A 144,179-nucleotide genomic window follows, 5' to 3' on the forward strand; every position below is an offset into this window, starting at 1 on the left:
AATAAAGCTAAATCCCAGAGGAAGAACGCTAATGCAGCATGTGTCTGCCTTTCACAGGGAACACTGTCTTCATGCCTCCGCAAATAATGACAGACTTTGCTGTCAATAAGGTCTGCAGTGCATCTCTTCTCCCTAAGAAACTCTAGACTGCAAGTTGCTCCGCCTTTCATGCTCTCTTAGTATAGCGCATTTAAGTAGATGTTAGGGTGTTAGGTTCTAGATGACATTTCAAGCATGTTAGACATGTTCATGCTATTCTTGTTGTTTATAACATTCCTTCTTGCTGTTCTTATAATATTCTGTACTGTTGTTTTAAGTGTATTGAGAAACAGGTTGTCACTGTAGTAATAAATACTTTTTACTTAAAAGTATTAATTCTTCTTAGGCAGTGCATTTTTGTTACTGTTAATAGCGAAATAGGGTTGTTACTGTTACCTCGGTCTCCCTGATCCTTTCATAGAGATTGTTAGTAGCCCAATGGTGATATCTCTATTTCAATAACACATTAAGTAGTGTTCTGCGGGGTTAAAATTTCCTGTCTTTCACATTCAGCATTGGCGCACTGAACTAAGTTCACCAGTGTCACCCATGGATGTGAGAGAACACCTTGAAGAACTAAGCCAGAGTTGTAGTTTTGGCAACACTACTGTGCCCCACTCCAAATAATATCTCTCAATCTATCTCACACCTCTCCTTATCTCAGAAGGTCCATCATTTCCACCGATGTGTGACTCTGAGTCCAACCAGAGCCATAAGTGATCCTTTTGATGGTTCCTCTCTACTTCTGCAGCATTGCCCTTTTCCTCTCATTTCACCTTCTTCCCACCAATCCTTAACTAGAAATAGTATAAATCCCAGGAAGCTCCACACAATCATCGTGCTCCATATAAATCTAGATCTCCGAGTATCCTTCACACTGTAAACCCGCCTCCACTCACAATCCCCCTATCATTCCTCACGCATTGATGACACCACACATTTGGCCAACAGCTTCTCCACCTTTGAAATTCTACAACCAGATCACTCCCCCAACCAGGGGCCACATTCCAAGCCACATTACCTCCCTTACATAATCCAAAAAACAAAAACAGGTATGCTCTGTTCAGCAGAGCCTCTCACGACCTCTCTGACAATTCTCTCCTACAACCCAGGGCCCCTCTTCGATGCAACAACCCCACTCGTCGTTACAACAATGCTGTGAATTAGAGTAACTCTACAAATTCTGATCCAATCTCCAAACTGATTCCTCCTACCTCAAGTGTTAACTCCACAACAGCAGATCAGCAAATACAACCTAGAAATTAAGGTTGTGATTAGCTCACAAAATTTGAACCTGATATACCTTATTGAAACTTGGCTTACAGACTCATTGCAACCTGATCTAAATCTTTTTATCCATCCTGATAATGAAGTTGCACATGTAAACGAAGAAGGAAGATTTGACAGGTGAGTTGCAGTCATTCACAAAACGTTAATCCAAGGTAAGCTTTTAAGAACCTTGAAACAATCAACTTTTCAATGCCCTTAGGTTGAAATAAAAATGGTAAAACTAAACCCTTCACTAATTCACACCATCTATCATCTACCAGGAGAAAACTCTCTATATACGGACCAACTTATCGAGTTATTCGCTGAAACCACCTGAACCACTTCAACCAATATCATTCTGGGAGTCTTCTATCTCCACTAGCGAAACATGACTGATTATGCCATCTCTCTTCTTGAATCATTCCTCATCAATAGTGAAGTAGAACAAGCATTCCCAAGCACTACCCACTCAAAAGAAAACATAATTAGCTTGACAATGGTAGGGTCAAAGCAGACAGTGACATCCCTGTCTACTGGTCAGACCACTACTTATTCTTCTTCAAACATCCACATATTAAATCAATGTCCTGGGGAGAACCCAAACACCATGAAAGATGGATCAAAGTTTCAATGACTTAGACCTATCATCCATTGAAAACAAAATCTTCATCAAACTGAGGACAATCCTGATTGACAAAACCCCAAACTCAAAGCTACCCACTTTCAGCTTGGTCTTGCTAGATATAGCAAATGAAATTGCCTCACTGAAAGAAAAAAGTGTAAATAAAAAAATGAACTGGTTTTCTAACGACTGAAGAGCCGTCTAAGAAACTGAACATACATGAACCTGAAGTTCCTTGAAACCAAGGGCCTAATGTATGAATTTCCATTTGCAAAATATTGTTGCAAACTGTGCAAAACATTTTGCAAACGGAAAGGAATTTTGTTAACTGACCAATGAAGTAATAGGTTAGTTCACAAAATTATGAATCATACTCAGTAGCAAATTGCCTACCTCATCAATATTCAAGAGGCAGGTCACATATTGAGAATCACTATGATTGGTTGGCTGCTGGGGTCAGTAGGAGACCATGTCATTGATTGCATTTTAAAAAAGGATTTTTGTCCTTAAAGGAAATGGGTCTGCATTTAAAAAACTGAGTTATTTTTGTTTTTGTTTGTTTGAAGTTGACATTGGTCCCATGGACAACCACCTACTTACCCAAAAACTTTTTGAACATTCAGAAAGATGAAGGCGTCCCAAGAGGATACCATCTCATTTGCAAAAGTGTGACCATCTCCTTTAAATTGTCATTCAATTTTGCAATGAGATTTTGTTTGCAAAACATTGTTACATATCTTAACATATTGATATTTGGAAGGGATGCCTGAAAACATCTCTCTTCCAAATAGTGATGCGCTATGGGTTTCTAAACACATTTTCAGATGCAGTAACCTGTTACTGAATTGCAGTTTTTTTTTACATAACAAGAAGCCATTTTGCTGTAGCAAATCCTGCGATTTTCTGAGTTACAGGCTTTTTATGACCACAACGTATTTGTTCATAAATGCCTCTAAAAATTGACCAAACAAATGATTCAAACTTATCGATAATCTTACCACTCCTGAATCCTCCACTATCAAACTGTACTGCAACTAATCCTCCTAAAATTCTCTGAATTCTACAACACCAAAATAAAAATGATTGAGCTCCCTCTGGACTAAAAATGTCACCAACCCCCAATAGAACTAACCAGTCTCCAGTGAGATGGTCAACATTCAAAGAAGAAACTCACTCCTATGTCTTTTCAACAATCACCAATCTAAACATTGTTCAAATCAATTTTCTGACCCCATCTCTGCCAAAATTCACCGCCTCTTAAACTCCTCTTCTGGCAATAGATGATTCTTTTTCCTAATGGACTGTTCCCGACAGTGTCAGAATAGATCAAATCAAGCCTCTCCAAAATTAATCCTACCTGGGGCACCTGAACAATTTCCACTTGATTTCCAATCTCCCATTGATGGATAAAGTAATGGAAAGCTGTGGGGAGAGGAAACAGAATATCTTCATCCAAGAAATAAATCTGCTTGACTCCCACCTGTTTAGATTCAGTACCAATTGCAGCACATAATTGCCTATGCTACACATAATAAATGAAACACCTTTCTATACAAGGGGAGAACCTATCTGCTAGGTGTTCTAGACCTCTTGGCTGTGTTTGACACTCTCAGCCATGTCTAGCTGCTAAAAATCCTGACTAGGCTGATGATTCTAGAAACCATAGTGCTAGCTAGCATGGTACGAATCATACCTCTCAAACCTGTTCTCAACATGTAAAAGTGGCTAATGACATCTCATCCCTCTCTCCGCTTGAACTAGAATTACTCCAAAGCTCCAACCTTTCATGCAGCCTTTTTAATTTGTAAATATAATCTATAACCACACTCTTGAATAAATTCAATTTCTTGTTCTACTTATAAGTTATATGCAGAAAACACTCAACTATACCTGAAGGTCTCCTCCCCAGATTATAAATCTACAATGGGTAGTGTGTTAAAGGAGTTACAACTATGGCTGATCCAACATCTCCTCAAAGTAAAGCCACAGAAAATGATTTACCTTTGATCTCAACTCCTCAGAGTAACACCAATATCTAAACCTGGTGAGACTTGGTGCATCACAAAGTTGCCCACTCTTTACACTTCACAAAATCCTAAATAAAACTGATACCTGACACATAAAATAAAGGTGCACTTTGCACATGAATCCTGCGTGTCTTTGCGTTACTGTCACACGTTACACTTGATACTGCTGATGCAGAAAGCCTTCACTTATGGCCAGATGTACGACCATTCCATTTTGAGAGTCGCAAATTTAGACGTTTCGTGACTCACAATTTGTTACTACAAAATGAAATGTACAACAGTGTCTCAGACACTGTTTGCGATTCCTAATGGGGCCGCTAAAGACCCACCTCATTACTATTAAAGAGGTAGGTTGCAATTAGCGCACCCTTAGTAAGCTCACATTTTACAGGGATGGTGGCCTGCTGGGGACAGCAGACCACCATGTCTGTGTTTGCTTTTTAAATAAAGTAACGTTTTTTTTCAAATGCAGCCTGTTTTCCTCAAAGGAAAACAAGATGTGTTTATAAGAAAAAAAGAAAAGTTTTCTTATCATTTTTTAAGGGCAAGCAGTGGTGCATTGGACCACTGCCTGCTTTTAAAAAATATTTTCGTATACATTCACAAAGAGAAAGTGGTCCCCTGGGGACCCCTTCCCCTTTGCGACTGGCATGTAACCTACTTGAAGTAGGTAGTAACTGTGATTATTTTGCAACCATATTTGTTGTCGCAAAACAATCGTACATACCAGTTTGACTTGCTATTAGGAAGGGACACTCTTAGCATGCGCCTTCCTAATAGCGACTCGCAAACCTTATTTTGCGAGTTGGTAATAGGTTACCGACTAGCAAAATAGGGTTTGTACATACCACAACCCTTTTTAGCAGTTGCAAACTGCCCGATTTCCAATTTGTGAGCGCTAAAAAGGGTTATACATCTGGTTCTTAGAGTTTCAGATCTCACATAGTTTACAAAATGTCGAGAGAAATTCATCTGATGAATAACATAGAATCTGCCTTTATTAATAAAAAGGATGTCTGTAAATGAAAACAATGTTCTAATAAAGTGACTGCCCTATAAATGCATTTATATATTCGTTACTACTAAAAAAAGGATTTATGAATGACAATGTGTATTATACAGAATAATGAGACATTTGCAATGTGAATTCACTTCAAATCCTCCTTACTGAAGCCTTTCACTTGATTCAGAAGTGTCCGATTTAGTCTATGTGACTGTTAGAAATGTCCTTCTGAGCTTTAAATGATCTTAACAGGTGAACAATATTAGAACAGCTTAATCAATAAAGTTTTATCAATGTATGCATCAATGTTATACGTACATACTCTTGAATGCAGTTCTCAAGTTTATTTATTGTCATGCAGTTTCATTGCTTACTATATGATTTAGTGGACTAAAAGTACTAAGGAAATATATGTATTCACGTATATGTTTAAATGTGAACATGCATATAATTTGTGAATCATAGAAGTTGATGTCTTAAGTTAGATGCATTACTCTAAAGGCCTGATTTGTGGACCCATGAGAGTTCACTATATTTCTGCATTTTACCTATTTGCCTACTTTGCAGAGTTCTCACCAACTATTAGTGTGAGTTGATACATTTCTTGTAACAAGTAATAGATACATGACTGGGAACAGATACCTAGGAAGAGCACATGCAACTCTTTACACGTACAATAGACTGTTGTTTTTAACCACGAGTGTGGGACCGAAGTGACGTTCCCATGTTCAGTGTGTGAATGTCTTGTGGTGTTTCAGTCTAAATATCATGTTCAACTATAGGGACTTTTGCAACAAATACAATAGACTATTATTGATGACATACCAAAAGGGGAGTGACAATGAACTTTGGGATTTATAATTTATTGATTACCCTGGATGATGTGCACAAATCAAGTGAGATGCAGATGAGTGATGATGAGGGCAGATGACTTGGGACTTCTTTCCAAAGCGCATGCTGAATTCCTTTACTGAACTCTTTTTGCAAGTCCTTTGCATAGCCTTCCTTTGGACTCCAACCTGAACTATTTTCCTGGTTTTACCCAACAAACATCCCAAATCCCATGGCCCCTTAAATGGACTCTTAGAGACATTTCCCTATGTCATGTTAATTTCCCAAGTCTGTTTTAGACCAACATTTCTTGACCTTTTGAAGACTCCTGAACAAACTTCTGCAATGCTGTTGCTAATGCTCCTTGTACTCTTTTGCCTAATCCCTATTGTCTTTCGCAGATATGTACTATGTGCAGTTATGTGCCTTAGTGTATACTGAAGAGGATTAAATTGCTAATGCCTAAGAAAGACAAAGCTAGATTATATTCAGAGCATCAGATATTAATGTTGTTATTTTGCATATCAACTTGTTTGTCTGAGTCTTGTTCACTTAAATTTCTTCAGGGGGTTAGGCCTCCCTGATGCTATATTATATCGATGCGGTTTGATTTTAAGAGTGAAATACTTAAACCTGATCTCTAATTTGTAATAAGCACTCTTAAATGTGGCTACCGATTCCTTGTTCTCATTGTGTATCCAAACTGGTTGCACTGTTAATTTAATTTTATCAGATGTCTGATGATAACTCTCTCTTCACTCAGTGAGGCATAAAAAAGTCCATTGGAGAACAAAGCAGTTGCAAATGATCCAGCAAGAGAAGTACATTCTTGAGCGTAAATTGGAAGGTTTGGACCCAGTAGAGTGAGATTAAATCCTGCTTGATCATACTCATCAAACATTCTGACGGTAAGCCCACAATTATTTGACAGTAAAATCTCTGAATTTATACAGGACAAGAATCTAAATTGTCACACCCACATCAATTTCATAGCAAAAAGTACACAGCAGCAAACCAGACACCTTAGAATCATCATAGTCTTCATTTCAACTAACAACTTGAAAACTATAACGCAACTCCTAGTCCACTCTCAACTTGACCATGGAATATACGTCTAATTAGCATTCCCAAAACACGCGTAGCTTCTCTAAGAGCAGCATTCAGCTTCACAGCACACTTGATATAAGGCACCAGCATAGGAGATCACATTACAGCGATACTGATCATCCTCAGTTGAATGCTGATTGAAGTCAGAAGTCAATTCAAAGTAGACTGTATTATTCACAAGACGTACACAATGGAATGCCAAACTACCTAGACCATAAACGCTTGGCTTCAGGAGGATCCCAAATGCTCAGAAGTGTGAACACCCTTCATCTTGGAACACCTCCGCTCAAAAAATCCTGCACACTATAACAAGCCTTCTCAGGCAGTATACCTAAGACCTGAAACTTCAGTCTAGAAGTTTTAAGAACAAACACTTTTCATACCACATGTAATAAAGAACTCAAGCACTTTCTCCTTGGTTCATACTTCTGTCTGATTTGTTGTCAGATGAGCCATTTTCCGCCATGCTCTACACTTTTTCCTCTTTCATGTATTTGTGCACCTTGTTCAATTGTTGTGAAACACTCTGCTACCTAGCAGGGTTGGGTTTGCGCTGTATATAACTGCAAATAATTAAATAAATACATATTTTAATAAAATACATAGAAATGGGGGGTCTCTAGTTGGCAATGGTTTGCACCTTTGTCCAAATAGGGACCCATGCTTCAAGTCAGGGTAAGGGAGTTACGATCTTATACAACCCCTGCTCCCCCCTTTGTAGCTTACCACGAGCAGACAAGCTTATCTCAGATGCAGTGTGTAAAGCATTTGTGCACACATACAGTAATACAGTCAAAGCACTACAAATGGACACCACACCAGTTTAGAAAAATAGGACATCTTTATCTAAACAAAACAAGATCAAATGACAAAAATCCACCCTACATATATCAAGATTTCACCCAAAATAGGTTTACAGAAATAAAGCTTGTATCAACAAATAGCTCCAACTGGGGCTATTACAACGTTGTGACAGATAAAAATCCCCAAGTACAGTACCGACCACAAGGTGCGCAGCGTTGGGCCTGGCATCACACAGACACCAAAGAACAGTATCTTGGCAAATGATGAAAACAAAGAAAATGCACTGTTTCGGGAGGTGATGCTTCACTGGCATTGGGCGGCGTCGGTTCCTTATGACCACATGGGAGGTGAAAAATGTATGTGTGTGGGTGCTGCACTCTGCTTTACTGAATTTAAGGGCGTTTATTCAAACTCGTGTGCTACCTTCGATTGGTGCCTGCTACACCACGTAACTACTGTATTAAGCCTGACACATGGGAGGTGAGGCATCAGTTCCTTACGATGATGCTGGGTCCATGGATTTGGGAGATCACCCACGTCAGGTGTCGCTCCTTGATGATGAATTACCGTCGTTGGTGAGGTCAGGGCTGTGTTGTGAGTCAAGGCGATATGTCGTGAGCATCACGAGCAGTGGCCTCAGCTCCGCTACAGGGTGGCGCCTCAGAGACAGCATCAGATTCAGTAAGATGCTGCGTGGGCAGGCATCTGGGCTGCGATGCAAGTTGGAGCTGTGCATCGTGCACTTCACGAGCGGGGCCTACGGCTTCGGTGCAGGTCTCAGTATTGTTCACCGGCGTCAGTGTTGCAATTGTACTCTGTGGCAGCTGAAACAGCAGTTACAGGTGCAGGAGGGCAGAGGAAATTAAATCTTTGTGTCCATGAGATTTCAGAACAGGATGCAAGCTCTACACCAAGCCCTTGGAGATCTTCTTCAAGCAGGATACACAGCACAGTCTTTTTCCTCTCCTTGGCAGAAACAGCCATCGCAAGCCAACCCCATACAGCACACAGCATAGGGGCAGTACTCCTCCTTCAGCTTTCACGTCTTTTCTCCTTGGCAGAGGTTCCTCATGAGTCCAGAAGTAATGTAAAGTTCTGGGGTCTGGGCCCCAATATTTATACCACATTTTCCTTTTTTTCTTGTGGGAGAGAGTCTCTTAGGTTAGCTCAAACCAGTTCTGTCATCTCTGGTCAAGCTTCCCGGCAGGAGTTGGAGACAGCATTGTGTAAGGTAGACATGGCCTATTCAGGTGAAAGGAAATTGCCTCCCACTACTCTAAATGCTGCCCAGTTCTATTCAGCCCAGCCCTGACTTATCCAGAAAATGCAGGACACACTTCAAACCCCCAGTGGCTGTCTACAGTGAATGCACATCCCCAGCCCCTGTCATTCCAAAGCCAGACATTCAATCCACAACCCAGCAGAGGCACACAGGATGATTAAGCTTGAAAACGCCTACTTTCTAAAAGTAAACAGAAGGAGATGATGGACAGGTCGCTGAAACTTTTCAGACACTCAACCCCAGTCACAGATCTGGTTTGAATCCATCATCGTTCTTTAGCTCACTTCGCCACCCCGGGTCAGAGCCAGCTGTATGCAAATTAGTCTTGACACTGTGCCTCATCGAAACAGTCCAGCCCGAACTGCTAAGCCAAGTCTTTCCTACACCGGAAACAAGCATCCTGGTTACGGTTTTGGGGTAACACTCCTCATCATCCAGGCTAACCTGAATCCAGTGGCAAAGTGAGCAAGGTACCCACATCTGGGCATACCCTGCCAACTTAGGGCAAACAAAGCAAACACAAGGAGAAGATGGACGGAGCGCTGAAACTTTTCAGACACTCACCCCCAGTCACAGATCTTGGTTGAATCCATTATCGTTCTTTAGCTCACTTTGCCGCCCCTGTACAGAGCCAGCTGTATGCAAATTAGTCTTGACACTGTGCCTCATCGGAACAGTCCAGCCCGAACTGCTAAGCCAAGTCTTTCCTAGACCGGAAACAATCATCCTGGGACAGGTTTTGGGGTAACACCCCTCATCAGCCAGGCTAGCTTGAATCCAGTGGCAAAGCAAGGTCTCGACTGATTTGCATTTGGCTGGGTTCAAAGTGGAATGGCATGGGGACCAAAAGAACAATGGATGTAGGCCCAGATTTCAGTACTGGGGTGAATGTATGACATTGTTCTGCATTCTGTCCATTTATGGTTCTTTTTGCATTTGTCACCCGAGTGGGACGGGTATGCCCAAATGTGGGTTCCGTGCCCTCCATGCCACTGGAGTTAAGCTATCCTGGCTGATAATGGGTGAAACACCAAAACCGGTCCTAGGATGCTTGTTTCCAGTCCGGGGAGGACCTAGCCTGGCAGTTAGGGCTGGACTGGTGCCATTGGGTGAAGGGTCAAGACTCATTTGCATATGGCTGAGTTCAAACTGAAATGGCATGGGTAGCGAAAAACTATGGATTTATCCCCAGATCTCTGTACTGGGGTGAATGTATTACATTGTTCTGCATTCTGCCCATCAACTGTTCTTTTTGTATTTGTCAGCCCGAGTGGGACGGGTATGTCCTGACGTGGGTCCTGTGCTCCCCATGCCACTGGAGCCAAGCTATCCTGGCTGATGAGGGGTGAAACTCCAAAATTAGTCCTAGGATGCTTGTTTTCAGTCCAGGGAGGTCCTGACCTGGCAGTTTGGGCTGGACTGTTCACATTGGGTGCAGGGTCAAGACTGATTTGCATATGGCTGGGGTCAAACTGGAATGGCGTGGGGAGCACAAAGTGATGGGTTTAGGCACAGATCTCTGTATTGGTATGAATGTATGATATTGTTCTGCATTCTGTCCATCAATTGTTCATTTTGCATTTGTCACCCCAAGTGGGACGGGTTTGCCCAGACGTGGGTCCCGTGTTCTCCATGCCACTGGAGTCTAGCTATCCTGGATGATGAAGGGTGAAAACCTGAAACCGGTCCCATGATGCTTGTTTCCAGTCCAGGGAGGACCTGGCCAAGTAGTTTGTGCTGGGCTGTTCCCACTGGGCGCAGAATCAAGACTGATTTGGATATGGCAGGGTTCAAACTGGAATGGCATGGGGAGAAAAACAGTGATGGATTTAGGCCCAGATCTCTGTACTGGGGTGAATGTTTGACATTGTTCTGCATTCTGTCCATCAAGTGTTCTTTTTTCTTTCTAAAAGTGGCATTTTCAAACATATAATTTTAAAACCACCTTTACTAAAAGATGTGTGAATACATTCTGAGCTTAGAGAGCCCAAACTCCTTTTCTTCATCTTGTCCCAATGGTAAGTTATACTTGTAAGATGTTACAAAATATCTCCCATTCTATCCTATGGGACAGATAGCCTTTCAATAGTGAAAAATGAAATACACTGTATTTCAGGAGCAGGACATGTCATACACCTCAGTACATGTCTCACCTTTTACATACATGGCACCCTGGCTAATGGGGTACCTTAGGCCTACCTGAGGGGTGTCTTACATGTAAGAAAAGGGAAGGTTAGGGCATGGCAAGTTGATGCACCTGCCAGGTCGATATCGCATTTTAAAACTGCGCACAGAAATTGCAGTGGCAGGTCTGAGAGCTCTTTGAAAGGCTGCTTGTGTTGCTGGCACAATCAGTGCTGCAGGCCGACTAGCGGTACAAAAGGGGGTAGCCGACTAGCAGCATTTGATTTACAGTCCCTGGGCACATACAGTACACTGTCCGAGGAACTTATCAGTGAATCAAATAAGCCAAATTAATGGAAACACCAATCCATGAACACAATTTACATAGGGAGCACTTGCACTTGGGCACTGATCAGCAGTGGCAAAGAACCCAAAACATGTAGACCTGCAAAAACGAAATCCAGCACACAGCAAGAACACAGAATGCAGAGGCAAAAAGAAAGGGGAAACCATGCCATGGATGCCAGGTCTAACACTTCTGCTAGATGAATACACAATATTTGCAATCAGGGCTCTTAAACGTGTGTCGTGGTAATGATTTAAGTGTAATGCCTAGAAGTGGTAGTTACATTTCTGGGACGCATTATAGGTGTGCTTAGAGATTTTGAAAAAGAGACGGGCATACCTATTGACCACCAGCTATTTGCAGTGGGTTATCAATGCTTGAATTAACATGAGTACTTGAGGTGTGTATTGTCACTGATAAATGCTTCAGGCTGTTTAAAGTTTGTAATAACAAAATAAAAGGTGGGTGAAATTTTTCTTGCCTTCCAAACCCCTGTGCATTTCGTGCATTTCTAATAGAATACCACACCGTACAATCATAGCTATCACGACAAAATATAAAAATAAACATGCAGTACATAAGCAGAATTCTATCAAGTTAAGAAAAGCAAGGAGAATGCAAATTAGAAGAATGTAAGCATATTATCTAAAAGAGTATTGCTAACGGTAAATTAACAAATTTGTTCATGTGACCCCTTTTGCTCTTTTTAACCATTAACTATCCTTAATGGGTCAACTTACTCGTGCTATTCAAAATGTCAAACAGAAACACAGGCTGAAAGCAGTCCTGATGTAATGCTAATAATTCGACAATATCCTCACTAAAACACTCTGAAATAAAATGACAGAGTAATCCTGGAAGCTTTTGATTTTGAGTGCTTTAAATGATCACAAATGATATTGACATTCTTGAGTGCTCTGAAAAACATTAGGCCATAATTTTAATATCATATTGTAGCAAAGACATCTGCTCCCCGCCACGTGGTCACTGTTAATAATGGAATCTGTTTTAACTTGTCAATACGTGGTAAATGAAAGAACTAATATTACGCGAAGGTGCACGTGGACTGACGGGTCAGTCACAAAAAAACAGAGCGATCGATATCGTGTGATATATTCCTGCTGTTTCTCAAACTTGAAAGCCATTTCTTCAAAGAAGCGGCCCTTTCTCTTCCTGTGGTTATTTAAGGCTGTCATTTCGTGCTCACTCCCTTCACGCCTTCCTACGTTGCATCAGCAATGCACGATTACTTGAAACGTATGCCCCTATATATGTGTCAGTCAACGCCGCTCCCGCCTTTCATTGGTGACTTATAGACAAAGAACCTTGTGCTGTTTATCTCACTGTAGGCCGAATTGCAGGCGCTATGGCTGGGTGGCTATTTACAGACCTCATGGATGTTCAAGTGGTCTCAAAATTATTCTTTTCATAACAATGCTTGCTATAATGTATTGTCTGAAGGCCATATCTGAATGCAGTGTATGGATTTGTGGGGCATGACCCCCTCACAGTTAATCAGCGACTTTGTTTCGACGAGATCTCCTTATTTGGACACATTAGACTTTGAAACTAACATCAAGGATGATTGATTGGAACACATCCCATTCAAACGTTTTCAAACTTTCCCTGATGTCTGACTTGCCTTGCTTCCTAAGCATGATGTCCATGCTGTACAGAATACATTATCCTGTCTAGTCTGCTATTGTAACAAAAAAACTCTGAAAATATGGCATGGCTTGCATTTACCCTTGTATGCCTACTCCAGGGGGTTCCCAAAAGTAAAAGTTTGTCTTAAGCCCTTTCACAATCCCCAGTTCTCCTCACGTGTCACCATCTCCCACACAAGTCTTTCTGGTTACCGGTCTAGTTCAAAAAGAGTGAGGACCAGCCAGGCCGAGTCCCTGGTACTGACCGAGGATCCACCATCAGGCCTAATCACTGGCTTACCTTCTAGTTCCTTTATGTCCCACCGACTTATGGGAGGCCAAAAATGGGAAAGTGTTCCAAGCAATGAGCTAACTTGAAGCGGAGAATTACAGGTTGCACTGAAGATGTTTATTCTGAAGATCCGAGGGTTACAAGGAGTATTCCCACCCTTGAACCACAGAATTTTCTAATGCCTTGAAAAAGCCATATAAACAACGAAACACGTGTCGCCTGTCTGCATCTCTGACATACACCTCTTGTCAACAAAGTGAAGACTTTAAAGTATTTATTTGCCTTTTTGAAAAAAAAATGTTTTATTCTGTATTGTATACATTGCATTAATTTGGGTCTGCTAAAACCTAGCTGACTATAAGGTCAGTTATTATACCTTACAGTGGCTGTGCACTGTAATCTTTATGTAATTGTTCAATATATGAGGTAGTTTTTCTTCATATAAGATAACACTCATAAATGGCACAGTGTTTTACATTGAGCACGCCAAGATACTTTTAGATTCCTAAAATACTGTGGGAAGACTTTATGGAGGTGCTGACCAGGGTTCTCTTTGCCACTGCATTTGTCCTATAATTTTTCTTTTCTTTTCACTGAAGGTTCCACCTGTTATCACAGACAAGACCCAAGCTAGAGTTGTCTACGATGATATTTGGACCTCTAAGGTAGAAAGGCCCATTTAATGGACTGTTACTTAGACACAATTATGTGTTGTGTATGTCCTCTCCAGATCCACAGTGAAAGATACAAATTATTAAATGTGTATTCAAATGAAATAGTGCATCATTTACACAATGCCCTCTGAACATCACAGTCACAGTACAACAAACTTCAAACAGCTCCAAATAAAGGAAGTGGTGGCAACATCCAGACAGAACAAGCATTTGCAATGCAATCGGTTTCGCATTTATGAAAGTTAGAGGTATTGGCATTGTAAATGACGTTTTTTTGCTTTTTTTTGTTTAAAAGCATTTAAAACTGCTGTTCCGTAACCTGATCAATGAAAGTAACTTTATAGAAGACGCACATATGTGTGCTCTGATGACTTTCTTGCACAGATAAGCACTTTCCCTGATCACTGACCCAAATATAGAACAAAGGAGAAAAGAAAGCAGAGGACATAGAAAAATGAAAGCAAAGTATAGAGCTTAACAGAACAGACAGACAGCCAGGGGCAGACTGGCACTGCGGGCACTCGGGCATGGGCCGAAGGGCTGGTGTCTCAGTGCACTCTCTGGGCCCGTTTTCCCCCCCCTTTACCAGTCCACAGAGAGCACTGACAGGGAGAGGAAAGCAGCTTCGCTGGGTGGCCCTTCGGCGATTATCTGCTGTGGCCTCTCCTTGACACCCTGCCCTGCCAAGCAATCATGCTGATGGTGGGCTGGGGAGGGGTGATTGTGTGCCAGAATCAGCCTCCCCGGGGGCCAGGTGTTGCTCTGGCCTATGAGCCATTTTCACCTCGGCCCCCTGAGGCCCACACAGCCCAGAAACAGTGCTTGCATTAGTCCTTGCCCACAGCCCTTCTCATTCAGGGCATAGTGTGCGAGGAAGAATGGGTCTCACTATGGGCGCCAGGTGATGTGGGGAACTCGCACCATCTTCACCTTAGCCTCCTCCCACCCCCATGGATGGACCAGAAGGGCTGGGGAAGGCTCAGTAATTTACAAATAGCTGGGGCATCGTTGTTTTTCAGGTGCTCCTGCTCTGGAGGGCTGGGGAATACTATTTTAATAGAAAGGGGCCTCGCTGTTTTCAGGTGCTCCTGCGCTGGAGGACTGGGAAATAATTTTTTAATACAAAGGGAGCCTCGCTGTTTTCAGGTGCTCCTGCCCTGGAGGGCAGGGAAATTTTTTAAGAGAAAAGGGCCTATTAAGAGAAAGGGACCTCACTGTTTTTCAGGTGCTCCTGCGCTGGAGGGATGGGAATAATTTTTTAATAGAAAGGGGCCTTGCTGTTTTCAGATTCTCCTGCACTGGAGGGATGGGGAAACATTTTTTAATAGAAAGGGGCCTCGCTGTTTTCAGGTGCTCCGGCGCCGGAGGGCTTGGAAATAATTTTTTAAGAGAAAGGGGCCTCGCTGTTTTCAGATGCTCCTGCGCTGGAAGGCTGGGGAATCATTTTTTAAGAGAAAGGGTCCTCGCTGTTTTCAGGTGCTCCTGCGCTGGAGGATACTTTTTTAAGAGAAAGGTGCCTCGCTGTTTTCAGATGCTCCTGCGCTGGAGGGGTGGGAATTTTTCAGTTGCTCAGCTTGTAGAACATTGTCACCTTGGCTCTGTGTCCTTCCCAAGAACAATATCCTCCCACTTACATTCCTTGTGTGTTTCATGAAAGGGTACGCCGGCGAATGTGGGCCACGTTCGTGAATGCGGGCCATGCCCCGCAAATGTGGGCCACTTTTTCCGTCAGTGCCCAGGCCAAATTGTGATTCCAATCCGACCCTGCAGACAGCACAGGATAACAATTAAACCATACAGGAAAGGAAAGCAGATACTAGAAGAAAACAAGTGATAAGTGCTGGATCTGTTATTTTTCCACACCTGTTGTGATACGAATGGTGGTTGATTCCAAGCTGAGATTTTGGCTCAGAGAGCTCCACAGAACTCGATCCAGACTCCGGGAGTGCTGCCTCCGTGCTTGTCCTGTTTTAAGACCTGTGTTAATAATTAAGGGCACTAAATGCACGTTTCTAGCTATGAAAGTACTAGTAATGGTGCTCGTTTTTTTTAAGCGTAAACAGACTATAGGTATTTCAAAGTACACCAACTCTTAGCAGGTAAGGGAACATTTATAAAAAGCAATTTGACCAAGATCACACAATGTGGTTAAATAGGCGAGGGGGTGAATCCTGAAATTAGGATTACTTGGTTTTGCTGCATCAACACTGAAGAACAATTCCCCTCCCTCAGCCTCAAAATCTTTAGGCGTCTCCCTTCAAACATGTGCATATTAGCTTTAAAAAAAAGTAGGAAACCTTGTCTCCTGAAATCCAAGGAAAATCATTTACACTGTGGGGACAGGAGGCAGCTGAAAGTTGGCAATAATCCAAGCCTGGCATCTTTTAAGTCACAATTAAGCCTTGGACAGCTTTTGACTGTTTGTCTGCCCATAAAAGTGTGCTGGCACCTTTTTCGGCCAGAACACACTAAGGGAGTGTAACGAAAGCCCTGGGCCTGTGCCGCTTAAAAAAAACGAATTAAGACAGCTGTGCTTAGCACCCCATTCGGAATTGACTCGATATAAACGGCTTGAGATTCCGAACTTCAATCCGGGGGGCAATAGGTGAAAAATGCTTAAATGTCCTGGGGCTGCAGGCACTTGAAATATAGCCTCCAGGACTGAGCTTTACAGTGCTGAGTTTACTTCTAACGACTTCAGGGCACTGTGTGTAAAACAGGAGACACGTATTGATGTGACTCGTACTCTTCGTCATCTGCTGTAGAAATAATTAAATTAATGTCAACAAACACATTAAGACCGTTGTGCTAACAGTTAATAACCCCCTGTCAACGCCCCATCCAGAAGTGACTCAGTAACAATGGCTTGATATTCTGCACCTCAATCAGGGAGGCACTAAGTCCTAAGTGCGTACATTTCCAGGGGCTAAACGCTTTAAATGTTGCCTCCACTACTGACCTTTTCAGCGCTGGGTTTACTTCTTACCTCCTCAAAGACATCACATGTTGGGAGCGTAGTCTTCTCTTTCGTTTAAGAGCAGGATCGATAAAGTATTTATTGTGTTTCCCCATGGGCTACCAACCTAACATCGAGAACTTGGTTTGCCCATGCCAGAACTCAGGAAAACAAACACTGATGCATTTTTTGTTCTTCTGCTCCTATTACCAAAAATATAGTAAGCCCCTCCTGATACCATTTTTTAGAGCAAAAGGCATAAAGGACTTTAAAGTGGCATATAACATTGCTCTTCAGCTCAAAGATGATGGCATTATATATCGCGTGTGCACCTTTTTAAAAATGGCTATTCGATCTCGCTCTACTATGAATTAATAAGTACTTGTTTAGATCAACGTAACTTATATACATTAGGAAGTGGTCTTTTCGTACTTTGCACACTCGCACTTTAATTCACGCTGTTGTCTGTAAATACTCGAGTTAAAATAATCTGTGAATTAAAGTCCATCAGGCTATTATGTAGTATCTGTATTTAGAGGCACTGCATATTAGCACTTTGCACAGTCGCATTTTACTTTGCATTTTTATCTGTAAATACTAAGTCATAGTAATCTGCCTATTTTTATGATCCTTGGGTGACCTTGCATTCTGCACTTTATTTAGATGGCCTATTGATTAGGAATTACGCATTATGCACTACGCACTTTATAAAACCAGCCCTTAGTAATGTTGCTAAATGCTCTAGCAAGACCTTATTCTAACTGATGCTTGAAACATGTGTCCTGTGTATATATTGTTGCCATTCTAAGGGTGATTCTTGCATATGTATATTTTATTTGATAATGTAACAGAAAAAGACTTGAACTTGATGATCTGGACAATAATGACACCCTGCACTTTGCTATTTCAGTGTTGATGCTATTGTTAACATCAAGGAACATTTAACAATGTTTTTACCTTATTTTAATGTGATTTTTACTCTGGCCATGTATGTAATTATGTGTGTACTTTTATGGATAATGAAATATCCGAATAAAGGTTATTGACTTGACTAACTACTTCAGGGCACTGTGTGTTAAACAGGGGACATCCATTGGTGTGACTCACATTCTTCAGCATCATCTGAAGAAATAATTAAATTAATGTCAACTCGTGAATACAAACAGCAAAACAGACACAGAACAATTTTTATTTTTTTTTATTTTTATTTTTTTATTTTGCAGAGTTTTATATAGCGCGAACTAGACCCGAACCGAATCAGGTATCAGAGCGCTTTACATAGCACCAGTTACGTTACATGAGGACACACTTTCATTTTAGGCACGGAGAGATTAAGTGATTTGCCCAGAATCACAGGAGGTTTTTTTTTTGGGCGTCGTTACCGAGACTCAAACCCAGTCCCCAGGTCCGAGGTCGAGCGCCTTAGCCGTTAGGCCAACCCCTATCCCCTAATTAAAACAGAAAATAGTTTGGGCGTGGGTTAAATATAAATACTTAGCTGAGCTAAACGGGCTTCAAAACATTGTTTTAAGCAGTGATATTTTGCACAATTTCAAGCAGCCGGGGCCGGTAGTGGGAGTACCGGCCGGGTGGTGACGTGGGGAGGGGGAGGGGGAGGGGCAGGGTGGGGGGTAGTAATGTATGGATTGCGGAGTTTAACAGGTAAGTAAACATATAAATAATTAAAACAAATTTCGTTGCATGCACTACATCACCAAATGCGATGCAGTGCGTGCAACGAAATTTGTTTTATTTATTTATATGTTTACTTACCTGTTAAACTCCGTAATCCATACATTACTACCCCCTACTATGCCCCTTCCCCTCCCCACGTCACCGCCCGGCCGGTACTCCCACTACCGGTCACGGCTGATTTCAAGCCTAAGGTATAGGAGCACTTAAAATCAGCCCGAGTTAAAGTCGAATTCCTACGGTTCGAATGTATACTTGTGTAACATAATTGGTGCTCATGGTGGAGTTTGCGCTAGGTAAAACAAGGATAAAACCAAGCAACAGCTTTAGTCAGTATGACAGTTTCTTTGCTTTCCGTTTAAAAACAACAATAGGGAGCAAGTGAAAATAATTTTTTTTATATTTAGTGCTTAGTCTGCGCTTATCCACAGCACGCATAAAAATGCCAAAAAGCACTCTGTTCAGCTCTCACATGCGTGGAACAATGCTTTTGTTTCTGTTGCAGCTGCCAGCTATAAACAACACTAAACTGCAATGGCCAAATGTGAGGAGGGAGAAGAGGCCATCAAACGCTGTACAGCGTGATGGCCAAACAAAAGGTTCTCATAATGGAATCGTTGGGGAGGGAGCACAGCACACAAAGGAGGGACATTTACAGAAATGCACCAATAACAAGCCAGCATTTGTAAATGACCCAGATAACAGCCAATGGCAATTGGTGGGTGTGCCAAACCCCACAGAAGAGATATAACAGGTTTAGCGTAGCTCAATCTAATAAGTATCAAGGCTTGGCAAGAGCTGGGCCAAACCGACAAGATGAGCAACTTCGTGGAGCAGTCTTTATGTTGTCTAATTTGCCCTTAGTGGGGCAATGCATACATCTAAACCAGCCAAAGAGGTCACATTGAAATGTGTGTGTGTATTTTCTCTATTGTGTTCCACATTAAGGGCGGTATACAAACATTAGGAAATATCCATTCCCTAATGTATGAAACTCTTTGAGTTTCATTTAGAATTTCTGGTGGGTCGCAAATCAACCTACATCATGAATATTAATGAGGTAAATAGTAGTTTGTGACCCATTAGGAATCTCAGCCATCACAGGGATATTGGCCTGCTGACATCAGCAGACCACCAAGTCTGTAATTGCTTTTGAGTAAGCAATCTTTTTTTTTTTTTTTAATGGAGCCTGTTTTCTTTAAAGGAAAATGGGATGTGTTTAAAAAGGAAAAAATGAATCCTTGAGATTTCATTTTTTAAGAGAAGGTCTGTGGGACAACTACCTGCTCTTGAAAAATATTTTTATTAACATTCTCAAATGGGAAGGGATCCATTGGGTACCCCTTTCTCTTTGTAAATGGGTTGCTGCCAGTTTTAAACTGGTGGTAAAGCATTACTGTTTTGTGACTGGAATTCGACAGCAAAACCACTTGGATGCTAAGGGGTTTACTAGGCCTCCATTGACTTTCCATTGAAATCAATGGAAACTCCATGACGAGTTACTCTTGTCATTAGCGCTGAAGGGGTTAATAAATATCTTACCGCTTTGGTATTTGGAAGGGATGCCTGAAACATGCCCCTTCCAAATACCGAATCACAAATGCAAAATGCAATTCGGCAAAAAAAGTTACAAAATCAGAATTTGTACATTTGAGAAATCATGTTTCCAGCCACAAACAGCCCGATTGTGTGAATTGTGCTTTTTGTGATCAGAAAACTGATCTGCAAATCTGGCCCTAAGTTTTTTGAAGATTACATGGAATCTGGCCTTTAGGTATAGGAGAGAGAGATGACATCCTTAATATAAGGCAAACCTAGCATACCACATTAGGAAATTGTGTGATATGCTCTATTTAACAAACCATGCAAACACATATATATTCCCGCTAAGCTTAGAGAAAAAGGAAGAAGGACTGCTGTGATGCTAAAAGAACTTACACTCTGCTGGACTGCTGCCCTGCTGTGCTTCAACTGTTGCCTTCTTTCCTATTGCCTGGGTGAGAAGGACTGGAACTGCCTCTGTTGAACACAGAAACCCAAAGTGACTCCAAGGGCTAGTTAGTTGGTCTCCAGACTAGAGCCTCTGGGACAGAATCCTCCAACAAGCTTAAACCCATCAATTGGACTGTGCTGGCTGTGAATCGTACCCTGTCAGGTGGTGCCACCCCAGTCCTTGATATTTGGAGGTGGGCCTGCATGTGCTTTACCAGCCCATCTATGGACCCAGCAGAACCACAAGTCTCCTCTGTTGGGTGATGCAAACCCAAGCAAAATTGATGCATCGCTTCTGCTGCAAGGATTCTCTCAAAGCAAAGAACTCTGCATTGGCCCCGCAGCCGCATCAGAACTGCTGCATGTGTGAAGCTTTCCCGACGCAGGCCCTCTCCTTGCAAAATCTGTCATCAACTGCAGGCTCGACGACGACACAGGTTCTCGCATTACAGCCTTGGAACTGACACATCGCCTCAACTGCGCAGTGCATCAATGACGGCAGACTTGTCATCACGAGCCTTCATTGATAGAATCTTCAATGACAATGCCGGACCACAGTTCTCAGCACTACAGTTCCGCAGAACCAACGCATCTTTCTGGTTGTGCGACGCATCCTCTGCGCAAGACCTCACAATGGTCTGCCACTAGGATTTATGGCACTTTGTTCAGTGTGCTAACTTGGTCATTGTAGCTGGCCTGCACTCCATTGTAGTGGGCTTTCACTTGTGACTTTGAACTCGTCTGATGCAAGCAGATACCCACAGATGGCGCTTTGTTCTTTTTGGTGTTATTTCCATTAAAATCTTTAAACCTGCCTATCTCCGGTCTTACTAATTGGATTTTTGTCATTTTAGTCATGTTTTGTTAATTAAAATTACTCTATTTTCTAAACTGGTGAGAGTTTTTTTGTGGAGTGCTTTCACTGTGTTAATGTTTGTAGTGTCGTACAAATACTTTTCACATTTTATCTCTGGGCCTACTAATTGGATTTTTGTAGTTTTAGTCAGGTTTTATTTATTAAAATTACTCTATTTTCTAAACTGGTAAGAGATCTTTTTGTGTGGGTTTTCACTGTGTTAATGTTTGAAGTGTTGCACAAATACTTGTGACATTGCCTCTGAGTTAAGCCTGGCGGCTCTGTGCCCAGCTACCAGAGGTTTGTTAATTTAGCGGTTGCTTGTGATTTCACCCTGACAAGGACTGTGGTTTCTGATTTAGAAGTGTGTCACCCCCTCAGGCAGTAACCCAATATCCTACAGTTCCCATTTGGAAGTTACAGCTTATTAAATGTAATACAGTAACTCCAATGTTATCCAATGAGAGAAGCAGGCCGTGCAGTAGTGAAAAAAGAATTTAAGAGTTTTTCACACCCAGGAAAAGTAAAGCTTGAAGGCACATGTCCAGCTTTTAAATTACACAGCACTTTGCCCTATGTGCTGTACAGGGCCTACCTTATGGATTACTTATATGTATTAAAAATGAAGGTTTGGGCCTGGCCAAAGGTGTATTTGCCAGATCAAAATGGCAGTTTGAAACTGCACACACATGCTGCAGTGGCAGGCCTAGCCATGTTTAAAGGGATAATTAAGTGGGGGCACAATCAGTGCTGCACGACCATTAATAGCATTTAATGTACAAGTCCTGGGTACATATAACACCACTTTACAAGGGGTTTATAAGTACATTAATTATGACAATTGGGGATAAGCCAATGTTACCATGTTTTAAGGAGTGAGTAAATGCACTTTAGCACTGGTAAAGTGTACAGAGTCCTAACGCCACCAAAAAAACAAGATGACAAAAAATGGAGTAGGAAAGCAAATAGTAATTTTTGCAGATCTCTGTTTTCACACAATTCGGATCAGGATTAAGCTATTTCACAGTGAGATTTGCTATCTTCATGCTCAGAAAAATATGAGTCACAAACATACAGATGGACAAGTGTGTGTGCTTCATCCAAGAAGGACTAAAAGGAAGACAGGCTTATGTTATGGGAATCTTTGGTCAGAAGCAGGCATTGTCTGAAAACTTTAAATTGGAAATGGTGCAGAACAAATACAATGCACAAGTGGATATCACCTGCCTGAATATGATGAATTCAGTTTGTCAGAGCTTCAATCGTCATACTTTGTAATTAAACAAACTCACCTTGGGATTGCAGGAACAACATTTCTTGGCGAATTTGAAAAGCTCCAAGAAAGCCAAGACACTTCTATATGCTGTTCTTTAATGGACACTTGATAGATTAAAGTGTGAGCCAATTTAAGGTTTGACAATAGAGTTCACTAGTATGGAAATTCAGAATTAGCAACTATATCTAAGCCCAGATTTTTGGAAAAACATCCGGACTATGCTCCACAGAACCTGCCCTCTTGATTAAAGCTATTTGAGTGGACTGTTCCACTGAAACCCTGCCAAAAGTGTCCTGTGGCGGCACAAAACTTGAGGGGCACCCCTGCATGGTACATGGGGGGCCCCCTCCAGACTCAATCTGGTCCTCTTCCTCTGCAGTGCGGTGCTGAGGGGGGCCCCACGAGGTTGGGGTCCCCCCGCACCGCAAGGGCTATGGGGGCCTGTGTAAAGCCCCTGAAAGTGTCCTCTGGGAACATCAGATTATTATTATTATTATTAAGATTTGTTAAGTGCAACTGCAACCCAACAGGTATTATGGCGAAGGCGGAACATAGGTCTGAATGTACAGAGGGAAGACTATTGCCTGTAGATCTAACTTTACAGGAGTTCCCTGAATGATAAATGGTCCAGAGTTAGTCGAATGTGTGTTGGTATACTATTCCACAGTTTTGGGTCCCTGAACCAGGGTGTGGTATTAAAAATAATTCTCAATGACCAAATTAGTTATATTTTGCAGGGCCATTTTAAAATTCATACAATGCACATCTCATGAAATAAGTATCACAGTAAGATTCAATTACAAAGAAAACCTATTCTCCTGAGAAATTTGGTGTCATTTCAATTCAGATTCCAGGAACTTCAAGGTAATTGGGAATCCTCAACACGGTGGTGCATACTGTCTGTTCACTGGACCTTACCAAAGCTGACAGCTTCCATGAGGTATCTCTAGCACAGGCAAGCTAGACTGTTGAGATTCAGGCACTCTTTGACATACAGCCATATCAGGTTATTATCTTTTCTAATTTTGTAACAATTACTTGGAGCAGGAGTACATGCCAGAGGTAAGAACTGTTTTCAGGGAACCTCAGCAGCTAACACAAATGTGTCACTGTTAGAAATGGGGGTCTCTAATTGGCAGAGGCATGCACCTTTGTCAAGTAGGGAGCCCTGCTTCTAGTCAGGGTAAGGGAGATACACACTTTAGATAACCCCTGCTCACTCCCTTGGTAGCTTGCCACGAGCAGGCAGGCTTATCCCAAAGGCAATGTGTTAAATATTTGTACTCAATGCTAAATCCAAAGTACGGCGCTGATCGCGAGGTGAGTGGTGTCAGACATGGAGTCGCATGGACCGCCAAACAAACAGTACCTTCGGATAACGAAGTCTATGATAATGCATGGCGTCCTGGAGGTGAGGCGTCGGAGCCGAGGTTGAGGCCGGCTCCCTGGATGCCATGGGGAGGTGAGGTGTCTTGTCCATGAGGAGGCTTGAAACCAGGACAGGGGAAGTCAGTTGTGTCGGTAGTGAGGCATTGGTTCCAGTGACACGATGCGAAGTCAACGAGTACTTGGAGTCACCTGCGGTAACTGGATGCAGGCGCCGGCAGTGACAGAGTTGGTGCGAGCACTGGCATCGGGACAGCGGAAAACTGCAGGTGTTGGCAGGAGTCGAAGGGCGTCAGACCTGTGGTGCAGGCTGGGCAGTGCGTTGTGCACTTCACAAGCGGTGCCCCTGGCCTCAGTGCAGGTTGCAGCATCACTGCAGCGGTGCTGGTGGCATCAGAGATGGGTTGTCTTGCTTCTCCTATGTTTCTTCCAGCTCCCAACGGCATGAAGCACCTCCAGAGGACCAAAACTAGAACAGGCCCTTCCTGGCAGGTTCGACTCTCAGCAGTAGAGTTCAAGGGAGCTGTGGGTGAAGGGTTTGTGTTCCATAGACTTCAGAACAGGATGCCAGCACACACAAGCCCTTGGAGGTTATTCTTCAAGCAGGTTTCTCAGCAAAGACCCAGTCTTTGTCCTTTCCTTGGCAGAAGCAGCAACTGCAGACCAACCCAACACAGCACACAGCAAAGGGGCAGTACTCCTCCTCACAGCTCTTCGGCTCTTCTCCTTGGTAAAGGTACCTCTTGAGACCAGAGTGAACTAAAGTTCTGAGGTTTACGGTCCACTACTCATACCCCATTTTGTCTTTGTTCTTCTTTGTGAAAGAGTCTCTGAGCCCAGTCCCAACCAGTTCTGTCCTAACTGGTGCAGTATGACCACAGGGGGACCCATAATGTGGAACTTTGGAATTTTACTTTTGCCCGCCTACCTGCACCCATATTGCCGCTGGTCTTTCCTGCCATCCCTGGGGCCTTGTTTGTTGTTCGAAGGGGTTTCTGTCTGCCTGAGTCGCCTCGTGAGTTCCGTGGACCGCGCGCTGCCCTGAACCACACCATCCAGAGGGCAGTGCAGTCTCGCGAGAGGTGCGCAGCAGTTGCCCCGCCCCTGGGGACCTTAAAACCGATCGCTGGCTCCCGCGGCACGGGACCCACATTGTGGAACTTTGGAACTTTACTTTTTCCCGCCTACCTGCACCTGTATTGCCGCTGGTCTTTCCTGCTATCCCTGGGGCCTTGTTTGTTGTTCAAGGGGGTTTCTGCCTGCCTGAGTCGCCTTGTGAGTTCCGTGGACCACGCGCTGCCATGAACCACACCATCCAGAGGGCAATGCGGTCTCGCGAGAGGCACGCAGCAGTTGCCCCGCCACCCAGGACCTTAAAACCGAACGCGGGCTCCCGCGGGCGAAGCCCGGGCCAAGGGCGGGCCCTTCCTTGCCCATCTCTGACCGGCTGTGTCCCTTTTGGTTCTTGGTTTTTTTTTTATCCCCATGTTGTATAATTATTGTGTTTTTTCCTTTCTTCCTTAGCAAAAAGCCCCTTTAGATTCTAGTAACATCTGTAGTTGTAGAATCCAGGGCAATTAGTGACCAACATTATGGGGAAAAGGAAATTATTTAGTCCCAAATCTCCTAGGGGCAAAAAGTCAATTTCTGATTCACAGCAAACCCTATTGACCTATTTGACTAGAGCTGTAGGTGTCTTGGTTAAACAGATACTATCAGTTGAGGAATTAATATAAGGGACCTCTTCTAGGCTAAGCCTTGAGTCCACGTCCCTAAAAGAAAAGGATGTTTTAGCTCCGGGGAACTCGGTGGAAGAATCTCATAATGGCTGTATCCAACTAACTCACGATAAGATAGTCGTAAGTGATTCTCCAACTCAACCACCACAAGAGAAGTCAAAAAATCCCTACCAACGCAAAACTCAACCCCCCTTAGAAAATATAGATTTAGCTCAAGCTCAAATACACCCTCAGCCTAATAGGAAAAAATCACTGAAAAGCAATAAGCAGGGGGAAAAACGATCAGGGCAGCATAATTATCAACCCACTCGAAAGGGCGTGTCTAACACTAGCCCAACAATCCAAACACATGTAAGGAACCTGGTATCCCTAGTAGGACGACTAGACCTCTACGTTAGGGTAAGGTTAGACCAGCTCTCATCGAGAATGGCGAATATAGAAGACCTTCTTGGCACCAAATCAATCCAACAGGTAGCAGCAGCATCCCAAAACTCGCAAAACCTAAAAGGCCATGATAAAACAACCACTCAGATTAGTATTCCTGCAGGAAATTCGTACCCTTTACCAACTCCGGTAATTATAACTCAGGATTTAACAACCATCACAGATAATAGTACTAATAACGGAAATATATTTAATGTAAACAAAGACAAATGGGCTTATACCCTTCCAACAATCACAAATCTGGATCAGAATAGAAGGCCAACAACTATACAGGATAACACACTTCAGTTGAACCCAACTGCTACCCCTTACATATACCAGCAACCCCCTCTAAATACACCACTTCTGAGAAATTCATTTTCTACCGATTGTCACCTAGATCTCCCACCGGAAGCTACGCCCTACATATTTGAACTAGGCAATGTACCAAAAAATCATAATACTGCAGAGGAATCATGGTTATCGTTAAAAAAAACTAATCTTTACATTGGCTGAGCACAAGGGTGGGCCTGAATAGATATTTATTTCAAGAATTTAAGATGGTTAGGCGAGTTCAGTGGGTGGGTTCAAGGGAAAAAACGCTAACAGGAGATTGCATCGTTATGACCTTTGCCTCACCACTATTAGTAAATAAAATCCTGAAGAAAGGCTTAAACCATTTCATTGATCCTGTTGGGATCAATATCATGCCGCTAGGATATTTCTATCCTCCTCGAAAATACTATCCAAGCACCCTCACATGGAGAAATCCACCCACCCACGAAACTCAATTCCAGCCTATCCCTATCTATAACAGGTTTAATGTCCTCTCTGGCCTGGACGATAATGAATGACTGGAAGCCGCGCCCCAACCAAACGAGGGCATCCCACCCAATGATACCAATCGGTGTTTGAGCCAATTGTTATCCAACGCTTTAGACCACCCTTGTGGTGTCCCAAATGTAGCTAACTCAATGGAGCAAACTCAGCCATTTCTTGCCCTGCCTATAGCATCGCTTAAAGTGGGGCCTCAATTAAATGTCGTGCATAGTGAATTAAAATCGACAATATCTAAAGCTAATTCACAGCAACCTCCTCATCCACTGGGTGCCCAATCTATACCACAACCCCACAACTTGACATTGTCTTTTGGAACGTTGCAGGGCTCCGATCCAAATTGACAATTCACTCTTGGCTAGAACTGGTGAGGAATCACAATATTATATGCCTTCAAGAGACTTGGTCCTGTACCCCAATACATCTCGAGGGATACAAGACCTACTTCTTGAAAGCCCTGCCTTCTGTCTCGGGAAGGCCAAAGGGGGGTTTAACAGCGAATGTGGTCAAACGAGCATTGCCCTTAATTGAAATATGCCTTAATCCTGATTCCTCTCACTTAAATATATTGTCAAGCAATATAAGTTTAACTAAGATCGTACAAGAGGAATTATTCCATAAACTAAATGATAAAGGTAACTCCAAAAAAGGGTGGTTTAATACGGAGTGCACAAAAGCTTATACTAAATTAAAATTTGCACTTCATAAACCTCAACGCCAGAAAGAGGAAATCATTAGGCTAAGAAAGGATTATAATGCTGCTTTAAAAAGGCGCAAGATGGAACTAAAAAACGAACTATGTGACCAACTGCATATGAGTTGTACTACAAATGACAGTACCACCTTCTGGAGAGTGGTTAAATCTCCTTTCCTTACAAATGTAAATGACGCCCCTAAGATAGAAGTAGCAATTGATGCTAAACCTTGGGTGAATCAATTCTCTGAAATATTTGGACCCCATTAAAAGTCAATCCTGAGCAACCTGTTAGCAACGGGGGGAATCCTTTCCTGAAGACCAAGCTTATCCCATCAACTTAATCTTTACACATTTGGAGGTCATTAACGCCCTGAAGGCCTCCAAGGGAGGGAAAGCACCGGGCCCCGATGGGGTCCCGGTGGATCTTTTTAAAGATAATTTCGAACTATGGTCTCCTATCCTTACCATAATTCCTGAAGCTGCTAACTCTGTAGGTTTAGTCAAATCATGGTCCACATCAATTCTGATACCCATTTTTGAAAAGGGCGATCGAAATGGCCTAACATGCTACAGACCTATATCCCTCCTAAACTCCCTTGGTAAGGTTGCAGGCCGCACTATACTAGAACGCCTCCAAGAATGGGCAGCGGATAACAATATAATTTCGGACCTCCAGTATGGATTCCGGAAGGGTTTAGGAACCGTGGACCAAGCACTTAACCTTTCCCTTTTAATGGGGAAATATGTGCGAGCTAAAGGGGGGTGTCTACATATGGCCTATGTTGACTGCGGCCTTTGACTACGTTAATCACAAGAAATTGTGGTCGATTCTCTCGACTATGGGCGTGGATCCCCACCTGTTAACTTTTCTTAGAGAGCTTTACTCGAACGCTTCAGCTAGAGTAAGGTTTGGACTTAGGGGCGAACTTACAGAACCCTTTGGAGTTGTAAAGGGGGTGAGACAAGGCTGTGTCTTGGCTCCCTTCCTATTAATTTATATACCAATGGCCTGGAAGCAGCCATGCTTGAAGGGAGCCAAGACCGGCCTTTCACCGGTCGCCGCCCAGTACCGGCGCTATTATATGCCGATGATGCTGTGATTATGGCAAGAACACCTTTGCAGCTCCAGCCCCTCCTAGATAAACACCGTAGTTTTTTGGCAAGTCTGGACCTCATTGTGAACATTAGGAAAACCTTTGTGATGCACGTGGGTAATAGACTAAAAAAACATAACCGATTTCTATTGAAAATATCAAGTTGGAGTCCACAAATTTCTATCCTTATTTAGGAATTTTATTTGATAACAAGGCATCCTGGAGGCAGGCTATCCTTGCCAGAAAATGATAATTTCTGAGGGTAACTACAGCTTTGGTATCCTTTGTGCAGAAGCTTGGGGAGAGATCCCCCCCAGAAATGATAAAAATCTATCAAGCAAAGTGCATTAGTGTAGCCATTTATGGCGCTGGGGTGTGGGGCCATGCGAATGTAGAGGAGCTACAAAAGATAGAGAACAGCTTCTTGCGATACCTACTGGCAGTACCCCAAAGTTCTTCGACTTTTAGCTGCCATCTAGAATTAGGATTAGAGTTCATAACTGACATCATTAAAATTCAACCCATTCTTTTTTGGCACCGTGTTTGGACATCGGAACACTGTGATTTGCCATGACAACTCATAAATGATTGTCTTAATCTAGCCTCAATGCATAAAATCAGTTGGCTAGCTTATGTTAAGAACTTTCTGGAAGACCTGGACCTAGCAAGATTTTTAAATCACTCAACGACCATTTCTGAAATTGTGAGGAAAGACCTAAGAAAGCTATGCCTATCCCACCTAGGGCAGTTACGACTTTCGGGAGAGGTCAGCAAAAGTTCAGTCCAACATATCATAGCTATTCAGACTACGTTTCTAGTTCAACCATATTTAACGTACAATCTGAATACGTATGAGAAATTTTTGCTGACCCGCTTTAGATTTAATATCTATCATCGTCTAATTACTTTCCCTAATCAGAATGATTGGTCCAAGAATCTTTCTTTGTGTCCCTGTAATGAGTCCTCCCCACAATCCTTAATTCACACAGTCCTATTTTGCAGATTTTATGATCATCCCCGCAGGAGATCGATTGTACCTATACTAAGAGAAATGGGATTACAATGTTGTCGTCCTGCATTTCTATCGCTCCAATTATGGGAAAATTAATTGTATGCTAAGTTCATTGCTTGTTTTTTGAAAGCCTGTGTTAGATATCATTTAAAGTTGGTTTAACTTTTGCTGCATCAGTTCTCCAACTTGAATTATTTTGTTTTGCTTTCCTATTTGTAGCCATCTGTTTGAATTTTTATTTTGATGCACCAGCATTTTAACTCCGAAATATTCTGTATATATCGCCCCGTTTTTTAACCAATGAATCCACAACTCACAGAATGTATTGATTGTTTTTATTGTTCATATGTTTTTATCTGTACTTTTATGGTTCCCTAAAAATATGGAAACCGAATAAAGGAATTTTGATTGATTGACCACAGGGGTTGGAGACATCATTGTGCAAGGGAGACAGGCCCTATTCAGGTGCAAGGAAAACTCTTCCCCGTACTCTAAATCCAGCCACACCCCATTCAGCTCAGCTCTGAGTCATCCAGGAAGGGCCAGGCACACCTCAACCCCCCCAGTGGCTGTCTACAGTGATTGCACATTCCTAGACCCTGTCACTCCAAAACCAGACAGTCAATACACAAACAGGCAGAGGCACACAGAATGTTTAAACAAGAAAAGGCCTACTTTCTAAAAGTGGCATTTTCAAACAAAGAATTTAAAAACCATCTTTACTAAAAGATGTGTTATTAAAGTCAGAGTTCTGAGAGCCTAAACTATATTTCTCTATCTTGTCCCAATGGAAAGTTATACTTGTAAAATGTTACAAAGTATCTCCCATGTTATACTATGGGGCAGATAGCCTTTCAATGGTGAAAAACAAAATATACTGTATTTCACTATCAGGACATCTCACACACACCAGTACAGTCCTACCGTTCACATACTCTGCACCCTGCCCATGGGGGTACCTTGGGCCTACCATATGGGTGCTTTACATGTAAGAAAAGGTAAGGCTAGGGTCTGGCAAGTAGGTGCACTTGCCAGGTTGACATAGCACTTTAAAATTGTGCACAGACACTGCAGTGGCAGGTCTGAGATATCTTTCTGGAGCTACTCCTGTGGGTGGCACAATCAGTGTTGCAGGCCCACTAGTAGCATTTGATTTACAGGCCCTGGCAAACTTAGTACACTTTACTAGGGACTTACCAGTAAATCAAATATGCCAATCATGGATAACCATTCATACCCCAATTTTTGTACAGAGACCATATGCACTTTAGCACTGATCAGCAGTGCTAACGTGCCCAGAGTCCTAAAGCTAACAACAGATCAGGAAAAAATTAGGAGGAAGAAGCGAAATGTTTGGGGTACCCCTGCAAAATAGGTCAAGTCCAAAAGTCACCATCATAGCAACAGATGTATTTTTTGCCCCTTCCAATCCTTTATCTTTTTTTGTTTTTATTTTAAATTTCTTTATACAGTTTTTCCAACAATTATCATCCTCCCTACCCCACCCCCCACCCTCCCGGGTCAGACAAGTATACATCCAACTTCATTATTATCTTTGTATTGTAGCCTACAGTAACATTTTGTTCCATGATACAATTGATTATATAGAAGGAAGGAAAAAAATAATAATCTCCATTGCACAAAGGATTATCAGGGCTCCTTCAAGGTATACAGCTACATACGACCTTGGGATTGAGACCATTCTACTAGAGGGGTCCAAATCCTCAACCCCCTTTTACGCTGTTTCCTGCCCTTCCGTTTATAACTGGCAGCCTCCATATTAGAAATTGCTAATAGCCTAACTACCCACTGTTGGAAGGACAGTACTAATGGGACCAGTCATGCTGAGGCTATGCACATTCTTAAAACCGCCATAGCAATAAAAATGAGTTCATGGCCTTCTCTAGGATTACTAGGATCAGCCGCCCCTAATAAAATAACATCGCTAGACAGAGCTATATCGCTTAGAAGTACTGCAGACAAGAATTTCAATATCTCTTGCTTTAAGGATGTTAATCCTTCACATGTGGAGAAGATGTGTACACAATCAGCATTATATAACATACATCTTGGGCAGCATGTCCCCTTGCCGCTCCCCCACTTAGCAATTATATCTGGCGTATAATATGAGAAAAAACAAGTTTTAAAAAACTGTGCTTGTAATTTTATGGACAGGAGAATTGTTTGTGACATTAGGTAAGCATAGTTAAATTCATCAATGGACATTCCGACTTTTCCCTGCAATTTTTTGATGTTTTCTCCATATCATCCGGAAGCAGCGCATTAATAAGGGAGTATATCCCCCCAATAGTGCTTTTTTTTATGTGAATTATTGTTTCCACTATAGTAACTTTTTCAAGCAACACCCTTCCCCCCACCTTTCGTGACAAAAAGTCTCTAATTGGAATGTATTTAAATAAGTCCCGCCAGTCCAATTGGAATTTTTTTCAAGTTCTTCAAAGGATTGTATCCATGTAGGGGAAAGAAGGCATGCTATCTGGACTATTCCCGCCTCATTCCATTTGTGTATACAGCTATCTCTAAAGATTTCCGGAAGAATTGGGTTATCCCTGAGGGGAGTGTAGAACGAGATTTGCCCTATGCCAAGCATTCTTCTCACAGCCTTCCATACCTTAAACCCACTATAAAGCGTTTTAAATGTAACTTTTTTATGGTAGCTATCGTGCAAGTGTTGCCAGAAGTATCATCTACTGTTCCTGCCGAGAATTAGTTGAAAGATGGATGGTGTGCTGTCCCCGACCCACTCCTCTGCCCCGATATTCTGTAATAGCTCACAACTATATAATGGCACAGATGCCCAGTAATATGCTTTTAAATTTTGGAGAGCTAACCCGCCTCTTTCCTTGGGAAGGGTAAGGAATTTATAAGCCCTCCGGGGTTGCGAGTACGCCCAGATAAAACTTGAAAACGTACGTTTTATTGATTTGAACCAATGAGTTGAACATTCTAGGCATATTGCTCTGAATAAGCATAGAATTTTAGGGAAAAAGACCATTTTCACAGCGTTAACTCTACCAATAATAGAAAGGTGTCGATTGTCTAGGCATTGGAGATCTTTCTGCATTGAATCCATCATTGGTTTTCAATTTAAATTCACTAAATTCTCAAGTTTAGATGATATGCAAACTCCTAGGTAAATAACCTTTTCTGCCACTCGGGAGTCGCTCATCTTACGTTTATTGTTCAAAACAATCTGCGTTTTCCCTTGGTTGAGTGCATATCCGGATTCTAGTCCTAAGTTGTTAGCCTCACTTTCAATAGCAGTCAAGGCAGTATTAGGTTCGGCTGTTATAATAGATATATCGTCAGTGTATGCCAAGGATTTGGTCGAATAATCCTGTGACAAAATAGGAGCTATTTCTCTATTTCCCTCTAATCTACAAATGAAGGGGTTGATGTAGATCACAAATAGCAATGTTGAGCAAGGGCAGCCCTGTCGTGTTCCTCAGGATATTATTATCTCTGTAGTTAGGCTGCCATTCACCATTACCACAACCCTGGGGTTGACATACAGTTTTTGCACTGCCCGAATATAGCCTTCTTTTATTCCAACCCTGGACATAGAAGCCCACAGAAATTGCCAAGAGACCCTATCAAAGGCCTTCTCGGTGTCAAGAAGAACCAATGCCGACTTGGAGTTGCGGATCGCCGCCATGGTTGCTCCGCCATTTTGTGACGCGGTGTCGTCTCCCCGAGTTGGTACTGTTGAGACTCCTCCAGCTGCTGTGCTGGGATCTCCGGCTGGGTGTTCGATTCTTTGGGATCAAGTGGGCCCGGTGCCGATGCTGCAGTGTTTCCTACATCCTGATTTCTTTGCTTCGTGCTGGACAGCCTAGATTTTGTGCTTGGCCACGTGGATATTTGGTGTACTTTTGCATTCTGACTGCTGCCGAGTTTTCCTGGTTGCTTCTTGTTGGCCGGGACGATGTTCCGCGAGGATCCCACTTGCTTTCCCTGACTGGTATGGGCCCACTGTATCATGCTGTTCCTTGGCTGTGCCGGGGTCTGGCAACTCTGCTCTTCATAGGAGTGGACAGGGGTGATCGTGCCTGGGTGCCTGCGGGACTTTCGTTTTGTTAATGGCATCTCCGGGCCTCATTATTTGGACAGTTCCTGTCTCCATCCTCTGTGTAGGCTTTTCTCAGTATCCTCTTTGACCTCGATTATTGATCCGTTGTTGCGGGTGGGGAGGTGTTCTGTATTTCGATCGCCGGCTCCTCTCCTCTCTCTCTCTTCTTTTTCCTCTCCTTCTCTTTCTTTCTCCTTTTTCTTTCTCCGTTATTACTCCCTTTCTCTTTCTTCTATATTTCGGGTGACTCTGGGCGACAGGCAAGCTGTTTAGTGGGGTAGGCCATAGCCATTACAGTGCTGTAGGGTGGGGGGGTGTTTGTTATTTTAGTTTGTTTTATTCTATGGTCCCTTTTTGCTTCCTTTCTAGGGGGTGGGCTATGTCCCTTTGTTTTTTCTCCTTCGTTTCGCAAGTGTCTGCACTTTCTCCTTTTTCGGGGCGGGTGGGCTGTCTATGTGGCGTCCCATTCAACTGTTTGCTATGATTTGTCCTTTATTTTCGAACCCTTTGATGGGCATAGGATGTCTTTGGGCTCGCCTTACTGTGGTTATCTGACTGCGTGGGGGGCTGTGTCCCTCCCGTCCCCCCCCTCTTTTTCTGTATATGTTGCATGACGCCCTGGTAGATATGGCTGCTGCCTCCTCTATAAATCATAAAATGAAACCTTTCTTATCCTGGCGCTTACTGTGTAGCGACTTTATTCCACGTCTATACTGTATTCATTTTACCGTACACATTGATGTTGCTCCTTTTTGGCTCTCCTGCTTTTGCGGCCGGCCCCTGTGGTTGTAGGCCTGCGCTTGTACTGATACGTGTCTCTCAATAAAGGTTTTAAAAAAAAAAAAAAAGAAGAACCAATGCCATACGGTCTCCTGCAACTTCCATACTATCAAATAGGGTGATCACTCTCTGGATGTGGTTAATAGTGGATCTCCTTGGCACAAAACAGTGTTGACACTTGGGGCTAGATGTAGGTAATAGCAAATTACCGAATGATAAATACCGAATTTTACGGATTCGGTATTTACTAATCGGTAATTGCTATGTAGGAAAAAAAAATCGGTAAAAATACCGAATCGGTAAGATTCGGTAATTACCGATTCGGTAATTACCGAAGCAGTATTTGCCATTGATTCCTATGGGCCTTGAAGCCCATAGGAATCAATAGCAAATACAGATTCGGGGGTCCAAAAGACATTTGGGGGCATACCTTGACCAGCTCACAGGGTCCAGCGCAGCTCCACCGCTCCCCACCGCCGCCGCAAATCCAGACCAGTGACCGCAGTGCGAGGGGGGGCGTTTTGGCCCAAAAACTACATTACCCAGACGCCCTAGCGGCAGAAAACGCCGCCACACGTAATTCCTGCGCCAGGAGGCGCTTCAAAAGGACTCCAGCACCGGTGGAGCGGGGGTCCAAAAGACATTTGGGGGCATACCTTGACCAGCTCACAGGGACCAGCGCAGCTCCACCGCTCCCCTCCGCCGCCGCAAATCCAGACCAGCGACCGCAGTGCGTGTTTTGGCCCAAAAACCACATTACCCAGACGCCCTAGCGGCGGAACACGCCGCCACACGTAATTCCTGCGCCAGGAGGCGCTTCAAAAGGACTCCAGCACCGGTGGAGCGGGGGGGTCCAGACATTTGGGGGCATACCTTGACCAGCTCACAGGGACCAGCGCAGCTCCACCGCTCCCCTCCACCGCCGCAAATCCAGACCAGCGAACGCAGTGCGAGGGGGGCGTTTTGGCACAAAAACTACATTACCCAGATGCCCTAGCGGCGGAACAAGCCACCACACGTAATTCCTGCACCAGGAGGCGCCTCAAAAGAACTCCAGCACCGGTGGAGCGGGGGGTTCAAAAGACATTTGGGGGTATACCTTGACCAGCTCACAGGGACCAGCGCAGCTCCACCGCTCCCCTCCGCTGCCGCAAATCCAGACCAGCGACCGCAGTGCGAGGGGGGCGTTTTGGCCCAAAAACTACATTACCCAGATGCCCTAGCGGCAGAACACGCCGCCACACGTAATTCCTGCGCCAGGAGGCGCTTCAAAAGGACTCCAGCACCGGTGGAGCGGGGGGTCCAAAAGACATTTGGGGGCATACCTTGACCAGCTCACAGGGACCAGCGCAGCTCCACCGCCGCAAATCCAGACCAGCGAACGCAGTGTGAGGGGGGCGTTTTGGCACAAAAACTACATTACCCAGATGCCCTAGCGGCGGAACACGCCGCCACACGTAATTCCTGTGCCAGGAGGCGCTTCAAAAAGACTCCAGCACCGGTGGAGCGGGGGGTCCAAAAGACATTTGGGGGCATACCTTGACCAGCTCACAGGGACCCGCGCAGCTCCACCGCTCCCCTCCGCCGCCGCAAATCCAGACCAGCGACCGCAGTGCGAGGGGGCGTTTTGACCCAAAAACTACATTACCCAGACGCCCTAGCGGCGGAACATGCCGGCCACACGTAATTCCTGCGCCAGGAGGCGCTTCAAAAGGACTCCAGCACCCGCGTCGCGGGATAGCGCGCGGGTCGGCGCCGGGAAAAGCCCGGGCAAAGGGCAGGCCATCTGCGGCCATCAGAGGTCAGAGGAGGTCGGGTCGGGCAACCTCTCTTGGTTTTGCGGGACAAAGGATACGACCCAAGGTATACGTACCTAGAGACTACCTACAAACTCTTTTTGGTTTCTTTAAAGGGACAAAATACTGGTAATTAAGATACTCACCTGACTATTTCACTGTGTATTGCTCAATAGCCAGTTGTATCATGTCTTCTAAAGGGGCCGCCAAACAAATTTTGTCTCAGAACGGCTCAATCAAGGGGACTTTGGACCACTATTTAACCCGGGTATCATCGGCAATAGAGAGAGTAGACCACAGTCGGGCCACAGAAATTTTACCCAGTATACGATCCCCCACGATGTCAACAGATTTAGCTAACTCCTCCCTAATGAGGGAACTAAATGAAATCTGTAACACCATGTACATCTTAATAGAACAGGAAAAGGAGCAATTTGGTGCTCCGGCAAGCCCCATGGAGAATAGAAGCCCCCAGCTTAGTGCATCACCTCAATTAAATAAAAGTCCTCTGGAACCCCACCCCCCAATAACAGATAAAGTTAACAATCAACCGATAGTACTCCCTCAGGTCCCTCTTGCCAACAGAAAGCGTAAAAGTGCGGAAGACATAGGGAGGCTAGCAAAACAACAGAAAATAAACTGAAGACCCCCACTGGTCATTGCCACCACTCCAGAAATATCTAAGGCATGCCCAACATTAGAGACTCCTGTATCTATTTTACCATCAGAACTATTGGTCCAGCTTGAAGAACTGGTTAAAACCTTAATATCCCCGCTGATAGTAAGGATGGATAGAATAGGGGAAAAGGTCACGATGATAGAAGAATCCATCAAGGCAAACATGCTTACAAATAGAATGTCTGGGCACAAGCAAAATCAGAACTTAGCCGCCTCCAACATGCCTAGCAAAATGGCCCAATACCAACCAGTCGCTACTAGATAATTAGCTTCAAAAGCCAAGAAAATACCCAAAGAATCACCAAAAGTACTGAGTTCTGCCCCCAGAGCAGGACTGATTAACGTAGCCACGTTTTCTGAGGGGTCTTTTGCTAATCAGGGTAATATGCAAAAAAAAATTAATTGTATAAACCTACCTCCAGAGGTAGCACCTTTTGTGTGTGTCCTTTCGGGAGTGCCCGAGCTTACAATCGGGAAAGTTGAAGGTTATCAGGACCTTAAAAACAAGGTATCATTTTGTTTAACCAAAAATAGACCCCTTCCACCAAATATTGATGGTAATATCCTAAATGTTAGAAGGGTGGGGTGGGTAGGATCCCGTCCCAAGGACTTAACTGGAGACCTGGTAATTGTAAATTTCAGGGGTAACCAGGTTGTCCCATTTCTTCGTAGGTGGCAGCCACAAACAGGAGACGGGCCAATAGCAACAAGGGAACTGTGCGATTTTTATCCCAGAATCGCTTATCCGCCACCCTCAAGATGGAGTGTAGAGGAAAACTACTTGAAGGATGGGAGAGGTCCCGTACAGAGCAGTTACAGGATACCTACCTTCAACCGTTATGACTTACTCTATGGCTTACACACGCTGAACTGATAGGATAAGGATATCGTCCCAATTACCGTCCATAAAGCACAGACACTTTTTCCTGTATGAAGTACTTTATGGCGATGCCAAATCCATTGAATTCGAATTCTAACTGATGTTGCCAAGTGTTCTTTTCTTTATAGATTAAACATAGCTTTACATGCCTTTTATACTTTTTATTGATTTAAATTGTTAAATCTCTTTTGTTGGATTGATTTCTTATTACTTGTTCACAAGGAAACCTGATTTGGATAGGGAGTTATGTGTAAAACTATGTTGTATATGAAATTTTATGCAAAAACCACAGTTGATGGACAGTGGTGAAGAGTGCAAGGGACTCACGTCTGAGCATACCCATCCCACTCGGGGTGACAAATGTGAAAACCACAGTTGATGGACAGAATGCAGAACAATGTCATACATTCACCCCAGTACAGCGATCTGGGCCTAAATCCATCGTTTTTTGGCACTCCACACCACCCCAGTTCAGACATGGCCATATGCAAATCAATCTGACCCTGTGCTTCATGGGAACAGTCCAGCCCGAACTGCCAAGCCATGCCTTCCCTGGAACGGAAAAAAGCTTCCGGGGACCGGTTTCTGGCATTCCAGCCGTCTTCAGCCCAGCTTGCTTGAATCCAGTGGTGTGGAGTGCATGGGACTCACGTCTGAGCATACCCATCCCACTCGGGGTGACAAATGCAAAAACCACAGTTGATGGACAGAATGCAGAACAATGTCATACATTCACCCCAGTACAGAGATCTGGGCCTAAATCCATCGTTTTTTTGCACTCCACACCACCCCAGTTCAGACATGGCCATATGCAAATCAGTCTGACCCTGTGCCTCATGGGAACAGTCCAGCCCGAACTGCCAAGCCATGCTTCCCTGGACCGGAAACAAGCTTCCGAGGACCGGTTTCTGGCATTCCAGCCGTCTTCAGCCCGGCTTGCTTGAATCCAGTGGTGTGGAGTGCATGGGACTCACATCTGAGCATACCCATCCCACTCGGGGTGACAAATGCAAAAACCACAGTTGATGGACAGAATGCAGAACAATGTCATACATTCACCCCAGTACAGAGATCTGGGCCTAAATCCATCGTTTTTTGCACTCCACACCACCCCAGTTCAGACATGGCCATATGAAAATCAGTCTGACCCTGTGCCTCATGGGAACAGTCCAGCCCGAACTGCCAAGCCATGCCTTCCCTGGACCGGAAACAAGCTTCCGAGGACCGGTTTCTGGCATTCCAGCCGTCTTCAGCCCGGCTTGCTTGAATCCAGTGGTGTGGAGTGCATGGGACTCACGTCTGAGCATACCCATCCCACTCGGGGTGACAAATGCAAAAACCACAGTTGATGGACAGAATGCAGAACAATGTCATACATTCACCCCAGTACAGAGATCTGGGCCTAAATCCATCGTTTTTTTGCACTCCACACCACCCCAGTTCAGACATGGCCATATGCAAATCAGTCTGAGCCTGTGCCTCATGGGAACAGTCCAGCCCGAACTGCCAAGCCATGCCTTCCCTGGACCGGAAACAAGCTTCCGGGGACCGGTTTCTGGCATTCCAGCCGTCTTCAGCCCGGCTTGCTTGAATCCAGTGCTGTGGAGTGCATGGGACTCATGTCTGAGCATACCCATCCCACTCGGGGTGACAAATGCAAAAACCACAGTTGATGGACAGAATGCAGAACAATGTCATACATTCCCCCCAGTACAGAGATCTGGGCCTAAATCCATCGATTTGTTGCACTCCACACTACCCCAGTTCAGACATGGCCATATGCAAATCAGTCTGACCCTGTGCCTCATGGGAACAGTCCAGCCCGAACTGCCAAGCCATGCCTTCCCTGGACCGGAAACAAGCTTACATTTGAAATATAAAATGTTATGCTGTATGCTTTTATGGTTATTAATTTTAACCGAATAAAGTACTTTGATGATGATGATGATTCGGTAATTACTGAATCGGTAAAAATACTGAATTTCCAAGGGGGGCAGGGTGTCACTTTGACACCCTGTTGCACCCCTGTTTCTGCCATGTGGCACACATACATGCCCTAAGGGCATGCCCTAAGGGCATGTATGTGTGTCACATGGCACAGGTGTACATGCACAGATGTGCATGTACACAGAAATTCGTAATTTACCACCCAATAGTTTTGGGGATTGGTGTCACTATAACGCTGATTTTTACAACGCATTCCGTTACATCGGAATTTTTACAACGCAGGATCCATTACATCGGATGCCATTACAACGCATGGCATTACATCGCAGATGCTATTACAACGCATGGCATTACATCGTAAGTATAGGTAAGTATACTTTAAAAAAAAATGTAATTAAGTTAATTTAATTAATTTAATTTATTTAATTTAATTAAAATACATTTTAAAATAGTAATTAATTTAATTTAATAAATTTAAATCTATGTATTTAATTTAATTTTAATAAAAATTGTAATTAATTTTAATTAATTAATATAATGAAATTATTTTAATTTAAATATGTTTAAAATTGTAATGAAATTAAATTAATTAAAATAATGTATTTAATTTAATTAATTTAATTAAAAATGTAATTAATATAATTTAATTAATTTAATTTAATAAATATATTTTAATTAATTTATAAATGGTAAATATAATTTAAAACACCCCTGTACCCCAAAACCCAAACCCTACCCTAAAACCTAAAAACACCCCTGTACCCCAAAACCCAAACCCTACCCTGAAACCTAAAAACACCCCTGTACCCCAAAACCCAAACCCTACCCTGAAACCTAAAAACACCCCTGTACCCCAAAACCCAAACCCTACCCTGAAACCTAAAAACACCCCTGTACCCCAAAACCCAAACCCTACCCTAAAACCTAAAAACACCCCTGTACCCCAAAACCCAAACCCTACCCTGAAACCTAAAAACACCCCTGTACCCCAAAACCCAAACCCTACCCTGATACCCTGAAACCTAAAAACACCCCTGTACCCCAAAACCCAAACCCTACCCTGAAACCTAAAAACACCCCTGTACCCCAAAACCCAAACCCTACCCTGAAACCTAAAAACACCCCTGTACCCCAAAACCCAAACCTTACCCTGAAACCTAAAAACACCCCTGTACCCCAAAACCCAAACCTAGCCCTGAAACCTAAAAACACCCCTGTACCCCAAAACCCAAACCCTGCCCTAAAACATAAAAATACCCAAACACCCCAAAACATATACCTCAGTACACCAAAACATATACTCCTATACTCATACTTATTAAAAAAATTACTTAAATTATTAAATTTAATTTATAATATTTTAAAACATAAATAAATATTTTTATTTATTTTTATTTATAATTAATAATAATTAAATCAATTATATAATATTAAATAAAATAAAAAAAAATTATATACTTACCAATACTTACGATGTAATGGTATGCGTTGTAATAGCATCTGCGATGTAATGCCATGCGTTGTAATGGCATCCGATGTAATGGATCCTGCGTTGTAATAGCTGCGTTGTAACAGCATTACGACGTAAAAGTTGCGTTGTAAGTGATACACACCTAGTTTTGGGTGGTAAATAACGAATTCTAAAGGCCCTGTAGCACTGTTTAAAGTGCTACCTACATAAGAAATGACAAATTTGGTAATTTTACCGATCGGTAATTTTACAGAATCTGTAAAATTACCGATTTGGTAAATTTACCGAATCTGTATGTTTTTGCTACCCCTACATACCAATGTCCAAATACCGGTCGGAAACGGCCGAAAAACGCTATTTTCGGCCGTTTCCGACCGGTATTTGGACACCTACATCTGGCCCTTGGCAATTACTTTATAGATAATAGGAGCAATTCTGTTAGCCAGGAATTTCAAATATGTATTTGAATCCGCAATAATAAGGGTAATAGGGCGGTATGAGCCTAGCTGTTCTGGAGGTTTATTCTTCTTAGGAAAAATGACTATCTTCGCCCTGGACCAGGAGTTTGGAGGCTGACCACCTTTAAAAATGTGTCGTATTAGGTAGTAGTAGTAATTTATTGATTAATTATTTAAAATCTTTGCAAAGAGTAAATACACAATTATGGACATTTCAATTAGGATACCTCATTAAAAATGCTTTTTAAATAACGGTAGACCTTTAAAATTATACACACGCATTAAAAAACTGTTTTAAATAAAACAAGTTTGTGTGTTTAAAAGATTGGTGGAGAATACAGTCAGTATGATGATTAATGTTATATCATTCTAATTTTTTCCATGCAATTATTAAAAATGTTGTGAAAGCAGAATTAATAGATACGCCATCTGGGCAAAGACACTGAAGCAATGCTTGTCTACAAGTCCTTATCGCTCTTTCATTGAATAGCCTTTTTAATAAAGTTAGTCTTTCATTCTTTAGTTCTGGACAGAGGCACAGAAGATGTATAATGTTTTCCTCTCCGACTTTGCACAACCGACACGATATGTTATTTTCCAGTTTTTTCCAAGGTAGTGCATGGGATTCTCCTTGCAAAATTTTGAATCGTGCTTTCATGAATATATTTTTACTTCTCCACGAACATGCTGTGTCCAGATACTGCTGAGGCCTCTTTTTTTTGTAGCCATTTATTATGGCCCAAGATTGTTTCCTTTTAACAAAAGTCTCTTTATCGCTTATCAATGATAGATTATCTGTTGTTTTATTCACAACTTTTTTGAAAGATTCCTGGGTTGTGGTAGTAGTCCAAATACCCCTGATCCCAAATTCGTCCAGAGCCTTGTCCAGATATTTCCAGGCAGATGATTTATTATTGCCCTCAATTTCTTTCCATAAAAGCTGCAAAATTATGTTCTCCTTATCATTTTTCACTTTGTTCCATACTTTGATTATACGACCCTTTCGTGCATACAGTTGGTTATTCAAACCGAATTCCAGTCTGACTTGGGCTTGTGAGGCATTTTTAGGTAAAAGGAAGAGAGATCGAAAAGTTTTTGAGACAGCTTTGTTTATGATTATTGCATATTTTCCGTTTAACGCCTCACTTCCATAGGTGAATGAAGGTAACAATTTCACCGATATCACCTTAAGTAGCGGTCGGTAAGTTAAATTGCTAGTAGATTTTTTACTTATCCAGAATGCACCTGTTAGTTAACCCTGGGCCTCCGAATCGGCTACGCCCACGGAGTAGGCGTAGTGTTGCCTCCTACGCATTTTGCGTAGGCAGCGTAGCCGGCAACACTACGCCCACTCCGTGTGCGTAGCCGAGTCGCCCACCACCCGCCTCCCTCCCGCCCTCCCCTAAATACATTATCTAAGCAAAATACCCTTATTAAAGCAATTTTAAAGCACTTACCGTGTCCGGGGCTCGTCCGGGACTCCCTCTTGGAATAGCGTCCCTTCACAGATACCAATGCGCATGCGCGGCCGCCCGCGCATGCGCATTGGTATCCATGATGACGCGATTCCAAGAGGGAGCCCCGGACGAGCCCCGGACACGGTAAGTGCTTTAAAATTGCTTTATTAAGGGTATTTTTCTTAAATAATGTATGTAGAGGACAGCGGGAGGGAGGTGCGTAGTGGGGCTACGTGGAGTGCGGGAGTGGGCGTAGCTTCTCGCCCACTCCGCGTAGCTCCGCAGAGCCCCACTATGCCCACTACGCCCAGGGTTACTGTTAGTGCATTTACTTTCCTGGTGATATCCAGTTTCTGAGGGTTAAAGTTACCATTATCGTTAAATATAACTACTAGGTATCTATAGGTTTTGACTTGCTCCAAATTTTCCTTTCCCAAGAACCATTTTGAATTGTACTTCCTTCTTAAGTTTTTTGTGACAACCATAACTTTGGATTTGGATTCATTTATTACCATTTTGTTTTCTATCGGATATTCCTGTATGCGTGTTATTAACCATTGCAGGCCCTCCTTTGTGTTACTTAGAAGGATGACGTCATCTGCATATAGTAGATTCGATATATGTTTGTCGTCAAGCTTAGGTGGGTGTGCATTTATGTTGTTCAAGGCCTCAGTCAGGTCAGCTAAAAACAAGTTAAATAATAAAGGAGCCATTACACACCCTTGCTTCACTCCACCTAGCGTTGGTATTTCTTTAGTTAATGAATGACCATTACCGATACGTACTCTAGGCCAAGTTTTTGTATGCAGAAGACGGATCAGGTGTATTAACAAAGAAGGAATCCCTTGTGCATGTAGCTTTCCCCATAGGCGTTCTCTGTCTACACAGTCAAAAGCTGATTTAAAATCAACAAAGCATAAGTGTAAAGATTGGCCATTTGTAATTGTTTTGTCGATTAAAACAGATAGGGCTAGGATGTTGGTAGTTGTTCCTAGACCTTTAATGAAGCCGGCTTGGTTAGGCGGGAGAATGCTGTTAGTCTTTACCCAGTCAGATAAAGTTGTTCATAGCTGTCCTGCAAATATTTTTGCATCGGTGTCCTGTAAGGTTATTAAACGATAATTTTCCGGCAGCGCCCAATCTCCTTTTTTGTATATGGGGGATATTAAAGAACCTCTCCAGCTTTCCGGTATCTACCCTTTCCTAACGACTTCTTTGAAGACCCTTACAAGATGTTCTGCCCATGCATCCGGATCTTCTTTGTATAGGGCAAAGGGTATACCGTTTGGCCCTGGAGCTCCATCTTTCTGTTTTTTTATTAGCTTAGTAACTTGTTCTTGCGTTAATTCGAGATCAAATTCTTGCCTTGTAAATGGGATTTCCTTCCTTGAGCAATGGTCTTTGGTTCCAGGTTTTGTAGATTGTGGATCTAGATGTTGCCCCAAAAAATTCACCCATTTCATCTCAGTTAGTACTGACAAGACTACGGTTTTATCCGGCTATTTATAATTTTCCAGAACTCCCTTGAGTTTCCTTGGTTACTAGCATAAAAAATTTGAGTCCAAAGAACATTATTAGCTGCCATTTTTTTACTCAAGATTAATTTCCTAAAATTTTGATTTAACTCCTTTAGGGCGGTTGTAATTTCTTCTTAATTTGGGAAGTTAGTCAACTCTTTACTTAGTTGATTTCTAGTTTGTTTCATTTTCTGTATTGCATATGGAAGGTTAATATGGGTTACCCTTTTAAATGGTCGAGTCACACAGCTATCTCTACGATTATTATGATTCCCATTATACGCAGGTAGTTTAGAAATGAAACTAGCCCATTGATCAATTATAGATATAGCTGCTGTTTCATCGAGACATTCCCTAGCCCGTTTTAAGGCCAGATCACTAGTCAATCATTTGTCTTGTGACTGTGTTTCCCAGTTTAGTTTCCGATAGTTGGTGGTTTTGATTTGGCCTTGGGTTGTTAAATAAGTTTGATGTTTCTATATGTATAAATGATGTGGTGATAATTTGCTGACTGTGATCGCTCTCCAGGACCTTCTTTAAATAGTATGAGGTACAGTTGTTAAAAAATATTAAATGATACCATAGTATAGTCAATACTAGATTTACTGCTATGGGTATAGAAGGACCATGATGGAGGCAAATCTGTTGGAAATCTGCCATTTAGTAAACGTAGCCCCAGAGCTTCCATATCCTTCAGGAAATTTATACCTATTTGATTTTGTCCCGGTTTAGTTGAGGTCTACAATACTTGAGCCGGAATTAACCATTGGTGGTCTTGTGACTGTGTCACCTCATCTCTTGTGAAAGGTACTAAGAGATTCAGATTGAAATCTCCTGTAATAATAAAATCAATAAAGGGGTCCTCTATCCTTTGCTCTACTAAATAAGAAGAAAGAGTAGCACACATGGTCTTCCTAGAATTAGATGTAGGTGGAATGTAAATATTAACCAACTTTAATGATCTTTTTTGCTCATGAATCCTGTATTTTAGCAATACTGACTGAACATTACAGTTGTTTGTGACTAGTTCCACATGTTCCGCATTTAAATCAATTGAGATGAAAATTGCTAGGCTGTCTGAGGGGCGTCCATAATTGCTTTGCTTAATAGCAGGTTTATAAGATCCTTTATAGCCATGGATTATAAACGGAGCTGTAGCCCAGGTCTACTGTAAAAGAATTATCTGATAATTCTCGAGCGATTCAGTTATATTTTCCATTTTATTGCGTATACCATTTATGTTCCAAGAACAAATTGTTATGGCCGTATTGCTATTACTTGAGTTTTCATCTGATGTTACCTGATTTACTTGTCATTGTTTATTGTTTCCATGTAGGGCACTTTTAATCCATGAATCATTTATCCCATTTTCATTGTCTTCCCTATTGTCTTCCAATTGATTTACAACTCCTCTATCTATTTGTTGAATTGGGTTTTTTAGCACAGAGAAGGATGGCTGCCCCTTTTTTTTTTTCTTTCGCAGAACGTGGCAAATGTTCTGCTTTTAAAAGTGGTGTGGGGTATTCTTTTGGCTTAATTTTACTGATCATTATTCCCCAACTACGAAAAGTATCTTCTTCCTTCATAATTTGTTCTGCTACAGCAGGGGATGTGACTGTTAGCACTGTTAGTGGAAGTAAGCCATCCGGATTTTGTAGGAAGCCAACACTGTCTATTACTTTAGTTGTCAGGTTTGCCAGGGATGGAACTGATTTAAATAGGCACAAGAGGTTGCCTCTATTTAGCGTATCTTGATGTCCTCTGGACTCGTATACTGGCTTAAAGATTAGTTGTTCTTTCCTCTGATTTTCCATATAACTTTCGTTATTTATATTCAATTCTTTTTTAACTATATTTATAAGTCGTTTGTTATGACCACTTCTAACTATTACTATTTGGTCTCCCTTTGTTAGGTCGGCCGCATCCTCTGTTAGGTTAATTACTTCCGATGGTTTCGCCAGTTCGATGGATTGAAGTTGTTTAATCTCTGTTTATTTATTTAAAGTTTGTTTCAATATTTGTTTTACAGGTTTAGTAGATGAAAGTTGTTTGATACTTGCTTCTTCATTTAGAGTTTGTGTAAATATTTGTTGTTCCATGACATCAGCATTCAGTGGGACTGAATTTTTTTTTCTAACCCTGTCTTGCCTATTTCCTGTTTTATTGAACTGAATATGTGGCAACATTTAAATTGAGTGCCAACCAGGGCATCCTTTTTGAGTGTTTTTTCCTCAGAGTCAATTCTATTCTTATGATCAGGAGATTTATTTAAAGTGAAGTTTTTTCCAGATTTTAGAGACTTTATCAGGAACAAGATCACTTGTATCACTTACAGGATAAGCTGTGCCACTTTTATATTTCTTATCTGTGGTGGTCTTATTTTCCAGGTCATTAGTCGTGTTCATGTATTTTCTATGCTGTGCAAATATATCATAATACTTAGTATTTGATGCAATCGGTTTTGTTAGCGGGTCATTACCTATATGCAGTGTTGTATCCAGTAAAGGTTGTTTTCCCTTGGTTCCCTGATTGGGTTTATTTTGCAACGATCCCTCAAACGACCCTTGATCTACTTGATCCTGTAACTTTGCTTTATTTCGTGCTTTATGTAACTTTTTCTTGTGCCTTTTTGACATTTTAAACGGATTCGGGTCCTGATCAGTTTTGTCCTCAACATCATTATCCCCTTTATCATTTTCCACTACTTGACTACTAGGTTTCCCACTTACGTTTTTTTGATGCTCTCTTGAGTATTAAGTATTGTTGTGACGGATGATTGATATTTAACTTCCAGCTCATTTTGGACTGGTAGATAATCATTTTTGGTGTTTTTAATTTCAGTTAAGCAACTTATACATTTATTATCATCATCTATTTTCCAGCTTTGATCCCTTTTGAGAGTTGCCTTAACGTCCTCTAGTATGGTACTAATAACTTCCAGTATGGTTATTAGTTTGTTGATTATTGGCCCACAATTACATTCTAAGTAAGAGGTGGATTGATCTGCTTGAGCTCTGGTTATCAAAGAGTTAAGGATAGCTAGTTTGAGATCTATTCCCACAACCACTTTTGCCATTGTCCCTAATATGTCAATTTGAATATCCATTTTGTTGGACTGAAGTGACAATGCTTCAAGAGTAAGTGTTGAAGTTTGATAAAAAAAATCCCAAATAGAACCCAAATCCTGATTATCAGTGGTTTTAATGCTTTTACTCAGCCGTGGTTTTTGATCGTTAATAGGGATATTTTTTTAAATGGTTCCTATTATAGCCATCACAGTGTACTGATTGCACTGGTTCAGAATTACGTCTTGTTCTGACTCCCACAGGTTGTGTTGTTTCTATGCCCAAATTTGCTTTATCCGATTGTTTCAGTACCCTAATAGATTTAAAATTCAGTGGTTCTTTTATTTGAGTACCCTGTTCATTATATAGTGTTTTGAGACCTATGCGTTCATCCTTGTATGGCAGCATGGGTATTTCCAGTGTAGGTGAAGTAATTTGTTTTTTCCTAAAAAGACATTTCTGTGGAGAATCATCCGATATGTTATGGGTATTAGTTATCGGTACCACACTTTGGGCAGTGTTTTTCCTTATTTCGACGTTAACCTCGATCGGCATCCTAGATGACATGGTTACTATACCTGGATCCGTAGAGTGATCAACATATGAGATCTCAGTTTTTATTTTCTCCATAGTGTTCACTATAGTGTCCCCTTCCTGTAGATCCCTTATATGTAGTGGGTCCTGGTTAGTAGCTTTTGTAGGTGTTTGGTTTACTAATTTAACCAGTTTATTGGATTCAATGACAGCAATATTTATTTCCTCAAAGCCTTGTTTTAGTCCAAATTGCTGGGTCATGATTTTCTGATTGTTGATAGGTGTAATAGGTGACTGTAAGTTTCCTATTGCTGGATCGCTTTGTATTGACATCAAAACTCCTGTTGGATCCTTTAGAAAATCAAATGTATTAGGAATTTTTGTACTTTTTTCAAACATTCTTGCAATTGGTGATATAAGTGTTTGACTCAGCTCCTTAGGTTGTACTTTGACTTTTTTTAATATGCTTGTAGCTTTGGATTTACGTGATCTAAGTGCTGGGGGAGCAGACGGCATCTCCTTCCCAGAACGCATTATTTTTTGAAGGCGTTTATATGTTAAAGTATGAGGTAACAATCAAACTCCCAGGAAGAGAGACTGAAAACAGACCAACCATTCAACAATACCTTATGCAACCATATGCAATTGTACAACAGATATTAGACCTGGGTAAATACTCAACAAGAAAATGTTCCTGTCACAGCTATTGCAGCTGGAAAACAATTTTAAATAGCAATTTGGCAAACACGATGCTAGATGATGCTAGGAAAATAGCTTGTAGGCTGGTTGGAGGCATTTGTTTTTTTAAAAAGACTTCTACAAGAACAAATGCAGGTTAAAAGGCTTTCCAGAGAGGGTTCTGGCTCGTGAGCCACTTAAGATTGCAAGTCCTATGATGTACATGTATTTTCCTGTGTTGTATTTACTTATATTTGGATTATATTGATTTTGTTTATTGTTTATTGTATAGTGGTATAGCAGCAGCAAATCTGACGGTAAACTGAAAATTCCTCACCACTTCGAGCAGAGACTGTGGCTCCTTCCCCCCTGATTGTACGGTGGGTACTTCAACCTGCCTATGCCGCCGCTGCCTGGCTGAGTATGGAACCGGTGAATCGCACACAAGCTCAGCGTCCCTCCGTGTCTCGCAGTCCCATAAACCCACTGCAACCCGTTCTACCACCTCAGCCTGTCTGCTCACTGCCCGCACGCCCAGCCCTCAAACCGCCAAAAACCGCCAAGCCGCAAGGCCACTAACAACCTCAGAACACAGCGCGACACGGCTTGGCAGTGGGACGCAATGGCAGTAGGCAGGCACTGACAGGCACCAGGAACAGCAGCCGTCAGGGATTGGTAATGGTACTAGCTGCAGGTAGCCGGCAACCCGGTAATGCAGAAATGCGGGAGCTCCGTGTTCCGGCGGCTTAAACTGGTCTCGCCGCAGCGCGGTAACTCAGTAGCAAAGGTACGTCCTCTTGTGGGGGTAAGTTATTTAATTATTTGGTTTGTGTTATTTATTTAGCTGTTTAATTAGTTGCATTGCATAATGAGTTTTTTCTAAAATCCTGTGTTGTGGCTTCTCTGACTCGAGGGTTCAGGGGGACCTCGCAACTCTGAGGCAGAGATTCAGCCGATACAGGGGATAGGCTCCTGCAATACCACCCTGCAGCACACCGAGTCTCTCACGGCACTCGCAGGAGCCGCATACAGTTTTCTACCGACAGTGCTCAGAACTGTCGAGATCACTGCAGGATCGATGCTTACCCCTCAGTGCTCAGATTGGTACTCAGAGCCGCCGGAATCAATCAAATTAAGTCTTCTCACCGGGATCACTGCTTACTCCCTCGGTGCTCGGAGCTCGGAGCGATGCACAGAACCGGAATCAAAACCTCTTACTGGGATCAATGCAGGGTCGCCGCTTCCCCCCTCAGAGCTCGGAGCTCGGAGCCCGGAGCTTGGGGTGGTGCAGAGAGAACCACTGGCTCTACGGCTCTATGGCTCTCAGACCCGCCGCAGAGCCGCCGGAGCTTCTCGCTTCTCGCTTCCCTCGCTTCCTCCTCGTAGCTCACGGCTCGTAGCTCGTGGCTCCCGTTTGCTGCTCACTATTAGGTAAATTAAAATACTTTTGATTTGATTTACAAAGGCTACATAGAATTCTGAGGGAATACTATCCAGTCCGGTTGCTTTTCCTTTTAGCAGGTTTTTTATTGTAGTTAAGATTTCTTCTATATTAGGGGTCTCCTCTAAAACAGCCTGATCCTCATCATCAAATTTATTGTTAACTACCCTATCTAAGTACCTTTCAGTATACAAGTCCTGATAAAATCGCCAGAAGGCTTCTCTCATATGTTCTGGGTCGGATATTCGGCCTTCCAGAGGATCATATATTTTGCGTATCAAATTTGATGAGGCGTGTTGCCTCATGCGTAATGCAAGCTGGTGGTCGATTTGCTTGTTTACCGCATAAAGCATTTCTTTTTGTGATATTGCTTTTTTGCAGCTTTATCTGTAAAAATATTTGTGATTGCAGCCTTAGCGATTGCCACCTGGCTTTGTGTTTTTGTTAATTCTTCTGCCTCTTTGTTCCCTCTTGTCACCCTTATCAATTCGTCTTCGGCCAGCCTTAACTTTTCCTGAAGTGCCTTCATAGATTTCCTAGCCAGTTTGATGGCTTTTAGCGAGTATTGCATTGTCTCTCCGTGCACCCCTGCCTTTAAGGCATCCCACACTACTTCAATTGAAGAGCTCCCTATATTATCTATTAGAAAGTTAGGGATCAACTCTCTCATGTGAGCACAATATTTGTCATCCTAAAGCAGGGACTTCTGAAAAGTCCAGGCTCTGGGTGTTGTGTTTCCTAGTCCTATTTCCATGGTGCAAACTAGAGGGTTGTGTTCCGATAGGATTCGAGGCAGCTTTTCCATTTGGCTCTTAGATTTGAGTGAATTAAACATCAGTATATAATCTATTCTTACATGGGTAAGATGCGGGTTAGAAAAAAAGGTATACCCGGATCATTAGGTTTTAAAGTCTGCCAGCCATCCACTAACCCATGCGTATAACACATATGTTTCAGCGCCTTAAACACTTTAGGTTTGCGGCCTACATATTGCCAGCCATCCTTCATAGACCAATCATTGGGAAGGTTGATATTAAAGACCCCGCAAATCACTAAAGGTAGTGGCCAGTGCGTGAATTCATTTGAGATCTCGTAAAAAAATGACAGATCATCACTGTTACTTCCATATATGGCGCAAAGTCTTTTGCCCATTTCCATATTGGTATTCTGTGACTGCCCAGCGGCCAAATTATCTGCTTTAGAATAGCTAAAAACATACCCGCTACCCTTGGCTAGAAAAGAAACCCCCCGCACCTGAGCACCCTGTGCACAAATCAGCCTATAACCTAGTGTTTTTAAAATGTGCGTTTGTGAACCCTCTATGTGTGTTTCTTGTAAACAGACAATATTCGTGCTCAAAGCTTGTAATCCTACCACTACTGTTTGCCTGTTTTTAATGTTGTTTAAACCACAGATATTCAAGATAAAACTCTTAGCACTCCCATCTCGTTAAAATGTATGATCCAGCTGTTTGCTCAAAGTTTTGCATGGCCCATTTGTTACTCTGTGTCCTGATATTAACATCATACCAGTTTAACATATTGAATTTTCTCTTACTCTTTTAACAACCTGTCTGACCCTCCACACCCCCTCCCTCTCCCACCACACCACCCTCTGCCACTTTTGGAGGTTACCTGGCCACAGCCGGGCCAGGGGTTTGACACCTGCCAAGCAGAACCCCGCGCTCCCGCTGAGGCTCCCCCCCTGAAATGTGACCTACTGTAGAAAGTATACAAAAAATCCTTTATCTAAGGAAATGTGGCTGAATGGAAGTACTAGAAGAGGCTACCCAGCATTTTCCCTGATATTTTGGAAAGGTGCTAGGAATGGGATACGTTACTGAAAGAAATGGTCTGTCAAAGGAAAACATCCATAATTGTGTCCAGAAGCCTTTTCGAGCAAAGCCTTCTTTTTATCCTTTGTGTACATTTATAATTTAAGTTTTTCACTTTTCACTGAATCCAATGCAAGCAGCTGCTCGAATGCACCCCAAGCACATTACACCCCAGGTAGAAGTGCTTTGCTCTCCCAGCAAGGTGGTGTTTCATTATAGTGTCCCGGCAAAACACAGGCTTATTGCTGACAGCGTTTATGATGTGTGTAGTCTTTTGAAAGGCGCATGGTGGAGTGGAAAGGCAACACACTACGTGCTCATTTAAATATATCTGATGATATGTAGATGCTAAGGGAATTACACAATTAAAATTATAAAAAACAAACAATCAAAATGCTTGCTTGTGGTAGGCGACAAATGTCATGTATACATCGGATAGATGCTGCTTTAAATCTTTCTGAGTTTGACAATGTATTTCCTCATCTTAAGTATTGATTCCTGCTGTGATAAATTCAGTCTTTCTGAGAATTTCAGAATTACATGTTGGAAATATTCTCCTGGGATATAGTTACCATCTTTATTCTTACTATTTTGGAATCATGTTTAATAGATACATTATTATTATATTTTTCACACCCCTTTATTTAGATCTGGCATTGGTCAAGACCTTTTGATTTTATTTAAACTATGTATAAAATACATACTTTTTGGGGCTGTATCCCAGCCCTCTTCATTGATTGGTCAATTTTTGTATCATTTCTTCTTCCCACCATTGGGTAAATCCACTTTACACATTGGGTAACTTCACTGTAAGTGACAGCATTCTAGCTTTTTACAAGAAGAACATCAACCCACAAAGTAAATCTCTTTATTTCCAGAGGCGACTAAGGCAGTGGATGCTTTTTGAGAACAAAAATCTTCTGCTTTAGTCATTGTTGTTTTTTTTGTTTGAGCAGGGCCCAGGAGGACCCATGGCAACACAATTGAAGCATTAACGATATATAAAAAATTAGGCAGTCAATGCCAAACCTATTGGCTTTGCTAATGCTTGTTTTAATGATTTTGAAATTGCCCAACTGGCCTGGAGTGGAGGGAAATACCTCATGTAACACCTGTGAGTGCTAAATGACTTTGCCATTGAAGTATAATTGTAAAAGTTGCTTTCCTTACTCGGTGCACTACATATTTTGGTTCTTTCTGTGAAGTAAAAAAAAGCAGTAATGTATGGCCTTGGCAATGCAAAATCATCAGTGTTAGACTTGTCAGCCTTAGGGTGGACCTCCATTCAAGTCTGTCTCAGGCTTACCAATGCAGACTGTGTACAATTTTAAACTGCCAACTCAACTGGGTAAAATAACTCCTTTGCCAGTCCTAAACCTTCCTTTTTAATACATACATCACCACTACGGTAGACCCTTGACAGCCCATAGGACAGGGTGCAGTGCATTAAAAAGCTGAACGTTTCCTGGTAGTGAAAAATGGTTAAGAGGTACATTTTAACATATATTATCACCTAATCACTCTCTCTCTATATATGTATTTATTTATATATAAATATATATATATGTATTTATTATTTATATATATATATATATGCGCTAAAAAAAATGGTTACAGGGACGTTATAGTGTTTCCGATATTTTAACCACAGAAATTCAGCCGTTATAGTTAGCTGAGCTATCTATAACTCACGTCCCCCCAGTGCACTGCTTCCGACCTTACATATTATATCACTCATGGCATGGTCAGTGAAATCACTGATGACATTGCAAAGGACATCACTGATTACATCAGTAATTACATCATCCAGTGTCTGTAAATGTCTTTAAAAGGTTTGTGAGTGTTAAATATATATACCAACGTGTATTGGTGGATCCGTGGTTGAATGAGTGACTGTATCGATGACTCAGTGGGTGCGTGCCGGACTGTATAAGTAAATGATTAGGTGTCTCAGTGAAAGTATGGAGGATTGACCGTTTGTGCATATGTGTGAATCTGTCTGTCAGGTGATGTCTAAGTGGGTGTATGAGTGTGTTAATGGGTATGTGAATGGCTATATGTGTGATTGAATGCTTGTCTGACTACCTCTTTGGTTGTCTGGGTGTCTGTCTTTGTGGGTGAGGCGGTGTGTGACTGCCTGTATGGATGAGTGAGTGGGCGAGTCAGTGGCTGTATGGGGTACTGTTGCTTCATGAGAAGTTGTATCGGTGAGGGAGGGTCTGTATGGCTATGTCAGTGATTGAGTACATGTGTCAGTATGGGTGAGTAACTGAGTATGTGAAAAGCAGTATACATGAGTAATGGGGCATAAGAGTGACTGTATGCGTGAGTGAGTGAATGTGAGAGTTATGAGAGTGGCTATATGGATGAGTGCATGTTTCTGTCAGTGACTGTATAGCTGAGTGACTTGTGTTACTATTTGTATGAGTAAGCAACTGGGTGGGTTGTCACTGTTTTGGTGAGTAAGTGGCTGTGTGATTGACTGTGTGGGTGAGTGTCTAGGTGTGTGAGTAGTTCTATGGGTTACTCGCTCAGTATGTGAGTGCCTTTATGGGTGTATGAGTGGATATGCCAATGCCTATCTTAGTGAGTAAGTAAGTCTATGAGTGGCAGTGTGGGTGAGCGAGTGGATGCGTGTGTAGATCAATGATGCAGTGAGTGGGTGTATACGTACTGGTATGGCTCTTTGAATGAGTTTGTGAATGGTTGTGTGGGAGTGGCAGTGTGTGTATAAAAGGTTCTATAGGTGTGTGAGTGGGTGCGTCAGAGATGCTGTGAATAATGTCATAACTGATGTCATTTGAGAAGTCATCAGTCATGTCATCAGTGGTGTCACTGAGCATGTAATGAGTGATGTAATATGTGAGGTCATAAGCAGTGCATTGTGAGGGGTAACTTATATTTCTGAATTCCTGTGGTTTTGTATGAGTAAAATCTGACCCTAACTATAAAGTATCCTTTGTTTTTTGTAGCAAATTTTTATGTTTTTTTAAAATTATAATAGCTAACTATAACGTCCCTATAACCTTTGCTTTTTTCTGTGAATTACAAAGTTTTTTAAATGCTAATTCCTAACTATAATGTAACTGAAACCTGTGTTTTTTCAGTGAATTTCCAAGGATTTTTAAATGCTAATTACTTACTATAACATCCCTGAAACCTGTGGGTTTTTTCAGTGAATTTCGAAGTATTTTAAAATGATAATTTCGAACTATATCATCCCTGAAATCTGGGGGTTTTCTGTGAATTTCAATGTTTTTTTTAACTAGCTGTCATTTTTGCAGACTGGTGGAGAAAGCGGGCTGGGTCTCCAAGCACCGCATTTAGCTGCATAGGACTTACAGGAGATACCAGGAGGGCTTCTTGGCCCCAAGGTCCCTCGGGAGTAAAGTGGACTACATCCCCCAACCAGAAGTGTTCCTGGAGTGCGTTTGCAGACTGGTGGAGAAAGGAAACGTGACCTCCGAAAACCTCTCAGCAATACCACAGCGTGGAACTTACTGGAGGTAACAGAAAGGGTAGTTGGACCCCAAGGACGTCCTTGGGGGCCAACTACCCATCCTATTACCTCCAGTAAGTACCACACAGCAGGATTGCTGAGTTCTGATACCAGGCCAGCCCCCTTTGCCCACTATTCTGCAAACGTGCTTCCTAGCATGCTCTTGGTTGGGGGATAAAGTCCTCTTTACTACCGGGGGTCCTAAGCAGCCAACTAGCCTACCTCTTACCTCAGTAAGCCCCGCACAGTGGGATTGCTGAGAGGTGGTTGCAGGCCATGCCCCCTTTCTCCACTACTCTGCAAATGGGCCTCCTGGCACACTCTTGGTTGGGGAAAGAAGTCCACTTGCCTCTTGAAGGTCCCTGGGGGCCAACTAACCCTCCTGTTACTTTTAGTAAGCCCCACATAGCTAGATTGCTGAGAGGTGGTCAGAGGCCATGCCCCCTTTTTACCACAGTCTGAAAACATGCCTCCTGGTGCACTTCTGCTTGGGGGATGAAGTCGACTTTAGTCCTGAGGTCCTCAGGACACAAGGGGACATCATCGGCTCATCAGCAGTGCGCCTAGAGGCGTGTTTGCAGAATGGTGTAAAAGGGGGCATGGCCTCCGACCACCTCTCAGTAAACTTTATGTTTTGTATGTCCTGGTAGTGACAAACAGCCTATTTCATTTTCCACTACTGGATGGCCTACCCTTTTCGTAGGCCAGAATTGGAAATTCCTTAATATACTTTAAAGTATAATTACTGATCAGAGAAGAATAGCTTTTTCATGTTTGATATATTTGTGATGTTAATGATAAATCCTCCTTACTGGTGAAGTTGGATTTCATTACAAGACCAGAGGCTACCATTATGCATATTTCTTTTAATTCAGTCCAAGCAGCTGCATACACCATAAAGCAAAACGGTTCAAGAATAGAACATTAAGAAAATATAAAAGGCATGAGCCCATAACAATATGCCTCTTTTAAATGTGGCTCCAAGCAGATAAGTTCATTTACCTTTACTATTTACTTCCTTATAATATTAACTAAGTGATTCCTTCTTACTACTTTTTATAAGTTTAGTATCGTTTTGGGGCTACACTCCCTCCCCTCATTATTCCCACCTTATCAAACTGATCTCCAATTTACGGAGATCAGCTCCTGACCCACTTTCCTCTACGTGCTCCTTCATTTCCTTCATCTCCCAATACCCGTATATTATGTTACCTTCCACCTTCATGTCTTATCACTGTTCCTTTTCGCTATATTTAGTTTTATCGGTACTCACCTAATTCTAGGCAGAGGACGTTTCTGGTTCGACGGGGCAGAGATCCGCAACCTATCGGCACCTCTTCCCCATGCTATTCCCACTTAACTTGGGTCTCAACACATGCTCGCATGAGCTGGCTCGCCTCAAGCTCTTCTTCTCTGTTTTTTGGAGCACACAGGACCCGGGCTAGAGGAAGATACCTTGGCGGCACGCACAACACGTTGTCGCGTTGCCAGGGTGCTTTCTTCCATTCCTCCACGGATCGAGGCTGGTCCCCAAAACAACGAACTTCAGCTGATCGGGCCCACGAGTATACTGACAGTTGCTCTAGCTTATAGATCGCTGATAGTGAATTAGATGCTCGTTTCAGGCTCATTTCTACTTTTAAACAATTTTGATCACTTTTCAAGCAATTTTGTGCCTATCCTTACATGATCTAGATTGGCTTGAACGCTCTCCTCTGGCTCCCTACTGCCGCGCTGCCTCCTCTCACGATCAGACAAACTGCATGCTAGTCGCCCCCTTGTGGCCTAACTGTTTATAACCTAAAAAAAAGGGTGCTGTTAGAAATGGGATTTCTGGTTGGCTAAGGCTTGCACCAAAGCCAGGCAGAAACCACCACTCTAGTCAGGGCAAGGAAGTTACAAGCCAAAGATAACCCCTGCTCACCCCCTTGGTAGCTTGGCACGAGCAGTCAGGCTTATCCCGGAGGCAATGTGTAAAGCATTTGCGCACGCACACAGAAACAACATCACAGGCACACTACAAAAAGAACTCCACACAAGGTTATATAACACATTAGAATAGTAAACACATAACATACACTGTGCCCACTGGCACGGGCAATATTCACAAGGGATTATTTACACATGACAGGGCCACGTGGGCCACTGTCGGGATCAACACTTAGCAGAAATTGGTACAAGTAAAATAGATCATAAACATACAACCAGTATCCACTGGTAATCACTGTACCCCACCTCAACCTAAAACATAAACTACATTATGCACAGTCACATCAGGCGCAAATTATATTCTGCACCATCCTCACCAGTATAAACAAATATGCAATCTCCTCACTAGTCTAAACACATTAGACCCTACCTCCTAAGTATAATTCACATTAGGGGCGTACCTCCCACAGTGAAACTTAATCTCACTAGCATAACCACATGAACTGCAAAGCAACCTCATAATCATAAACCATATGTAGAGGTAGCAAACAGGGTGCGTACAAGATAATACATACATTACATTTCCTAGCATCAAATCGCATGAGCATATCAATCACATTAGGGCCTTGCGCCCTATCCCTCTACTAGTCCCCCTGGCCAACTGGCCATCTCCAAAGAGGCTCAAATGCCATGTGTCCAGAATGTCAGGGCGCGCTGCCACAGCAGCGGAATCCAATTGCGCCACTGCGCAAACCTAAACGGTGCAGCTGCCCACTACTTGCTGGGCAGCTGTAAATCCACTCGGGCCTGGCACCACTGTGCCGCTTCTGTCCCTCTCAGGGACTCCTAAATCCAAACTGTGCCTGTCGTTGGAGCCACCTAGGCTCTGCAATAATGGAGCGTGAACTGGGGTAACACGGACCCCTGAGGACCCCACTGGGCCCTTTAAATAAACTTGCCCCCTCGATGGAGCCACATAGGCTCTAGAAATGAACAATCCCACAAGCGTTGGAAATAACACGGGCCCTCGACTGGGGCAACCACGGGCCCCTCTGGACCAGGAAACAACCATGCTCATTGTTGGAGCGGCCCACTGCCAGGTGGGGCCGCTCATGACTGGTCCACCAACACTGTGCCCCGACCTCGTCTCCCCTCTGCCACCTCTACTCGCCGGCGGTGGGGACTCTGCAGGACGCGGCATACGCTGGGGAGGCCCCGCTCCTCAGGGACTCCCTCTCCCTCTATCCATTGCGGTGGGCAGCCCCTCCTTCACCCGGGCCCCCTCTTGGGACCCGGGGCTTCTCCAGATACGTGGGGCTCCCTCTGCTCACGGGAGCCCCGCTGACCAGCTGCAATATCTCTTGACTCTCTTCTCCCGGGCCAGTCCATCGCGGGGTGGGCTCCCGGCTGGTGTCTCCCTCACTTCTCTTGGGCCGGCAGCGGGCGTGGGACTTCCCTCGAGAAACCGGAAGTCCCGCCCTCCGTCAGGCAAAACGTTGCCTGAATTCCTCCCGGCCGCGGCGGTGAGTTTTCTCTCAGGCATAGATGCGGGGTGGGAACCCGCTCTAGATTAAAAATCAGCGAGGCAGGCAACATGCGGGGTGGGCAACCGTCATAATAAGGAAAGCACAGGCACATCCATCACGTGGGGTGGGCACCCTTATATAATAAAGATAAGCGGGTGACACCCGCGATTTCACGAGCATCACGGGGGAATCCCTAGCCGGGGATTCCCTCTCCTCGTCAGGCTGCGCCATGCTGCCCAAAATCCACGCAGTCCTCCTTCCTTGGGGGAATTTAAAATACAGAGCTCCCATGTCGCTTAAGCTATAACAAGCCTTGGCAAAGGTAAAAAAAGGTCCCAGAAGTCTGCAACCAAGGAAACACAGGCAAAGGGTTACAGGGAATAGCTGGGCCCAGGGAGGTAGCCCTCCTGGCAAGTCTTCCTGGGCCCCATTAGCAGCACGCCTTGCCGCAATCTGGATTCCAAAGCAGAACACCCAACATGGGGTCACAGCCGCTTCTTTTATACAGCGTTTCCCTTTGTTAAAAAGGTACAGGCAATAGGAGAATCAGTTACAACTGATTCAGGGGAACTCCTGAGCACTTTGTTTTGCTCAGCCCCTCTCTCCCTTTCACTGGACATGCTACGGCCATCAGACGCACCACAGGGGGTGGAGCCAGCATTGTGGAGAGAAGCCACAGCTCTATTCTGGTCCCAGTTGCAACTCTTCCCTCCCATCTACATACAGATCTCCCTAATCACCACCGGGCAGACCCATCCTGGCTCCTGGAGCCAAGCACACCAGCCAGCCCCTGTCACTCACAAGCCAGACAGACAATTCACATCACATTGCACACAAAAATGCCAACTTCTATAAGTGGCACTTCTCCACTAGCCATAATCAATCTGCACACACCATTGCGCAACATTTATCCTCACGAGTTCGCACATGCCAAACTCGCCCCCGCACTTCGCTCACATCAGGAACTACCAGGGACACACATATCCCCCATGCATTCCTATGGGAGGGCAGGCCAGTCTCACCACACATACTCAGAGAGCGCACGCACTTTACACTGGACCACCGTGAAAAAGTGCGCAGAGGCCTCAAATCACCAACACCAGGTTATAGAAACAGGCTAGGAGAACGCAAAAAGTTTCATGGTGAACCTGCCAAAAGCGCCAAGTCCAACAGGTGCCATTTATCATACTGTTAAATTATTTACTCACTTATTTATCTATACCTTGTTTTTTCTGACCTTTTGGATAAATACTATGTCTGATATAGACTCCGATGTGACTAGTGCCCCTATCCCCAGCATGTATAATGAGACATTCAAAAGAATTATTAAAAAAGAGATGAGATCTTGTATGTTGGAAACCCTATCTAAAGTCAGGGCCTCAAAGAGGTCCCTCCCCACTGACGAGGATGGTACTACAGAAAACCAACATACTCTAGCCACTGACAATCTCACCAAACTAATGGGGAAGAGACTAAAAAAGATTAAAAATATTGAACAACCAACCCCAACCGCTCTAAGTGTACTGGGGATGCTCAGACGTGAGTCCCAGGCACTCCACACCACTGGAATCAAGCTAGCCGGGCTGATGAGAGGTGTTACCTCGAAACCGGGCCGGTCCTCGGATGCTTGTTTCCGTTCTGGGAAGGACATGGCTTTTGTAGTTCGGACTGGACTGTTCCCATGGGGCACAGTGTCAGCGCTGATTTGCATATCGCCATTGTCTAACCCAGGGTGGTGTGGAGTGGAAAAACAATGGATTTGGGCCCAGATCTTTGGACTGGGGTGAATGTGTGACATTGATCCAATTCAATTCAAAACTTTATTCGGAAACATGTAAATCATGTCCATAAAAGTACATACATACAATACATGTTAAAAGAGAAATACACTTGACGATCGCAATCCGCTAAAATACAGTATGATACATATAACAAATCAAGTGACACACTTAAAAAGGTTTCCAATAGATAAAAAGTTTTAAGAAATTTTTATATTTGTTTTTAAAAAATCATGCTTTTCCTATAGCTAATGGCCCTAAGTAAGAAACTAGCCGTATAAAAACAGATGTCAGGATGATGCAAGTTAAAAAGTAATTTCATTGCCGCTTTAACGGTTCTTGCTCCAAATTTGATAAATAAAGGTTTTAAAAAGAATTTACGACATTCACTATACATGTTACATATAAGTAGAAAGTGCTCTGTGCTTTGTTCTGAAATGTTGTCGCACCGACATGGACCTGTAGGGCGCATCTTAATCTCAGGGAATGCAACCAATAGGTGGACCGTACCCATCCTCATCCTGGTAAGAACAAACCGGTGTTGCCCTTTAGTTACCTGGAGGAGGTAAGGGTGTAGGCCCACAAATTCGTTCAAATGGTTATAACGTATACAGGTGGAAAGTTTAAGATCATCCGTAGCTCGTCTTTCTGCACAATGATTTAAGAAAATTTATTTCAGACTCTCTTTAGAGAGATCCGAAGCAGAACAGTGATCTAATGTAACGTTAAACCCAAACACACTAGAGAAGGATTCAATTGTGTATTTAATCCATGGGATTTTGAGAAAATAGTCTAGACGTAAACAGTCCTCAATGATGGCCCTATTAAATGAGGTTTCGTCTTTCATCCAGACTGAACGCCACAACATCAGAGGTCTCAATAATAATAGATCATTTAGATGATGTAGTCCTAGTTCTTTATGGACCAAGCTATTAGCAGTGGAGGTCGGGAGACACAGTAATTTTTTCAGAAATGTATTCTCTTCTACCTGTAGAGATTTTACCCTGGATACCCCCCATACCCCTGCTCCGTAGAGGGCAGCCGACAGACACCTAGCTTCAAAGATCTTAAGCATTACTTTAGGCCTTCTACTACCTAATTTACTTGCAAAAGCAAATATTCCATTGGCACTCCTGATCATTTTGTCGCGCACCACCTTATGCTCGACATCCCAGCGACCATTTTTGGAAAAGTTAACCCCCAGGTAGCAAAAATTGTCCACACACTGCACCACTTGGCCATCAATGAGATACCTATAGGGCTTTTTAGTTTTAACTTTACTAGCTCCACACTCCATTACATATGTCTTGCTTTTGTTAATGACCAGCTTTCTTTTTTCAATAAAGGCCACAAATTTATCCATCAAAAGCTGTAGACCCCTGGGAGTCCTAGAGAGCAACACAGCGTCGTCCGCATAGAGTAACACGGGGATGGTACTTGTGTTTACTCTAGGGGCGTCCGCTGGTGCCTTCTTTAGGATCGAGTCTATTTCATTAATAAACAGAGTGAAAAGCAAGGGAGCCAAAACACAGCCTTGTCTGATACCTCTCCTGACCCTGAATTTGTCTGTGCATTCGCCCGAAGGCCCGTACCGGACACTCGAGCTAAGCCTCTCGTATAAACGGGCCAGAAAATATATAATTTCCCTAGGTGCTCCCATTTCTAGCAAGGTAGTCCATAGTATGGCGTGATCCACCAGGTCAAAAGCGCTGCTCAAATCAGCGAAACAGAGGTAGAGTGAACCATTTTTTGCTCGGGTGTATTTCCCTATCAGGAGTTCCAGGTTTAAGCATTGTTCAATGCAACCTCTTCCTTTCCTGAACCCGTATTGGCAGTCTGTCATTATCTGATTAGACTCTGCCCACTCTTCTAATCGGACGAGGAGTACACGGCTCATAATCTTGACGGACGAATCCAACAATGAAATTGGCCGGTAGTTTTTAGCGTTTCCTCGGTCCCCTTTCTTGTGAATCGGGACTATAATAGATTCAGACCAGGTGCACGGAATGGTATAGCGAACAGCAGCGTTAAAAACTTTGACTAGTACTGGCCCCCAAGTCTCAGGTGCGAATTTGTACACATCAACTGGGACACCATCGGGTCCCTGGGCCTTACCGCCCTTACTAGCCCTAATACTACTTAGGACCTCCTGTAAGGTGATATCTAGCTTAAGTACTGGCCAGGAGCAACTTATCGGCAACGTTACCGTATTAGGATTAAAAATGCCAGAAAAATGCTGTACCCATGATTCCTTACCCACGTTTGAGGTTAACACGGGAAGTTTATCATCTTTTAAAAAGGGGCTGTTTACTACTGCCCAAAAAAGAGTACAATTATTTGATACAGCCGCTAGATCAAGTCGCTCCCAAGCTTCCTCACGTAGTTCAAATTTCCTTTGCTTAAGAGCTAAATTATAGTCAGATCTAAGCTTAGCTACAACTGTTTTGTCTCTAGGTTTGATGGATAATGCCTTTTTTAGTGTCTTCAGTGCCACAGTACATGCATTATTAAACCATCCCCTTGCTTTATTATTAAAATTTCCAGCAGACCTAGTAAACTTACCACTAATAAAAACATTGATTTTTGTAAAATAAAAAATACAGGCCTCCATATTTGGTTTCTCATCAATAATTGAAGTAATGTCATTTAAGCAGCATGAGATAATGCAATTAGAAGTTACTTCAGCCTTATCCCCTGCCCACCTTATTCTGAATCCATTCGGCCTATATACCTCAATGTTTAAGATAGGGCTACTATCTGGAATTATACAAACTTCCCAAAACCTAGTTTCAATAACAAGACAGTTATGATCACTGACCATGTGGTCTACAACCTTGACATCAGAACTAAAATGAGCTAATTCGGAAGACATGCAAATAAAATCAATTACGGTGTTCGCCCCTCTCCCCACAAAGGTTGGCAAACTATCACCCTTCTCGTCCTGCTCAATCTCTAGGATCTCCAAATCGTAGGCGAGTAGGAAGGAGTTCAGAGTTTCTCCATATGTATTGTGTTGGAAATGTGTAGCTGGCTCTCCAACACGGTTCAAGATGCCACACAACTTTTGATTAGAGAGAGGGCAAACAGAAATGTTAAAATCTCCAACATATATGAACTCAAAAACTGTATTAGAAGCTTTCATCAATTGTTTGATTGCGACGTCTAATTCTAAAATAACCGTGTGTCTGCTGGCATCAAAAACATTATTATACATATTAATCAACAGAATGTTTTTGTCTGCCTCATCAACTAACCACAGCAGTTGGGAATTATTGCCCACAGTGATATGCTCCTTCACCCTAATTCGCGTTTTCACAGAAATCAGAATTAGCAAACCACCTTTGGCCCTCCCTGAGGTAGTTGCCACTGCTGGTAACTCGTATGCTACAAAACCATCAAGGCCCTTAAAATTTAGACACCAGGTCTCTTGTAAACATAAGATATCAAATGTTCTAATTAGTTCTAACCACCCTAGTACTTCTAATTTAGAAACTAGTCCAGCTATATTCCAACTAGCAATAAGGCAAGTTGTTGATGCCCCCTCTAAGGTATTGCAAGATGTACCCACAGACTTAGGCAGTATACTACCAGTAGTATTTGGGGACTGATGTAAATCTACTCCTGCAACCACTTCGGCAAACTCGTGTCTGACCTCTTGTCAATCGCAGTTATTAAGACCAGACAGGGCATCATATCTATTGTGCAATAGCATGCTTGGTACTAGGGGGGATGCCCAGCGGTTATGCATATTCAAGTTGTTATCCCATCCTAATGCTGGCGTTTTTGGTAGTGTTACGTTTTGCTGTTCCCCATGAAAGAATTTTAACGTTAGGGGAACCACCGTACCTTTTCTACGCTGGGGTGGAAGAATATGTGTTAGGACATTAGGAAGTACATCGGGGTGTGCAAATGTTACCGCCACACAGTCCCCTTTAAATCTTTTGGGACGATTCCCTATCCAGGGAACACGTTTAGCTGCTTTGATATCATGCGCCAGTTGCTGTAACCCACCAGGCGCTAACCTCATATTACCTGAGAGCCAGTGGAGGGCCTTACTACTCAGAGAGCTGGATGACTCCGTAATACCGTCATCCAACAGGGGTACGTTAGCTAACACCAGTACAACGGGTGAGGCTTCCTCAATAAACTGCAGTGGGTCTGTACCGTGAACTTGTACTTGTGGTAAATTTACTATCAACGGACGCCCTTCTGCTGTTGTTATATTGTGATTAACTTTCGGGGCCGGCATATGGACTGGATTGGTCAGCACACCAGATGTCCCTTCTCCGACTTGATTAACCCCTTCGGTAATATTTCTTGTTAATAGTAAAGTGTTAAGACTACCTATTTCCTCCGTCAACTTTGTTTGCACACCTCCAAGTCTTTTTACTTCCGCCTGCAATTTATCTATTTTAGAGATCAGAGGTTTTACAATTTCAATGAGTTTACCCTCTACAACCTCAAGCAGTTTAGTAAACATTTCGTCATCTCCTCTGTTTCTTATAGTCCCTTCCCCTACTGCTTTTTGGGGAGCTCTCGAGGAACCTGGGGATAATGTTCTTTTCCTTTTCACTCTTGGCCTTTGACCGCCCTGTTTCCGCTGATTCTTCACACAGGCGCGCACAGGCCGGGGTGTGTGCTCAATCAGTGGTAGATCATCCTCCACAGGACCAGTTACAGTTTCTGGATCAGAATCAATAACATTATCAGAGTCTACATCCAGAATAACAGGGGATGCTAGCGTGATCAATGGCTGGCTGTCAGTCTCAATCATAGGTGATACATTTGGTGAGACCCTAGTTTCCACCAACACGAAGGGGCTATCCTCAGCTGACAGAGGTAAAGTAGGGCTTAACCTGCGCAAATCTGGTGACTGGCTTAGGCCAAGTGATTCCCTCCTTTGTTCATTTATTTTCTTTACTGTTTGCACAACATAATTATCCATGGTATTTGCGGGCAGAGCAGCAGGTTTCTTTTTAGTCGTCATCTGTATATCACACGGTTAACAAACAACACAGCAACAGAGTCTTACTTGTAGGCACGTCTCTGATGAACCAGGGGGTTACGCCCTGCCCCTGCCTCCTCCTGCCGATGAGGGCCCGCCCTTTGCCCGGGCTTCGCCCCGGGCGTCCCACTCGCGTCCCGCGGAGCGGACCTCTGCACCGATTTAAGCGCCTCCGGGCGCTGGTGCGAGGTCACTGGTGCGCGCCGCCGCTGAGGCTTCCGGGAACTGTGGTCCCGGGGCGGCGGCGCGATGAAATGCGCTGTTTGACTCTCTGGCGGTGGAAACGGCGTTCGTGGACCCTCTTGCTGCTCACAGGTAAGTTTTTGCGTGGTCCCCAGGCTCCGCCGACCTCTGCACCGATTTAAGCGCCTTCGGGCGCTGGTGCGAGGTCACTGGTGCGCGCCGCCGCTGAGGCTTCCGGGAACTGTGGTCCCGGGGCGGCGGCGCGATGAAATGCGCTGTTTGACTCTCTGGCGGTGGAAACGGCGTTCGTGGACCCTCTTGCTGCTCACAGGTAAGTTTTTGCGTGGTCCACATTCTGTCCATCATTGTTGTGTTTGCAGGTACCGCTCTAAGTGTACTGGGGATGCTCAGACGTGAGTCCCAGGCACTCCACACCACTGGAATCAAGCTAGCCGTGCTGATGAGAGGTGTTACCTCGAAACCGGGCCGGTCCTCGGATGCTTGTTTCCATTCTGGGAAGGACATGGCTTTTGTAGTTCAGACTGGACTGTTCCCATGGGGCACAGGGTCAGCGCTGATTTGCATATCGCGATTGTCTAACCCAGGGTGGTGTGGAGTGGAAAAACAATGGATTTGGGCCCAGATCTTTGGACTGGGGTGAATGTGTGACATTGATCCACATTCTGTCCATCATTGTTGTGTTTGCAGGTACCGCTCTAAGTGTACTGGGGATGCTCAGACGTGAGTCCCAGGCACTCCACACCACTGGAATCAAGCTAGCCGGGCTGATGAGAGGTGTTACCTCGAAACCGGGCCGGTCCTCGGATGCTTGTTTCTGTTCTGGGAAGGACATGGCTTTTGTAGTTCGGACTGGACTGTACCCATGGGGCACAGGGTCAGCGCTGATTTGCATATCGCCATTGTCTAACCCAGGGTGGTGTGGAGTGGAAAAACGATGGATTTGGGCCCAGATATTTGGACTGGGGTGAATGTGTGACATTGATCCACATTCTGTCCATCATTGTTGTGTTTGCAGGTACCGCTCTAAGTGTACTGGGGATGCTCAGACATGAGTCCCAGGCACTCCACACCACTGGAATCAAGCTAGCCGGGCTGATGAGAGGTGTTACCTCGAAACCGGGCCGGTCCTCGGATGCTTGTTTCCGTTCTGGGAAGGACATGGCTTTTGTAGTTCGGACTGGACTGTTCCCATGGGGCACAGGGTCAGCGCTGATTTGCATATCGCCATTGTCTAACCCAGGGTGGTGTGGAGTGGAAAAACGATGGAATTGGGCCCAGATCTTTGGACTGGGGTGAATGTGTGACATTGATCCACATTCTGTCCATCATTGTTGTGTTTGCAGGTACCGATCTAAGTGTACTGGGGATGCTCTGACGTGAGTCCCAGGCACTCCACACCACTGGAATCAAGCTAGCCGGGCTGATGAGAGGTGTTACCTCGAAACCGGGCCGGTCCTCGGATGCTTGTTTCCGTTCTGGGAAGGACATGGCTTTTGTAGTTCGGGCTGGACTGTTCCCATGGGGCACAGGGTCAGCGCTGATTTGCATATCGCCATTGTCTAACCCAGGGTGGTGTGGAGTGGAAAAACAATGGATTTGGGCCCAGATCTTTGGACTGGGGTGAATGTGTGACATTGATCCACATTCTGTCCATCATTGTTGTGTTTGCAGGTACCGCTCTAAGTGTACTGGGGATGCTCAGACGTGAGTCCCAGGCACTCCACACCACTGGAATCAAGCTAGCCGGGCTGATGAGAGGTGTTACCTCGAAACCGGGCCGGTCCTCGGATGCTTGTTTCCGTTCTGGGAAGGACATGGCTTTTGTAGTTCGGTCTGGACTGTTCCCATGGGGCACAGGGTCAGCGCTGATTTGCATATCGCCATTGTCTAACCCAGGGTGGTGTGGAGTGGAAAAACGATGGAATTGGTCCCAGATCTTTGGACTGGGGTGAATGTGTGACATTGATCCACATTCTGTCCATCATTGTTGTGTTTGCAGGTACCGCTCTAAGTGTACTGGGGATGCTCAGACGTGAGTCCCAGGCACTCCACACCACTGGAATCAAGCTAGCCGGGCTGATGAGAGGTGTTACCTCGAAACCGGGCCAGTCCTCGGATGCTTGTTTCCGTTCTGGGAAGGACATGGCTTTTGTAGTTCGGACTGGACTGTTCCCATGGGGCACAGGGTCAGCGCTGATTTGCATATCGCCATTGTCTAACCCAGGGTGGTGTGGAGTGGAAAAACGATGGAATTGGGCCCAGATCTTTGGACTGGGGTGAATGTGTGACATTGATCCACATTCTGTCCATCATTGTTGTGTTTGCAGGTACCGCTCTAAGTGTACTGGGGATGCTCAGACGTGAGTCCCAGGCACTCCACACCACTGGAATCAAGCTAGCCGGGCTGATGAGAGGTGTTACCAAGAAACCGGACCGGTCCTCGGATGCTTGTTTCCGTTCTGGGAAGGACATGGCTTTTGTAGTTCGGACTGGACTGTTCCCATGGGGCACAGGGTCAGCGCTGATTTGCATATCGCCATTGTCTAACCCAAGGTGGTGTGGAGTGGAAAAACGATGGATTTGGGCCCAGATCTTTGGACTGGGGTGAATGTGTGACATTGATCCACATTCTGTCCATCATTGTTGTGTTTGCAGGTACCGCTATAGGAGGTCACAGCACCTCAACTATCATTGGAGGTCCATTGGTATTAAACACGGTGAAGGGGTTTATGATAGATTTTATAGAAATTCCTACTCAAACTTCTTTCCCCAGAGACTTCCCTCTCACTCTAGATCAAGAAAAAATAATAGAGGAGGAGATAACCTCTATGCTTAAAAAAGGAGCAATAATCGAAGTCCCACTGGAGATGTTAAGACTTAAATGTACACTCTTCCTCATCGAGATAAAAGGACAAGGGCTGGAGACCTGTCCTAAACTTTCAGGGATCTCAACAAATATCTTGTTTACAGACACTTCAAGATGGAAGGCATCCATCTCCTAAGAGATGTATTATTAGAAGGGGACTGGCTAGTCAAATTAGACCTAAAAGATGCATACTTTACTATTCCTATGGCCGAGAGCCACCAACCATTCCTTCAATTCATGTGGAAAAACCACCTCTTCCAATTCCAAGCCCTTCCTTTTGGCCTGTCTTCTGCCCCTTGGTGTTTCACAAAAGTGATGAGATCAATCGCCTCTCCCTTAAGAGAAAATGGTATTCATCTGATCATATACTTAGACAACATCCTCATTATGTCCCAGGAACATTCCCAAATCATTCAAGACCTGAAGACCGTAGTAGATCTATTAGAAAGCCTGGGATTCATTATAAACAGAGAGAAATTGATATTGCCTCCCTGCAGAACCCTGGAGTTCTTGGGTTTTACCGTAGATACCATGAAGTGCCTACTCTTTCTCTGTCCAAAGGAAATAACCAAGATCAGAAAAGAGATAAGACACGTATTTAAACAAGAGAATTTATCCTTGAGGAAACTAGCCAAGCTGCTGGGTCTCCTCTCATCCTCTATTCAAGCTATGCAAACTATCACTATCAAGCTCTTCAAAGGGTAAAAGCCAGAGCTCTAATATCTGGCCTCTGGTATGGGGATCGCATTTCCCTAGACCATGAAGCCACATTAGAACTGACCTGGTGGCTAGAGATCTTGGATGCTTGGAATGGCAAAGCGATATTCGGTTCAACACCAGAGTTTGTTTTAGAATCAGATGCGAGCCTTCATGGCTTGGGAGCCTGTCTCCTTGATCAGAACACAGGTGGTGTTTGGTCACAGGAGGAATCCTATTACCATATAAACTACCTAGAACTGACTGCTGGTCTGTATACGTTAATGAGCTTCAGACACTCTCTCCAAGGCAGATCAGTCTTTCTAAAAAGGGACAGCATGTCTGCGGTTGCCTATGTAAATCTCCTGGGGGGTCCCAAATCTGCGGATCTCTTGAAATTAGCCCAAAAACTTTGGATGTTCTGCCTGGAACACAAGATTGTCCTAAGAGTGGACTACCTTCCAGGGAAAACAAACGTGCGGATTGGAACTCAAGGTTCCTTTTAGACCACAGCGATTGGGAGCTCAATGTTTCTGTTTTCAAGTCTCCCAACAAAATATGGGGTCCTCTGGACATAGGTCTCTTTGCAAGCAGATTAATGTTCCAACTGGAGAATTATTACAGCTGGATGCCCGACCCGGGTACGCTAGCAATGAACGCATTTCTTTAATGTTGGAGGGGAGTCAACGCATACGCCTTTCCCCCATTTGCCATGATCCAGAGAGTCCTTCAGAAGGTGAGACAACAACGATGTTCCATAGTCCTAGTAACTCCCTTCTGGCCATCCCAGGCTTGCTTCCCCACTACCCTGGAGCTGGCTTGTGACCTTCCCTTCCTAATTTCATCCCAAGTGGAACTTCTTACAGACGTAGACGGAGGAAGTCACCCCCCAGTTCAAACAGGGAATTTGAACGTTCTTGCCTGGAGAGGGTCAGAAAATCCAATGATCTCTCAGGACTTTTGTCAACAGCTGCAACTCTCCTTGGAGGGTCTTGGGCCCCTAGTATACACTACCGGTATAACAACATATGGAAATTCTGGGTTTCTTGGTGCATGGAAAGGAATCTGGATTCCGTGGAGGCACCTATCGTTGACATATTAAACCTCCTTGTTGAACAAATCGAAATGGGTCTTAGCTTTAGGTCTATCAATTGTTATAGTTTGGCTATCTCGGCAGGACATGCTCTTGTCAATGGTAAAACGGAAGGTAAGAATGCCATAATTTATAGAGTTCTCAAAAGTATTAGACTCAGGAGACCTCCTAAACCAAAATATCAGCCCCTATGGGATGTTAAGTTAATTCTAAATCTTTTCACTGACTGGCCTGATAATACTCACCTGAATAAGAAAAAACCTATCTATCAAGCTCGCTACACTGCTATGCCTAGTATCTTATCGTAGGGTCTCTGATGTTAAAGCTCTTGAAATCACCAATAGATCCTACAACATGTTTGGAGTCAATTTTGAATTCCTTAGAAGATCCAAGACCATGTCTGATTCAATCTTCTATCCACGTTTTGATCTATGCAAAAAACCTACTTTGTGTGGTAGACTGCATGAAAGAGTACAACTGCAGAATGAATGGTCTTCATGCTCAAGGTGTGAACCAGTTACTTATCTCCTTCGTTAAACCTCACAAAGCTATAACCTCTGCCTCTATTACTAGATGGGTTAAAATTGTTATGAAGTTAGCAGGTATTGGCTTAAAGATGTTCCAAGCTCATTCAATTAGAGGTGCTATGGCCAGTAAATCCTTCTGGTTCGGTGGTAAATTGGATGATATTCTTAAAGCTGCTGACTGGTCTAATGCTAGGACTTTCGCACAGCATTATTGTAAACCAATCGATCATATGTCTGATGTAGTTTTCCAAAGCTACCAACATGCATAATGGTAGCCTCTGGTCTTGTAATGAAATTGCGATTCTCCTATTACCATGACTAGAGAATCTGGATTTCATTAAAGACACGGAGGCTAACATTATCCCACCCACCCTTTCCCTTGGTGTTGGAAAGTAACCAGGTCCTCAAAAGGTTTGTTGAAGTTCCAGGAATAGGATTTAATAGATAGAATCAGGAACAGCTTAACAACCACAGTGACTGGCTACAAGCGCAGTCAGACTCCAACTGCCCCAGCACAGAACCTTCGACATAGAACCACAGTAATAGAACAGTCCAAGTTCTATACAGCATGCATGCTAAGTAGCACACAACACTTGGATACTTAACGTTTACAGTATATTTATTCTAAGATGACTGATGTACTTATTGAAATAGCATCCTTTGTTTACTTGAAACTTTCTCGAATTTATAACTGAATGTTTTTGTTATACCTTTGTCTAATTACATTGTTTGCCACCTTATTTAACCTTTTTTTCTTCTTGAACTACTTATATCTTTCTCTTTTTTTCAGATAATCCCTCATAACTTCATGATTTTGACCTTCGGATCCTTTATCGTTCTTCCTTTTCCTTCGTTTTGTGATGGTTTAAAAAAAAGTTGGGATTCTAAAAATTTCACGAGACTTATCCTATTCTACACCACATTTAAAAGAGGCAGATTGTTATGGGATCATGCCTTTTATATATTCTCAATGTTCTATTCTGGAACCTTTTTGCTTTATGATGTATGTGGCTGCTTGGACTGCATTAAAAGAAATATGCATAATGTTAGCCTCCATGTCTTTAATGAAATCCAGATTCTCTAGTCACTGTTTTAGAAATGCCACTTTTAGAAAGTGAACATGTCTCTGCATTTACTGCTCTTTGAGCCTGACAGCCTATCTCCAATACACATCTGGATTGGGTGACAGCTACACTTTGTGCATTTCCTCTAGACAGCCACAAACAGAGGAAGGTGAGGCTCATCGGCATTCTGAGCATTCATCTGCATTTTGATGAGTGTTTCTGGGAAGGGTGGAATGGGAGGGACGGACACTTACACTTCACTAGGAAGTGTCCTGCCCACACACAAAGCACTGATATACTCCCAGGGTTAGTCTGACAGACAGGAATGAGTTGAAAGGGATCCTTGTTCACTTCAGAGAGTTCCTTTGTAGTCACTCTCTAGATCAAAGGCACTTTTGGGCATAGGTACTGGTTCTCTGACCCACTAAAATCAGAGACTTCTGGATCTTGAACTGAAACTCTTTCGGAAGATTGCTGTGCTGCCTAAAGGACTCAATTGGTCTTTTTTTCTGGAAGGCCTGCTTTTCTGCTTGTTGCCCTGCTACCAGCTGGTCCCTGAATCTGCTGGAAGGACTCTGTTTTCCCTCCAAGAGATCGCCAAGGGCTTGCTGGCTTGCCTCCCGTTTTTGAAGTCTCAGGGACACAAAAGATGTCCTACAATTCTGCTGGTGCTGCTGGACTCTGCCTTTTGTGAGTCCTACCCTTGCCTGAGGTACCTCCTCCAAGCTATGGGCCTCAGGAGCAGGTTCTGCAGCTGTTTTCATCAAAAACTAGCGCATTGCATCAACTACATGAGAAATTCTGCCACATCGCCCTTTCACACCGACACAGAGGCTGCTCGACAACAGTGGTTCCACAGCCTGCCTGGTTCGACAATGACTCTGCACAGCTCGACGATGACTCATTGCATTCACTTCAATGGAGCTCGGAGATGATTCTGGACCCCCGTTGCACAGCTCATTGATGATGCAGTAGGCTCTCAACTTCAAATATTGCTTCAGTCAAGATATTTCTTCACCTGGACCTGTCTGGGTTCTGTAGCCAGCGTGTCATTGATCGCGGTCGGCTAGGACTTTGGATTTGCACCTCACCCTTGAGACCTCAAGTAACCTTTTCACTGCGAGTGACTTCTAAGCACTATTTTTGATGTAGTCTTTCGAATTCATATCTCATCTTCTACATATTGATTTTTTGTTGTTTTTGTCTTGGATTACTCCAATAACGATTTTCTATTTTTCTAAACCTGTGTGGAGTCTTTTTGTGATGCATGCATTATGTTACTGTATGTGATTGTGTGCGTGTGTATGTGTGTTGCACAAATACTTTACACATTGCCTCTTTGGATAAGCCTGACTGCTCTGTGCCAAGCTACCAGAGGGTGAGCACTGGTTATCTTTTAGTGTATATTTAGCTTACTCTGACTAGAGTGGTGGTTACTGCCTGTACTGGTTGCATACTTCACCGAACCAAGAATCCCATTTTTTGACAGGCTTTTGACAAAAGTGATCACCAGTGGAATAGGAATGTTCACACGTCAGTGGGTCTGCGGTGAAATGCGTAGAGCTATGTCAGTTATTACTGGTAGCATATATTGCATTCAAATCAGTGTGCTGGAACATCGGTTTAAAGGCAGGGAACTTTAAATCTTTCAAAATAAAGTCCTGCACTGTGCCCTCTGTAGATAATCTGTTCCAAGACATAATTGTCAACTGAACAGTATTAATAACTTCAGGGGTATAAATAATCAGGTCTGTTTCATGGGAGTGGATGTTCATAGGATGAAACAGGAGGGTTGTGCAGCTTTCTGGCTAAATTTGCCTCAGAATGTTAAAGACTTTTCACAAATTATTGTGCCCCGGTTATGGTAAGTTATTGTATGTTATGATACATTGTGATATATTGTGTTTTTTCTAACCTTAAATGAGTCTCCCCTAAAGTAACAGAAACCACATCTAGTTATTAAAATCTAACACATGAGGGGGTCGTGGCTTCGGCGCCGTTGGAGATGGCCGCGGACTTCAGGGGCTCCGCTGCGACGTGAGGGCTCGGAGAGGCTCCTGGACTTATTTCGTCACTTTGGGTCCCGTTTCCACCCGCAATTGTTGTCGGAGTGCGGACTGCCGCTTTTATCCCCAGAACTGATCTCAAGGGTGAGCCCGGCATGTTTTTATTACAGTTTTTCCTTACCGCATCTCCGTGAAATGTTGCGTCCGCCATTTTGTTTTTCGGCGGTGCCGCCAAATTTCGTTTTCTCTTCATGAGGAGGTTGTTTTATACACAGACACCTGTTCAATGGGTCAAGACTTCATCCCGCTTCTGACTTTCATTATTTTGGGCCATTTTTGGCTTTTCATGTGCTTTTTCCTATCGAGTGACTTTACCAGAGATAATTAATTTTTTCCTTCAGTATATCGCACCTTGCCACAACCAGTTGATTATTCTATTCCATTTGTATTGCCATGCCAAGGTCCAACCGTTCTGTGTCCCTTCAACCATCTGAAACGGAGATGGAGGATTTTAATCCCTTCAATGTTCTTCTGGATTCTGTGGAGGTGAGTGCTAAGGAGCCTCCTGTTTCTAAAGGAGCTATTCCTCGCTCAGGGGCAAAGAACAATACTAAACTGCCATCTGCTTCAACTACTGCTTCAGCTACTACTGGTAAGCAGATCAAAGTGAACCCACCCTCTCCTACTAATTTGTCCTCTTCTCTTTCAATGGAACTTTTACTTGAGGAAATTCGTGCCCTTAAGCCACATATGGAAGAGACGAATGTCCGCTTACAAAATCTAGAATCTTCCTGGTCGAGCACTGACCAGAGAGTAGGCGAATTGGAGTCTCGTGTCGATTTGTTACAGGAGCTCTCTGACAATATTCCTACTATTTCCAGTGAAGTGTCTCTCCTCAAAAAGCAAATTGAGCAGTTGGAAAATTGTAATCGAAGGAACAATTTACGCATATATGGGACGGCTGAAGGTCTTGAAGGCCCTACTCCGATATCATTTTTTCAGTCTTTTCTTCCAACACTTTTGGGGCTCCCCGATAGTCCAGTTTTGAATATTCAACGAGCTCATCGTCTTGGGCCGCCCTCTCATTCTGCTTCTTCTACTTCAAAGCCTAGAGGTGTGATTTTGGTACTTTTTAGAGTATACTGAGTTACTCAAAGTTCTTCAGGCTGCTAAACAACGCAGAAAAATTACCTGGCACGGTTCCAACTTATTTTTTGCTCAAGACTATGCCAAATTAACTGCGGAACGTCGAAAGAGATTTTTGGAGTTCAGACCAGCATTGCGCATTATGAATGCTAGATATGGTTTGTTCCACCCTTGCCTTTTCAAGGTCACTTTCAACAACAAGACGACGACCTATGAAGAACCTGAACTACTTCAACGCTTTCTGGATAGTTGCAGATCGGATTCCATGGAAATTCCTGTACTCTCCTGAATCTGTCTTTTTGCTGTTCTGATACGTTCCATTGTTTTGTAGTATCCTCTTGTTTTGCTCCGCTTGCCACATTGTTGTTGTTGTTTTGCCCCTCCCCTTCCGTACCAAATGATTCTTTTCTGACTTCAATATATTTGGTCTTTTGTACTTTTTGTGATTTACTTCCTCGTCAGTAGGTTTATTCTCTAACCCCTTCTTCTCTTCTCATTCCTTAGGTTTTTTGGTCCGTGACCCCTCATAGTCTTCTATTACCTTTTGTCTCTCCCAGGTGCCGTTTCTCTCCCTCGCGTCGTCGTTTGGAGTCTCCTGTTCGACGTTCCATTTCCCTCATGTGGCGCCACCACCCCTGTTTTTCTTGTTTTCTTGTGGTATGTCTTTTCTTGCAATATTTTATTGTTGCTTATTTTTTCTGTTTCCCTTTTCTCCACTTTTTCTCTATTTTTGCTCTAGTATCCTTACTCACTCTTACCCTTTTTCTCCTTTCTTCTCGACTCACTTTTTTTCCTTTTATCGTGTTACCATTCTCTATGCTTTCACTTTCCCTTCATGATTTTTTTACTTCTTTATTCTCTCTGTGTTTCTCTTTTCTTGTTATCTCTATTTTTGATGTATTGCTTGCAATTGTTCCAGATATTCTTCGTTATTAGTTTTTTATGCTGATTTTATTCCCATTTTTTTCTATGTCTCTTAGAGTTTTAAATGTCAATTAACATACTTTCTTGGAATGTTAAAGGTTTGGGTTCCCCTATTAAGAGGCAACGGGTTCTTCCCCACTTGGCTCATTTAAAAGGGGATATAGTTATTTTGCAAGAAATTCATGTCAAGGATGCTGAAATCACTAATTTACGTCGTAATTGGGTGGGTCATGTTTTTGCATCTCCGGGGTGGGGAAAACGTAATGGAGTTGCTATTCTTTGTAATAAACGTTTGGATGTTCAACTTCTCAAGCAAGATAATGACACTGAAGGCAGATGGGTTGTTGTTTCATTGTTGGTTAACAAAATTCCTTTACCTATTTTTAATGTATATGCTTCCACTGTCTCCGATAAATTGTTTTGGCCTCAAATTCTCTCCTCCACAATGCAATATACTGATGACTATTTTATTTTAGGGGGGGGTTGCAATATAGTTATGGACCCTTTTCTGGATTGTAAATCTCACTCCCGATTTTCTCCCTCCCCGATGCATACTCAATTCACCTCTGCTATATCTCAAAGGTCCCTAGTCGATTCATGGAGGCTTTGTAATCCTTCCTTGCAAGAGTTTACCTACTTTTCCCCTGCCCATTCATCCCAATCCCGTATTGATTATATTTTTGTTTCCAAAGCTCTCACCAATCACATTCTACGTTCTGATATAGGTTCTATTTTAATTTCTGATCATGCCCCAATCTCCCTTCAACTTGACCTACTTCCACCTGGCAAGAGTACCAGGAGATGGAGGTTCAATAATTCCCTTCTTTTAGATAAGTCCTTTTCTTCTGCTTTCCTTACCTATGCTTCTCTCTTTTTTACAGATAATGAGTCTCCACAGACATCACCTCAACTGATTTGGGACACTTTTAAAGCTGCTTCTAGGGATTTTATTATTTCCTATGTTGCCAAAAAGAAACGTTCAGCTAGACATTCTTTATCCACGCTCACCTCGCAAATTAAACAATTAGAACAATTATATTATTCGTCTAAGTCACAGTCTGATCTTAATAATCTTATTGCTGCCAAGATCTCGTTCAATAAATTATCTACCGAGTCTGCCAATCTCATCTTGCTTAAATCTAGCGCCAAATATTACTCTTCCCAAAATAAGGCTGGCAATATGCTCGCGAATTACCTCAAAATTAAAAAGGAATGGACGAAGATTGACTCGATTGTCTCTTCCTCCATCATCACTCTTCACAAGGACGAAGCCATTTTAGCTGAATTTACGGATTTCTATCAAACCCTCTATACTCCTGAATCTCCTCCTTCGTCCTCTGACATTAATAACTATCTAGCTTCCATCCCTTCTCCATTGGTTCCAGATGTGGATTTTTCTTCTTTGGACAAAGATATTGACTCTACGGATATTCTGGAAGCCATTCGCGTTCTTAAAAAAGGTAAAGCCCCAGGCCCGGATGGCTTCTCTATTGAATTTTATTCTCATTTTTCCAATTTCCTCGTTCCTAAACTTCTTCATCTTTTTCCCTTCTTTATAACTTCTCAAAAATCCGAGAGTTCTTTTCAAGAGGCGCTCATATGTCTTCTCCCCAAAGATAATAAAGATCATACTCTGTGTAAAAATTCCAGGCCTATTTCTTTGATTAACCTTGATTATAAGATTTCTGCAAAAATGTTGGCCCTACGCTTAGATAAAGTGTTGCCCCAATTGATTGGTAAGGAACAAGGTGGTTTCTCCAAAGGACGTCACCTTTCCAATAATACCCGCCTCTCCTATTCAAAGTTCTTAGTAGATCTCAGACTTCTGCTCATTCTTTGGCTGCTATCGCATTGGATGCGAAGAAGGCTTTTGACAGGGTTAATTGGCCTTTTCTTTTGTCCTCTCTTAAGTGGTTTGGTTTTGGCTCGCGGTTTCTCTCGTACGTCTCCTTATTGTATTCTTTTCCCAGATCATTCATTTTTGCTAATGGTCTTGTATCTTACGCCTTTCCCCTTTATCGTGGAGTTCGTCAAGGTTGCCCTCTTTCACCTCTTCTCTTTATTCTTGCTATAGAGCCTTCTTGACAAAAACTCGACTCAATGACGACATTTATGGTTTCTCTTATGGAGATAAACAACTAAAGCTTTCTGCCTATGCAGATGACATTCTTCTTTTTATTTCTAACCCTCAGATTTCTGTCCCTGCTTTTCTCTCTGAGGTTTCGAACTTTGCGGCTGTTTGAAATTCTTCCTCTTAATAAACATTGCTTCCATGCTGATTTTCTCATGTCTTCCTTTCATTGGAGCCCCTCCAAAATTAAGTACCTAGGTCTCTGGTTTTCCCCTTCCGTTAACTACACTGTCTCTATTAATATCAAACATTTACAAACCACTTTAACAGATTCCACAACAAGATGGCATCCTTTATTTCTCTCCTGGTGGGGTAGATTGCACTCCATTAAAATGATGTTAGTACCTAATACTTTATTATTTCTATCTAACCTTCCTGTTAACATTCCAAACTCTTGTTATAAATCTATCTATTCGATTCTGTCTCGTTTTCTATGGCAAAATAAAAGAGCCAGAATGTCTTTTTCTAAACTTAAACGTCCCAAACATCTAGGTGGGGTCAACTTTCCTGATTTTTCCTCTTACCATACTTCATTTTTTCTTTCTCATTCAGTTTCCTTTTTGCCGGAATCGTTCTCAACTGATTCTTCTGCTCCGTTGTGGGTTGATATTAAATCCTCCCTTTTTCACCCTTTTACTTTTAAAGAATTCGTACTATTATCTAGAGCTCCTCAGAAATTGTCTTTACCTATCCTTAAAAATTCCAGAAAACTTTTTCTTCCCCTTTTTGTGGGTAGCCTTGACGATCGTTCTCGCTTTCTACAATCTCCTATTTGGTATAATCCCCATATTAGAATTAAAAATAGATCCTTTTTCTGGAAAGAATGGCATGCTCATGGCATCCTTTGGGTTCATCAGATCCTTTCTCAGGATAAATGTCTCTCATTTCTTACACTTCAATCTCGTTTTTCTCTCCCTTTTTCATTTCTTTCAAAATATAATTTGTTGAGCGTCGCTGTTCAAACAGGTTATGACTCTCTTTCTCCTTCTTCTTCTTGTCCTTCTCCCTCTCCCCTTACCATGCCTTTCCTATTATCCTCGACCTCTGCCTCACAGATATATAAGAAATTACGTGATTCTTTGGTTGATAGAGATAAGACGAAAGTTGAGCAGGATTGGGAATTTGATTTGAACGAATCTTTCTCTATTTCTATGTGGCGAGATATTTGGAATAAGATAAGGAAATCCTCTAGAGCAGCTAATACTACTCAAACTATATTTTTTATTTATAATCGCCTTTTGCTCACTCCTGCTAAACTTCATGCGATAAATTCCTCTATTCCGTCTACATGTTGGTCCTGTTCCCATTCTAGCGCAGATCTTAAACACATGCTTTTCTCATGCCCTAGGGTTCGGACGTTCTGGTTCAAGGTCTGGCACCAAATTAACGATATTTTTTCCACTTATTTCCCCTTTTCTCTCACACATATCTTTCTGGGTAGCCTTTGTGATATCTGGTCCTCCTCTGACTTTGATAATTCTATTATTGACCTTCTCTTAGCAGTGGCATTTCAACAAATTACCAAAACATGGAAGGACACTTCTTCCATCCCCTTTCAAGCCTGGTGGTATAATGTTTGTTTTAATCACAGATTGGATAGAGCATATGTTTACCCTGTTACCCTTGCTATCAAACGTGACCTGGTATGGTTACCCATTACTAATTTCTTGGATTCCTCAGCACGTTCTTCCATGTTGCACTCTCCTCGTACTGAAGAAGTTACCAAACCTCCTTGATATGTTCCCTGTTATACTGTATTTCTTTTTATATATATCTTCTCTTTTTACCTTTTTGTACCTTTCCCTGGACGATATACAGGTTTTTTCTCAAAATTATATTGTATGCTTTATTGTTGTATTTTAATTGCTGAGTCTTTTTTCCTTCCCTCTTTCCCTTCCCCTTTTTCTTTTTCTTTTCCCCTTTTCTATCCTCTCCCTCTTTTTCATATCTAATTTTTGTATAATTGCATTTGATTTCGACAATGATGTTGTACCTTTTTTCTATATTGCAATTTTTCTATTTAATAAAGTTCTCTTTAAACTAAAAAACAAATCTAACAAATGAATTTGTCTAAATTTCAGGATGTCTGAGGGAATTTTTAGGAAGTGACCAGGCAGTTTTTGTTTGTTCTTTCAAGTGTCTTCAAAGGTAACTCATCTGATGAGATAGAGCAGAGGCAGATTCCCATGTTGTGTTTAGGAAGTAAACAAGGTGGAATATTAACATACTGATACCTCGGATTCAAACCTAGACACAGTAATAAGTATTAGATGTAGAAGAATTAAAGGATATGCTATAATCCTAACAACATTATAATTTACAAAGCACATTTCACCAAGCATCTCTGCGTTTTGGAAACGTCAAAATATTTATTTATACATTCAAAATGCAATATAGATGGTCTCTACTGATAGAAGGTTCTGTATCTATCCTTTAAATACAGAATGTCCGCTACATTGGCCTGTAGACATGTTTGTATCTTTATGCTGTAACAGTCAAGCTCATTGCATAGACAGGGTGGGACAAGGTGGGAGAAAACATTTCTGCCCAGAGTAGTGAAGATCAATGGACTAATTTTTTGCATAATACCAGATGAGAAAACATAGACTCTAAAAGGTGTCAAGATGGTCTGCATTGTTCTAACTTAATCAAGCTCAGATACAAAGGGATTTCTTGTTGGAAGAGACTTTATGGTAAAGGCAATCAGGATGAGATGCGGAAGCAAGTACATCTAGAAACGCCGAGGAGATAGACTGAGAGCTTTACCTTAGTGGGAATGAACATCTTGGAAATTATAACCAAAGAGAACCAGCTTTTCATGGTCTGTAATAATACCCTTGAAAATATTGGAATTCATACCATATAAAAACGAACCTAAAGAGGAGATGAGCATCCGTTCAGTGCACGGTTTGCACGATTACGACTGTCTGTCAGAGTTGTCCTGACATGGTCAAGGTGTGTTTCTCTAGATATTCGTCTTCCAAAGGTTAAGGCGGAAGCCCACCCAGCTACTATTTTACCAGTCGGCATTACTGAAATCAGAAATGCAGACTAATGCTGTCTGGTGTTATAGGAAACAGAAAAAAGGCAGTTGGTGGTAGTTAAAGACTATCAGGCCAATGGAAACTTATTTGTGTTCGTGTTGTTTGCAAATCTGTCTGTGGACACAATGATTCACTTTGGGCCTTTTCATGGACACAGGGTTTACAGCAGTCTATTCGATCCTTCCTGTCTGGTCGCTTAAAATACTTAACACCACAACGTTGTAGTATCAGAACTCTGAAGGCCCCGGTTTTAATCATTCTGTTCTGGAATTTCAAATGCCCTTATCCCATTAAACCTATGACAGAAAAAACACAATTATTTTCATACTTACGAGTGCCATGAAAGCATGTGTGATGAGCGTGTACTATAATAAATTCATATCACACGCACGGCTTCATGCGTGTTTATGTTATTTTTTCTGTAAGTCACAATGTTTCAATGGCAGTTCATATGGCAGATCCACTTTTGTACAGAAGGATAGTCTGTGCGAGTAATTCACAATACTCCCACAGGCTCTCCTTTCTTCTCTGCTCATACTTTCTAGTTCCATGGCCATGTAAAAAAGACAATCTATTAAGAACACTGTACGCCATCAATTACCCCAGTTGCGAATAAGCACCACATATTAAAAGCAAAGAATCCGAAGGAAGGGCAGCTGAAGGTAACTGGCGGCTGAGTTATTCTAATTCAACAGCAATGCAAAATGTATATTTACAGAATACCAAAACAGATTAATCAAAACTATTTTTTTTAAAGAACACAACCCATTGTATAAAATGGGTAATGAGAAACCACCCTGAGCCCATCCACACACAGCCTGATTCTGACAAGCTTCACGTAAGAGGCCAAAAGACTCCTCAGCCAGTACACACCGAGGCGTGCGGCTCGAGGTCATTTAACACGGAGAACTTTCTTAATATATCACAATTACGGGAACACCTGTGCTGAACAGCTTTGTGCTGAGCCGCAATGAAAACGTTAAAAAAAACTCAATATTCTGTATAATCTCTAATGCTTTGTGGGCCGTAAGGTGGGCCGTGGATTACAGAGCAAAGAGCTGAGGCATGAAACCGATGGGGATATCAGATCAGGACCTCTGAACAGAATTCATGTTTATAATGTCTGCTGCGAGCAGCTGTGCTTTTCATTTGTATGTGCATCTTTGTTTAGGAAGCTACTGAAGCATTGGCTGAAAGATGTAGTATGCTCAAAACACGCTATTTCTAACATTATACCGGAAGACGATTAACTAAAACCTAATCCTTGCAAAACATATCTCTCTTTCTTATTGTATCTGCAGAAAAATTCACCATAGCATTAGCGAGTTTGGAAAGTAAAACATGCCTTTGTGGATCTTCCCCAAAACGCCAGAATCCCTATTAGTACAAGTGCAGAAAGAAGAGGGAGTCCATTCTGTTTTGACAAATTATATATGAATAAATCCTAAATATTTCCATCTCATTCCTATTTTACATATTTTGTGACCAATTCACAAAGTCATATAAGAGTAGGTGGAAAATACTACAGGAGCAGTACTTTAAATACTCCATAGTTCAACATGCCTTCGTGAATAGGCCACACTTATTTTCAAACAGTGGCTTTTATCCAATACACTTCTAAGAAAGTGGATAATTATTTGGGGTTGATGACTTCCAGCCTCAAGGAAATTAGCACTTCTTGTCAGTGTGGACCCTTATAGTTATTAAATTAACCTGAGCTTATCCCCTTGGATAGCTAAGGCACAGAGCAGGCAAGTTTAACTTAGCCGAGGAGAAGTGTGGCTCAATGGTTAGAGCGGCAGACCCTGATGCAGAGGTCTAGCCCGGGACCAGGGTTCAATTCCCCGCCTGGTCTTGGGCTAAAAAAATCCACTGACCTGATAATTCTCGCCTCGGTGCCTATTCCAATCATGGAGTCCAACTCTGGGCAATAGCTTCCTTAATCTCCACAACAGCCCCCACAACGCTAAGGCTGCCTGGCCTCCACCTTGGGGGTGCCCAGGAGTGGACACCTCACAGGGAAAGCCAGGATGGGTTCCACAGCGGTGTTCGTACAAGCGACTTGAGACCCTTGTGGGTGAGTAGTGCGCTATACAAGTATCAATTTACAATATATAAAGTATTTATGCAGTCCAAAACAGTAATATAATAAAAAAACACTAGCAATAAAACCCCCAATCTGAATTAGAAGAACAGAGTAGCAGTAATAAACCAAATAAAAAAGTCCATTAAGTGGCAACAGAGATATGACATTTTAAAATATTAATAAAAATAGAGCATAAATGCACCAAGTACCAATGATAGTTTCTGGAAGATATAGATCGAGAATAGGTGTGATTTGAGGTTGAATGCAATGGAGCCCTGGTTTAATACACTAAGTGGATTGTCCACTGTGAATTTCTGGAAGTCAAAAAGTTTGAAAAAGTTTCTAATACCCACTTCAGAAAAGGACATCAGCATGTTTTTGAATTTGAGCATTGAAATTTCCTTTAAAGTCTAAAGAAAAATCCTTCCTGAGCAGGCCGCCAACTAAATTGTAGCCTCCGCAGTGGAACAGAAGGCCACATTCCGGAATCAGGTTGGCTCGAATAGAGCTTTGGAAATTTCTTGTGGAAAATATTCAAAGTCCAAATGCAGACTGTACCTTAGTATTTTCTTCAAAGGGCCTTTATCATGCAGACAACTGGTCTTTCTTCCTGGGGACGAAAATACCTCCCCGATCACAGGCCAATGTCTCTGCTCTGAGAGCAGTTTTCACACATTCTTTTTAAAATTTATTCAAGCCAAGTACAGGCTAGGCAGTTGCTGGACAGATAATGCAAACTACCTTCCCGCAGCTTCAGGCAGGGTAAATGTAACTTTCTAGAAGCTACATTTCCCACATACTTTCTAAAAATGTGACTTAATAGTTAGATTTGATTGTTATTAAATTGAAAAATAAGTCTTTGAATGGAGTCTGTAGCTAGTACGGGTCAAAAGTTATAGATTTAACTGTATAATCAATTCTTTGACTTCTATGGACCACTTACAGCCTGATCAAAGACAATGTATTTTGGAGCCTAATTACTGGAAGAATAGGCAAGTTAGATTGTCACAAATGTTCCACTCTAAAATGTTATGCACCCTACCTTGTGGGAAGCAAAGAGTGCTTAGGTGTAACTTATTTAATATTTTGAATCAAGTTTTCCTACCAGTCAAAAAGGTCATTTTGCCAGGTTTGTGCAGCAAGGTTCAAGCTGCTGTTGTCAAGCTGCCCAGGTTAGTGCTGAACCCATGTTTTTACTGCCACTGTGGTGGATGGAACAATAGGTGCTGCAGTTCACATGTGGCATTTACCTTTCATGACCGAAGGTGCATTTTCAACACCATATTCTCAGGACATACAAGCAAATTAAATGTGCCAATCAGGAATAAGCCAATTTAACCATGTATTAGGGGACTGCATTCCTGTTTAGCAAGGGTAACAGTGCAAAGAGTTCTAAGTCTAGCGAAAATCGGGTCCAGAAAAAGGTGAAAATCTGGAGTTATCACACAGAAAAGGCACATTTTCTACAACACTCATTAATAATGTTTGCATGGTGACTCTTCGTTTTCTAGTCCTGTCACCCTAATTGGTGCATATAAAGTTCAAAGATGTGATCTGAGTGTCCTGTGTCATAGAGCCTCAAACAGCTCACACTACTCTTCTCCAATGAGGCCAAACAAGGGGGAAATATTTAAGAAAATATTCTTTCCTTGTCATAGCAGATATGTCTATTAGTCCGCCATGGCTCCTTCTGCCTCAGGCCCATGAACATTTTACATATTTTTGATCTATGTAACTTACCAGATGAGCAAAAAAAAAAATGAATGTGACTTTGAGTAATTTCCACAGATGCACATGAATTTAAATATTCAGGCATTTCCATCTAATATTTTTTACTGAGTAAATGATTGTGTGCATTTGGGTTTGGGCTTGAATTTTCCGTTTGTGGTAAGCCATGACGCAGACAAAACATGATGTAGCAGAATGTACAAAGAGTTACTACCCATGGTTCAGATTACTTTGATCATTTCAATCCTCCAGGTATTGGCTAGCAGCCTCTATTCCTTCCTCTGGGCAGTAGTAAAACTGAGCACCACTGTAACACTTTCACTAGGTACAAACTAGGATTAACTGAAATGTATTTTGTTGAATTGCATTTATCAACCTGACCGTAATACTAGACTCAGAATTACCAATTTTCAAAGAATGCAAGTCAGATCATCAAATCGATGCCGAAACGTTATCTTCTCAGGATGGACCTCCAGTACCAGTAACAGAGGTTCACACAGTAAGGTATATTCAAACTGCTTCATTTGTAAGAGAAGGGTGATTGTCTGGTTATATATAGTGGACGAGCTGCATCCTGGTTTTGGGTCACCTGTCAGTTTAATTAAAATTATTAACATTTGTTAGCAAACTGTCCTATGAAAACACTACACTTTATAGAACATTTTTGTATTAGTGCTGTGACACCTTCTCAGGCCCTTGCATGCTTTAGTGCACGATGGGCCCAGACCAGTATATATTCTGTGACTACTTAATGCGCCTTTCACGCTTCTCGCAATCATATCTTTCTACTACATTAGCACTTATGCAACAAGACCCAATTAAGATTTTTGCTCTACCTTTATTGATAGGGGTCATCCTTAACTGGAAGCTAGAAAGCTCCGTTATCCAGGCTGGCCATCTAATCTGTAGGAAAATTCCCCTGATCAAAGTTGCTGGACCACTCAGCATGTGGCATGGCGTACTGCTCCCAAGCCCTCATCATCCCCTGTAAATTTGTAATGCCACTATTAGCTTAATAGAATGAACATTGTATAAAAAAACGTAATCCTTTACCACCTAAGGTTTCCCCACCCCAGTGCGGAGTCTCTTTTCAAAGTTTGAGGTGCTTTGTGTTTAGGCCTTCATTCCTTTTCATTCGCAAATGCTATCCATGCCAAATTTGAATTCGTTTTTTCCCCACACATTGGGGATTCTAAAATTACCCAGGTTTTGTGGATTGAAATTCCCCAGGTGGGAACCACTAACATAGCCAAATTAACCCAAATGGCTCTTTTGAAAAATTTGAAAAATGCTATGCAAGAAAGAATGTTTTCTTCTAAACATGCCATGAACAAAAAGTTTTCTGAACTAAGAGCATCATCTTCCCTGCTTTCTAGCAGAGACAGGGTTGTAAAAATGATTTTTACAACAGGTTTTGATTTTTTTGTTTATGGTTGTGATTTTTTTCTATTCTTGTGGTTTCTAAATATTGGCAGCTTGTGATGGAAACAAGTCTGAAACCCATAGGTGTACCTAGAAAGATATACATTTCAAAAAGGTAGGCAAGATTTGAATTCAGCAAGGGATCATTTGTGTAGATTGCTCACGGTTTTCTAAACAAATTAATTGTTGAACTCAATATTGTAAAAAGCAGGAAAAAATAGAAATAGGTGACATTTTCATCTGGAATGGCTGATTTACAAAAGTAATAAATTGTTACATCGATCAGATCCTATGGTTGCATGTATATCTGGGGTTTGTTGTTTTGCTGAAATCATGCAATACACAGTGCCTACAACTGAGCTTATAATGTTTCTTTATTGACTACCACCATGCATTAATTCATATGGTAAAATCTAAAGAATGAAAATGGATATGAAGAAAACCTGTACATTAAAATCTGTGCAAGATACTATGCTTAGGATTTATTGGCCACATGCATCATTGTTGCCGTTTGCGATTCCTTATTTCTCCTTATTTGTGATTCCCAATTTTGCGAATCACAATTAAGGAATACCTTTACATTGATTGCTATGGGCCTAGAGGTCCATAGGAATCAATTGGAAGGTATTCTCATTTTGCGATTCGCAATTAAGGAATCACAAAATGAGAATACAAAGGACCCCCCCCTGCACCCCTGAAATTAAAATTTAAGTACATTTTCCAAAGGGCATGTGTGTGTTTAAAATGAAACTTTAAAAAATGCACTTATGTGCATTTTTGAAAGTTTTCACAAATTAGCATGAAGTTTAACTTCATGTTAATTTACCACTTCCAAATTGCGATTTTTTACCTTAAAAAAAATCATGCATTGCATTTAAGAAATCGCAAAATTGCGATTTCTTAAATGCAATCGCAATTTAAGAAATCGCAAATTAATTGCGATTTCTTAAATTGCGAAAAATGCAAAAAAGGTTAATGCATCCCAAATCTATGAATTGTATTCGCAAACGGCTGAATTTTGCGATTCGCACCGTTTGCAAATGCAATTCAGTTTGATGCATGTGGGCATATAAGACTGCATTTAGCCTTACCTATCATGTCATGTGATTCAGATGGCATTTTGCAATATATGAGTTTTCTTGAACAATGACTTAGAAGGAAGAGAAATTCAATTGATAATAAAAAAAAATCCACTATTCTATATTTCCACTCTTCTCTAAATAAATACTTGCTTGTGTGGCTACGCCTATTACCAATGACAGGAAAGTTCCCAAAACACAATAGTGAGAAATCATGCTTTTGCAATCAATATTAAAGAATTCCGGCAATGTAGGTAGCTGGGGTATTTAGGTCTAGTTTGGCCGCTATCAAGTGAAAACTACCAAACCAAAGCATTTCTGAAAATTAGATTTCCTGGGGAGTTCAGGGTGGTGTGACTTGTGTGATCCCACTAGTTTTCTTATCCAGAAGGCCTTGCAAACTTCGAACTTTTGCAAAAATATTAAATTGTCCTCACTTCCACACTTTTCACCAAGTTTTTTTTACACTTCTCTCAAAGAAAACAGTACCTCACATGTGTAGTTGACTAGATGTTCTTTGTCAGGAAATATAGTAGGGTAAAAGCACCTTCAAGGGATTCTACTAATAGTTTTTTATGCTTGTTTGTAAAATTCAATTCAAGACCCAAATAAATGAGGATCTATATTCAAATATGTATAACATTGTTGTTCATTTACATTAAACGTGCTAACTGTCACAATATATAATCAGGAACAAAAAGAGCAGAAAAACGGGTGTGTACAGAAAAATAAATTTTTAATGTATTATTCAACAAGTAGGGTACTAAAAAGTATATAAAAAACTGTTACAAGAAGTTAATGATACAGAAAAAAAACAACTTCACTGTAACAGGTGTTTGCGCTTTTCTTCTTTGTTGTGATGGATATAAAGTAATGAAAGAAAAAGCATTGGTCGACGTTTCGGTCTCTAGAAATCGATTGCCGAGACCATCTTCAGGACTAAACGAAAATATACTGGTTGACCCCTAAAATAGCATAGAACAGGAATTACAACTAATTCTATCTCACATCTAATCTGAAAAATCTATACATTATTTGCATTCATTCAAAGATATATCACCGAAAAAAGAAAACATATTGCAATGCTCTAAAATCTAGCGTGTTAGCTGATTTTTGCGACTTTGAAATTTACAAAAGTGAAATTTTGATAACACAATATGATATAGTGCATCATCATGTATAATAACATGTATCACATTTATACATAATCAATCTATTCTAGGGGCTCACATCCAAATCTATAGTTTATGATGTTATTATTGGTAAAAAGGGGAGAAATAGCAAGATTAAACAATCAAATTTTTCACCTCCGAACATATCAAGTTAATGAAACATATTGATACCTTTATAATGTACAGAATGCTCGTTATTTGTAGCAGTCTGTCGATGGTGATTCCAACAGATGGAAATGATTTCACAATTGATCGTGAATCTATAATGCCAAAGATGAAAGACATTTTATAGATATTTACATAATTAAATTCCCAAAGTGAATTGGGGACACATGATTTTAACCTAAATGTGAACAGAGGTGGGCGTTTCATTCAAAATTGAAAAGGGCAAATGGCCCACATGCCGCATATATATAATAATGTCGAGTTTAATCACCTTTAGATAAACGTGAAGCAGTACTGGGGTATGTGGACCTCCCTGTCTTCGAAGGTGAATAAATTGGAGCGTCTGTTGAGTGAAAGAAAGCTCATTTCGACCGGAAGAACACTTTGTGAGTCAGGGGACCAAATCTGGCCAGTCTATTTCTATAGCGTTGTTAGCATGCCCACTTTATGCGTTGAAATTTCATATCTTTAGAATCATGACTCATAATGAATAAAGATTGCAGTTTAATCGGTCGTTGTAGCGAACTCATTTAAGCAAAGAGCTTATTTAATCAAATAGGCATTCCGACTCGAAATGTCATTATTAATGCAATTAGAAACAACAAATGTAGCTGAACAGCTTTAGGGCCACAGAGTTGGTGTATATTCAATAGGTATACACATTTTAATGTGCCATAATTTCAAACATATTTTTGAAGAAACTGGCATAAACCTATTTGGGGCCACCTGGTTAATGTGAAAAGGAATATAAAACTATTTCACCTTTGTATTATTAGAAGCAGCTCCTCGTGTCTATCATAAATATAGCGGAAGGTCTATGAACCTAATGAAACATAGACAAATATATATAGTTTTAGTAAAAAAGTTTTCTAATTTCTATTTACCACATCTAAATCAAAAGGAGCGACATGGATATACCTCTATTAATCGAGTGTAGCGTTCGTGACCTCTGGTTGCAAAAAATTGCATCTGATCGCGGTCATTGAGGAACTCATTTATATTGTTGTTTGGAGCGAGAAAGAGGACCAACGCAATTGAGGATGGCCATGTTTAACGCGATACGTGGCAGCCATTACTAAATGGAGTCTTGTGTATTACGTGCATGTGGATGGACTCATTTTTATGCACTTACGATATCCTTTCATAAACCAAATACGAGATATTTAGATAAATGAGGCAATCCTAGGTTTCACAGAGGTAATCATTTATAATATTTATGAAAATCATTAGTATCTTAATTTCAAGCTGACACGGTATAACGGGGCCATATTTAACCAGCCCAGTGGCTTCCATTACTCAACCGAGTGTAGTGTGGAGGGTATATTTAAGTTATCTATTTATGTTACACATCCGATAATGACCGTGTTCAAATATATTAATCGCGCTCATATGGTTTTACTAAAGAAAATAGGCATATTTGAAATGAAACACACAAGAGATGGTCCTCTGTATGTAAAACCAATTACAATGGGAAAAACATTATGTTATGGACTCAAATAGCAATGCTAAAATTCAATTTCCAATATTTATAATGCATGGATTGAAACCACTTAAATTAGTATTGAACATTATCCCTAGACAACATAGCTTTGATTATATCCCATGTTAATGGCCACAGTTTTCATTACTCAATATATATCAATCAAAAAAACTATAAAATCAAATCGGTTGTTTATCAATCATAATTCATAAAAATCAGGTCAAATCAATAATTTGTCATTCATACGTGAAATGGCAGTTGTAGTAACCAAGCCAAAATACTTTCAAAGATTAAACTTGCAATACAATAGTGTCATTAAATAATCAAATGTTGATACATAACATACATTGTGTATTAGCACCAATGGTCCTTGAGTAACACAGAATAAGGTCTAGTGTACTAGTTAACCTTTCTTACTAGGTTATAGAATTGTATAATGCAGATTTCAAATCATAAGTTAGACAACCATAAGTGGAAAATGAACTATTATAGGCAGGTTAAAGCATGCCATTCTGTTGCGGTGTTGAGGCCCCGATCTATAGTGTCTGCAATACAGATTAACTTGCCTTCCCTCATAGTTAGAATTCTATCCACATTGTTTTGTCTCTTCGTTGGTTTGATGACCTCAATCACCCACCAAGTCATCTGGCTGTGAGTGTGTCCAAAACGATGAAAATGTTCAACAAGTGGGGCATTTTCCTTTCTACATCTAATGTGTGATTGATGTTGTAAGATGTGTTTTTTCACTGGCTGGATAGTTTTGCCAACATAGTGCAGATCGCACAGGCATTTTATGCAATATACCACATTAGTGGTATTGCAATTAGAGAACGCATTAAGGGTGAGGCTGACATCATTGATTGTACATGTCTTGACTGTTTCAGTTGTGTTACGTGCAAGACATGTATTGCATTTATAATGGCCAATTATAGGAGATAATTGTCTCATATTATCAACTGTATTTTTTTCTGTCTTGTTTTCATAAGCATGGACTAATCGTTCCTAAAGATTGGTCCCTCTTTTAAATGCAAACATAGGTCTTTGTACAAATTCAGGTATCGCTTTTAATAGATTCCATTGTTTGAGTACACTTTTTTTGATTGCGTTGGTATGGGTTCCAAAAGTGGATACACATATCAAGTTGGCTTTCTTGGGGCGATCTTTAACCATTAAGAGTGCTTCCCGGTCATTATACCATGCCCGCTTCATGGATTTTTTGAGCAATTTTGCAGGATACCCTCTAGCTTTCAATTTGTCTTTCAACTTTTTGGCTTCTATAAAATAATCATCCTTAAAAGTACAGTTTCTGCGCAAGCGCAGAAACTGCCCAAAAGGTAGCCATCTTTGAGGGCTTGGGGATGATGACTTTGGTAGTTTAATAAGGTATTCCTGGAAGTAGGTTTAGTATACAATGTTGTGTACAGGTGATTCGATACATCGTTTTTGATGGCAATGTCAAGAAAATTCATTTTATTGGTGTTATGTTCAATAGTGAAATGAAGATGTTGACTTCTAGCATTCAACCAGATATGGAAAGCCTGTAGTTTGTTTTCAGTTCCATGCCAGACGATGAAAACATCGTCTATATATCGCAGCCATTTCCGAATAATATTCGAAAATGGATTGGATATGTGAAAGATATGTTGATTCTCGAAACAAGAAACGTAAATATTAGCAATATCTGGGGCATAGATGGCCCCATTGCAACTCCTGTGAGTTGTTGGTAAAAACTCTTTTCAAAGAGAAAGAAATTTTCGCAAAGGGAAATCCGCACGCATTCAATAACGAAATCGGTAGGGACCTCATGTTGTCTTGGTCTACTTTCCAATAGTTCAGTGAGAATTGATAACACCTCATGTTGGGGAATGTTTGTATATAAACTTTCTATGTCCATAGAGACAAGAAGTTCATTCACTGGATCAATTCATAGTTCTCAATGACATTGATAACTGCCATGGTATCCCTTATGTAAGAGGGTTGGTTTATGGCAAAAGGTCAGATGAAGTAGTCTGGGTATTGAGCCAAGGGCTTTAGGTTTGGAGTTACAGCCAGAAACTATCGGCCGACCAGGAGGATTAGCAAGATCTTTATGCACTTTCGGGAGCATATATATAGCGGGGACAGTAGGTGTCTTATTAATAAGGAAAGCCGCCTCTTTCTCATTAACCATCCTCCGTCTAGACCTGAGTTACTTAGAGCCGTAATTTCTTTAGTTAGTCTGTCAGTAGGGTTGGTGGCCAGTTTTTTGTAGTGTGTAGGTACTGAGAGTTGTTTTAACACCTCTCTGTTATAGTTGTCACGTTCCCATAGGACAATACCACCCCTTTATCAGCAGGCTTTATCAATGTGTTCTCTAAAGCTTGTAGATTTTGTAAAGCTTTCTGTTGGTGTCGGGGAAAGTTAGACTTATATTGGATTTTATTTTTGAAGAGATTCTCGATCTCTATCAGAGTTGCGTTTGCAAAGGAAATCACCTCTTTTCTGACCATAGAGTTAGTAGGATAGAGAGTAGAAGGATTTTTCAATCCTGTTGTTCCATCATTGGTTGAGTGACGTTTTCTGCCGAAAAGTTTTTTAGTCTCACAGTATGAAAGAATTTATATAATTCCAGTTTGGTCTGGAACAAATCATTCCTGTACGTTGGTACAAAGCTAAGTCCTGCTGACAACACTTGGATTTCGTGTTCTGAAAGAATGTGGGTCGACAAGTTGAATATATTGGAATAGTTTGGTCTGGTATTACCACTCGTAATATTGATTGCGTGTTTTGCGGAATCCCGGAGTGTATTGATTGCGGTACCATCCTCTTCTGGGGGATTGTTGTCTGCGTGGTTGACTGTTGCCCCTGCGATCCTGGCCTAATAAAAAACCTGGCGAGAGGTTGAAGGTTGTTGCTCGTATTGGCGATAACTTTTCTCTAAGGATTTATCACTTCCTGACTCAGAGTTTGTGTCAGAGAAATTGGTCCTCTTGCGTGGTTGTAAATTTGATCCTTGTGGAGCGTAAAAGTCTTTGTTGAGATAAGGGTAAGTTCTTTCCTTATTATAACGTCTAATGTCGTTCTGTAACTTTTCAGTTTTTTTATGGGAATTAAATTCTTCTAATTCTTTTATTGTTTGTTGAACCTTATCTAAAAGAAATTTACTATTTGTGATGTTAGAATCTCCTGTAATTTTTTTTTCTAATAATTCTATTTCTTTGGTCAAGATCTTAATTTGCTTGAGAGCGGTCTCTATACTGAGCACCATCCAGGTGCGTGAGCACCTGTTGGCTGAAAAGCTAAAACCAATTTTGAAATCCTCGTCGTCTGTAAATCTTATAGGGATGTTCCTTATTTGTAAGCCAGTAGGGATGATGTTAGCGTTTAAACAATCTTTTAGAAACTTAGCATGAAGTTCTGTACAAACTAATTTCTTTCTCAACCTTTCAAGCTGGTTCAAGTCTGTTTCATAGGGGAGTTGTGTTACTGGAGCTTTGTTACCTAGTAGCGATGGACCCACCACAATTTTAAGTATGTACTCGTCAGAGTAGGACAATGTCTCTGCCTCAAAATATATAGTTAGAAACAACGACTTTAAACAGTGGCCCACAACAGACTGGTGTCTGCGCTTGAGCAATAGAGTGAAATGGACAACCCAATCAGCCGCGGGCCGTGGAGGGAGTTACGGTGGGGCAGGGAGGCGGGGAGGGGGCGGGGCAGGGTGGAGAGGGCTAAAAACCGGCACCTGGATAATTACAGGTAAGTAAACAATTTGATTAATAAAACGAATTTCGTAGTGCGCACTGCATCGCATTTTGCGATGCAGTGCGCGCTACGAAATTCGTTTTATTATTTAAATTGTTTACTTACCTTTAATTATCCAGGTGCCGGTTTTTAGCCCTCTCCACCCTGCCCCGCCCCCTCCCTGCCTCCCTGCCCCACCGTAACTCCCTCCACGGCCCGCGGCTGAACCCAATATACTCTTGAGGGTTCGGGCCAGATTAAATAGTAAGGTAAAAGCACCTTCAAGGGATTTTACTAATAGTTCTTTATGCTTGTTTGTAAAATTCAATTCAAGACCCAAATAAATGACGATCTATATTCAAATATGTATAACCTTGTTGTTCATTTACATTAAATCGTGCTAACTGTCACAATATATAATCAGGAACAAAAAGAGCAGAAAAACGGGTGTGTACAGAAAAATATATTTTTTATGTATTATTCAACAAGTAGGGAACTAAAAAGTATATCAACAATGTTACAAGAAGTCAATGATACAAAACCAAAACAACTTCACTGTAACAGTTGTATGCGCCGTTTCCTGTTTGTTGTGATGGATATAAAGTAATGAAAAAAAAGTGTTGGTCGACGTTTCGGTCTCTAGAAATTGATTGCCGAGACCATCTTCAGGACTAAACGAAAATATACTGGTTGACCTCTAAAATAGCATAGAACAGGAATTACTACTAATTCTATCACACATCTAATTTGAAAAATCTATACATTATTTGCATTCATTCAAAGATATATCACCCGAAAAAAGAAAACATATTGCAATGCTCTAAAATCTAGCATGTTAGCTGATTTTTGCGACTTTGGAATTTACAAAAGTGAAATTTTGATAACACAATATGATATAGTGCATCATCATGTATAATAACATGTATCATATTTATACATCATCAATCTATTAAAGGGACTCACATCCAAATCTATAGTTTATGATGTTATTATTGGTAAAAAGGAGAGAAATAGCAAGATTAAACAATCACATTTTTCACCTCCCAACATATCAAGTTAATGAAACATATTGATACCTTTATAATGTGCAGAATGTTCGTTATTTGTAGCAGTCTGTCAATGGTGATTCCAACAGATGGAAATGATTTCACAATTGATCGTGAATCTATAATGCCAAAGATGAAAGACATTTCATAGGTATTTACATATTGAAATTCCCAAAGTGAATCGGGGACACAGGATTTTAACCTAAATGTGAATAGAGGGGGGCGTTTCATTCAAAATTGAAACGGGCAAATGGCCCACATGTCGCATATATATAATAATGTCGAGATTAATCACCTTTAGATAAACGTAAAGCAGTACTGGGGTATGTGGAACTCCCTGTCTTCGAAGGTGAATAAATTGGAGCATCTGTTGAGTGAAAGAAAGCTCATTTAGACCGGAAGAACACTTTGTGAGGCAGGGGACCAAATCCTGCCAGTCTATTTCTATAGCGTTGTTAACATGCCCACTTTATGCGTTGAAATTTCATATCTTTAGAATCATGCCTTATAATGAATAAAGATTGCAGTTTAATCGGTCGTTGTAGCGAACTCATTTAAGCAAAGAGCTTATTTAATCAAATAGGCATTCCGACTCGAAATGCCATTATTAATGCAATTAGAAACAACACATTTAGCTGAAAGGATTTAGGGCCACAGAGTTGGTGTATATACAATAGGTATACAAATTTGAATATGCCATAATTTCAAACATATTTTTGAAGAAACTGGCATAAACCTATTTGGGGCCACCTGGTTAATGTGAAAAGGAATATAAAACAAATTCACATTTGTATTATTAGAAGAAGCTCGTCGTGTCTATCATAAATGTAGCAGAAGGTCTATGAACCTAATGAAACATAGACAAATATATATAGTTTTAGTAAAAAAGTTTTCTAATTTCTATTTACCACATCTAAATCAAAAGGAGCGACATGGACATACCTCTATTAATCGAGTGTAGCGTTCGTGACCTCTGGTTGCAAAAAATTGCATCTGATCGCGGTCATTGAGGAACTCGTTTATATTGTGGTTTGGGGCACGAAAGAGGACCAACGCAATAGAGGATGGCCATGTTTAACGCGATACGTGGCAGCCATTACTAAACGGAGTCTGGTGTATTACGTGCATGTGGATGGACTAATTTTTATGCACTTACGATATCCTTTCATAAACCAAATACGAGATATTTAGATAAATGAGGCAATCCTAGGTTGTACCATGTTAATCATTTATATTATTTATGAAAATCATTAGTATCTGAATTTCAAGCTGACACGGTATAACGGGCCATATTTAACCAGCCCAGTGGCTTCCATTACTCAACCGAGTGTAGTGTGGAGGGTATATATAAGTAAGCTATTTATGTTACACATCCGATAATGACCGTGTTCAAATATATTAATCGCGCTCATATAGTTTTAATAAAGAAAATAGGCATATTTGGAATGAAACACACGAGAAATGGTCCTCAGTATGTGAAACCAATTACAATGGGAAAAACATTATGTTATGGACTCAAATAGCAATGCTAAAATTCCATATCCAATATATAATGCATAGATTGAAACCACTTAAATTAGTATTCAACATAATCTCTAGACAACATAGCTTCTATTATATCCCATGTTAATGGCCACAGTTTTCATTACCCAATATATATACATAAAAAAACTATAAAATCAAATCAGTTGTTTATCAATCATAATTCAGCAAAATCAGGTAAATTAATAATTTGTCATTCATACGTGAAATGCCAGTTGTAGTAAGCAAGCCAAAATACTTTCAAAGATTAAACTTGCAATACAATAGTGTAATTAAATAATCGAATTTTGATACATAACTTTCATTGTGTATTAGCACTAATGGTCCTTGAGTAATACAGAATAAGGTCTAGTGTACTAGTTAATGTTTCTTACTAGGTTATAGAATTGTATAATGCAGATCTCAAATCATCGGTTAGACAACCATAAGTGGAAAATGAATGATTATAGGCAGGCTAAAGCATGCCATTCTGTTGCGGTGTTTGTCAGGAAAGGCCTCTAAATGCTACATGGAGACATCAAGTTTTTGCTTAGAAAATGTACTCATTCTGATGATGTGGGTAGCTGAGATTTTAGAATTATCATCCTTCGGGTGGGCTTACCTGAAGCGTTTTGCCTTCACCCCTCCTATTTTTGCTGAATTCGTTTTTGTTGTCTTTAGGACTCTGTGCACTTTACCACTGTTAACCATTGCTAAAGATCTTGTGTTCTCTCCTTTAAGAATGGCAACCTTTGTTTACACCTGATTGGTATACCTAATTTACTAATAAGTCCCTTGTAGAGTGATATACCGTAGTACCAGGTTCTGTAAGTTAAGTGCTACTCGTGGGCCTGCAGCACTTATTGTGGCACTCACTTAAGTAGCTCTTTAAAACACATCCCAGTGCTTCCATTGAAGCCTGAATGCAGGTTTAAACTGCCAATTTGACATATGATTGATTGACTGCAATATAACTCCCTAACCACGCCTTAAACTCCCCTTTGATTGCATATGTCACCCCAAAGATGGATCATACATAGACCAAAGGTCAGGCTGCATTGTATTAAAAGGTTGGACATGTACTTTTAACTTTTACATATCTTGCTAATGTAAAACTCCTAAAGTCATTGTATTGTCATTACATTTAATAGGTTTTAACTTTTGATTGGGGACCGGTAAGCATTTCATGTTTGGAGAATTAAATATTGTAATTAAAAATTCCTACTTAATGGTAAAGGCTGATTTTAGGTTGCAATTTTGAAAATGACACTTTTAGAAAGTTGGCATTTTCCTGCACTACCCATTTGGTGCATGAAGCCTGTTCCTGGGTCCAATGACTGGGTGTAACTGACACACTATTCCTCCCAGACAGCCATACAATAGAGGGGTTAGGAGTCTCTGGATGAGCCATCAACTGGCCGGAAGGGGGGATTGTAGGAGAGTAGGGTCTGCTTCCTATGGTCACCCCCACTTTTTGCTGTGATTCTCTGGTTTTTCGACTTTAGTGTGGCTGTGGGCCTGCTAATCAGACCGACAGCCCAGCTGTTCTCTCTCTGAATTGATACCATGTACTTTAGGTACATACCAGATTGGTTACTGGGTCACTCTCGTGAGCCCCTGCATAGTGTACCATAGGTACCCAAGGCATAGTGCACCTTAGGCCTACCAGGGGCTGCAGCATGTATTGTGCCACCCCTGATTTGCCTTCCAAACTGACACCACAGGTCTGTTCACACAGCCTAGGTACGGTGGTGTAATCACCCCCACTTAGATATAGTATACCTATATCTACCTTTTTATATAGACAGATATACACCTATAAGCCACTCCTATGGTAGGCCTCGACAATCCTGGAGGCAGAGTGCTTGGTTTTATGTGAGAGGGTGCCCTAGCATGAGCTGAGCCCCTCTGCAGCTTTCGGAACCATCTCCTTGTAGCTGTTCTATGATATAGCCATTCCATATACTCTTAAGTGCATTATAATCCTAGCGGTTAATGCTAACTTTGGTTTGACTTTATCACAACATGTCGTGTAAAGTGTCAAACACTTTGGAATACTACCCCCCACCAATTCTGGCGGCGGGACAGGGGTTTTGTGCATTGGGGCAGAGAGGGCTGCATTCAGTAAATACATCTAGACACTGCTTGGGGCACACAAGGTGCTCCATGCATAGCCTGGTTCAAACCAGTTGCTGGGGCACTTCAGCCCTGCTCTGGCATGAAACTGGACAAAGGGAAAGGGGTGTACCTCCCCCTTCTAAGGTCCACCCATAGGAGGGACCTAGTCATGTAATCCAGTCCCCATCCTTTGTATAAGTATAGGAGCTGTGTCCCCAGGACTTTAGATTATCATGGACGAATCTTTGAAAGACATATCTTGGACCTTCGACATTCCATTCTGACTGGAAGATGGAAGACATCTCCCTTGTGGTCAAGGAGTGACCACCCTGTGCCAACAGGCACCAACAGCAACTTTGCTGGTCTGCAGTTTCAAGGCTCCCATCGGAACCCAAAGACTCTGCGACACAAGAACTAGACTTCCAGACTTCTCTGACCCCGATCCACATCCACTGCAAAGCTGAGACCCGTGGTGGACACGAGAGATGTGGGACCGGACATCTTAGACATCCTGCATTTTGCTACTTGCACTCCTTTCCTGAAGCCTCAGTAAGTTGTGCATTGGGGTACAAGAAGCCCCATCCCCAAGCACCATTTTCACCAAAGCCCAGGCCCTCACACTCCGTCAGTGTCCCGCGGGCCCCACCTTTGCCTTTGAGCTTGACACGTCTTCCCAGTTCCTTGCCCGTTGGCTAGTGAGCCACCTGAAGACACCATCTTGAATTTAACTTGCTTTCCTGGTTACTCCAGGCTTGCTCCAGCATTCCTACAAAGGAGAAGCGCCACATACCTTGCTGGTCTGCACCAAAGCCAATCTTCATGTCCTGCGTGGATTGCGTTTGCCAAGGCTTGTTGGGATTAATCCGGATACCAACACTGCAGTCCACTAGATCTTTGTGGAGCAACTAGAATCCAGCTTTTGGTTGTCATCAACACCTCCTGGACTTCGTTGCTGAAGAGACAAGCTTCACATCTTCACCTGAGATCGATGCAACATCGCCTGGTTCCTTCCTGGTACCTTCCTGGTCACTGGCTAGTGACCCAGACTCTGTCCCCTCTGCTTTTAGGTTCTTCACATTACCGATCCACCTTTGGATCCACCCGGACTTTTTTCCTCGGGTCTCCTCTAGCACTTCTTTTTAGCTCTCTACAGAAAACGACGTTGAAACCCGACACGAAAAGACACCTATGTACCCGGCTTCCCTGGGTGAGGTAACACGAGTACTCCGGTGCTCCCATGGGTCTTAACTCTCGAAGTGTCCTAGTTTAAAAGGGTTCCACTTCTTCGTTTCCCTTAATAAGTCAATGGTAACTCGCGACTGTGTTTAGACACTGCACGCGTCTCCCGTGGGCCTCCTACTTCCTAACCTTTGGTTGTTTAGTGTAGCCCCAGCGATTCCACAGGCCTCAGGCCTGCTTTCTAACTCTCACGTGGTACTTATACCACTTTCTTAATATATGGTTTGTGAGGCTCCTAGGGCATAACGTATACTGTGCAACTTATTGTTTATTAACTGTGTGACTTGTATTGTATTTTGACCTCTGACCTCATTAAGAGTAGAGAGGGGTTGTGTTTAGATTAAATACATATATATTTGATATATACCTTGTGTGTTGTCCTTTCAATTGGTATTCAAGAGATTATATATGGTAAAACAACTTGCTTAACTCGCCTACTGAAGTCTTAGCCTGAAGACTGCTGGTTCATGCTACCACTAGGATAGCTTTCTATAAGGTTGATTTTACAACCACCATCAATAAGGGTCGATTAGACTGGTGCAAGATGCCCACTAGAACTAGTGGACATCATATGCCAGGCTAACTTCTCACAGGGATGAAGCAGGCACCGCCCTACTTGCAACTGAATAGGCTGTGCTCTGATTTTTCACAAAAGGTTTTGTCTACCCTACATCCCAGTCTTCAGAACACTCCTGGACCTGTGGATTCTATAGAAGAAGGACTGCTGTGCTGCTTTGCTGCCAGAGGGACTGCCTCTCTGGTACTCTGCTGCCTTGCTTGCTGAGACGTAAGACTGGACCTGCACACTTTATCCCGGATGCAGTGATTGCAGAAGTCAGCAGACTTAGCTCCTGTTTTGAGCTATATGGGACAAAGAAAGCTCCAGAGGCTCTCTCCAACTGCCCATCTGACCCACTGACTGGACATGCTGGTTTCTGCTGGAGTGGCCTGACCCCCAAGGAGTGCCCTTCATGTCCTGGATCCTTGTTGTGGCCTCAGCTAAGGTTCTCTCAAAGAAGAGGAGAAATCCTGACGTTTTGAGCTCTTCCTGAATGTAAGCAGGACAGTTCGTACCAAGACCTTGCTGCCCATAACACCAGCCAACATGAAGTTTTGTCTAACCCAACACTTTGCGCCACAGTGACCACCAATCACACCCAGTAGTGTGAAATCTGCGCTTCGTAGTACAGCACCGACAGCTGGCGGTGCTCGCCAATGCAAACCTCCAGCACGACTGTTCATGACACTCAACGGGATCTTAATGCTACAGTGGTGACCAACCGCAACACCTGGCCTGCTCTTCGTGCTACATCACCAACCATCTGCTACACTCTCCCTGTCCCTCGGGGCCCTTTCCACTGCAAACGGAACTCTTCATTCCAGACTCTGAGAAGGTACCTCTTTCTGCAGGAACTAACCTGGTCCCTGTATCTGGCCAATGCTGCATCAATGTCAAGCTGAACTTGTAACTTCCATTCGTTCTCACATGACCAGAAAACCGTGAGTGACCCTTTGTGCTTTCAGGCGCTTTACTGACCTGAAATCTTCAAAATTGCATATCTCCAGTTCTACTGATTGGATTTGTGTTGTTTTGTTGTGAAATAATTTAGTCATTTTTACTCTAATTTTCTAAATGTATGTAGGATTTTTCTTGAGTTTTGGTTTTACTTTATTACTGTTTGTGTGCTGTGTACATACTTTACAACATGGAAGGGACAACTTCCAAATTGGTATCCCCACATTTATCTTGGATCATTAGTGTCCCCGCCTCCATGAATATGTAACCTTGCCGTAGTGAATTGTGCCTTGTCTGAATCCTCCACTCCACACTCATTCCCAAAACACCAATCTCCCACAATGCTTGTACTTTCAGTAGGCACCACAATGACTGCCTCACATCTCTTTTTGATCAAAGCAGCATTCCATCACTACCCATTCCCAACCAATGTTGCATGCTTGGACACCTTCACCACAATCGTGGCTGGGAAGAATTTTGAACCACTTGTCTTCTGACCATGTGGCCTTTCAATTGTCGCCACATCTCCAATGGCAAACTGTACATCCTTCACTCTACTTAACACATCATCACATCTGCCTTTACATATCCTTTCAATTTCCTTTGCCTTGTGATGCACTTTTTTCAAATCAGGCAGCATCTGTTCTGTCCAAAACCCAACCGGGTGACACCTCACACAACGAGTGCCTGCTCCTCAATAGTACAGGTGGTGACACACCGGTGGAAGATTGCTGAGTGTTAAGGTAACTCCACAATATGTCCTTAACTGAGTTCAGAACCTCTCTACCAGAAGACAATCCCACCTGATTGCTTTCTTTAACATCCTGTTGACCCTCTTTACAATCCTGTTTCCTTGTGGGTTATATAAGGCAACCAAATGATGGTGGATACCATAAGAACTGGCAAATGTCTGCAAAGCAGCAGACTTAAACTTCACCTTGATGTCAGTGACTAACACTTGGGGAATGCCTTCCCTTCTGAACAAGTTAGAGAGGAAATTAATGACAGTAATTATGACCGGCTCCCTCATAAACTTGCATTTCCCCCATTTAGAAAATTAATCCACAACCGCTAAAGCATACCTCATGATTGCAGGGAGATCATATATAGGTTCCACAAAATCCATACATAATTTCTTCCATGGTCCATTCAGGAACTCAGTCAGGCATAATGGAGTCCCGTATGCCCACAAGGATTTATCAGTCTGATTGCATCAATTGCAATTACTCACAATCTCCAATCACCTCCAACTCATTGTGCATCCTGGGACACCAGTAGTAACCACATACCCTCTCTTTGGTGCCTGTCATGACTACATGGCGTTGGTGGGCTAACCCTCCCAACCTAGCTCTAAGATCATCTGGAGGAATCAACAAATGACCTTGCAACACCAAATCCCCCTCTAGTGACAACTCCTTGTTGATTTTGAAGTCAGATTTTAATTCATCACCTAAATTCTTTTCTTGAGGCCATCTTTTAGTGAAGAACTTCCTCAAAGCTGTTTCATAGACATATGCACAGAGAAGTTATTCCATTCCTTTAATGATATCATTCTCTGAGCAAACACAATTCTGTCCAGCTTGCCAATAACACAATGAACTTTGTCATCTTTTATTCCACTCTTGTCACTATTTACTGGATACTAGAAAGGAAATCTGTTCAAGAGTTTTTTGCCTCAGGAATGGGTCTGACATAACTGTTGAATTCATATGTCCTTGCCAGTAGATTAATCAACCTAGGACTTGCTCAATTTAAATTCTTCTCAGATAACAAAAATGCCAGAGGTTTATGGTCAGTGAGAAGTGAAACTTTCTTTCCCCATAGATAAGTCGCAAAATGCCTTGTTGCCCTCATGCACACCAGTGCTTCCCTCTTGATGGCGCTATAGTTTTGTTATGCTGAGGAAAAACGCCTCAAGGTGAATGCCACTGTATTCTCCTTGTAATTCACCATCTGAGAGAGGACTACACCCAGCCCCACACCACTAGCATCCAGAATCACAGTTGATGTCCAATCACACCTGAATGAATTAATTGCTGGAGCTCTCCAGAACCCCACTCATATATATTTCTCCCTTGCATAAATGTTTTCCGAGTGTTTCAGTCAGCGGTGAGACATTTTCAATAAACCTGGAGTAATACTCACACATGATTTTAGCTGATCTTCATCTAAAGGCTCAGAACTTTCCTTGATCACATTTATTAAATCTGTGTTCGCTATGATACCTGCCCCATAGAGCGCATGCCCTAGATACTCAACTTCTGGCACAAAAAAATTAAAATTTCCTTCTTTACTGTGAATCCTTGATCCCTCAATGTGCAAAGCACATTGCTCAAGACCATTAACTGTTCCTCCTCACTGTCAGTGAATACTAGGATGTCGTCCTGGTATGACATCTCCTGTTTGCTATCTTCAAATTGCCAAAACATCAGGTTCTGGAACACTGGTGTGGCTGAAGTCAGGTCAAATAGCAAACTCAGAAACCTAAATGCACCAAAGGGGGTATTAAATGCAGTTAGCAATCTAGATTCAACACATAATTCTACCTGGTGGTAGGCTGCCCTCAGATCTATTGGGGGAGAAAACCTTGCCACCTCCTAACTGAGACAACATCTTCTGGATCTTCGGGAGGGGAAAGAGTCTACCAAGATATTGTTATTTAAAGATCTGAGGTCAACAGAGAATCTCAATTCCCCATCCCTCTTTTTTTTCACAAATATAGGCAAGATCCACTGGGAGGAATCTAATGGGTCTATGACCCTTTCTGCACATACATTTTTCAATTACTCCTTCACTTGACTCCACACGCTCAATGGAATGTTGCTGACCTTGTTCGCCACTGGTACTGCATTCTCATTTAAAATTATTCCATGGATGAATCACTTAACCTTTCCTAATTGATGTGAAAACAGCGACTTGTGGGTGTCCAGTACATTTTCCGAAGATTGAGGCAATGAGAACATAGAGCAACTAAAGATATTGGACATTCAGTGCCCAGTTTCAAAACCATGGCATTGTATCCTTTCCTAGCTATATATACTTTTGCGGAAATAGTCCTGTCATTGAATGTGACTGTTTCTGGAAAGTAACCCATCAAATCAATACTGTGCCTCCCCATGCCCCACTGTACGTTTGTTCAGAGGATACAAATGGATAATGAATCTGTGATGATGATGATAATATGAGAGCCAGAATTCACTGTAACTCTCACCTTTACTTCCCCACATTAGTATCACAAATAAGGTCACTGCCCTTGAGGATGTCTTGTCACGTCTCAATCATGTTAATAGACAGCACCACTCTACTATCAACCTTCTCACTGATGAACCTCACTCTATGGATATTTCTGCACACTCTTGCAAAATGTCCTACTCTTTCGCACTTCAAACATGTTTTTCCAATAGGGAAACTCTAAAGGGCATTTTTTGGAGTTTGTAAAGTGAGTATTGGTTCCACATCTAAAGCAAGAGTTTGAATTTGTTGATGCTCTTCCCCCTTTTCTGTTGTCTCTTGCCATGCTTTTGTTCAGATTAGGTTTTGAAAACACTGCATTTACTTGTTCCGTATTCCCAACGTATTTCCCTACGTTCAATTTCGTGAGGACATCACTGACCTTTCAATCACACTGAATATCTCCAAGGTTTCATGAAGATTGGGATTTCGATAACAATAATTTTGACTGAATACATTTGTCATGACAATTAACTACAATCTGGACTCTAAAATAATTATCTAAATTGCCACCAAATTCACATGTAGAAGCCTGGATTCTTAGGTCCACTAAGAAACTGTCGATGGATTCCATTGTTTTGGAGTGAAAAATCTGTGGCGTTCTATGATTACACCTGTGTCAGCCGTAAAGTGTGTGTGAAGACTGTTAATGGCTTTTAAGCAGACATCACATTGTGCATCAGCTGGTTGAATGGCCTCTTGTGAATGGTCAGAAATGTGTTGTCCTTCTGTGCTAAGACAGTGATAGAGTAGCATTAGTTTCCTGACAGGGTTAAATTTACCTCCATCGATCGCTGCGATACATATAACTGTCAAAATTCATGTACCAATGTCGCCATTTAAATTTGTGTACTCCTGGCTCAGCAAGAAAGGGTGTGAGAATATTAGCATTTGGCAAATTGCGCACTTCTGGCACTAAAGTTTAAATCAACACAGGAAAAAGTTATAAGCTTGGAATCAGAACACAGGTTACAGAAAACAGATAAATTGTGAGCCACTCAATGTTAGAAAACATCCAACTGTGAGCCTAAGATCAGAAAACAGGTCAGTTGTGAGCAGCTCATTGCCAGAAAACATTAACTAGTGAGCCTTGTGAATTCAAATCATTGGGCAAGAACTAGTGAGCCAATAAATATTGAAGCAGAGAGCCAATGACCATATTCAGCAGGAGCTGGAAGTCTATGAAACATGTAGGATCCTGAACTAATCAGCAGTGTTCACTCCAGGAGGCATGAACCAATCAGTAGTGTTCCCTTTAAGGGGAGTTTCCTGATTACGGCAAACAACGTGAGCTTAGTTTCACTCAAGGGAAGATGCGCAGCTGTAAATAAGTAAGAAGTCTGGTGCGGCTGCTGTTGCAGGGCAAGAATCTGTGATGCTTGATGCACTCCGCTATTATGACGTGCCTGGATCTTGAAACTTGTTCACTTCTGACCATCGTGGATGCTGCTTGCCTCGCGTCCAGCCTGCGATTGCAACTATCATGCTGCCTTTCACAGCCACTTCGCTTCTGGTCCCCGCAGGTGTTGCTTGCCTCATGCTCAGCTCCCACGTGTAACTTGTCGTGTTGCCTTTCACTCGCATTTGGCCTGCTAGGTTGTTAAAACATAGTGGGTCTCCTAGGCAGCACAGAGTAACATAAAGTTAAAGTCTTTGAGGATCGTGTCGGCCCCTATAAGTTTGCACGCAAGTAGCTTAAAAGCACTTGCCAGCTGGGAATAGTCTCACCCAATGGCTTAAAGATCAAAGGTATCTTGTTGTACTGGTACCATGCGTGGAGGTTTAGTTCGAGTTCCCCTCATCACCAAAACATGTCATTGGGAAATACATGAGTTGGAGTCCAGATACCAGTTTTATTATTTATTTTTAGAGGAATATGGACAGCACACAGCTATTCCTGTTGACAGCTCCAGATCTTGTCTCAACTGACAAGATCTGGAACACTGAACTGGAACCATGATGCTAGCATTCTACTTAACACAACACTAACTCATCTCAGAAATTAGAAGTTTTAAACATATTACACGTTGGCTTGCGATTGAGTGCTGAGTCATCTATAAAATGGTCTACTTCTTTCCGAAATTCCAAATTACCTGGAAGAGAAATTAAAGATCCTCAGTGGATCTCTCCATGTTGCAGCACAGATACCGTACTTATGTGAATGTTAGCCTTTAACACAATGTTAACCATAATACGTAATTCTCTGGCTGCATTCTGAAAATGTGGAACTTAATACACTCTCCATCCACAGTCTTCTCTCTCACCATATCGCTCAAATGTAAACAATTTCTTTTATCTGGTTGTATAATCTGTTTCTACCTCAAGTTTGATAATTGAACACCAAATCTTCATTTGTATAGCCTGAAGGCTCTTAGTGACCATCTTATTAGTCACTTTTAAGGTTTTGGGTAATTGAACCCTTAGTAGTCTTTTTCAGGTAGAGTGAAATTACATGTGTAAGGCTTTGAAAGCTGATTGGTAATTATATTTCAATTTGTAGTTAAAATATGTTTCTTGTTGCATTTTTTCGAATGCTGGACCTTAAACTATATTGGGTAGGGCATTTATCAGAAAAACATGTTCAAAACATTGCTTCCAGTGCTTTGGGTAATATTCCAGCCATCCCAAAGTGCAATCAGAACAATTCTATTGTAGTTCTCTTCAGAGCACAAAAGAAATTTAAAAATAGACTTTCTGTCAGTTTATATTTTGGTAGATCTGTTGGATAGATCAGTGTTATATGCAGGATGCCCATCTTGACGGGATTACTGGGGGCAGAGCTGTTCCCTGTACCACTTAAATGTTAAAGAGCTGCCTCCAGCACACATACAAAGTAAGCTGATACTAGTCTTCTGTGACCTCAGGCTTCCAGAAGCCTTCACAGGCGAACGGAAGAAGTTTCCAGAACCATATGTGGGGTAGCCTGATAGATTCACCCCTTCAGAGCTGGCATCAGGTATAAATATTGGATCCTCAGAACACTTCTTCAGTACATTCCTGCACCTGTGGACTACAGAAGAAGGACTGTCATGTTCCCTAGAGGACTGCCCTTCTGCTTGAGGAGTAACTTGTACTTCAGAGGACTGCCCCATAGCAATCAAAGTATTGCAGTGCTGTTTGAGGCCTGCCTTGTTCTCCAGAGAACTACCATTCTGCTTGCAGCCTGTCCAAGCTCCCTTGATCCCAGGCTAACCTGAGTGACTCCAAGGGTCAGTAGGCTGACAGCTTATTCTGAGCTAAGGACTCTACGAGATCAGGTGGCCTCCCGGCAGCTGCCCAGCCAACCTGTTGGAACTAGACCTGCTTGGACCAGCAACTGAACCTAACTAAGCTCTACTGGCCTCTGCTAGAGCGTGTGCCTGATCCCCAAGTGGGGCCTTCCCAAGTCCTCGACCCTTGGCTGGCATCAGAGTCTATGAAGAAAGGAGAAATCCTGAAGTTTTAGGCTCCTCACAACCACGAACTGGCATGTTCCTGCCAAGACTCTGCCACCCAGGGAACCCCATTCTTCACACGATCACAACCTCCTGAGACAACCAACAACGTGAGATTCCAACTTTACGCTACAGCAACCGCAGCCCATGGTGACCACCAACATGACACTCCAGCAACAACTGTCCACAACGCCCAACTATTCATGCTACTGTGATGACTGTCATTGATGATCTCCCTTCTCCTCATGTCTTCCTCCACTACAAACTTGACTCTTTGCACCAGACTTTGAGAAGGTCATTTTTTCAGCAGGACTGACCTGGTCTCTGTACCCAGCCCGAACTCTATTATGGTTATCCTGAACTTGTGACTATGGCATGGTCTAGCATGACCAGATGACCACAAGTGGCACTTTGTACTTTTAAGCGCATTACTTACTTAAAATGTATAAAATTGCATATTTCTGGTTCTACTGATTGGGTTTTTGTCATTCTTGTATTATTATATTTATTATAGTTTACTCTATTTTTCTAAATTAGTTTAGGATTCTTCTTAGGTTGTGTTTTTACTTTTTTACTGATTGTGTTCTGCATAAATACTTAACACAGTGCCTCTAACTTGAGCCTGACTACTTTTGTATGAAGCTACCGGAGGGTTAAGCACATGTTAATTTAGTGACTTTTGTGGTTTACCTGACGTGGGTTGTGGTTGTTGCTTAAGTAGGGTTTCCACCCCCCTCAAGCAATAACCAAATCTCTTACAAACTAGAATACATTTTTTATGCTTTACACCTATGTTTTCATGTTCATAGGTGTTTTTGTCTCAAATATGTGCACCTTAATTATGATTGTACAGCTATATGACTGTATGGTGTCAATTATGAATGAACCATGGATGTACACAAAATATTCCTATTTTCATTCCAAGGATTGCTGTAGGGTTTCCACCCCCCCTCAAGCAATAACCAAATCACTTACAAACTAGAATGTATTTTCTATGCTGTACACCTTTGTTTTCATGTTCATAGGTGTTTTTTGTCTCAAATGTAAGCACCCTAATTATGATTGTACAGCCATATGAATTTATGGTGTCAATTAAGAATGAACCATGGATATATACAACATATTCCTATTTTCATACCAAGGATTGCTGAAAAGGAACCTAGGGAGGAGGATATGGAGTATGACTTGCCATCGAACTAGGTTACACTAAAAGTCATTCAGGTTGCCTATAGGTTTTAACATCTTTGGGACTATAATTTTAGGGGTGTCTTTTTCAGGACAGTGTTGTTCATTATGCCTTGTAAGCCATGCAATGGTCTAAAACTGGTATAAATTAGATATTTTGCACAGTAGAACATGTATAATTGGTGTGATGTCTTGTCTCATGTCATTTCTACTCTCTTGTTCAGTTTGAAAGGCTGTGGTTCAATTTATTCTTGCTAATGTAGAGTTCTGCATAATTTTACAGCAAGTGTATCCCACACCTTTACTGTAGGTGCATGACATAATTCTGCTGCAGAAGCACTTCGCAAATCATCTGTCTAGGCACGCTGAAATGCATCTGCAGGCACACCCCTTCAATAACACAGGCCTATTACAGAAGCAGGTCCCCTTGAAACAATATCAGCGAGTCCCAAAACAGGAACTAGGACCTGATTTAGAGTGCAGTATTTTACTTTGTCGCCCTGAAGGAGTAACCACACTCCAAACTAAGGGAGGTCAATGCCCCAGGGGACATCTTTTACATTAGCAGGAACCACTGCCACGGCGATTCCTGTCAATGCATTGAAAGCGTCAACATGGCTGAGCAGTGCAGCACACTTTCAATTTCTAGTTTTAATTTGGAGGAAAAAATACAAAGCTGGATTTTCTTTTTCTTTTCTTATGGGAGATTTTTACCATGGAGTGGGGGTAGTTGAAATGTTTTTACTTTCACATACTGCCCCATTTTGGATGGAGGTAAGGAAAAGTAAAAACTTAACACTAAATAGGGGATTTTATTTATTTATTTATTTATTTATTGAATTTGTATGGCACAACAACTACCCTGAGGGTTTCCCGGCGCCCTGGATCCGTACTCTGCCAAGAGGAGATCAACTATACAATATTATTGGTTAAATAGCCAGGACTTAATACCTTTCCAAAATTTTCTGTAGCTTGGTTCCAGCCGCAGTTGCAGCGGGAGTGAGTTCCATAGAACCGGCGCCAGGATGGAGAAATGACAAAACCACTGATGGCCCTAACTTCGTTGGGCCGTCAGAGGTGTATGTCAGTGGCGAAGATGGAGTAGTCTCTACCGCTGACAAATAGAAGGTCTGCATGACTACAAATGTGACTGCAGACCTTCAGTTTGGCACAAAGGGTACTCTATTGGCACTGTAATTGAGTACCCTTGCAGAGGCACTCTACATCAGGCCCTTAGCATCATCCATATCAGGGTTACTATATAGGAAGACCTAGTGATTATCTTGTAAGTATACACAGCCTACACTTAGGGCCTTATTTATGAAAGCTTTGCGCCACCGATGCGTCACTTTTTTCCATGTTAAAAGTGACGCACCGGCGGCGCAAGGCCTTCATAAATAAGGCCCTTCGTTTCCACTGTGAACTTAAGCTAAATGTACAGTAATGAATAAAACGTGAACATGGATTCCACAGCCCCTCTATGGCACCCAGCTCAGCAGACATGCTTTCATACAACTTATGAGGCATCCTCACATTTCTCTGCCAGGCAACCCGAAATTGCATTGTACGGGGATCTCATAGCTCCACAGTACAGGAATCCCAAATACTATATTGATGATTCCAGAAAATGTTGCAATAGGAATTCATAACAACACTGCACCACTCTACTAGGGGGAAGTTTTCCATAACAGGCATTGACAGTTCTATAATATCCATCTTTCCAGTTGTTGTAGGCTATACTCAAACTTTGTGGACTGGATTCATGGAGCACGCTTCTCGGAGGCTTGTTCATTTCTTCAGACAGGAGCAGAGGGGGTTGGAAAGGAGTGTATGGCCTGGGTGCTGCTTGAACAGAAACTTTGAAGAAGGAACTATTGCAAACTTCAGTGGAAGTATATTTGTAAAGAAGCATTGGTGTATGGTATGCTGATATCAAATATAATGAACACATTCAACATGAGTAAACACTATGGATACAATACTAATAGATGCTTTCCTGTTACAGTTATCTACTGGTCACTTTGAGTGTCAGGCAGATATGAAATGTTATTTCCTAATACTGAACGTAGCTCTCAGTTATTTCCCAGTTTTGAACGTAGCTCTCACAGGTAAAGAAACGTATTGCATTCCTGATTGTTATTCGGTTCCTACATCAAACCTTTACTGTATTTCAGTTTAGAAGAAAGACCAATTTTTAAGTTATAATTGAGCAGAAATGCAGTATCAGCAGGCATATCACAGGCATTACCTTAAATTAAATCCTTAATATGTAAACTATACACATTGTAAACTTATACTTTACTTTTTAGAAAGTAACTCTCTTTTAGTGCACCCAGCTATTCAACCAGGCATGTGAAGTTATCCAGTGTGTCTTTTTCCACTCTCTTGTCCTAGCACCCTTCCCACAGACCTACGGTATAACCCCCCAATAATTGTGAGTGCGGAAACTCTCCTTGCTCCTCCTGGATCCAGAATTGAATCTTAGCTCCTCCTTACAACCTATGCCCATACTTCAACTACCTGAGCTGGAGATGGAGGATAAGTAACTAGCAGATGTGACTGTGGAGCCCACTTAAATAAGGTGAATAGTCGAATGGAGCCTATGTGGACTCAGATAGTCAAGCAACTGAAGTAGAGACAGGTTGCACATTCTGTGTGTAAACTAATGGGCTTCCCATTGCAGTGCATGTTGCTTCACCATCTATGCATTATAACAGAAGCACTCCTTAAGTGCACCCATCTAACAGCTGCACCAAAGAAAGAACTCTATGCTGTGTCCAAGCAACACACTAAACCTCTTGAGTATCAGGTCAGTTAAAAATGGCTACTAAATATTTGTCTGAACAACCATCAATGGTTTGGAGGAGGGGGTCCTTTGCCATTCTTTCTCTGTGTAAGTGGTATTCGCTACATGCATGTTGTTGTTTCAAGATAAGACCTAAATAAACTTATATTGGTGCTCACTTCTGATGGGTGTTTGGCCAGTGTTGGGTCAACATTCAGATGTTCCCTTCAGGACACTATTGTTCAATTTATCTTAGTAGAGAAATAATAGGAAATTATATTCATCAGATGTGGATTTGGATACTAATTGAAAGCTTAGGCATCTGCATTTTACACACTTAAATAAGATCATTGCTTTTGATAGTTTGTCTCTTCTGTATCTGATGTTTTAAACAAAGATCTTGTGCTACAATGAGAGAAATCAAAGAAATATAACAATGGATTTTATTGATTGATTTTATGAAGTTCATCTATCAGGCTTATGCGTCAGCATACACTTTTAGGCTCCTCCGTACATGGGTTTGCCCGAAGGCCAGATCAATTTTTCATTTGTTCTCTGAATACAAAAACATGCTATTCGTACACCTCTCTCAAAAAAAATCCCTTGTAATAAAAGAGATGTTCACACTACAGATGGTATGATGTATGTGAAGGATCACACATGTGTACGTGCTGCAGGTTGTGTAGTATTCATTTTTTATTGTTGCCTTCTGTACTAGTTGTAGCCTGACAATATGTTGAATCGTCCCATTCATCCTCTTTGCCTTCTTGCTGGCAGGCCAGCTACTTCACAATGGTTCGCAAAACGATAAAACAGCTCTGAGTGTTGTTCCAGCCTGAGAGCACAGTCTTTCTGCAGCAGAAAATCAATGAGCACTGCAGTGCTCCTGCAGAACACCTACTGTTTCAGAGAGGATATTGTGAAGTTAAAAGAGTGGCTTGCATTGGTAACAAACCGCTCGCCCATTCTCACAGCTATTTGACCACATGCAGAGATATGACAGTCTGGGGAAAGAGGTAGCAGGAATGCTACTTTGTGGACATTTTTCGGAGATAGTGCAAAATTTAATAAAGGCAATCATCAAAATTCAGTATGTAATGGTTACCATCGATAACAATAAAATCATTTAGATAGGAAAATCTACCTTACTGTTTGTGCAATTAAATATCAGCATCAGGCCATCAATTCTGTGTTTGGAGGCTCATAGCTTCATGGCTTCAAATGTCATCATTTCAACCAGAGTGGACCTGCCAATCATTTACTCCAGCATTTCAGCTGTAGGCAGGGTCGGCTTTAGGGCAGTGCGAAGGGTGCAGCCGCACTGGGTTCTGATATGTGGGGGGGAGGCTAACCTCGGGGGTGGGCGGTTTGTGTTTAGTAATAACTTATGATTTGAGAGGTAAGGGGCACTTTTGCCTGATGGGGGTGAAAGAATCCGAGGAGGCGGTTATAGGGGGTGGGGCACCAAAAATGATTGTCGTGCCGGGCGCCACCAGCGCTACAGCCGGCTCTGGCTGTAGGCTGGAGTCTAGGGTGCTGCTTTGAGAGGTCGATAGACTGCCATGTCACGCACATGGATGAAAGCCCCCATTTAAGTAGCAGGGGCAAATTTACAAAGATCCATGCAATGCACCCGACCTAAAGTTGCTGCATTTTATTGTGTGAAAGAGAAAGAATAGAACAGCGCAGTATCTCCTAAGATATGATGCTGTTTTCTCTCTCCATGCACTGGTGCACTTTGGGCAGCATAAGTGAAAAGGTGTGCGCGTGATGTCCAGCATCGTTTTTAGGCTGGAAGGAAACCCCTCCCTTGCAAAATACTTTAGGGCAGATTTACTAAAGCTTTGAGCCAGAGTTGCATCACAAAAGTGATGCAAAACGCATGTATTGTAGAATGCGGATTTACTTTCAAACTCAATAAGTGTTTGCGCAGGAAATAAGAACATTTTGAAGATGCACAAAATCAAAATGTTGTTATGCAGGCCATTTTAAGAAAAGTCAATTCTGCTGTTTTTCACACGAAGCTGGCTTCCCGGGAATCTCAAAGGGTTAAGCTGAGGCTCACCATCACTGAATTTGAATTTTTTAGTCTACAGCAAGAAGTGCGCGTTCTCGTGTGTCACCACCGACTACACTTCATTATTCGCATTATCCTGTTCACTTCATACAAGTTTACATTAAAAAAGCAGATATCTACAGCATTTTGTGAATACAGATCTGAAAGCTGGAGTTTTCCTGCGTTCATCTGGGAAATTGCGACTGTCGCCTGGTATTTAGAGCTGGAACTTAACAAAACACACCATACTAAACAGATGCTGGCTTTACTATAGGATCAGCTTCCCTTTCCCAATCGTAATCTTGAAATATATGCCAGCTAATCTTTTTTCAGTACATGAAATGAAATATTGAAGTGGTAGCTGCAGAAAACAAAGTGGCGCTGTGGCTAACACTTTTACATTTTATGTAAGCACAATCTTCGTTAGCCTCATAAATATCGATATTCATTTGAAATTCGTGATCAAATTAGGGGCCAGGTTTAGTACATTTTTACGTAGCACACTGCAGCCGACATAAAAGTTGCACTGCGTGAGAAGGAGAGAGCAGGAGAGCACCAAATTCATTGAAAAATGACACTCCCCTCTCCCTAATGCGGCACTGAAATCAGCTGCTTTGCGCCACAGAGACACCTTTCCACCATGGTGCAAAGCTGTCTCCGTGAGTCTAGCATCGGTTTTGTACTGGAAGAGTACAATTCCAGTACGACATACTTTGCATAGACTGACTTCAAACCTTTTCCAACTTTGCATGTGTGCTGTACAATGCAGCACACGTACAAAGTCGGAAAAGGAAGGAGATATGAAAGCATTTCTTCTTCCTTGCACCAATTTTAAAAGGGTGCAATTTTCTGATGCTAAACCCTGTCTTCTCTGTTTAGTAAATTGGGTTTAGCGTCAGAAACCTTGGGTGGTTGCGCTGGAATGTCTATGCACCACCCAGGGTACTCCCCCTTGGCGCTAAGTAATGGAAAGCGGTGCTATTCGCTGCTTTGCGTTACTTCCACTTTATTTCCAGCGCTAAGCAAGTTTAGCCCTGGAATGCATTTTGGAAAAAATTATTTTGTGACACAAACACAGCGTAAAATCCTAGTACATCTCTGTAGTAAGTAGACCACTTGAAAATGGTATTTGAATGTATATTTATTCAAATAAAAACAGGTGCTGCGCAGCAGCGGGCAAATCAAACATCATAACCCAACTGTCTTAATCATTTAAACCAACACTCCAAAAGGAATGCCTAAGCATTGTCGAAGCTTCTATCTCGCGCCTACAGAAAATGATGTGGATTAGATCTTCGTAATGGATGACGAGGTTCTCTTCTACTTTTTGCGATGGGTCCCGCAGTCACCTGTGATCGTCGCCACAATAAATGTATGTAGTAAGTAGACCACTTGAAAATGGTATTTGAATGTATATTTATTGAAATAAGAACAGGTGCTGCGCAGCAGCGGGCAAATCACGCATCATAACCCAACTGTCTTAATCATTTAAACCAACACTCCAAAAGGAATGCCTAAGGCCAGAATCCTACAGCACAAGCATTCTAAACTAGAGACAGAGAATACTACAATCTCACCCTAAATCTATATAACGAACGTAACTCAAAATTATGGAAATTACATAAAATTACGCATGCGTAGTGATAACATATGGAACAAATCATATTTTCAATATAACAAAACAGAGCACAGAGATTTCAGACTTGTCATTCTGTTTAAAATTTTAAGAAATTGATTTAAAAAAACGTTTCTATCAAATTTAAAACATGTAATATGGGTTTGAGGCAAAATCAAAACAAAGCTCACATTGTGTATGGTATCACTTGGAACCCCAAGATGAAAAACACCTCATTACTGACTGTGTCAAATATCTACAAGTATATGACGTGCATGGCTCCCCAAATCTTCTTCCCCTGCTCAAAGGTGCAGCACAGAGGTGGAGAAGTGATGGAGGATACAGCATGGCCTTAGTTAGCTCATAATCTCCGCCCAAGGTGTACTTTTAAAATTAAATATAACTAGTGCATTCCACCTGCTTCAATCCACCCTGTCAGTTTCCTTCCCTCATTGGGCCCTGTACTTAACATATATGGTATCCTATCACCCACCCAACCCCTTTGAAAACTGGCCCTGCCACCCAAATTCCCAAAAATATATAGTTTCTGCCACAATATTCATCCATCGAGAAGTACCCTCCCAATTTCAGAGATAATAATACCTTTCATCCCTTCCTCCTCCTACACCACTCTCTATATATTCCCTTCCCCTTCCCTGCAGAAAGTCATGCTCTTTGGTCTCAATCTGCGGGCTCATCTCTGGCGACCATTGAGAGATAGTGGATCACGTTGCCATAGCACTGAAATCAAACCCATTTATTCACTGCTCAGAGGTTAGGGTAGTGAAAAACAAAATTGTCTTTTTCTGGATTTTCCCAGAGCATAGAATGACCAGGTTTCAAATACTGTAAGGTGCTAATGCAGTGATACTCAAAGTACGGCCCAGGGGCAGCATGCGGTCCTCCTGACCTTTAAATGTGTCCCCTGGTCAACAACAGCACTGGGCTGCTGTGTACTCAACTCAACACTAGCATTAAAAAGATTTTCAATAAACAGACACACCTTTATTGATAGGTTTATTGAAGTTAAAGAAAGGAAGCCACTAAGGTATCCTGCGCCACTTAAATTTAGGAGCAGCTACATTTTCAAAGATCTCTTGCAGCAAACATTAAAAAATATGATAAAGTCTCTCCAAAATGCAAAAAGTGTATGGCATCAACATGTACAATCGTTTCACTTTAGTACATCAGATTATCAGTGCACTGAGAAGTATTTTTTAAGTGATACTTAAAATAAATAATTTAGAAAGATTCATTCTCCCCACAACCCTGACAACAATACCAATAGTGAACTAAGAGCTAAGTCAGTTGCTATGTGCTCTCTTTGGGTGGCCTAGGTTCCTATTATACATGAACAATATTATAGTTCATTAAATCAAACACAGGTGACGTTTTTTGTACAGCGCACATCCTGAAGTCATGGATTTCAAAGTCCTCCTATATGTGGTAATGAAGAAAAAGGAGGGAAAGTGAAATCCAAAAATTGCCTTGGATAAATCAAAGTGATTAAGTGGGGAAGCCAGGATTAGTCCTGGGTTTTCTGGATTCACATTGTGCAATTTATTATTTTTTGCTTTATATAGCGCAAACTCGACCCGAAGATATCAGGTATAAGAGCGCTTTACATGAGCACCAGTTTTGTTACAGATAGAGCCAGTGAGGAGCGGAGACATGCAGACCTAGGCATAGAGGCGGAGACCACGTAATTTGACATTTTTGGACCCAAGGGTTCTCCTGCCCTCTCCCTCCTATGGGGTCATTTTGACCTCATCTCAGGGCTTTTAGGATCTAGCCAACTTACAGTGGAGAGTGATCATCATCACTCCACTGAGTGGAACCCTCTGGCCATAGTGTGGTAAGAGTGGAGCTCGTTCTTTCATGGTCCTGATGAATGCCGCAGACCCAGTTGGGCCTTTAGGCAGAAACATGTTGTCCTCATTCATAGCGGTGGGGGTACATTGATATCCCCATTACACCGATCACCTTATTTTAAACCACCATATAGATGCCAGCACTATTAAAATTTAAGCTGATACCTGTAATGGCCTTTTAATCCACTTCTTTTTCATGGGCCCCCACTTATTTTAGAAATGCATCCCTGTCGTCAGGTGTATGCCCGCCCTCTATCAAACCACGTTTTTAGAGGACGAGGACTGGTCTATGATGAAGCATGACACCAGGTGATGTGTGGGCCAGTCCTTCACTTTTTGTGAGATGCCTGCACTCACAAATTTAAAACTGCACTAACTCTAGCGACACTACACTGGGAGTGGCTATATTGTGATACATCGCTACAGATAGACACATTCCTTTTCTTTGTTTTTTTGTTAGGCACCGGGGAGATTAAGTGATTTGCCCAGAATCAACGGATGTTGAGCGACCCCTCCAAGTCTCGAACCCGGTTCCCCAGCTTCAAGGCCGACTGCTCTAGCCTTAAGGCTACATCCCCTCTGCACTTCACCTACTAGATGCAAATGCTTCACTTCACCTACACCCACCTTACTCCTAACTCCTCCAAACTCCCATCCGCCACCCTACTGACCCTACTGGTATCAATGGGGACCTCAGTCACGTCACAAACCAAACATTTTTTGCCCTAGGAAAATATTTGCAATTACCCATGTGCTAATGAATATTCATTTTGGGCCATATGGCACAGACCTATATTCCCAGAAACAGACATTGGATTACTTTCTGTTTAAGGTACCAGCAATGAATTGCAAAATCTTAATGGTAGAACCACCTTGGTTTAACTCTGAAACGTTTGTGATATGTCCAATCTGTTTAGTAGTGCTCCCTGACATGAATAGCATGAGTACCACATCCGTACCTTTTCTTGATTTCTTAAATTGGATATCTTAATAAATCTTAATAATAAAATGATCACAATTTATTTCTGAATGCCTAAGTTTATTCTGTAGTACGTTACACTGTTACATACATGCCTAAACCTACTGACGTCTATGACCGGTAAAAAGCGTTTTTCCTGCTAAGATATATTCAATATATTTTTCATCCTCATCATGTTTATTACTAGTAGACACTGACAAATACTATGTTATCCATCGATATACAATATTCTAGCATGGACAAATTAGGTTTTACGATGTATTTTTTTTATCCCTAATGACTTGCAAATAAGTTTTAAAGATTGTTCAGTAAGCCAGTGATTTACAATATTTCAGCAAAATGTCAAAAGAGACATCACTTTCTGTATTTTGCAGATACATTGATGCATTATACATATATTTATAAAACAAAACTCCAGTAAATTAGCTTCTGAAGTAATTCTGAAAATGTCCAGCTAGTAGAAAACATTTAGCTATTATGAGTGTTTTATTAGGAATTTGCTGTGTTAGACCAGAAAAATATATGCCCATGTAAGAAAAGTAGGTATGGATATTTTTGGGTTCTTCTTGAAGGAAATTTTTTGGCCCTGAAGGTTTTACTGTTATCATACCTCAGTTACAATGGAAGAATTACTAAACAATACATATCGTCATTGTCCAAAAGAACACCCAGCTTCCCAGTTCAAAGAGAGAAAAGATGTGCTCTATGTAAAGATTGGAGATTGCAAGGTAATATTGAATGTGTTTATTTAGCATCTATGTAAGCAGCCAGTGGCTGTAGTCAGATCAGCAACTGCCTCCCAGTGTTTCAAAGCAATATATTGAAAAGGATCAGACTAAGAACAAATTATATCACAACACTCTGCACTCTAACCTAGAACCCAACACATCTTCCACCTTTAATGCTAAAACAAAAATCTTCCTCTTTAATGTCAACAAAATAACATGCAACTAAAATACAATAATCAATAAAAACTGTTCATGTACATGTAAGTAGTAAAGCCCACTCTCATTACAACATACATATGCCTGAATTCAAGACATGACATAATCCTGAAATTTGATTGGCTTTACATTCGTCCTAGATGATCTTCTTTGCATCATTCCACTTGAACACTCTTGGACTCTGGCATCATTAGGCTAACTGGTTATCTGCACAGAAAATGTTTTTCTTGTTCCAACACTTACCATCCTGCAATTTCACAACCCTTCTCATCACCTGAATTACCCTCTTAAGAGTAGAGAAACCTGATCCATCCTTAACATAAGGCATTTCGACTCTATCCAAATCACCACAGCAAAATTAAATTTTCGTTTAAACTTGCTATCACACCTTTTTTGACCACATTGATGTTTTACACCCACATCACAAGTTAGTTCTAAAGACACACCCTATTCATCATTTAAGGGCTATTGGGCTAACTACCAGGAGATCTCCCCTGCAACAGCCCTAAAGGAGGAAGTTTCATGTCAGAATTGGGAGTGTTAAGAATGGTCCACATTAACTTCCTCAGTTCGAACATCCAGTCAAGACCATTAATCATTCATTCATTCATTAGAAACTTTATTCGGTTATTATCATTAAAAACAGCCATAAAAGTACAATCAAATTTTAAAATATAAAAATAATCATGGCACAGTAGAAATAAACTGATTAGATTTCATACATGAATTGATATTCGGAATCTAAAAACACTTTTAAAAAATACAGAAACAGATGCAACAGTTAATATGTTATCTAATTTCTGAATAGCTAAAAAAGCAGGGCGACACCGATTAGCTTCCATGATCTTCCGTATGGGCACGATCTATCTTTTCCTTGGATTTGTGTAAAACTTGCAAAATAACAAGATATGGATATCTGACTGTTCTGATAAATCATCACATGGGCATTTGATAAGTTGCCTTGACCAGTTATTCATATCGGGGAAACTAAATACTCTAAATAAAATGTTGAACCTGAAACGAGATAATGGAAATCTTTCAAATTCACTCATGTGTAACATTACATATGGTTGCATATTACTGGATATCATTATTGGTTGATGGGCAACCACTGTCTTTTTCGTCATTTCAGCATTAATTCTACGTTCTCCCAGGTGCCTCATATAAAGATTTTTAAACTCCTTTCTGGGGACATGACACATTAGAGAGGGATCATCATAGTAGTTGTGATGTCCTATGTCTGTTAGAAACATCTTTATGTAAGATAACCATCTCATGTTGCAGGCGTTATCAAGGCCCATCACATCCCTTAAGATATAACGATTAAAAACACACTCCTCAGTGGTCCAAACCCTATTCCACAGAAGAACCAGTTGTACCTTAATAATATCTTCTATATGTGGTTGGCCAAGTTCAGCGTGACAAATATATGTAGGGACACTTTCCGGGACTTCTAAAAGGTATCTCATAAAGGCATTTTCCACCACCTGGAGAGGTTTCACATTTACATATCCCCATATACCTGCACAGTATATAGCAGTTGCTACACATGCAGCTTTATAAACGGTTAAACGTTCACCGATCGGTTTCTTGCCCATCATCTTACAAAAAATTTTAGGGCCATTTTAGATTTACAGAACATCAACCTCCTTGCCTTTATTGCACTTTTCCATAGGCCGGATTGATCGAACAATATACCTAAGTATGGAAAGATTGGGGTAAAATCCAATGGTTTCGAATTAATGTACATTGTTTTTTTTCTTTTTGTCTGCCCTAGAGCCGCAATTCATGCAGAAAGTTTTTGTACAACTAATTCTAAGATCCAGACTAGACATAAAATGGGTGAACCATGTAACCATCCTTTGCATAGCAAGAGGGGTCCGGGTCATCAAGACCGCATCGTCCGCGTATAATAGGGCAGGGACAGATCTTTTTGCTATTATAGGCATGTCCCTGCACTCCCGCAGCAAAGTTCTTTCAAGGTCATTGATGTAGATTGTAAATAGGAAGGGAGCAAGGACACATCCTTGCCGCACTCCTCTTGCGATACTAAAGGACCTAGTACACTCTCCATTTTTGCCAAAACGGACTGATGCTGTAGCCTCTGGATAGAGCTCTCTGAGAAAATAGATAATTTTCTTCTCTACCCCCAAATTCTCCAAGATCAACCAGAGCATACTGTGGGTAACGCAATCAAAAGATGAAGTTAAGTCAACATAAGTTAAAAAGATACGTTCCCGCTTAGCCTTGGTATATTTTTATAAGAGAATATGCAAATGAAGACCCTGGTCAATAGTGCCAAGGCCCTTCCTAAATCCATATTGTCGATCACTAATTATTAAGTGTTCATCAGCCCAAGTTTGTAATCTATTTAAAATCACTCGTCCAAAAATCATAATGGAAGAGTCTAATAATGATATAGGGCGATAGCACGAGCAACTTGTTCTATCTCCCCTTTTAAATATAGGTACGATAATTGACTCAAACCATCATGGAATCAAACCATTAGAACAGGATGCATCAAACAGTTGCATGAGAAGTGGACCCCATAGGTCCATATTATTTTTATACAGGTCAACTAGAACCCCATCAGGGCCAGGCGCCTTGCCTCCCAAACTAGCTTTTATACTTAAAATGACCTCATATTTGATTGGCTTTACATTCGTCCCAGATGATCTTCTTTGCATCATTCCACTTAAACCCTCTTGGACTCTAGCATCATTAGGCTCACTGGTTATCTGCACAGAAAATGTTTTTCTTATTCCAACACTTACCATCCTGCAATTTCACAACCCTTCTCATCACCTGAATTACCCTCTTAAGAGTAGAGAAACCTGATCCATCCTTAACATAAGGCATTTTGACAGTATCCAAATCACCACAGCAAAATTCAATTTTCGTTTAAACTTGCTATCACACCTTTTTTGACCACCTTGATGTTTTACACCCACATCACAAGTTAGTTCTAAAGACACACCCTATTCATCATTTAAGGGCTATTGGGCTAACTACCAGGAGATCTCCCCTGCAACAGCCCTAAAGGAGGAAGTTTCATGTCAGAATTGGGAGTGTTAAGAATGGTCCACATTAACTTCCTCAGTTCGAACATCCAGTCAAGAACATTAATCAAAAACAGTTGTAGGTACTCTTTGACAACCTTGTTACTTCTTTCAGCCAAACCATTGCTTCTCGGATGGCACAATGACGTTTTGACATGTTTGATGACCAAATTTTCTCAAAACATCTGAAACTCTTTTGGTCCAAATTATGGACAATTATCACTTACTCTTTTATTAGGAATTCTCTCCCTTAAAGAAAAATGTCTCCAAAAACTGTATAACCTTAGCTGTAGTAATACTGTCCACAAAACACACCCTGGGACACCACGAATAGTAGTCAATCACTACATTGACAACCTTGCTTTTTCTCCCACAAGCACAAAAAGGTCCAAAAATGTCAATGGCCACCTTTGACCAAAGCCTTATCTAGCTCCGGTATAGATCCCACCTCAGTGACTATGGTGACTTGAGATGTATCACTCACAGGTCAACTCACACAATGTCATACAAAATGTTCCACCAATCAAGTCAGTCCAGACCATCAAATAAATCCTGGATCCTCCATGTCATAGCTCACATTCCAATGTGTCCTTCATGAGCTAACTCAACTAATTTATTTTGCAAGTATTTATCGAACCACCAGCTTATTCATACAACTGAAACAGTTACTGAGGATGTGCAATTTACTTGACACCTGCTGAAAAACACCTACTTTAGCATTAACAACTTTAGCTATAGGGCACCCTGAACTTACAAAGTGCATAACCAACTTCAACACACAATCATGAGCATCAAACCATTTCTATTCAGAAATGGCAACACTAGTGGCAACTCCAGTTTCATTAATCGCAATCCTTTCATCATCCATAACAGCACTCTCAACTACATCATATAAATGAAAACGAGTTAGACAATCATCCAAAACACTATTACCCAAGGAATGTATTCCATTTAGTAATCAAATTGCTGCAATTTAAACTGCCACTTAGTTATCCTAGGAGTGGCTTTACCTGTTCCCTAAGTGGTAAACAAATCTACTAGGAACTTAAGATCCACTCGAACCACAAATTTTGAGCCCCGTATATAATGATGGAAATGATTTACACCCCTCTAACATGCCAACACTTCACGTTCAATTACTGAATAGGAGGACTCAGCGCCTATCAAAATCTGTGTTACCCAACCTCCTTTCGAAAAGGCAGCAGTTGCTTGTAACAAGGTGAGTACCGTGTGCCCAACCTCCTTTAGAAAATACACCAATCTCACATAACAATGTGAACCACATGCCAAACTCATGTTTTGAAATGTAAACAGTGGCACTAGTTTGGTTTCCTTTAAAATTCACCGCAGTATCAAATTCTCCCAACACTTCAATGGGCTTACCACCATACACTACAAGTCTCACAGACAATTCTCTCAATTTAATATAATTGAATTTATTTACAAATCTCCAACACATGTTATAATAAAAGGTGATCCAGAATCAGCCATCATGTTCACCATATTCTCACCTGCACCAACCATGCAATATGTCTACGAATAGTGGTTACATCCATTTTATACACTGAATTTGTCATCCACTTGCACTCTTCCGATCAATACAGCTCCACACTTTGAGAATCATAATCAGAATGTTCCATGGTAGTTTCAGCATCTCAAATTACAATTTCTGATCCACCTTTTTTTCCTGATCTACACATTTTAGAATAATGACCTTTTCCCCACAGTAATTAAACATCTTGTCAACGGCAGGACAGCAAGTGGCATTTCCTTAGGGATTGGTACAAGCTTTTTAAAACTCTCCCAAAAATCTTGTGCTAGATTTCAGTTTGAAATAATTCTCCATCACCATAACTTCCAAATTGTTAGACTGCTTAAAGATGGACTTCAATGCCAAATAGACGTCATACTTTCAATCCTGTAGCTATCTCTACAGCCTTATCTAAACTTAAATTGGCAGTAGTAAGAAGAGTTTTTTGTATCTTCTTGTTATTAGTGTGCTCCACATTCTGATCTCTGATTAACTCCTTCTCGAAGGTTTTGTACTCGAACACAGAAGAGACCACATGTAAAGCACCCACAAAACTCTTTATGGATTCACCCGGCAATTGATGATGCTTGTAAAACGTATTTATCTCCAGAATAGCATTCTTGTGTGGTTTAAAATGTTACCTGTCAAGTATATTTATGGTAGAAGTGTACTCATCCTTAACATCACCTTGTCCTAAAACCGTTCAATGTGGCAAATGTTAGAGACTCGTCCTGTCTTCATGCCCGAAACAGTGATGCAAAACAACATTTTTTTTTGTGTAAAAGAGCATGCTTCAAAAGCATCAAGATACACCTCTAAACTTTCCTATCACTGGTCCCATTCAATTTCAGGAAGAATAGGACTTGGTAGAAAAGATGGTGGTAAAATTATGCCCTGCATGTTGACACACACAAGTTGCTAATCCCACAATGGCAGAATACATTTACTTCTAACAATGTGACAAACGTAATGCTCTAACACCGCTTAAAACAATGCATCAAAATATTATGTTATATGTATAATCTAACCATGATGTGTGCTTCACTATGACAGAAATGCATAAATGAAATTGGCTTTTTAATCTGAAAAGTGAATGCACCAATATACGGCAATGTAATTAAGGTGTGCATACCACCATGAAGGCTGTATAATATAAATAAGCCTGGGCGGAGTTCCGCTACACTGAATTTTGAAAAGTGCAAAAATACCTCCGGTACGCGGAGCTCTGCAAGCAGCAGAGTGCGTTAGATAAATGCTGGTTGTGGTGTTTTTTAGCACCGAATGTTTGTCCGCACTGTGCAATCATCGAGAAACGGCACCATGCACAGTGCAAGCAGGTGCAAGTGGGAAAATGGCCCTTTCTGCTGCTTGAGTAGATTTTTGACTCGAGCAGCAGCTTTCTCAATGGGAATGGACAGTTTCTGAATGCGAGCGGTCGTGAGCATATGTGACCACTCGCAATGAGAAATCGGACCGCCCACATTGAGAAATCTCAGTGGGAGGGTGATTTTCCAGGCTTGCGCTTGCCAGCTTGATGTTGGAGAGTGCGAGCGAGGGACAAAACTCCGCTCAACTACGCAGAGCCGAGTTTTTCGGAACTCTGCAAGCTCTGCGTAATGCGGCGGGTAGAAAACTCTGCAAACTCTGCGAGCGGAGAGGAGTTCACCTCCCAGGCTTAATATATATCATGCAATAGTACCTTCCTAGATTTTGTCACTGCCTCCACCTTAGGGCACGATTACGATGTCATTTAAAAGGGCTCCAGATAGGATTCAGTGTTGCAGAATCTGATTCAGAACCCTTGTTTTCTAACGAATCGTTCACATTTCCCAATGGTCGATCACGATGCCTGGAAACCGTTCGTGCAGTCCGAATCGGTTCCGAAAGGCATTCTGAAAGCCCGAGTCTTTCGGAACCAAATCGTACAGCTCTATGGACACTGTTTTCGAACAAGCAGGCGCCCCTTCACCAGGAAGTGTCTGATTGGGGCCCGTGGGGGGACCAAAAGGACCCCTCTTCCCAGCCATGCACAATGTGGCAGGCACCATGGAGTCACAGTGTGCAAGGTTTTCCCCAGCCACCCCATTTTTCAGTGGGAGCCTGGGTTCTCGTTCGGAACACAGGCTCCCTTTGAAGCCAATGTGAGTCCAACCAAACGAGATTGGGAAGCATCATGATCGGTTGTTCGGACTCACACAACCCAATCGTTCAGAAGGCCTTCCGGAACCAATTCGGTTGGACTGCTTTCCAGACAATATCGTAATTGGGCCATTAGTAGTGAAATGACATGCGCATCACAGACATACACAAGTATCCCTCAAAGCAACTGCACACATGCCAACATTTTAGAAGAGGAAAGTGGGAGAATACAAATAAATAAAATAAATGGGGGAATGTATTTACCCCATTGACTTCTATTGATACAGAGGAAATTCCAGGCAGGAGACAGCAAAATTAAGCTCATGTTGGCTTTAATAAGCGTGGGTTTCCTGCCTGAATAGGATCTATTGGCATGTATGCAACTGACTTCAGTGTAGGCTCAAGAATGTAGAATTATGGGTGCATAGTACCTAACCTCCTTTAGAAAATGCACAAATCCCCTATAAGGATGTGAATAGCGTGTGCCCGAGCTCCTTTCAAAAATACAACAGTCGCTTGTAACGATGTGAGCAGTGTGTGCCAATATCCTTTAGAAAATTTACCAACCTCGCATAACAATGTGAACAGCATGCCAAGGCAGAGTCCACATCGTAATGCCATGCTTCTGAAATGTACAAATTGCACAGTTTTGATTCACAGCTTCCTTTTTTGGATGAGGCCATTGCAAAAATGCCTCCCCAGCCAGCAACAGTAGCCGAGAGCAACTGCTGAAATAACTCAGCAGCAATGGTCTGTTAATCACTATCCAGCAGCACGGCGCTCCATCTGTGGCCTTGAACTGCACTGTTGTATCCCGCTGGTTGCACAAGCTCATCACCAATATCAGAATTTCAGATACCAAAGTGCTGTTGAATGTATTTATTCAGCATCCATATGCACAACCAGCCACTGTAGGCAGAATCAGCAACTGCCTCCCAGTGTTACAAAATGCTCAAACTTACCACACATCACATCAAAACACTCTGCAAATTAACAAAGTACCCACAAAGGTGTTGTGTGATGTGTTGTGTAGAGGACCAATGATTATTTAACGGTTTCATCAAGCTAGCACACTACTTTCAGTAATAATACTGATTCTGTTTTCTGCCACCTAAGCAGCTAATACATAGACACAAGCACCCTGCAGCAAGAGACGTAAAAAATTCTCATCTACAAGGCACAATGAGTGGACATCGACACATCTCCTTCATACAGAAAGAGGGTGGGAGCACACTACCCACTCAGTTCGCCCCAATGCATCATGGTAAATGCAGTGCATGCCAACACGTCCTGCTGTGACAGTCTTTAGTTTTTAATGCTTTTTGGTGCAGCCAGTGCTGTCTATCTCTAGCCACGTGTTTCAGGATAGTTGTCCTTCTTCAGTAGAGAGGAACACATTATTTTGGCTGTTCTAGAAATGCTGTCCAAAGTCTTCTCAGGTCTCTGTACCACTCAATGGGTGCAGGTGCAGGTGCACCATCCAGAGCTAATGAGCTCATTAGCTCAAGGTAACCTTTCAACAAAATAAAAAGGTGAGAGCACATTGCCTCAAATACCAGTACTCAGTATGCCCAAATGCATCATGGTAAATGCAGGGCATGATAACACTTACTGCAGTGTTAGTCTTTAGTTGTTCACCCTTTTTGGTGCAGCCAGTACTGTGTACCTCTAGTCACAAGTTTCAGGATAAATATCCTTCCTCAGTAGAGACCAACACATCATTTTAGGGGTGCTGGAAATGTTGCCCAAAGTCTTCTCAAGTCTCTGTACCACTCAGTAGGTGCAGGTGCATCAGCCAGAGCGTGTCAGCTTATTAGCCTATTAGTTTAAAATAAAACAGCGGAAGTAATTCAAGAAATGATTGTAACATATTTTACCATGAGAATTTTTAAATCATATTAATGCTTCACACATTGGGGTGTCTATATAATGATAAAAATATATAAGAACAACTGTACTTGTATATTTCAGGTGTTCTAATACAGAGATGGAATATTTAGAAAATGAATAACTACACATATGTGTTATGGCTTAATTGATTGCTGTTAGACCTGGCACTATTGGTGTGGGTCTCCTTTCCATTTTTGCTCTTGCCTCTGTTGTTTTTACTGGTTTTAGATGCTTTGGGGACTGTGCCACTGCTATTCAGTGCCACATTGCAAGTGCTCCCTATGGTAAATATGGTTAGTGACTCCATGAATGGCGTATGTGGTTTACATGTCAGACCCTAGTACAGTGCACTGCATGTGCCAAGGGCTTGTAAATCCTATGCTGCTGGTGGGCTTGCAGCACTGATTGTGCCACCCACTGGAGCAGCTTGTAAAGTGTGTCTCAGGCCTGCCATTGCAGAGCCTTTGTGCAGTCTGGTACTGCCATGTTGACTGGGCAAGTGCACCCACTTGCTAGTCCCCAAACCTTCCCTTTTCTACATATTAGTCACCTCTAAACTAGGCCCAAGGGCAGGGTGCATGGTATGTAAAAGGTAAGACATGCCCTGATGTGTGTGGCATGTTCCGATAGTGAATTACAATCATTTTCGTTTTTCATTATTGCAAGGCTATCTGCTCCCCATAGGCCAGAATGGGCAGTTTGATTATAACATCTTATAATCCTAATTGACTCAGGGAACTAGATAGAAATTCGAGTTTAGTATGCCTGATCTCAGAATGATAAAATACATCTTTTAGTAAAGTTGGTTTTAACATTCTGTGTTTGAAAATACCACTTTTAGAAAGTAGGTATTTTCTTGCCTAACCATCCAAACCTGCCTCTGCTAGGTTGTGTATTCCTTTTCTGGTTTCTGAGTGACAGGGGCTGGGGTATTCCAGGAGACAGGGTGAGTCAGCACGGGGCTGAATGGACCCATATGCATGTAGAGTGGTGGGAGGGGAGCACCTGGGACCTGAATAGGACTGTGCCTGCCTTCCACAATGCAGGCTCCACTTTCTGTGGTGTGTCTGATGACCCTGGCACACTGTCAAAGGAAAGAAGGAGTACTGTCAGCAAAGTGCTCCAGGACTGACCAGACCTAGTTTGGACTAGGTACAGATACTGCCTTCAGTGACAAAGGATTTTGGTGTATAAAAGAGGGGACTCATACCCCAGAACTGTGGATCCCTTCTGGGAATGAACACAAACCTTTGCTGAGGAGAAGAACCAGTACGCTGAAGGAGGAGACTAACCCTGTGATGCGTGTTTGGGGGTTGGCCTGCAGTGGTTGCTTCATTGCCAGAGAAAGGAGAAGAGGCCTGAGGGTGCTTTTCATCAACTTGAAAGAAGAATCTCCAAGGGCTTGAAATTGAGCTTGCCTCCTGCCTGAAGTCTCAGGGACCCAAGACTTTGCCAACCAGCTCCCACTGAATTCCCTTACTGGGAATTAAAGTTCCTCCTGTTGTGTTGGGCCTTCTGAGAGACTGCATGTCGCTGGGAGCTGGAAGCACGAGGCAACGACGAGAAGCGAGTCGCCGCTGCAGTAGCTGTTGTTGCATCGCCGAAGAAGCGAACCGCCGCTGCCGTCATCGCATAGTCATAACACGGCGCATCCCCGGAGAAACGCGCCGCCGCTGAAGAGTTTGACGTCGCATCACCGGAGAAGCTCGCACAGCGCCTGTCACGGCTCCAAAGATCATCCAGTCGCCACACGGCTGTCGGGCGTGCACGCATTGCCTCATCATTGTCGCACTGAGAGCAAGACACCATTTTCTCGCATCGCAACGGATCATCATCGCATCGAGGCACCATCTTGGCGCACCACAACTGTGCCGCAGTAAGAAACCAACGGTTCACCTCCCCATGTGGTGAAGAACTGAAGCATCACCTCCCCTCCCGTAAGGAACCAACACTCCCACGTCTCTGCGCCGCAGCAGGGAACTGACGCGTCACCTCCCCCGGAGTATGGAACCAACGCATTCTCGTTCTTGCGTGTAAGGAATCAAATTCCTCACCTTCGCTGCAACACTTTTGTGTGTTTTGGGTTACACATCCAAAGATACATTGAGAGTAAAGTGTTGCATTTACAACTTGAGAGAACTGAGCTATTTTTAGCCATTGTTTGAGTACTGTATTGTGGATTTTTGTCGTTTGAGTCTAAATAAAAATACTTATTTTTAAAACACAACCTGTGTGGTGTCCATCTGTAGTGTTTTCACTGTAATACTGTATGTGTTCACAAATGCTTTACACACTGCCACAGAGATAAGCATGCCCGCTCGTGCCCAGCTACCAAGGGAGTTAGCAGGGGTTATTTTAGGAGTGTAGCCCCTTACCTTTACTAGAAGCAAACGTCCCTATTTGGTCAAAGGTACCTACCTCTGCCAACTAGAGACCCCCAATTCTAACAATTGCAATGAAAGAATTGTTGGCATTCACTAGGTCTAAGATGAATGTGCAGGCAAATTAATAACATAACATTAAGGGCAGCAGGCCCACTCTGAGGTATGCGGGGAGAGGGGGTCGGGCAGTGAATCGTGATCCTGTCTCTCCCCCTTCTTTTCATTTTTCCCAGTGACATGCCTGGGATGTTTCTGCCCCCATTGTGACTCTCTCCCCCTTCTGTGTGTGAATGGAGAAGTACTGGAAAGATGTGTGTGTGCCTGCTGTAGGTGGTAGCGGACCTAAGGAGCTGGATGCCCATCATGTACAATGTATACACATCCTATATGGGAGACACAGATCCTAGCAATATCAATCATTACAGTTATGTTGCAGAATGAACCACTGTCCCTTATAGATGCCACCACAACTGTATTTAATGTGATGCCCTATTGGGACATTGTACGTGGATTACCTGCACCAATATGTGATACTGTATCTAACTTGTGTACTGTTTGTTTTTTCACAAAAGTTGAAAACAAATGTTTAAAAAAACATAATATTAAGGGCATAAATATTGCAATAAAAACGATTGCATAAAAAATATCAGTAACAGAAATATCAAATTAATATAGTTACTATCGAAAGTTCAAAAACATGTACTACAAAATAAAGTGGAAAAATATTGACATTACATAAGCATATACATTTAAAATGACTGAACATTAAATAACTTACAAACATAAATGAACTTTTAAAATATGAATTTAATATATACTAAAGAATCTGTAAAGACAAATGTAATAACTGTGTACAGTCAAAGTACTTGAGCAGCGGGCTTGACAATCCAAGGGTGTTGGCTGTAGGGCCAGGCTGTAGGGTGGCCATATGACCAATACCCTCTGCATGCAGCCTTCAGACATGTGCATCAGGGGGGGAGTTGGCCTTCCCACTATGAAGTGGTGAACTTGGCTGAATATGAATCAAAAACAGGTAATTTCACTGAGCAGTTTAAACTGCCATTTTGACCTAGCAAAAAAATCCTTTTGGACGGCCCAAACCTTCCTTTTTAATACATATAAGTCACCTCTAAGGTATGCCTTAGACACACCAGAGGGCAGGTTTGAATGTATTAAAAAACCACTACATGTACTATTAAATTTTACATGTCTCCCATAGAATATACTGTAGTTGCCTTATTACATTTTATAAGTGGAATTTCCAAATAGGAAGATATAACCAGTTCATGTTGGTGCTTCTGGAATCAAAATCTAAAATCCTAACTTTTTCTGTAGTCGGTTTTTAAATTACAATTCTGGAATTGCCACTTTTAGAAGGAGGGAAATGAATCTCAAATTATTGGCAACCATTTATTGTCAGCACATTACATACGTTTTCATATAAAATCTACTAGAAGATACTATCTCTTAAAGATATTGGTAAGCAGAGGCTATCCTTCTTTACTGGAATAATTTATAGATGGTAACCTTCAGGTTTTTATTTTTTAATGTCTCTTTTCCATAAAGGTTTGAATGTATTTAACGTTTCATAATTATGAGAATCACCTTTTTAAAAAGGCTGCACTTAGTGTGTGTTCAAATTGAAGCTACGTTTTGCTGTGTTATGGAGTTTTGTAGATTACGTTTTCTCCTCAATGCCTTATATGGAATTTAGAGCACAGAAATGTCATCATACAAAAATATCATGTCAACAAATTGATGTTTAATGATGTATTTGTACTACACACATATCTCAATAACAAAAAATATGTGATTACAAATATTGAAAGTAACACAATATTGAATGGCAAAGTATATGCAACCAAGCTGTTTTAGTGATATAATGTAAATAAACAAAAATAGTGAAAATGCAATATACTAAATATTGGTTAAACTTAAATAACAGATAATGCCGCCACAATATAAAAAGAAAGATATCCATATGTAAAAAAAACATTTAATTCACATTTCACATAGCTTTGGTCTAATCATAAAAGGAAAACTGATACAGATTTAAAGCATGATATCATACATAATAATATTCAACCTGACCAAGAGATGCAAGGCTCAAATTACCTCAAATCCATAGCTTACTGATAACTCTAAAGGCACCTAATTCAGACTTCTGTTGCTAAAACAATGAATAACACAGAAAGAAAACCTGTTTGAACTACCCTTTTATAAAGAAACTAAGACATTTAACAAAAACATTTTATTTTACATATAGGTTTATTTTAATCACTTATTCCAATACATAATGAACGTAAATTAATTTAATTCACCAAAAATAAATTAAGAACTGTATAGTGAATCCTACAACCTCAAAAATTAATTTACATATTGAAATACATACATTATATTAAAATGTTGAATTAGATAATTAAAAAATGGAACATGAATGCATTCAAATATTCCAAAAGCATATTAATACACACAAAGCATAAAACACATTGATGACAATAATTGAAATCTGCAAAACAACTATACATTACAACAAAATAATCAAGTCAATAAAAAAACATTTTTTAACAAACCCATAACACCATCCCCCCAAGATTACAAATAAAAAATTTCCTTACCAGTGTGTCCCCTAAGAACTTTTCAAAACGCATCTTTTACTGCAGTGATCCACAAAGACAAAGTCAATAAAAATAAAAAAATAGAAATGTTTTTTTTTAAAAAATTTAATTTTTATTTCTGCAAGGAGAAACAGCGTATGCAAGTCAGATATTTCCGGTATTACATAACAAATAGATGAGTTCATCAAAACAAGTAAAATAGTGAGAATATACATGAGGTCTATAACGTTTCCATTTCCTAAATCCATTCCGTAATAGGTGCCCAAATCTTTGGTCCCATAGCCCTCCTCCTAGTCCCTTTAGTTTTATAGATAGCAAGTTCCAAATTGTACATCGACAATAGTCTTTCAGGCGTCTCTGGATTGATCCAATCTCTTGTAATACAAGCCCGTATTACAGCCATACAAATAAAAAGAAAACATGTCGTAGCCGTAGGTCTTGGCTGAACCACATTTCCCAAACCACAGCCAGTTAGTACCAACTCACCAGTTATACTAATTGTGCGCCCCAAAATTACAAACAAAAACTGTTCAATAAGAGAGAAAAATTCAGAAAGTTTGGGGAATAAAAAAAACATATGTACCGCATCGGCGGTGAATTGGCCACACCTATTACATTTTGTCCCTGTAGTCAAGCTCCATTTAGAGATCTTCCTGGGAGTAAAGTATAAATCATGCATAGCCATGAAGTGCTATGAATGCATCACCCCTGTGATGAGAACTCAATTGGCCAGCATGACGGATTCAAGAATATTAGTTTCAGGTATCCCAGGCTTAGTTGCCCATTTTATTTGACAGTTTTCCAAATCATCCGAGAATTCTTGAATAAGATAAGAATAGAATGGGCCGATTAGTGTCTTTTTCTCCATGCTTTCAATAAGATTGATTTTAATCATTTGATGTTCTGATACTGGTCCTACATTCTGTAAAAAACTACGAATTTGGAGGTATTTAAAGTCATTTTTCGATAAACCAAAATTATTCTGTAAATCAGTAAAAGAGACTAAATGTCCCTCTTTAAACAAGTCCCCTAAACAACAAATTCCTTTAGAACTCCACCTGGTGACAATTTGGTCACGAAAAATAGGAGGTAGTAAATCAGGTGCAGTAAATGGTGAATATATATATATATGTAATTTTAAAATTCCCATCTGGCCCCTAACCAGTTTCCACACTGTATAAGCAGCTTTTAAGTCTTAAATGTGGTCTTCTTAAAGTAGTTAGGTTCAACTACCTTCAACAAACATCCCTTTATCTCTTCACCCATTGCAAGCTCGTAAATAGATGGAGTGGTACACAGAGGGATTCACACTTTATCCCCAACTACAAGTGGACTAATGAATTGTAGAGATGCGGCTACATAATAGAATAAGAAATAAGGGATGCTCCAACAACCACGTTCTTTAGGAAGAATCAGATTTTTATGAGCTCTGCGTTGTCGTTTATAGCCCCACAAAAATCCAAAAGTTGCCCTCTCTAATTTTTTAAAGCAAGCAAGAGGGAATTCAATGGGAATTGTATGAAACATGTATAAGAAATTGGGCAGTATCAACATTTGTAACACGTTGGCTCTACCATATAAAGATAAATGGAGTTGGTTTAATCTTTCTAATGTCGCATTGATTTTAGCCACTGTAAGATTAAAATTTTGTTCTGGGATATTAGGAACTGGAAGTGACATTTTAATTCCCAAGTATGTAACTTCAGGAACAGTGGCTATAGTAGTAGGCGGATTGCCTCCAACATACAAAGTCTGAGTTTTAGATAAGTTCAGCTTGTATCCTGAAAAGGATCTAAACTGTGACGCTAAATCATTAATAGCAGGCAGTGTAGTTTCTATATCTGTTGTAACTACAAATATATCGTCCGCATAGGCTAGGGCTCGAAAGTCTGTATGGGCTAGATGAATAGGTTTAATATTTTCAGCAAGGTTTAAACGGTTCAAAAAAAGATCTATATAAAAAGCAAAGAGTAATGGTGAGCAAGGACACCCTTGCCGTGTCCCACGGGTAATTGGAAACAGGGAAGATGTTTGGCCACCCAGACGTATGGAAGCAGTGGGGGAATGGTAAATAGTTTTTAAAGCTGTTCAGATGCCTGGACAAAATCCCTTTCTAGATAAGAAGTCCCACATAAATGCCCAAGCTTTCTCAGCATCCAACAGGGTTACACCAATAGTAGAGTTGGTTGCCTGAGCCCAATCCAAAAATGTGATTAGGCGCCGTATATGATCAGCTGTATCACGTGAGGGAATAAAACCATGTTGAAATTTTGACATGAGCGGTGTAATAATACTGGAGAGATGTGATGCTAAAATCTTAGAGTAAACCTTACTGTCCGCATTAATCAGCGATATGGGCCTGAATGAAGAAGGTAACAAGAGCGACTTATCTTTTTTAAGAAAAACAATAATTACTGAATCCCGCCAAGAAGGTGGTGCCTTCCCTTTTTGAGCCGCCAGAAAAATTGTAGTCAGTTCTTTTTTAAGAGCTGTTTGAAATACCCTAAAAAATTCCAGAGGAATAGCATCAGGTCCAACAGCTTTGCCTGAAGCTAATGACATTAAAGATATCTCAATTTCTTCCCAGGTGATTGGGGTGTCTAAATGCTCATACTCCTCTGGTGATAGGATGACATTGGGTAAAGCGGCACTAAAGTCTGTTACCCTTCCTTCAATGCCTCCAGTAATATGCTCTGTATATAGTTTACAATACAATTCACAAAAGATCCCGAGTATTTCCGATGTTTTGTCATGTAGTCGCCCTGAGTCATCCATAATCTTATCTATTCTTGCGGACACCTCCTTCTGTCGAAGTCTTTTCGTTAAGAGTCTCCCTGAATTTTCTCCCACCTCATACATTTCTGATCGAAACTTTGCAATTTGTTGAGGTAATTTTGTGGAGAAGCGTTGATGAATCTTTGCTTTCTGTATGGCTAAGTTTTTTTTAAATTGGATCAATATTTAGCCCTCTGCTACAAGCCGTCATCAGCTGGATTTCGATGTCTCGTAATTTAACCATCTCAATATCTTCTGCCTCTCTAATTTCACGCTGTTTATTAATTGAATAACTTAATGTTTCTCCCCGAACCCCTGTTTAAAAGCATCCCACACCATCTGAACTGATGCTGAACCATGATTAATTTCGAAAAGCTCAGGGATCCACTTCCCCATATGCTCAATATAAAGAGGATCAAATAATAGTTTCCGCTCGAAAGTCCAAGGTCTACGAGATGGTCTAAGGTTGATATCTAAGTCAAGAATGATAGGGATGTGGTCAGAGATTATTTTGGGGAGAGTTTCAAACCTGATATTGGCAGTGTTAATATATCCGGCGGTTACAAAGAAGTAATTTAGACGGAAGTGTTTCTGATGCGGGGCAGAGTAGAAGGTGCTCCCTGGGGCACTACCTCCCTTTAAATAACCTACATCTATTAATCCAAATTCATCAATGATCCCTTTAGTGGCCTTAAATAAATTTTTCTTCTTTCCACCATAGATGTAATTGCTAGAAATGTCATCTTTCCCTTCCAAATGCAGATTAAAATCCCCACATAAAAGTAGGGGGGACGGCCACAATGCTAACTCTATACTCAACTGATTCAACATGTCCGGATCATCTGAGTTGGGGCCATAGATAGTACAGATAGTCAGAAATGTAGCCTCCAGACATAATTCGCAAATTACCCATCGGCCCAGGGATCCTCTTTAACATGCTTGCTCATCCCTAACCCATGTTTTTTTAATAAAGCAACACCTCTTGTAGTTGTACCCTGCCGGGTGCAGCCTATTAATTCGAGGCCTAGATCTTTAAGCCAATTCCTGTTCTTCCAAGTTATATGAGTTTCTTGAATGCACAAGACATCAACTTTAATAGTTTTCAACATTTGGGCCATTATTCCACTTTTCCTTCTATCATTTAGGCCACAAATGTTCCAAGAACATATTATAAATCTACCCATTTTCAAAATAGACTAGACCATAGAAAATCAAACAAGCAGTGCTCGCACCAACTAATACAGCAGAAGAATGATATATATTAACTAGATCTCGAATTTGATTTACACAAAATATTCCTTTTCTGTTTTTCCTTGCCCCACACACCAAGCCCCCCATTCCACCCTTCCTCCCCTCGGAGCCCACCCCACCCACCCTGAAGCCCACCCAAATGAGACAAAGGGACAGACAAGTCCCCATAGGTGATGGAAAGAAAAGCTAACTACCCCCCACCGATCACCTCCACCCTCTAAAGCAAAAGAGAAAAAATAAGAGCATATTCATGAACATAGCCATAAACATAGAAAAGAGTAGCATAATTAGAGTTCATTATACATTGCTCAGATAAACCAACAGCAAAGTCATTGGGCTATTCCACCTAAGAAACCTCTAGCGGCAATCTCTGAAACAAAAATATATGTTTTCTCTTTATAAACAACCTTTAACTTGGAAGGGTTTAATAGAAATGCAAAGGCTCCCTTAGCTTGGAACTGGGGTATTAGCTGTCGAAAATGCCATCTCTGTAGAACTGTGGCCTGGCAATAGTCAGGACGAACAAAAAACTCTATACTCTTCCCCTTCCTCTTACGATCAGGTCTTGCTAAGTCATATAGGGCTTCTCATAATAAGAAATTATTTAAGCAGATCAAAATTGCTCTAGGTTTCCCATCGGTAGAGCTGTTGCCAGAGCGTTTGTGGAAGGGAAATCGATGTACTCTTTGCAGTTCGTGCTCCCATCTCCATCGAGTTAGTTCAGGAAAGGCTTCTGAGAATAACTCTTGAACAAACTGCCGGATATTACTCCCTTCGACCCCCTTCGGGAATGCCTAGGACTCGAAGATTGTTTCCTTTTGCTCTATTCTCAAAATCAATTCATTTCCAGTTGACATCATCTCTGAGAGCAGTTAACGCGGCGACTTCCGCCTTCTGTTGCACCATTTCGTCTTCAACTGTAAAAATTCTAGCCTCCGTCTCGGCAACCCGTGTAGTCAATTCATTCGTTGACATAATAACCCGGCGTACTGTGTTCTGAAGTTTGCGGACTGCTCCTTGTTTACGCAATGCTCTGCCCTTGTCTCTTTACGATGCAATGTAATTGCTTGGAGAATTGTGGCCAAAGTGATTTCGGCCTAAGTTTTAGACACAGACTCACTCTCCTGGCGAACACCATCATTAGAGGCATTGGAGGAAACATTATCAGAAGGCCTTTCAAGCTCACTAAATACTGATTTTATACAATTTGATCCGGAAGGCCCAGATTCATTATGAGGAGGGGCCACCATGGGAGACCCATCATTTTCAAGGTATTCAATAGGAGATACTCATGTCCCAGGCAGGGATGTTGTAGGAGACGCCCTACAAACTGTATTACCTTCCATAAAGCTACCCTCGTCCTCCTCCAGTGGCACACAGCTTGGCAGACTTTTATCATCGGCCCAGTCATTTTCATTGCTCTCAGTGCCTGATAAATTCGATAAATCCGACATAGAGTAAAATTTGCCTGCAGAGTCCCCTAAATCAGCATCGTAGAATTTTTTTTGCAAAATCCCGGGTCCAGAAGTAGCCATATCCATCTGTAATAGGGTTTTACCCCCCTTACTAACTAGTGCCTCTGTGCCTCTGTAATGTTTTGTTGTAAAACAACAGATTGTTGGGGTTGTGGATCAAAAATCATGGGTATAGCTACTTCCTGTATAGGATTTTTACCCTTAAGCTGGGTCTTCTTTTTAAACATGCGAGGAATTTTAGGGTTAGTAACATCAGCCTTGCCAGCAGTTTTCCCCGGGTTGCCCAAGTTCAGGGAGGAAGATCTGCCTCTTCGCGCCGAGCTGTTAGTCACTAATTCTGCATCAGTGGCAGTACAAGCCTGATTGCAACTTACTTCGCCCTCTGAAGTGCCCCCAGCGCCTCCAACTGCACCAGATTCGCCGACCATTGCAGCAGCTGCAGACACTGTAGTTGCTGTAGCACGGGTGCATGGTCCTTTCCCCCTTCCTGCCATGCCGGTGCCGGTGGCGTTCTTAGGCGCCATTGAGCCTGTTGCAGGGTTTCTGTACTCACACAGAACTGTGCACAGAGGAGTGGAACCTCGGCAAATTAGGGTGTCCCAAAACTTACCTTAGCAACCAACTCACCCCTTACCGAGCTAGCTACAGTGTCTCATTGGACATATCAAACTCCCAATGTTTAGACAAACCAGAACATGAACTTACAGTACCTCAGGGTACGTGGAACTCATGAACACTCTTTTGTTATATTATCATTACAAACCAGAACATGGAGTAAAGAAGACACATGTGCATTTGAAATGTTTATTTACTAATGCCGTCTTCTCAGGCGCAGTATCTTAGATAATACAAGTATACTTATTATCAGTATCAAAATTATCAGCATAGTTACTAAGACATAAAAAGCGAATGGTGACAGCATGTTAACATGCTGTAATGAATAAGAGTTAACAACACTTATATCTCACCCTCCCTAACACATATATTATATTATTAGCTAAGAAGGTCTCTTTGGGTTGTTTTAGGGCGGGCCCATACCTTAGTGTCCTAGCATGAAGGAATCACATCAGCATACACCAGCTCTCTCTGCATGTGCACCGCATCAAGTGTGTTAACAATTCTCGTGCAAAGCAATATCAATCCCGCCTCAAGCCCAAGTTGGCAAAGGCTGCACTTGTGTTATGACTATGAAGGCGTGGAGATCAGACCTCATAACAATTCCATATCGTGTTGCTCCTGAAACTTCAGCACTCTCCGTGCAGACATGGTTTATTAAATAAAACTGATATCAGAGCAATAACATATTATTCTCACATACACCACGGCAAACAACTAGGTTGAAAGCTAAGTCAACAATTAAGGGTCGTGTGCAGAAGTTGCAAGAAAGGAAAAATGGCGTTTAAATCTCAAATGTACCTATGCTAACTTAACACGATATAAGGATATATAGGAGCTATATAACACCCCCCCATGATCCGAGAACGGACTAAATAAGATAACAGAAGTGCCTTCACATGAGAGCAGAATCCAACAATAAACGAGCATGAATAAAAATTCAATTATAAAACCTAATGCTAAAAAATAGCCCACAAGTATAATGTGGCTCAAGCCAATAGGCAAGCAAAAAATAAAATGTCTTGACCAAAAGTCAATAAAATCAAGGAAGTGCTATTAATCAACATGTCAATTCGAGGCAGTGTTTATGATAAGACTGTATAAGAAAAGTAAGCTGCAACAGCCTCCAGGAGGAAGTCACTGTCCTCATCCGAAAACAGTTCAGCCATCCAATTTAAAAGATGAAAGGAACATACGTGATCTCCCAGCACCGGATCCTCTATAACCATCAGAGGACAGCTCGGTGGGTTTTCAAGAAAACTTCGTTCCAAGAAATTTTGCGCTGCCGACAACACATCCCAGGGACCCATTAGTCCATGTGCCACCGCCAAGGCCATAATCCTTTCGTCAGAACAAACCAACTCGTGAGCAATGATAGGACTCATCAGTTGATCAAAATCGACGTCAGAAGAAATCGGTCCGCAGAGACACAAATCAATGGCCCAAAGGAAATCACATGTCAGGCAGCGAAATACAGGCTGGACACAGGTGAAATAGGAGAACCGAAAAGATAATCCAAACGCCGTGCTTAGAGTCGCCAACGGCAGTGTGCCATAATAATCAAGCATGCGGTTGTGAAACCGCGTCAGTAGCAGTTGAGCGTGGTCTTGCACAGGAAGGGCATCCATATTTAAAAAGGCAGAAAACCACCAAAGCGCCAGCCGCTAATGCAAGTAAAAACGGGAACCCTCCAAATAAGGATGAAAAAATAGAATGGAAGAAGGCAGGGATGACTCCAAAAATCTTCTCAAAGGAAGTCACGAGACCACCGCTAACAACTTTAAAAAAATGTGCTAGGCCCGTTGTGGAGGATGCGTTAAAGATAGAACGAACCATGGCTCCGAAATGCAAAGGCAAATCAGTATTTAAAAGAGCCTGAACCTCCGTACGGGTGTTAGCAATGTGAAGCACGAAAGTTTCACGGGCCGAGCTCAAGGCCACCTCTTTCTGGGACAATAGAGCTCTTATTCTAGCCATGCCGCTGAATTCTGCTCCCAAGGTCGGTATCTGTGGCCAAATGGAAGACTCCCTATGTTCACGTGTGGGAGGATAAAGAAAATTTCTGCAGCAAATAACTCGCTCACTTACTGTTACTATGAAAGCTATACCTTTAATTAACCCACAACAGTTTTCATTATTGAGCATTAAATAACTACCATTCTCTAACAATTTAAACGTGGGGATGATAGCAGGAACTGGCGTGCCCTGTAAAACGCAAGCCATATTCGGTCGGTCCTTGTTACATGAACCGTGTAACTGTATGTGTCTGCACATTAAAGAATGATCTGGCGTCTCAGTACACTCATCCCCTGTTAGATAAACCTCCTGTTCATCCTTGAAACATCTGTATGTGTATGGGAGTGACCAGACCTCATGAAGAAAACCGCTACCTAAGGGTTCAAAACGACCTATTGGCACATATTTCATACAATTTGAAAACTTATATAAAGCAAAAGGCAGTGTTATTAAACCGTGGATAAGCCACGTAGCAGCAGTGGCTTCTGCCACAGAAAAAGGTAAAGATTCCAACCTTTCAATATGTAGCATAGAAAAGGAAGCATCACGCATTGAAAGCAAGCGTTGTTTGTCTGTCAAATTAAACGGTGCAAATAAAGAGGAAACGTTCATGTATCCCCAGGGAACTTTACCCATTTTCAGAGTCTGAAGTGTCCATGCAAACTGCATGATTGACCGTAATTGATTTTGACCATGGTATAATACTGACACTTCATCATGCACAATATCAACAACAGACGACACAATATTATCTAATGTGTAAATTCTAGAGGAAAGCACGTTAATGCTATTGTCAACAACTGCAAGCACTTTCTCAAGATTCGCCTGATCAATAGCCCTAAGGCGTGAAGCAGCCTCAATCTGTGACAGTTTCCAAATTTCATTGTAAACCCCATATAACCACCGTTTCGACCTGCCACTAGCTGGGCCTTTAATGAAATCATTCAAATCCACTTCTGCATTCAGTTTGGAAAGGTGATACTTAACCGCAGGTAAAGTTGAATGTTTCAGCCAAGCTTGACACAACTTGCCCACAGAGTAAGAGGTGACAGTATGACTCAAATCAAACCGGGGATCAGATCTAACAGTCTTAAAACCGTCAGTTATATTTAAAAATCTTTTTTGGCAAGAATCAGCACTACGGTGCCAAAGCAGCCAACCCTTGGGATTCATACTGGAAATGTTAAAGGAGGAATTAAGAAGCAGAGCCTGTATATCTTTAATGGACAATTGAGTAAAATTACTCCAATCCTCATATTCCTCCAACTCCGGGAAAGACGGGGTGTTTAACCTTTTAGATGTAGCCAATCCAAAGCATGTGGTCTGGGAAATGGTTTCATTTAAAAACAACATATGATTCGGGATGAGACATGCACGGTGCAAAGCCTCAGTGCCTCGTACCTGCCAGGCCCTTGAACCCCAAACCGATTTAAGGTCTATTGTTTCCTTCCATAACTCATAGCCCCCAGTAACTAATTGATCTAGGAAGGCCTTCGAATACAACAATTTTGTATCGGTAAGTCTAACCTTGGACAGTGGCTGTTTGTGAAATTTAAAATAAAAGGACTCGGGATTGGACTGATTAAAGTCAGTGAAATAAGTATACTTTTTAAGAAACGTTTCTGAACTCCCTTGTGTAGGTGCCGGGCAATGTTCCCACTGAGTAAAATTAACAGCATCCCTTCGGGAAGATGTTTTGTGTAAGAAGTGATTGCCATAATGTTGGTAACAGAACAAATCACCATAATTAGCAGATTCTAAATATAAATCCTCAGCATCAAAAGCAGCATAGTATTTCAAATCAGAAAACAAACTTTCCACAGCATTAACATCCCAATCATCAGAACGAATGTTTTGTTTCACCACATCCCCCATATTCACTCTAAGTACATTAGGAACATTAACGACTTCCGTTGGGCCATGAATTTGAAAACGAACTGCATC

This window comes from Lissotriton helveticus, chromosome 5_1, assembly GCF_964261635.1.
Source record: "Lissotriton helveticus chromosome 5_1, aLisHel1.1, whole genome shotgun sequence".
In the NCBI taxonomy this organism is placed as follows: Eukaryota; Metazoa; Chordata; class Amphibia; order Caudata; family Salamandridae; genus Lissotriton; species Lissotriton helveticus.